The following is a 144,179-nucleotide window of genomic DNA, read 5'->3' as shown; positions in this document are numbered from 1 at the left end:
ATTGCTTGATTTCAGTCTTGGTTGTTGGCTGGTTGGGTTTAACAATGGTGAACACGTATATTATGCTTTGAGGAAAAGGTGGCAATGGGCTGATATTTGACTAACTAATGGGTCATAAAAAATGTTTTTATAAATAAGTTTCCTTTGATGCTGGATGTCCTTTTATTCCTGTTTCAGCTCACACAAAAAAATCCATTCTACTGGTAAAGGGTCTTGATTACATTTCCCATATTTAGGGTCAGAATTGGTCCATCTGCATATCAGAGTTAATTGTCCAATTACAACTTCAGGTTATTAAGTCCCATCCTTCTTGTTTTCTCTCTTCAGTCCACTGTTGTTTATGCTTTGGGGCCTGAAACTTGTAACAATCGTCCTTGGTATCAAGCTAAATAAGGAATTGTTTTGTCTACCTACTCTGTGAAGAGAGCTCACTAACACTTAATATGAAGCTCAAACCTATACACCTAGGAAACGCAGAAATGAAAAATATGAAAGCTAAAACCTAAGGCATCACTGGCACCTCAGCAAACAGTCCCATTGCATCTGCCCCTGTGGGGCCTGATGCAGGTCTCTGATGGTGTTCAGATGGCAGTATAATATATACTTAATCTACTGTTCTAATTGTTTGAACTGGGTTAAAAGGCAAAACCAGAAAAGGTGGTGAAAGAATGGTTCGTATGCTAGCCACACAGCAGGCATCACAGACACCACTGTTTAAAACATCATGAATTTATTGATCATGTAAGATGCCAGGCTGATTTGGACTGACACAGTATTTACTGACCATGAAATGTAAATGCCTAAAGTTGGAGGCTAGCTCCACACAGAAGTTTATTTCATGCAGGTTATGGGAATTTTATTGCTGATTATTACTAGCAAAAAAAAAAAAAAAAAAAAAAAAGTCTGGACATTTCTACTGGTTTATGTTCTGTTTGGGAAATTATAGCACACATCCATGAGATTTTCTTTGCTCCAAACAGTCCTGAGCAAATGGTTTTCTCACTTGGGGAATGAGGTTTTAGAAGGAAAACATTGCAACTGAAATAGCTCCCAAGCATCTGTGTGAAATGAGAATATTTTATAACTGATGCATTTAGCATTTCATCAGAAACTTGTAAAGTCAGATTTGGCAGGAAAAAGCATGGTGTGACAACTTCAAACTCATCCTGCTTTGGGTGTGCTGGTAGTAAGCAAATGTACCAAAGGTATGAGAACTATTAGTGTGTGGCACAGCATCCTGGGCAGTGTTCTCATCAATAAAATAGGTTTGCTTTCCCCTTCTGTAGTATGAATTGCAGAGCCATTTAAATTAATTTTCTAGAATGAAGTTAATGCTCATCTATACACCCTCATGCAAATCTTATGCAAATTTATTTTTATGAGAATAAGGCTTTAACTGGAAATAGGGAACAGAATCGGGTAGTGCTGATTTGTGCCCTCATATTCTGCCTTTGAAACAACAGAGACTTTTGGGGTAACTGCAAGACTATTACTGCTTATCCTTAGTTTCCTTGTATTTTTGCATTTTTAATGTTGGAAATACAGAAGTTCTAAACTGAGAAATTATGTGCGTGGTTGGCACCAGTTTAATTATCAGCATTTCCATGATACCTGAAAGTGTAGGAGTCCTGGGATAAACAAGAAATGTCTCCTCAAGGATGTAGCAGAATTTGCATCCAAGTGATCAGAGATAATTGGGAAGAAGAGAGAGAAAGGCACTGAAATTTGCAGATAAGTGAAGTCTGGAATCCTTGTCTCAAGTTACCTTGATGGTTTCATGTTCAATTCTGATAATTACAGATCACTAGCTCACAACTTGGAGTTACCAGGTATATCTCTTTTAACTTACTATGATGAACAAACCATTTTATTTTTTTTTTTCTTGAGTCTGAGAAGCCTGGGTACACCAATACCAAGCACGCATAAAGGCTAAAAAGGAAAGTTTGTTTCCTACTGTTTAGGATAGGAAAAATATTTTTGGAGAAGTCAGGAGAATGCAGGAGTACAGAAGTATGTGTACACATGGAAAACGCATATCTTTCTGGATTATGACAACTTACTTTTATGTCTCCTCCAGCAGAGCTAAATTTGGAAATTTTATCCCACAGGAAACTTGCGTACTTTAACATTTGCTTTTTTCCTTAAATCAGGACAAAAAATATTATAATGAAAATTCCAGGAAAAAATGAATCTGGAGACATTCTGACATTCCTTAAGTTTAAGCTTTGTCTCTCAGCTAATTTAATCTCATCAGCAAATATGCTTTAATTTTTTTATTTTCAAAATTAAGCTACATTTTCCCAGTGACATCTCACCTCAAAGGGACTGGAGTTCAAAGTCCTGAGCAGTGCTCCTGTGCTGGAGCATATCGAGTAAATCGAGTGATATATCCGTGCAGGAATCACAAGTCCCACTTTGCATTAGGCTATTGGAGACTTTAGTCCTGCATGAAGCTTGGCCTGTAGAAACAGAGACTAGGCTTTCTTCTTGCAAAGTGATGTGCAGATGATGGATTTGAAACAACATTCCTGAAGCACTTTAAATAAACAGGCATATCAGATAAAGACCTGAAAAAAAAATGTTTCACTTGTTTTTCAGTAGAAAATCTTGGTCCAATGGCTGGCTTTTTTGAAGCAAGCATTTTCCTGTACAGAAACAAAGACTGCAGATATGAAAACTCTGAGAAACCTTCTCTCTCAGTTGTACTGTTTTCAAGGCCTCCTGCTCCCTGTAAAACCCCATTCTGTGGGTACCATAACCTAAAACCTTCACAGCAGCAGCACCTCTGCACAGGGGTAGCTCCTCTAGAGGAAGAGCGCCTTGGCTCATGAGTATTTATCTAATTTTTAGCTCCTGCCTTGATGATACCATGGGCTTTGTGGCTATGGACAAGCACACTAATGGTGAAGCCTTGGGGCAAGATGTACTTGAGATTTCATGGACAGCTTACACTGTCATAGATGGATGAAGAGGACATAGCAAGCCTTTATATCTTATTTCCATGGGTTTGTAAACATGGCCAATATTGTATTACCTGAAGTGGAATCTTAGTCACCACGGTTGCTTTTATATATATATATATATATTTAATCCATAGTTGCTCACAGTTTTTTTATCTCCATGTGAGGTCAAGACCTTTGCTAGAATAAATTGATATTGCCATATTTAAATTAATTGAGCTATGTCAGTTTATACTGTCTAGGAACTAACTTTCATACAATTTTAGTTGTTTATTGCCAGAGCAATTGCACATGTCCCTATTTATGAAAAGTTCTGACAATAAGATCAATTCCTTTGTACTTGGAATTCATGTTGCATCTGATTAGATTTAAATTAATTAGATGGAAGCTGATTGTATAGACATGTTTGTGGTTAGTATTCTAATTAACAAAAACAACTCTCCTCTGACAAAGTATCTTCCCACTTCCCCCAATGAAAGGAATTATCCTTGTTATTTATCCCGTCCAAGGCATGAAAACCTTTGAGATAGGCAAATAAGCAAATCATTTGGCTATAAATGCACTTTTGTTGTTTGAGCAAAACTAAATGTGGCTGCGTACTTCTATTGTTGACCTGTATTATATTTAGCTATGGATGTTTGTAAGAAAACACTTGTCCTGAAAAAGTGGCAGTGTCTGGCACTGCTTTCCAGGATGGTCTATATTTTGACTTTAAGATTTGAAATGAAGATGCATATATTCTGGCTGCTGATGAAATGGACTGGCAGCTGTTGATGGTCACGGCTGGGGAGTGAATTAACTGTAGAACAATCTCTGTTCATACTTTTGAGAAATGGTCCAGGCAATTGTTCCTTAAAATAAAATCATCCTGAAAGGAGTAGCTTCTGGCTCCCAGGTAGGAGAGTTTATTTAAATATTGTCAAAGCTAAATCACGTATATAACCAAAGTATTTATGCAGTTAGTAGATGTTAAAAATATAATGTGCAGCATACACCTTTATTAAAATATCAGAAGAAATATGACTTTAAAGTGGAGGAGCTGAAACTTCAGAAAACTTATTTCTAGCAGTACAAGATTATTTCTAGCTTTTTTCCAGCTTTATAAGATGTATTTATGACATGAAATTATCATATCACATGCATCCCATTTTTAATATTCTGAAACATTGGAATAAACATGAACACTTGTCATTGCTTAAATGGTTCTAAAGCAAATGTTTTTAGGTTTGTTCATCTTATTTCATTAGAAAGCAGTTGGACATTCCCAGCTGAAAATGTTTTTATGGTTTACCATGTTCCTCTGGCAAAATTTCAAAGGGAGTGGATTGTCGCACCATCATTTTAAAAAGTTGAGACAGCTAAGTTTTTCAAGTGTCCTGGAAAAATTATCTTGGAGGCAAATCTTTTAATCAGTAACTTTAACATGTTTCTGCCAATGTAAATTATTCTGGTCTCCTGAAGAACCGCTAATAAATTTAATCAGTTTAATATTTAGTATCCACCCTCTGTAACTGAGAGAAGGCAATGCCATAAGCTAAAAAGAAACACTCAGGGTAGTTACAAGTACTTGAGAAATATCTTCAGATCTTTCAACAATTGGACAAGTTATCCACATTCTTTCAAAATGCTTAAAGTTTATTGGCATGTGAACTGCTTAGCTGAATGGATAGATGAAAAAAAAAAAAAAAGAAATATTTTGCAATCACTTTGGGCAATTTCTTTCTCCTTATTCCGGGAATGGTCTGGTTAATTAGCATGCTTTAAACACAACATTTGGCTGTCTGATCTGCACAGATGTACAATTTGTGCTCTGCTGGTGATCCAGCTACAAACATGCCACACTCCAGCTGCTTTCTGTGTATTGGCAGAAGCAGTATCTTTACTGCTACATTTTAATTTTTTAATTTTTTTTATTTTATTTTTACTTCTACCCTTTTTTCTTTTTTTTCTTAACTTTATTGGTCACAAGTCAGGAACTTGAATCATTACATTTTAACACAAAGCTGTTTTACCTCAGGTGACTTTTCCAGAGATGATGCCACCAGTATGATACAAGAGACCCTAATGAAAAAATAGCTTTGACAGGAAATCCTGGCAATAAGTAGAAGAAAGTCCATCTGTACAATTTAATGGAGTCTAAAAAAATTGTTTTAACAATAGTCTGATATCTGTTCTTCCTATTTTGAAGAGCTGAAAGGCTTTCAAAGTGTTTCATAAGACAGAACATTTTCACCCAGCACTGAGAGTGTAATAGATGCACAGTTTAAATCGCAGAGTCTCAAGGATTGGATGGAGAAACTTTCTCTAAGATGAGACACTAGATTTAACTACAGCAAAATTACATAACCTTTCACCTTCACATTTTTTAGTGTTCCTCAGAGGCAGCTGACCGCATACACTGGTGGGTATCCTCTCCATGGCAGTAGATGGCTGTTATCTGTGATGTTATTCACTCAACTGGTTGCTTGGGTTTTTTCTGTCATAAAGATACATATTTCAAGCTATGAAAAAAAGGGGCAGAAAAAGGGAAACACTACAGCAACAAAATTCAAGTTTAAGTGCAGCAGTCACAGAATCACAGAACTTCAGACAATTCTCTCTCTAGCCTGTCATGGTCCCTGGAGTATTTGTCACTCCTCCCAGCTTTGTGCCATCAGCTCATTACTCATCCTCATTACTGAGGAGTCATCTCTGCCCCTTCATCCAAGTCATGGATGGGTAAGTTAAATACTGCTGGGCCCAGTATTGAACCTTAGGGTATAACACTAGTGACAAGCCTCCAGCCGACCCTGTGTCTCTTATGATTTTCTAGGATATGCTGTTCAGCTAGTTCTCAATCCACCTCACTGTCCACTCAGGCAGTGCACACTTCCTCAGTTCACTCATGAGGACACTGTAAGGCTCCAAACAACTTGCTCAAGAAGGTTTTTAACAGGGCTTATGGTTTTTCATGTACTCTGAGTGGGATGCACAGGAGAAATAATGACAAGATATTCTGAAGAGGTCAAAACAGCAAAAAAGACTTTACTGGCAACTTTAGTAAATTGGGGAACTTTGTCAAAGGGTTTAGAACAAAACTCGGTCAACATAAAACATTTCTCAAAGTATTAACTTGGCCCATTCAACTTAGCAAACTTTAAGCCTATTTGATTTCAAATTACTCAAGAATTCCAAGTGGTAGTTATAAGAAGAAAGAGAAACAGAAAAGATTTAGAAAAGCACACATATGGCTAAGAAGTTCTGGGTTCCGATGAAGATAGAAACTCCAAGAAGAGGTAGGGTGCAGACAACATGATGACCTTGTGTTGGGCCTTAAACAGCCATTTGCCTTCTTGGGCCCTTCCCCCAGGTAGGATTTCCAGTCATTTGGCCACTCAGGAGCTGGGTCATGGGCTCCAGGGGCAGGTGTGGACCATTACCTCTGGTGTGTCATGATTGGTCCCACTGCAGGACTAGGATACAGGCTCCAGGGGTGTGGGGTAAGGCACTGCCTCACATGGACTAGGCCCAGCCTGTCCCTTTCCCCACACATATGCATCCCAAAATGTCTCAAGGTGTTAGTGTTTCCAATCTCTCACAAATGCTGTGAGTGTCGAAAGCCTCACTAAAGTCAAGATAGACAATATCCACTGCTGTCCCCTCATTCTTTCAGGTAGTTGTTTCATCACAGAAGACAATCAGGCTGTCCAAGCATGATTTACCTTTAGTGAATCCATGCTGGATATTCTTGATAATCTTGTCATCCATGTGGATTGAGATGACCTCTAGAATGATGTGCATCATCTTTCCAGGTGTTGAGATGAGGCTGATTCGTTGGTACTTCCCTGGGTCCTCTTTCTTGCCCTTTTTGAAGATGAGGGTGACATTTGCTTTCTACCAATCCTCAGGCACCTTTCCTGATCTCAACAACCCTTCAAAGATGATTGTGAGCAGCCTCACAGTTGTGTCCACCAGCTGTCTCAGCACTGTGGGTGCTTTCTGTCGGGGCCCACCGACCTGTGCATGTCAAATTTGTCTAATTCTCTATCCCAATTGTCCTTGACCAAGGGACAGTCTTCAGTCTTGAGGCTGATGATGACTTTCCTGTGTAGAAGTCATATCTTGACTAGTAATACATCGTCTCTGACACAGAATTGTTATAACACTTCTATGAACACACCAACACTGTTATTAATGAAACTGTTTATATACAGAAAGCCTTTATCCATGATACGTCTGTTTTCTTCTAAAAATTGTTGGTTTTCTTCTGACTGCAGTTTCTGGTATCCCAAAGGAGCACCTGTTCGTTCTTTCATTTTTCTTCTTCCAAAGAAAGGACAATTATTAAAAAATCTATCCCTGTAAGATTAAGGTCATATTTTATTCAAACAGTTTAAGGGAGTATAGTCACATTCTATACAGAAAAAATAACCTGCAGTACTATCAGAACTAGCAGAAGTAATGAAATTTTCTGTCATCTAAAGTAGGCTAAAATTTCATATGAAATATTTATGCAATTACAGAGTTGATAGTGGAGTCCCAAGAAATGATAACTGCAAGGTCTATTTTCTGAAAAATGATGTCTCTGAATCTTGTGCATGTAGGAGTAATGCTTTTAGTGTAATTTTTTTAATGTTATCATAAAATAGCATTGACAGGTTAGACCTGTCAATGTAATGGCAGCTTATATTTCTTTCTTTTTTAAAAAACTTTCTTCTATAGAAAATTTTCTCTTTTTTAAAACTTTATGTTATAGAAAGCTTTTACTAGACAATATATTTAGGGGTCAAGATGGCCCCCCATATCCCTCATTGCCTTTGTGTGCCTGGGTGCCACTTAGACATAAGGAGGAGTTCCAGAGGGGCAGGAGGAGTCCTCTGCTGTGATTAAACCCAGTAATGGTTTTAAACTAAAAGAGGGTATATTTAGATTAAGTGTAAGGAAGAAGTTCTTTTACAATGGAGGTTGTAAACCACTAGAATAAGTTGCCCAAAGAGGTGGTGGATGTCCCATTGCAGAAAATATTCAAGATGGGGATGTGAGCAACCTGATCTAGTTGGATGTCCCTGCTTCTTGCAGGGTGTTTGGACTAGTTGACCTTTAAGGGTCCTTTCTAGCCCAAACTATTGTATAATTCTATGATTCTGATTCCCAGGATAGCCATGGTGCCATGGCCCTGGGGCAGGGTGAGACTGCAGAGAGGTGGGGAAGCCAGCAGGAGAGCCAGAGTCAGTGTGGTCATGGCCTTAGGCATGGGATGAGCCCTGTCCTGATGCTACAGCGCCTGCCTGCCTGGAGCAGACACTGCTGATAAACAAAAGCAGGGCTGTGGATAAACCAAGTGTGTATTCTCTGCCTCAGTCCAAGAAAATAAGGGCTTACAATTTACAAACAATTTAGAGGGGTAGAACTGTGGAGAGTGGTCACACTGGCTTTACCTTTGCTCCCAAGTAGAAACATTATATTATAGTCATAAATGTCAGCACTCTGGGCCAAGCAATAACTTTTAATGTCATCGTCACCAAGGGGCATTTAGAAAATTTGTGAGGGAAGTTTGGGACTCAGCCATATATATGCACATCAGCTCATATAGAAATTCAGTAATTTCTTAGACTTCCTCAATAAGAATTTATTTGAACTTCAAACTGAAAGTATGAGATTTATGACTTTCAAGCACTTCTTAGCTACAGCATGTAGCAGCATGCCTGCTTTTCTATGCCGTTGGAACATGGCATTTCCATCCTCTGACCTTGCCTGTTCACATTTTAGCTTCTACTGAGACAGCACCATAATTGCCTCCTGCTTTAAGGATGGATACTGGCATGTACTCACTGGCATGTGAGTACTGGCTTGCTAAGCACTGAAATGAGAGCCACAGCTTCTTTCTCTGTGGCAACCAAACATCTGTCTGGTGTAATAATAAACCTTCATACATTATTTGGGAATAATTTTAATTAAAGATTGGGAATTAAAAGCCTTTATGTTCCTTTTTTGAATTCCTTGTTCCTGTCCATTCAGACCTAAGCACACTTCTGTGCTGTGTCAGAGCCTTGCAATGCAGTAATTAGTCATGCTGATGATTACCTTGAAAACTATAGTGGTGGGTAAGAGTTATTTGTGTTTTGAGTGACTTCTGCACGTGTTACTTGTGGAAGGTACAAGTCAGTTTGACTTTCAATGATCATGAGTCACTGATGGGGAGAATTTAGTGTCCTGGCAAAGCAGGAGTTTTATCCTGCCATTTACTAAACATTCAGCACTTTTACAGCAGAAGAATTTCTAAGCAGGAATTAGACCCCTTGAAAAATCTGGGTCCCTTTAAAATCAGCACTAGAGGTCTGCCAACATCTTACAGAGCAGACAAACAATGGCTTTGTTTTGGACCAGCTGGGACAAAACACCCTTCTGTTCTAGAGGAGAGAGAAAAGGCAAAGGTGAACAGCTGAGGAGACGCAAGAAAGAGCTTCTGACCACCTTGAACTGAGCTCTTCATTGTTGTATATGTAACCAGAGATGCTGATTCTTGTCTGAATGCCATAACCTGGCCTTTTGAATTGCCTCTGTGCCATGTTGTTCACAGCTGCACAGGGAGCTAACTCAGTCGCCTATTCAAAGTCCTTTTACAGCAGGATTATGGGGTGACTTTGTCAAAGTCTACCCATATCCCATTTCCAAAAAAGCCCAAACCAACAGAGAGAAAGGGGAAGGTAGCTATCTTCTTCCAAGTTGATTGTGTATGCTCTCATAAGGGAAGAAGCATATTCCATTTCAATACTTATTTTTCTTTATATTTTTACTTTAAAACCAGAAAGGTGGTGGTTTTAAAACCAATAACTTTCTTCTCCTAAATGTTCTCCAGAATCAGTTTGTTGTCATCTATAACTCATTTCTTTGTCTATTTAGTGTAATGGCAGAGGATAATGTGTTGGTTATAGATCTGTCCTGGGCTGATTTTATGATGCTTTTATTCCAAATTTTCTTCCCAAATTTGCCCTAAACCAGGACAAGATCACATCAGAAGTATGAGCCCTTCAGTCATGTCAGGTAAAGTATTGTTTGCTTGAACAATAAATGAGATCTTATAGCCAATGGCACTTTCATGTAGGTATGGTGATGCAAGGGGCAGAAATAAAACCCCTGGCAATCAACAGATACATCTAGGCTCATTCCTGAAGAAAACAGTTGTTTCGAATTCTCTACTGAGTCAACCTCAGATTCAGTACATTGACTATTAAAGTGCAATGGAGCATATGAAAAAAAATTATACAGTTCCTGCAAAATTACTTACTAAAGTTGCAGACCCTGGAAACTCTCCTGACTGGCTGCTGCAGACAGCTTCACAAACTCAGAGCTCCTGGATAGGGAGCTCTCAGGCCTTCCCTGAAGAGGTCAGGCTTTACGTGTCCATAGACATCTGCTTAAGTCCTCTGACTCCATTCTCTCTATACCTTGATACCTTGATGTAGAGAGATGCAATTTTAACTTCTAATTTTATTTTGGTGAGGTGTTTCACTCCCTTGAGTGACTGCTTGTGAAGCAGGAAGAGGAAAATTTTATAGGTTAATGAATTCTTGAAAGAAAACATGCTCTTCCTGAAGTTTGAAATAAATAAAGGCCCCCAAGAAATCTAATTTCTGTAATGCTGCCTTACTTTTTGTCTACTGGGACTACTTTGCTGAAAGGTTAGGAAATCTATTCCTTTGTTTTCGTTCTGGACAACAGCAAAATTAGAAAAGATGAATTGTCCCATCTTCCTTTCCCTCAGGAAATTGTCCCTCAGGAACAAATTATAAAATCATAGAATCATCTAGACCGTAAAAAGACCTCCAAGATTGTGGAGCCCAATCTTTGATCAGTCCCCACCTTGTCAACTTAACCACAGCACTAAGTTCCACGTCCTGTTGTTCCTTGACCAGCTCCCCAGGCAGGCCATTCCAATCCAACCTAACTCTTAATTATGCCAGTACAACCCCATAACCAAATATGGGATTTTTCAGGTATATGCACCTTTCTGCATTCAAATATTTTAAAGTTTCTCTTGGTGTTTAAGAAAACTCCGTTTGAAAATATAAGCCTACATATAACTTTTAATTTCTCTCATGCAATTCAAAGTGCTGAATAAAATGTGGGTGTTGTTTGAACCACTTAATTCTCACAGATAGTAAGTATAGAAATTTTAGGAGGTTCATTTAAATTGAAATAGATCTCTAGACTAGTCTAAGTACTAACCATTATAAACTGTATCTGATGATACTTCTTTCAGACACTTGATTAGTTATCTAGGTCTTTGAAACCTGAGGAAACCTGAGGTTGGAATGACAAATTGATTTGGAAATACACACCTGTTCAAAAATATATACAACGAGTAAAGCTCTCCAAAGTCCCAGTTTTAATTTCAAAACCATCTTTTATCCTTATTTCAGTATACTGTGTGTGAACTGCGCCAGAGTTTCTCTCTTTCTCTTGCTTTGTACATAAATGGTGGAAAATAAAAGTAAGATTTTTTCCTATAAACTACAGCTTTCAACTGTTTGATGTACCAGAAGAAAGATGATATTTGGAGGATCATTTCAAATTTCCTGTCAGGGCTTCAATTCTCTTGTTGCTTTTCCATGACAAAATCTAAATTTTCTGGCTTGTATTGGGAATATTAAGGCAAAAAGATGGCTTCACTGACTTTGCTGGGAACAGTCCTCCATCCCTGTGCTCACCTACAGTGAGTTGATTGGCCATTTAAAGAAAGAGGTTCAGAACTCAGGATAAATCTGTATCTTAGTCTAGGCTGAAATGGGATTCCTCCTTCCTTTTCTCTGCCCCCATTTCTACAATTTTTTTATGGAAAACCGAATCCTCTTCTCCTTGAATTTGATGGAAAATTGTTGCAGTAGTCCAATATGGAGATAGACATGTGACTTGGCCAAAGACACACGTTTCCTAGCACTGTAAACATTGATTACAAGTTTCAACGGAGTCTTCTGGCTGTGTGTTATCTTGGCAATTTAAACCATTTGCCTTTAAGCCCAAACTGATTTGCTTTCCAAGCAATATCACTTTTTCTATATTTGGCTAAAAATTGAAATTTCTTCTTTTTGTGCTGGTATTTATTTCTGTCAGGTGTTGGCATCCCTGACCAAAATTATATCTGCTGATGAGCTATGCAACTGCTTTTTAAAAGCACTTTGTATAAGGAGGTTGGCATAACTTTGCCAGTTTAGGCTTGTGGTTATTCATGGTGCTGTTTTAAATAAGAGATGTAGATTAGATAAGATGTAGATAAGAGATGTTCATTCTGGCTGTCCAAAGCCTGTCCAAAATTAAAAAATTAAATTTTTCTGGTGTTTTGCAATTTGTTACCTCTTTATAGCAGGTAAGCATAGCAGAAAAAGACCCCAAGTGGTATAGAGGCAGCTATTTGCACATGAGCTAGTTACTAGAGTGATTGTACTGATGTTTTGTCATTTGTGGCACTCTATTCTCAGAATTTTCCCTTATTCAGCAGTTTAGCATACGTTTTCCAGGTTTAGGAGTACATACCCTAAGTAGAAAACCCCACGACATGTTTGCATTCATGCAAAAAGCAGCCATCTTTTTGAAATTCTTTACTTGTATGCTGTATTTCAAATTGACTTTTCTGAGTCATAACTGATACAAAATTTTATTTAAAATTTTCTTGGAGGCCAAAATTGCTTCTTCTCCACCCATTTTGGGTTTTGTTGTTGTTGTTGGTTGGTTGGGTTTTTTTTGTTTTGTTTTGTTTTGTTTTTTAGTGGTTTTGGGGTTTTTTTGTTTTTTGTTTTTTGGGTTTTTTGTTTGTTTGTTTGTTTTTTACTGGTTGGTTGGTTGGTTTGCTTTGTTTTGGGGGGGTTTTCTGACAACGAAGTTACCTAAACAAGAAAAATCCCTGAAAGCAGTTTTGTATTTACATTGTCAATTTTGTTAAATCTCAAGAAATAGTAACACTTTAATCTTGTTCTTTAAATTGAAAGAAAATGCCCTATACCTTACTCTGCATTTGTGTGCAGTTACACAGCTGGAGTGAGATAGGCTTTAGGATATACAGTGTGATATATATTTGGATGTAGTTTGCTTTGGGAGCCTGGCAGAGGAAGAAATTTTAGATCTCCAGTGAATTTGAGATACTTTTTTTTTTATTTAGTTATTAAATAAACTCTTGGGCTACATTGTGACCTTGAGTTACTTAGCACATGTATTGGTGAGAGCTCATCTTTTTCTCTCATTGGACTTTGTAGTTACACAATACATAAAACATTGCCATGTCTGGCATGTTACAATGATGCAACCAGCTTTTCAGAAGTGTTGGGATGCAGGAGAACTATTATCATCTCTTACCAGGTCTTTTCTGAGCTGCTTTGTGTTCTGTGGTCTCAAACAAAGAAGTACAGTGGAGGCAAAATGTTGGTCTCCATGTGTCTATGCCTTATCTGTGACTTTCCTAGCTGTCACCTTTCCCTTTTTCTGAGCTTCAGAAAGCTTCAGACCACGTGCACCCTTCTCTTTCTGAGTTATATTTTCACTGTTTTTTGTCCAGATTGACAAATCTGAATCGTTTCCTTTCAAAAGATGCATCTAAATGTGCAAAAGACACATCTATATATATTTCCAGCTCTGCCACCTGTTGTAAATGCTGTACCAAGCAGATATCCTCTACAATTTTACTTTTCTTCCTGAATATTGTTATGAAATGCATTTCACCTTGTTTTCTCTCTCTCTCTTAATCTTAACAGCAGATTGCTAGCAATAATTAATTTTCTTTTGTACTAAACAAGACCTATTGTGTCAACATAACACAGATATACCTGCTATTATCATGCACAACAACTCATTTTACCAGTCTAACCATGGATAAACTACATAGGACAGTCAAGCTTTAAAACCAATTAGTATTGATTTACAAATCTTTAATTTGGTATAATTTAGAATTTATTTATAAAAATACGGCTTCCCTTAACATAAAGAGTACAAACTTTGTTAACTGTGAATAGAGACTTAGAAAGAAATTTTAATGTTTGTAACCTTTGTGAGTGAACACTGAGTTCATAAGGAGCATAAGACCGGGAAGGTAAATGTATAGACAAGGTTCCTCTCCTTCCTAGTCAGACAAAAGGAATGGCCATTATTCAGTTAATAAGAGAATTCTGAAACATATTAACATAATTAGGGGTACAGCGCTGGGCCAAGTTTTGTCAGCTATTCTGGTGCCACCACAGCAAATTCAGTATGATTTTTACCAGAAGAGAATCTTAGCAACGCAATGCCAAGTACAAATGGAAAATACATTTTCCCCCATATAAAAAAAAAATAAATCATTCCAAATATTTTGATGGTGTCATGACAAAAGCAGCTGCAGCCTAAAACTTTGCATGTAAATAGTCTTAATGAGGGGAAGTGTCTTTAACAGATGGGGTGTTGCAAAATTTTAAAGAAAAAATCTTCACAAGCATTTTTTAAATAATTGAATGATAAAATAGATAGATCCACACTTTTTATGAGATGAAGGGACAAGGGCTACTGCCCTTTCCCTCAGGCTTTCTTGTTTCTGGTTTCTACTAAGGAAAAAGGTAATTGTAAGCAGCAGACTCTTAGCAACAAGTTGAAAGCTGTACTGACTAGTTATAGCCCTCAGTAGTTGCTATGTACCTAGCTTTTCTTCCTGGGAAATGACTGGCCTCATTTACATCAGAAAATGCTGTTAAAATATCAAAAAATGCAAGTTCATTTAAAAATTTAAATTATTTGGTAAAAATATTAGACAAAATGGACGAACACAGGTTTGTAGATAAGTGATGCTGGAAGAAAATACCTGCCACATCTCCCATGAATGCATTCCTCATGGTTCAGCCTTTTGTGTTTCCAGAAGCTGTTAAATATCTACTGAGGTGGATGAACCCATCACCAGCAGTCAAGAAAAAAAATCTTCCAGTGGAGTCTGCAGATGGTAGTATTTGACTTTGGGGGGAGAAGTTTTTCCCCACAATGTACTGAATGCTGGTTCCTAGGCAGATGCTGTTTTGTGTGATTCCAGGAAACCTGAGCTGTGTGCCACCCACACCTTCCAAAAGTACCTGTATGGCATCAGCAATCACACCAGTATCCAGGCTCCAGCACTGATAAGGTAAGGAAGTGCAAGCAGATACATGGGTTTGCTCAGTCCTGACTCCAGGGTCACCTAATGTGGTATACTCAAGGCTAGGCTTTCATTGATCCTGATTCTATAATCTGTCACTATAATTATGTTCATTATTTGCCTGCTGTTGAATTAAGCTTTTACTTATTTCAAGTGCTTGAGCTTAGCTGAAAAGGAGTTTTAAATCTCCTGATGGGATCAAAGGTTGTGAAACTCTTTTCTGAAAACTCAGACCTCACTACATTAATTAAATCTTCCTTCCCATCAGCCATTCTTTAATAGACATTGAGTCATTAACCTTCCTCTTTCTTTTTCTTTCATTATATGGAGAAAACTCTTCAGCCTCAAAAGCAAAAGCACATTTCTTCTTAAGACAATGGTGAAAGGATCTTAATGTTTGTTTCAGTTGTGGCATAAAGAATGGTAATTTTATATCTCTCTGGCATGCCTAGATCTGCTATTTATTAAATACTTCCATATCACCAATGACTTTTCTTTTCCTTTTTTGACTTATTTTAACATAACTTTAATGTCTAGTGCTGTCTCCATCCGGCCCCCTGTAAAGACTGTGTTCTTATACTTAGTGCTTTATAAAGGCCCTTGGGAGACAAGCAGCCTATCTCTTTCTCTGCCCAACTCTATGTCCTGAAATGCCTTTAGTAACTCAGAGCACCTCTCACTTTACATTCATTGGCACTTTGCTGCTCCAAGACAGCCAAGCAACTGGCTTAGGGGAAGGAGGACAGCCTAAGACAGAAGTTTTCTACAGGAATACAGTGGTTTTACAAGGTACTGCCCTGAACTGACCTGTTATAGCTCTTCGCATTGTGTTCATATAATTGATGAACACTCACGTTATTTAGTTTTGCATACTAACTGATACCTTAAAAGAAACTCCCATTATTCATGAAGCAAGAATGCAAATGTGAGGGTTACATACGTGCTTTCTTCCATTTGGGCTACATGCTTTCTTCCATTTGGATTATTATTTTGCTTGAACTGAGAACTACAAGATGAGAGAGATTTTTTTCTCCCACAGACATAATCTGAGTTCTGGTTGTTTTCATATTGAATAGTTGTCTAAGCATGAAAGGGGATGATTCCCAGTGCAGAAAGCCAGTCTAAAGTCCTCTGTATCACTTTGATCCTGTGAGGATCCCATACCAGAACCAGGTGGCGCAGCAGCAGAAAAAAGGATGAAGTGGCTTAGTCTGGAGAAGGCCACTGGAGTCTGTCCATGGTTCTACCACTTGGATCAAGATTGCCAAACCCTGACCTACTGCCCCTGATGTTATAGTGTCTGTTCCACCCTGTGAAAATCAGCAAGTCTTCATCAAGCTTTTGCCTTATAGAAAAATATTATACAACTCATTATGAACTTTGCAAAAGTAGTTGTAAGAGTGAAACAACAGATGTTGTCTCCTGTGTTTGCTGAGGCAAAGATTGATGGACTCGCATTGTCATTTTCAGCTTCTGGGTTTCTGTTTGTGCATGTGACATAACATGACAGAACAGTACATCTGAACACTGAGAGGTTTCTGCCTTGTACCACACGGCTCAGAATTTCTGCTCACTCCTACTCTGCAGAACAATTAATAGTGATCAAGGTATAATTTAAAGCTATCAATAGCTGGAATATTGTAGTGACTCTTTGGCTTGTTTCTGTGCTTTGCTTATATTGCAGAACTTGTGCCAAGACTGTAATTTTTCTGTTGTGCTGTTGTTTTTCGAAATCTCTCATAAAAGAAGTATTTTGAAATTGTTGCCATTATTATGTTACAGGTGCATAATGTTAAGTGTTCGGGAGGAAAACTTGAGCTTGATAATATAGTCAAAGACTGTGATTTTATTTCAAGTTGAGATCATTCTTTTAAAGTCTTTCTAGTTTCTCCTTCATATCATAGTACAGTCTATCATCTACAGACATGGAAGAAAAATATGGTATTTTGTATCTATTCTCACTCCTGTATCATTAATATACATAGTGAATTACATATATTATTTATATTGTATATATTTATATCTATATCTATATCCCATCTATTCCATGAGATGGATATATATATATATATATATCTCACATATATTCAATGAATTATGACACTGAGGCATTCATTTCAATATATTGAAACTTATTTTTGTCCTCATAGGATTATTTTAAGCCAGAAATATTTTGAGAAAATATTTAATTTGCTGGCACAGTTGATGCATTCAGCAAGGCAATTCGATTGCATTAAGATGTCTCCAAGAGAACAACATGCTTGCCTAACATATAATATGTAGTGAAAGCTGCTGCTGGCAATTCTTGTCAAGCACTGAAAAATGCTATGTCAAAATAAAATGAAAAGTTAAATTAAAAAATCCTGTTCATATATGATTTTTCTTACATTTCTTTCTTTTATAGTGCATTGTAACCCTCAAGAATCTTCCTCTCTCCTTTGGTCCATGTAAGTTGGGCTTTTAAGTATGTATTAAACCTCAGTAAATTAGAGGTAACTTGTGTAGATTGCTTGTGTTAGGGGAGAAGGCAGAGCAAATTCCAAAGCTCTATATTATGCAGCTTGCAGCAAGCTGTGACTATAAGGTTGTCTGCTGGCAACTGGACACTCACCACTGATCACCTGATATAGTATTTGGGGGGGCTTGAGGAGGAGATCAGTTTGATATCCCTTAGGAATGGAACTCAGGGTCCACAATCCATTTTGCTGATTCACTCAGGTTTCAGGAAAATTCTTTGTGCGGCATTAAATCTTTCTGGAAGATTAGAGATGTGGAAGGGAAAGAAGGTAGGGAGGAGGAGGAGGAAGTCTTGGATATTGGGAATAGTGTGAATATTTAAGACTTCCCTCAAGGCCCCCTGACCTGCAGAATTTTTTCGGAAAAATTCCCCAAATCCTGCTTCTCCTGGAAGACCACTAGTTTAGCTCTGAATCTCAGTGATCTTCCTTGTGGCCAGGTTGGATCTCCAGTGACATCAACAGCTCCCATCCGTGCATTACTGAGCCATGAAGAGCTAATAGGATGTGTCTTAGCGCATTTATTTCTGCTCTACAATACAAAATTTTGCACAAGAAAAGTAAAATCCTTGTTCAGCTACAACTATTTGAGGTTCAAAACAAACCTTGATCTTTCATGCGGGTGAATGGATAGAATTGATCCACATTGTTTAAATTGGCCCAAAAGTGAAGGTACTTACTTGATTCCATGTTTGGGTCCAATTATTTTTTCCTCCACAAGGCTTATGGGGAATATAGAAGAATGAAAATAGAAGCAAATGTATATTAGACAGATCCTTGGTGTTTTATTTGCTTTAGTTCAGGATTTACAGAGGCCAACTTGTGTTGTTGGTAATCCCTTAATATGGTTGCCTCTGCTGGTCTTAAATTGATGACTCAGAAGTGATAGCAGTCTGAGGCTGTGAAAGATCAATACATATGGGTTTTTTCAGTGCCCTTCATTACTTTTTGTGATTTATTTCTCTCTTGACTAGCATATGACTAAGCCCCTTGGATTGAGTTCCTTGCATGTCCACCTTGACAGCTAAATAATTGAAATCTTTGCTAAAGGAAGAGAAATAAAACTTGAAAATACGTTATCTACAAGAGTTATGTTGGTTTGTAGCTCTTCTGAGCTGCAGCAAAATTCTTTGCAACAAATAGTTTTACATTATTTAAAATATTATGGAAAATAAAATTTTCAACCTGCCTGAAGAAAACTTTGCTCTGAGACATACCTAAGTCTCTTTCTGACATACTAGTAAGACATGACAAAAGCTGGTAGCTGACTGGTAATGGAGACCAATGAATCACAGCTATGTAGAGCAAGGTGTTCCAGGGTAGAATAAGGTGCTTGTGGTCTACTAACAATGTCAGAAATGAAATATACCTGTGGAGAGTTGGGAACCTGTCCCTTCTGGGAAAATAAATCGTACCACTACACTTGGTAGAACTGAATATTCCAGAATGGAACTGGTCAGGATGGTATAAACATTAGTGAAAACTATAACATCTATATTTGTTTTGACTGCATGCTGTACTGATAATAATATTCACAGTCAGAGACAGCTCTCATCTTATTGGGCTCATTGCAGAACAATGCCAGCCCACTCTTCAAAAAAGATTTTTTGTTTAGTTAAAGGACCTATTTACATCAGTGTTTGTTGCTTTAAATAGTTTAAAGTAACAGCACATTTCTTTTGACAAAGGTGATGACAACAGATATGTACCTGTAGAGAAAAGATACACCTTTTTCTTTTTTTTCTGAAATGTTGAGAGAGAAAGCTGGAATCCATACAACTCCCTCGAAAAAATGTATGGATCTTGTACAGACCTGGGCACAGAATGAGGGTAATGATGAGCTGTCTGTAGATGAGGAGGGGTTTAGGCGCTACCAGCTTCCCAAGGTGAAAAGCACTGGAGCCCCAGTTGCAGAGGCAAACTCATCTCCTCATCCAAACTGGCAGCTGCTGAGTTTCTTTTCCTTTGTCCCAGTAAATGATCATGCTGTGATGTCCGTTAAATTTCTCTCCAGTTTTAACAACTTGTTTAAATAAATAAATAAATAAAAAAAGTTATATAAAGCTGTTGACACTTTAAGGATATCTTTGGAAAACTTTGTGCTTTGAAATAATTTTGCAGATGCCATATTAGAAAGACCTTGGCCTTCTCCACATGATTGCATTTTATTTACAAGAGATGCTTGCATGGGAACATGATCGTGTTTCAGAATGACTTTTTTTTTTGCTCCTGCTATTTTCTTACTTGAAGCTCTCACTTTCCAGCTGATTCCACAGGCATTATGTGATTGACTGCTGTTTTACCAGCTGCAGCCTTCTCTGATCTGTTTATAACACCTTTACTAAATACATTTTTGAATAGGCATCCCTGCTAGATGGAGGACTATAATTTTTACTCATCATGGTAAGTCTATCTGTATAATACTAGTATAGTTACATTTGTATGAGTATGAAGGATGCCTCTGTCTATAGAGCAATGAAATATACTCTTATAATAACAGCTATAGCACCACCAAACTGCAGCCTTTGAACAATATTGGTTTGGCTGATGAGAAAGCACTGCAAAGAGGCTCAGACTGACAAGATGATGGAGATTGCACACAGTTTTTCTTCCCATGGTTGAAAGAAATCTGTTCAGATAATTTTGTTTTACTTTTCCATGCCTATAAGGAAACAGCAATTTTTCAGTAAGGAGACCATTTTCCATGCAGTACAAGCATGACCACAGGAGTCAGGCTCACAGGAGAGGAGGCAGTAGGGTAGTGCTCTCCCAAATCAGTGCTGTACCAGGGCGAATGATTCATCTTCTCCCCAGCATCCAGTCCTGCCCTACCCTGGGCCCTGTCCATGCCTGTTTAAGCCATTGTGGCTGAGCAGCAAAGAGGATCAGAGCACTCACTGTGCTGGACAACAACTGCCTTCTGCCCTCCAGTATTACTTTTCAGCCACCTTGGTTCTTTAATATGGTGCAGAATGAGCTGGGGAGGTGAGGACTGCTGCAGGAAACACCCATGGCTCTACCTGCACTTCTAGCCATGGCCCAGGGCATCAGCTGGCTGGGCATCAGTGAAGGAAGAAACTCATATTCTGTCAATGAAATTTCTGAAATTTCAGACAATGTAGCATATTTTCATCTGTAGTCCAGTCTGTTTTTACAAAGATGTCTGGTCATAGAGGTACATAACTCCCAATTTTCATTAGTACAGGAAGAAAAGGAAACATATGATCTGAAGTTTTTTCAGGGAAATTATAAAATCATAGGCAAACAAGAGGAAATATGAGAGCTTCCCATAAAATAAACTTGCATGACTTACTACTGGCTTGGGTGGTCAGCACACGTATGCGTTCTTTGTATTGGCTTCAACACAGCAGAATGAACCACGTGAGGCATCAGGTGCTTGGAACTGTCAGAACTTTAACAGTAGCGTATTTTACCAGTGCTTGGAACAATGATTTTTACAGACATCCCCACTACATACATCAGGAACAAATTAAATAATGAATGAAAATTTTATAAGTTTCTTTCTATTTTTTTTTTTTTTTCAGGAAGATTATTCCATACCTCAAATTCTGATCTGTACCCTGTTTTTTTTGCCAGCTGAGAGTGAGAAAACATAGTTGATTCTGTGAAGATGTTTGAGTTGATTGCTCAGTCTTGCAGCAATGTTTTTTCCAGGAGCATCAAACCTTAAAACTGTGTGAAAAGCAAAAGGGAGAGTTTTGGTGTAGGCTCCTTTATACTTCTAAAGAAATAATTGAATAAAAAAAACACCCCTAAGTTCACCCCATCTTATCTTTATGCTCCTTATGAGATTTTTGTGAATGGAAAATTGTTCGCTGAAAAGGACTGAAGGTTTTCCTAACCTTCTCTTTATGCTCCTTATGAGATTTTTGTGAATGGAAAATTGTTCACTGAAAAGGGCTGAAGGTTTTCCTAACCCGTTGGACTGTAACCAAATGCAAATAAAGGGGAGATAGTAGTTTGCAAATATTTCTCTTGAAATATAAATAAATAACTTGGACATTCCTCTCTGAGGTTGCTTATGTCACTGTTGGTTAGTCATATTTCTGTAATAAATGCCTTGAAAATTCTACACATGCTTATTAGTGCCAGTGAAAATATTCTCTGGTCTTCCATTTAACTTTGGCATATTATGTACAAAAGACCTATTCTCCTAATTTAAATAAATAAATAGCAGTTTTCTCTTTGCAAAAACATTCATTAAAAGAAAAAATTACTAATGTTCTGGTACTTACAGTTAGAAGACTTCATAGTAAATTAGATGTTTGTCTAGTGCAGTTTGGAAGAAACCTTATATTTACTTTTTTAATTTTTAATATGCATATTTATTTAAAAGTCAGTCATCCTGCTGTATCCTAATTCCTGAATTCAATAAAATTTTTTTCATAAACATATTAAGAAGAATTAATCCATGTAAGACTTTGAATGATATAAGCTTGTTAAAAAAAAGGATTTTTTTAAAAAAAGAAGACAGTTTGTGAGTTATCTTAAATTGCTTATTCATTCATCTAGAATGATTATAATATTGTTGAGAGAACAAAATGCACATTTTTTTTTCTTGCTTTGGGTGGATAAATATTTTAAAACCTTTTTCCTGCAGACAGTAAGGTTTCTAAACATATATATGATGACTAATAGAAAATAAGTCACAACAGAAAAATAAAATTCTGATGGAGTTGGCATATGTATCTTTGTATTGAATTCTTCTACCACTTCCTCTTTTACCTAATACTACATTCCCTCTTTTTCTTCTTGTATTAGTAAATCTGGGTTCACAGACTGTGAGAGTTTGTCCCAACCTCCAGTCATGGTGTGGTGGTAGTGTTGTTATAAGTGCTATTTAAAGGTACAGTGATTCCAGCCTTATTACCATAAATCTGTGGTGCAACCTCTTTTCCACATTTTAGCACCAAGTAAAGAAAGCTTTCTTTATGGCCAGGCTCATGAAAAGCACACAGTCCATTACTTATTTGACCATTCAAAGTGAATGAAATACCTTTTGCAGAACTTTGAATCTGGTGGTGGAATAGAGACCTCCCTATCTACCTCCATGGCCACCTTCACCTTCTGTATCTAAAGGCTGGCCTTTGGCACCTGACTCTCTTGTGCCTTGTCCCTGGTATAAAAACCCTTCTTAACCCAGGCTTTGCATGTTGGACAAGAAGCAACTTTTATGTCATCAGTTGCAAGGTAGTCACACACAGTCTTTTAAGTGACTACACCTCTCAAATACAGACCCTGCAGCCCCCTCAGCAAAGCTATTACAAAGCCGTGGGCCAAGATCTTCCTGGAAAGCAAGCTCAGCAGAAGCACAGGATCAGCCCTTGGTACTCCCTCATGTTACAGGTTTCTAAGTTATTAATCCTCCATCTCTCATGTGGGCACAGATTGGGACCTTGGACCTGCCACAGAGTGTGGAGCAGGACACTTTTGTAAGGGCAGTGATGACTGCCAGCCACCTCATTGTCTTACAGCACATCTGTTTTCATGAAAAAGAATAAGTTAAATTAATTTATCTTCACAGCCAGTCAATGTTTACATTGAGAAGTGGGGCTGAATGTGATGGATGAGCAGGGCTGCATCACAGAAAATCCTGCTGCCTGCCTCTCAGTGGAAATAATCCATGAGATCCCATACACTGTCAAGCTGCTGGAGAAAGGAGAGAAGAGCCTATAATGACATGAGTAAGTGTGCTAAACCGCTGTGCTGCCAGCAGTCGCTGTGTCTGGGCTCCCAAGTGAGCTCTCGAGTATACACCTTGGCCGTCTCCTAACTCCACGCTGGCATGAGACATGAGTACACACAAGTCCCAAGTGCCCTGGTTTCCTCAGAAATTAAACATCCTGCGACATACAGGAGCCTTTATAAACACCCAGCTTGGCCTCAGTCTGGACTATTGGAGACAACCTGCTCCTGCTATGATGCACAGCTGGAGATTAGTTTGCATCTTTTTTTTTCCTTAAAAAGAAAGAGGTTGAGAAAAGCTCAATTCTCATCTGACACAAATCATGTCTTCACTGTGCCTGATGGGGCTTAACTGATTTAGTTTAACTAAGGATCTGGAATACTGTTTAGTTGCTGTATAAGTAATCTGCAGGATTCCTGTATCAAGACAGATACTGCATTTCTGAATCTGGTGGCAATGTACCATATAAACAAGTGGTAGACCTTAACCACCAGGCATAAAAAATCATTGCATGCATGGTTATTGACACAGGCAATAAATACCATGGCCTTTGACTGGGATTTCAAAACCGGTTTATTTTACTGCCTTATTATACCTTAATGGAACTCTAAATGACACAGAAATATAATTTTTCTTTAAAAAGCAAATAGCATCAGCTTTAAATTCAAGAATTTGCATTTATATAACATAGTGGGGAAACCCACCAGATTTATGATACTATTTCAGCAGCAAAAAGTATCCTCACTTTCCCTTCAGTGGTTTAATCTTCTGTATCAAGATGAGCTTAGTCCATTCCAGTCGAACCCAAGCATTTTCATATAGGAAAAGTAATGGTGTTGTAGGTGGCATCTTTTGCTTTTTGCTAAACCTAGAGTTTAGGAATCTCTAGAAAAGCTAAAAGAAATGTTTAATGATTCTCCAGCAATTATTTTTAAATAGTATGTGATGCCATCTTAAGAGTACTACTGAATATCAATGACATTATCTGAGAAAATTGCTCCCGTTTCACTCTAAACTGGTGTATCAAAACTACATCAGTACTCTGCAAGTTGCTGCCATATGTTCATAACTGATTTTAGTAAAATTATTGCAAGGTATTTTTTTTTTTTTTGTCTACAGGGTACCGTGACCTCTCACAGATGTGAAAATTTTAGCAGCTTTCAGAGATTAAGACAATATTTTTACTTTGTTGGTTTCTTGGGGTTTTTTTTTCACTCTGAACTACAGAGCACTGAGGAGATTTTGTAAGAAATGGTTAAATATTGAATTCAGAATCCTTATTTTCCAAGCCACTTTCCATGTTCATATATTTAAATATGCCTGATTCTGCCCACTTTATGCCTAATTTTGAGACATAGTTTCACCTTAGATAAAATATGAAATTGCTAGTTAAAGGAGGAGAACCATAGCTAAAATCTACTAGCTAGAAAATAATGCAAAGGAGGAAGGCATACATTAACTGTAATTTTTGGAAGTTTTAACTAAGTTTCTTTAATGTGAAATAATGAGGGAAAGATACTGCTACTCACTTTCAAAGAAATCAACACTGATTGCAAATTAAACAGCAGTGAGCTATGGGTCCCTCTCATCTATGCATCCCTCAGCCCAGGCAAGAAAAATATTGTTAATCAAATCACCTGTGTAGAATGGAGCAGGATGTGGATATTTGTCTCTGTATAATCACTCTATCGAATTTGTAATGACCTGTGAAATGACAAAAGCTGTGGATGGTGCTCAAAAAATGTTGGCAATGATGTGTATAGCCTCTGTCGTGCAGTTTATATGTAGGCCTGTGCCTAGGGGAAGTGCAACAACCTACAGGAGCAAAAAAGAAAATTGCAAAGAGACTGATCTGTTTATTCCTTGCATTTATTCTAATCTTCAGCCTGTCCTTCTGAAACTGCTGCTATTTTAGTTTAGATCATGTTTCAAAAATTCTGCTTGCTTATTTAGTTTAGTTGGTTCTCCCACTACCTGGATGAAATTTGAACATAAAAGTTAAAATACCAAGAAAAAAACAGCTGTTTAAATTTCCCAGAATTTGCTTTGCAAAGCTGCTGTTGTGGAAATACAAGTTTCTTGCCTTTTTTTTTTTTTCATAGTGCACTAATTGGGTGTCATCTCACCATGGCAATAGGACAATGTTTCCTACTTTTGATCTAAATCTTCCATACCTGCTGGGAAAATGATCATGTACATGAAATCAGAAAAAAAAATAAAAAGGCTGAGGAGGAAATTAATGAAACCTCTGTACCTGATTTGCAATATAGTTAAGTTTTGTGGAAACAAACTGGAGGTGAGGTTTCAGCAGCCATATTCTCAGTGAATGCAGGAGGGGAGCTGGCTCCACTATGACTGAAAATTGCCTTTTGATACTTCTGATAATGGCAAACGGCAAGGACAGGAATTGGGTGAGGGTTTGGGGCAACACTTGGTAGGAATTAAAACGTTCAGATGGAAATATCCCAAATGGTGATATTTGTGGCAGGCAATAAGCAGTGAGGAAAGTGACTCCATTTTTCAATCTGTATAAATACACCTTTAGAGAATTTTACTTTTTCCACATACAGCTATGAACTCTTAAATCTTTTCCAGTGACACCAAATACAGAGCAGACTGTACTGACTGCTTATAAATACATCCTTTTCCTGCCTTTCCTGCTCAGGTGAATCATGTTCATTTAGGTCTTTCTTTTCTCAATGACTCAGTTATGTAACAATCAGTGATACACTTCCATAAAGAAGCTTATCCTCCGTGATTTCAAAATAATGAATTTTCCAAGATCTGGATTTAAGGACACTCTCATGTTTAATTCCCCTGATAATTTTCACTTCCCCCAAATTTTGTCTGTGCCCTACAGAGGAAAATAATTTTGTTCTGAAATCACCTGAGTTTGCTCTGGAGCCCATATCTAGCTGGAGGAGAGGACCTGTTTTGAGACACAGTGGTTGCCACCCTGCCCCAGTTCACATGAGCTCATCTGAGCAGCCCATTCTCGTGAGGTACAACAATTTTCTGGTCTTTGAGGCACAGGCTGAAGAAATTGCAAAATGATATTTAAGAAATCCTGAGACAAAATATATTGGGAATAAACAGTTTTTTGCTACTTCATTACAAAATCCTTTCTCATTATAGGGATTTTGCCTAAGGACCAAAAAATAGGGCAAAATGTGCAACATACTGAAGAACTTGAAAGTGCAATCCAAATCTAGATATCATACCATTTTTATATTAGTAATCAATAGTTGAATACAAGAATATAATGCAATTGCTCATATGCAGCACTTTCTGTAGTGTAAATACTAGTTAGCATCTTAACTTTTTTCACTAAAGGAAGAGGGATAATTGGTGCAATAAAAAACCCTCACGGTCAGGATGTTTAAATGCTTTGAAGGACATAAGGGACATGGATCTGGTATATGCATATCAGACCTGTGATAGCTACAGCTGATGCTGGAAGCACTGTGTTTTCTGCTTAGGAATGGGGAATAGAAACTAATATGAGAACAAAGAGATGATAGATGAGCCAAATCACTAAATGAAAAGAAACCTCACAAAGTGAATGAAGCAAAAACAGTTTCCCAAGCAAGTGATTGTGAATGCTGCTGTAGCAGGAGCCTCTTGCCTCCCCACTGAGGGACCAAGTGACAGCGCCTAGAAATTGGCTTGTGAGTCACTTGGTGAAGTGATAAATTGGCAACATTAGTGAGAGCCAGCAGGGAGGAGAACCCATTTTACTCTGGTGCTCTTTCTCAAATGGTAAAGAAATATAAAAGTGTTTTAAGCACCCCATGCAGCACTGAATCAGAAGTTTCATTGAGCATTAAAACAACTGACTTCTCTGGTAGCAAAGCAGCGCTCACCATTTGAGCGGAAAGGTGGGAGGAGCGGTAGACAAGCTGTTCTGCTTGCCAAAGGAGGGGCTCTAATTTTTATGGGAGTGGAATTGAACATTAAGCAACTTTGAGACATCCAGCTTTGGATGCCATAAATATTGAAGTAAGTAACAGTGAGATGGAGACACATAATGCTTTGGGTCAGAAACCAGTGGAAACTTAAAGACTAGACGTAACGTGGGCCAATGCTGAGCCTGAATAATACTTTATCTTAGGCCGAGTAAGGACACATTAAGATTGGTTCAGGAGGAAGATTTAAATGGAGCAAGGAGCAAAAGGAGCTGAACAGTGGCACATTAATATTTTAGTGTATGCACTCTAGGGTGTTGATGTAAGATTTAAGTTTTGTATTGGCCAGGCTTTTATAAGGCTATAAATTTCTTAATTGGCACTTTCATTAAGTTTCATTTCCTCATAAAGGAGTGCTTTTAGATTGGGACTTCCCAGTACAAATCACTTCCCTGCAGCCCTACGGAAGTGCTAGGGGCAGTCTTGGAGTACATCGGAGGCACATTTTAAAAGTATCACCTGAGACAAGGATTTTCAGACAAAACAGCGCCTTCTCCCTCCTCTCCCCTGTGTCTTTGGAAAATGCATTAGTCTGTTGTCTTGCAATGTGCAGCTGTGTCTGCTGACTTCTGAAAGTGATTGAATGTGACTGGATTTTCTGAGCCCTATGGGGCTGCAAAGCACTAAGGGTAATTTGACTCTGTATATTCACATTGCTTATTGGAGGCATGTTAATGTCCAAGGGCTACAGTTCCCATCTGTCTCACAGCAGGCAACATCAGCACCCTTCTCAGTCAGACCCAGAGCTGCTTTCTGTGTAGTAACAGTGACCTGACTTTGTTGCCTGGGCAGAGGGAGGACCTGGGTGCGGCCAGTGTCAGCCCAGTGTTCTAGGTCTCTTTTGGTGTGAAAGGATCCTGCACCATGGCTCTCCCTACAGCTCAATTTAGGTCTCTTCAATCCCATACATAAGCAGTGGGTGAGTGTGGATCTGAATTTGCCCTCTCACAGTCAGCTCACACAGAATCAGACTGCTCAACATCTCTGTCATGCTGGTGCTATATGGACCAGAGAAGAACTGCAATACTTTTGAAAAAAGCACAAGACCTGTAGTTTTTCCTTCTTGTGTGTTCCTTCAAAGGCTGGTGGAAGAAACACAGCTCTGCCTCCTGTGCAATGCTGCAATGGATTTCTGGTGTTGCAGAGAAGGAACCTCCCCAGTTTGGACCCCATTTTGCAGTTCTCTTTCAATCATTGCTACCAGCTAAGTCTCCAACTGGCCCAAATTTTGCATTTCAATGGAAAGATCTCTATAAGTTAAGTTTTGTTTAAAAATGTATGTTTTAACACAACACATATGCTTTCAATTTTTATAAAAATGTATTGGCATATTTATTCTGTTTTACTTGCTTCATGGCTCTTTTCAAGTCAAAGCTTTCTTTTTCCAGAAGAAGGAAAGCTGCTCATATCATCATCTGCTTTGTGCTAGAGCCATTTATTTTTTTTTTTTTAAATATCTTTTTTCACTGACTCTTTGTGGGTGTGTGCAAATTTCATTTTCTAATGCAGTAGTCCTAATGTGCCCTCATCTCCCTGCTTTGACATTCAGCTGCTCTGCTTCTCTGAGCTTTTTGCTGCTTCCATATTTATCACTTTTAAATATACTGTCCTTCCTTTCCCTTTCCTTTGACTATCTTTTCAGAGCACTTGATTAACCCAGTTTTGATTGCTGGTATTTATGAATTGTTATCTTCTGGAAGAAGGAAGAAAGAAATACCATCAAACCTCTGAGTTCCATGTGTTTGCCCCACACACTGCTGATCTATCAAAATCTGCACTAATCCTCACAAAAGAGCCTGAGGCCAGAGCCATCTGCATCTTTTGCCTCTATTCACAGCTTCCTCCAGATTATGCCCTGTGTCTCACCTTTATATGCCTTTTGCTCTGGTCTTGCCCTGTGAAAAATTTGGGGTAGGAAGGAGATTGATATTGCAAAACATGTATAAAAAGAAGGATTAATAAATGAGTGTAAGACAGTTGATTTCATTTTTTCCGACTGTGCCTGTACATTAAATTAATTGTACTACCAAGGGGAAATACAGGGATTGCACATCACTGTAACAGCATTTTTTTACAAAACAAAAAACAACAACAACAACAACAAAAAAAAATTAGGACATTGCAGAGGGTACATTTATTTCAGTTTTTGAAGGCTGTCTTATATGATAAGGTATGACATGACATTTTAAAACTTTTGTTTGAAAAAAAATTCAGCACAGTTCTGCATGTATTTTTAGGCTGGTTACAATATGCACTCCTATGAAAGACTGAATGTGCATCTGTTAAAGTCACTAGGTACTAAAATCTTGCTAAAAATTCAGCACCTTCACAGAAATACTAGGGCTGGGAAGCAAGCCCGGGAAATGATACAGAGTTGTTCTTTTCAGTGATCTTGGCACAGGTCAGCTGGTCAAATAGTTTCCTGATTAAGATAAGCAGATGAAGAGGCTTCCTACTTTTGCAGATATTTCATCTTTCGAGACTTGCAAGACACTAGGGTTAAAATACTTTTGGATATTTTTACCTCAGAGCTTTAATCGTTCCTCATTGTCATGGGCACAAAGACAGAAAATCTCAACAATTTTCTAAAGGTCACTGTGAACATAATTTTGCTGTCAACAGATAACCGTTCTGACTTGAAGAGGGAGAGAAACTAGCCTTTTAAATTATACCTTGGCACAATAAAACCATAAGTGAGTAAGATTTTACTGTGTTGCAGTTCCTCCCTGGCAGTTTTCTTAGTTCCTTCTGGACAATGACCTTGCTTCTCCTGCAAAAATCAAGCAAGGCCAGTGCTTCAGTGGTAAATAGTCCTACTGAAGTCAGCTGGGACAATTCATTATAATCACACAGGGTGTGTTAGCAGGTGTTAGTAAACTGAAGCCATGTCACTTGTTCCACATGCCAGGATGGTTAGAGACTTGTTACTGGAGTTGTACTGGCAATTAGCATAGTCTGGTCTTGTTTTTAAAAACAGGAGATGACTCCATGAGGACAATGTCCAAGAAGTAAGATCTGATCACCAACATAAGATTGTTGAAATGGTGGTGTCCTCTATACTACATGGTGAATCATGGAGCAGAAGTGGTTCAACACCACACCAACAACAGCTACTGCATCCCCATGTATGACATGCAGGACAAAAAACAAAAAAGCAGCAGCCTGGGTCTTGCAGCTTCAAGATTCAGCACTGCAGCAGTGCAAACCTCTTGTCACTTGTCCTGGTAGCTCAGCAGTGAGTGCCCTGTGAGGCTGTCCGGGTTTCTGCTCAACATGCCTGCACCACCAGCACTACTGGGGCAGTTATCACACTGGGACTGACACACACACAGAGCCTGGGCCCACAGCTCAGGGGATGCAATACAAAAAAGCCATCAAATATCTCAATCCTGCCATCTCTACACACCCATGGAATTGAGCTATGACTAAGAAACATTGAGATGACAGAAAGCTCATTCTTTGCAGAAGTACCTTGGTTTTTATGGAGTTGAATAGCTGGGTCCAAGAGAACACCTAATCCTGACACTACAGAGTGAAAGCAGGTTCTGTAGCATAACAGTGTGACCATAATATATATACATATATAAAGTTCACAGCGGGAGAGGAATCACCTTATATACAAACCTAGGTGTCCATTCCTTTCTCCTTCAGGAAAAAGCTCATGTTTCCATGTTCCAAAAAAGATCTTCAGTCACAGGAGCTGGGCTATAGACTAGCCTAGATAGAAATTACTGCCTGTTGCTCTGTTTGAAAAGGTGCAGAAAAGAGTATGAAATCTGTCTTACCCTGTCAAGTAAGAAAAGCAAGGACACATTTCTGAATAGCTGGCCCACCAGGCTCATAGCAGAGTTGACCTATGTCCCTGCTGTCATGTCTCTGTATATAACAGACTATTGCTGTCTTATTAGAACTGTTTTTGTCCAGCCTTGAGTGCAGGGGTTCAGTAACACCCTGTCACTGCAGTAAGCTCTGTGACCCCACAGCTTCTTGTGAGCTCACGAGGGACTGGCCAAAATGTTGTACCCACAAGACTCTTCAAAGCAGCGCTGGATGAAAGAAACAGTAGCCCTGTCTTCTACCTCTAGTGCATGGGAATGCATTTTTGCAGCTCTGACAGAGATGTTTTGGAAGGGAATGAAGTGACACTGCGAACCCATAAATCCAAAATACAAGAAGTTTCATATATGCCATATCCCTATGGCATCTGGTCCTTTCCAAGCCCCCTTGAGCAGCCTGATTTTGTCTGAATAATATGCAGAGAGATTAGGGGCTTTTCCAGAGCTATTGATTTTCCTCTGCTGATGTATTCAGGTGTTCAGGCCCTGTGCTATCTCTGAATCTTGCCATTCAAAAAATGAAGGAAATAAAGTCTAACTAAGTAAAAATGCAGTACATTTAGAAATAAGCCAAACCTTAAAATAATTAAAATCTTTGCATATTTAAAACTGATGCAGACTGTGATTTTTCATTTTGAAATGTCTGTTAGTAAAACCCTATTCATTTCTCACTCTTCTGAAGAGTTTATCAAATTAGAACACTATCCTGTGGAGAGTTGTGTATTGATCTTCCCCCTGTTTTCCTCACCTGTGCTGTCTAACTTGCATCATTGAAAACACTGTCCCCTGAGTTCAGGAAATGCAGAAGAGCTTCTAAAATGGGAATATTCTAGATTCTGGGCTGGAGTCAAGGAACAGAGACTGTCTGCACTTATTGAACACTTTTTTCCAACAGTAGAAAAGCAATTCATGAATCATACAAATGCTGGCAAAAATAAATACACTTGATCCAATAATGATGAGCTCACTCCCTGCCATGCCGACATAGGATCTTTTCAGCAGCTGCCTTCCTGTGAGCCTGAATCTGGCCATCTGCAGACATGCAGACAATGCTGTTTGTAAGGCACCATGACCTCCCTGTGCAGTCAGGCACTGATGGGGAATGCAGGGTCCCCTCAGCACCCTGGGAGGAGCTATTGTGCTGGGGCAGCTGGAGATGGGGGTATGCCATGGGATGTTGCCCCAGCCATGTCAACCATCGCCAAAGACTGCAGATCCCAACCCCAGCCAAATAGAAGTGTGGGTGATGCTGCCCCTGTTCTGTATGAAAAGCAGTCCTGGGGATTTGATGGACACTGACACCATTTCATGTGGGACCTCAATGCCTGCTTCCAATCAAAACTCAAAGCATGGATGGAAAATGTTCAGGCTGGTAAAATGTTGATGTTTCTTTCAAGGCATTAAACAGTTGTTTTATTTGCTGTATATGTTTAAGAACATGATATCTATTTGGACTTAGTTGCCCTATCATACAAGAGTGACTACTGTAATCCAGCAGTATTACAATAATCACTCAAAAGTGAAGGTCACAAACAAAAAGAAAACTCTTCCTAAGTCTTCATTGTTCCAGGAATTAATATAATCTTATCCCCTTTTGGATTAAAAAAAATTCTTATTAAATAATGTAAGTTTTAAACTGCAGATTAGGAATGTCAGTCTGTACACCAAATGGGAATGATACATATACTGAGAGATTAATTTCAGCGTACAAAAAATATGTTAACTTTTATTTTCAAAGTAGCATTTCCAATTTTATCTGAGTACTTCTTTACAAAAGAAAAGGAAGTGTAAAGAAAAAAAATTCAATCAAAATATTTTATTTTAACTGAAACATTTAATTTTGTCTCATGTGGTGAATTAAGAGTCAATTCATCCAGCTGTTCTGATGATGCTACTATTTGTTAGAGTTCAAAAAATAATTGTTTGGGATATTTGAAACCTGAGGCTATTGATTCCCTGACTGCTAGAAATGTAAGCCAAATTATTCCATAAGGATTGCATTAAAACCTTTTATTATCCAAATTTTCACTGTGACAAAATACATTATCCTCAGCTGACATATGGAAAAATGAAGACAGAAAAATAATCTTAAGAGAGGGTTGCTCAGGACAAATGAGTTAGTATTTCAGCACAGATCAGGAAACAACGTCATACCTGTTTTTGCTCTCATGGTTTTTTCTTCAAGACTGTGACGTATCTCACACTGTTATACTGTCCCCCTCTTGAGGCCAAAAATAATGGATTAAATCAATAAGGTGGAGAGAAACCACAAAAACAGGTAGAATAATGTTCCATTAATTTAGTCTGTGCAGGGAGAGTGGAGTAAAAGCATTGGCAGAGAACTTGATCTCTATGCATGAAAAATCTGACAGTAAAATTCTGGGATGCATAAAGAAATGCTCTATTAAAGGAAAAGGTTCAAAGTCACACTTATTTCAAGCAGAATGAGAATAAGGTTCAGGTTTTGGTTTTCTTTTAGTAAAGACTGTTGAAAGCAAGAACAAAATTGGTTTTAAGAGGGCAAATTGATTAACCTTACTACTGGTATGAAGCTTAAACTATCAAATAGAGACCAGAACTAAGAGTCAGATGAATCTGGGAAATCACTAAAGAGTTCTAATTCAGTACCATTTCAGTAAACATATTGGTTGAAATTTTCACTAAGAACCAGAGAGAAAAAAGGAGCAGGTTTCAATTTTGATCTTGCTGCACGAGTAGCTGTGTGCTTTCTGAATACTAATAAAGCACACATTGCAGTTAGTTTGATTTGCATACTTTTAAAATTATATTGGTCTTGTACTTTTAAAAAACCCTTGCAATATATCTAGTATGTAAACTAGAATTAAAAATTGCACATAGTTCACATAGTTGAAATAAATTGCATCAAAAAATAAAAAAAAAAATGACTGGGCTTTTTGGGTGAACAAAAGTTTCTTCTTTTTCTGACAAATCAATATTTTGAAACCTATAAAAGGGAGTTAAAAAATGCAGGCAATTATTTTTCAACAGAGTATCTGTAAAGTGGAGAATGTATTGGTGAAAGCCCAACTACTTTTTCTACTTGAAATTTTCTCAATATAGGATCATTCATTACAGATACCTCAAAGTGATTAATTTTGTCTCAGATGGCCACCTAGCTGCTTCCTGGAGCCAGCACCAAGAAATAGTCATCTCTACAGAATGGCTCATCCAAGTCAAAGAAATCTGTATCTGGACTGTAGGGAAGGAATTGCTCTCTGAAGGGTTCCTCCATCTTCATCATGTTAGGTAGATTTTGGAAGTTTGGATTTTAAGTTTTGGATGTCAGGAGTACTTCTCTTGAAGTACTTAATGTTAGGATTTGTATTTCCTCATATAATCTCCAATTAAGGAAGTGAATCATGGATTTGTGAGTAAAAGCTTTTATTTAGTTAATTTTTCCATCTCTTTTTGGGAGACCAAATTTGAAATTTTTTATTCTACAATTCTAGCAGCTTAGGAAAGGTTTTAGGTTTTCAAAGCACAAAATTATGTATTAAATAACAATATGCTCCCATGACAAAATCACAGAAACACAGAATGGGTAAGATTGGAAGGGACTGCAGTCATCATGTCCAACCTCCTAGCTCAAGCAGGGTCATCCTAGAGCACATGACACCAATCAAACCCAAAGGCAAGTTAGTGGAAGTTACAAGAAACCTCTGTCTTTTTTGATCCTTAAGGTAGCATTCTTTTGCAAGAAAAGAGCTGGCCAAAATCAAATGAAAATATAATTTCACTACATATCTAGCCTAAATTTTCACATTATCAAGATTTGTCATAAGGTAATATGAGTAAGAACATGTATTTACAATAATGAATTTTTTATCTCTTTCTTTAAATATCATTACTGTATTTTAGCACTGGTCTCAGTAGCACCCAGATCTAATTTGTTCAAAAGTCCAGTGTATTCTTAAAAGTTCTCAGTATTTATATTGCAATATGGATGTATAGTGTAATTTTATATTGCACTATTTTAAGAAGTCTGAAGTATTTTATATAGGAATAACTCTTGTTACAAAAGTTTCAAAATGCTTAGTGATTGTTTTTATACATAAAACAAAGGAAAAATAAGTCAAGCTAAATTTTCTGTTCTGTTTATGATAATGTCTGTTGTTTAATCACTGTTCTTTATATTATTTTCACCTGCCTCACAGAAAGAACATTCCTAATCACAGGCCAGTTCTTATAACACACATCTCCTCTACTGGACAATTTCAGTCCTAACAATTCATGTCTTTATATTGCTAAAGAAAGAAAAAAATCTTAGTTTTAGTGTAACTGTGTATGGAAAAAATGTTTTGCACTTCCAACATATACTGAATTGTGTAATTGAGATCTTTATTTCCCTATTATTTCAGAATTGGCCTAGAAAATATTATTTATTGAAGGGGGGGTGAAAGGTTAGGGTAATAAGAGTTTTTCTAATTGAAAAAATATTCTTTTGAAATTTCCTTAAAAAAAGTGTTGATTTTAAATGAAGATAGGACTAAAAGCTAATATGTGTAAAAAATAATAAAACCTGCCACCAGAGACCACTTTATTAGGACATGAGCTTTTACTGACGTTAAATGAACATGAATCTAATAGAATCTAATCTGTACATAAATCTAATCAAAATTCCATTCCAGTTATAGTAAAGTGGATGTGCTATCACCTCCTATTATCAACGGAAGGTCTTCACAATATCTGGCCTCTTTGCAAAACTTACATGTAGGATATTTAAATTACAAGTCCTTATTTCCTTAGATAGAGAAAGGGTTGATAAGAACAGGTTATATAAAAGTAAGTAGGTACTTCTGTAGATGGTGTATAGGTATCTAATAATGGTGGATAAAGAGTATTCTAAAGCTGTGGACCTACTTAACTTGAGCTACTCCTGACAGTAACAGGAATTATAAAGGAAGGAAAAGTCTTTAAGTGACTTCCACATTTGTCCTTGCCTTTTATCAGGGCTTCCCTAGGGACAGCCACAACAACACACCTCCTACATGGTGAAAATGACTGAAAAGTATCAGTACTGCTCACATTTTAAATAAAGGAGAGAGATGTTTTCAGTTTATTTTATGGGCCACTGCAAATGTGTTCTTAGAAAGAAAAGTAGAGATTTTCTGTGACCTTAATGATTTATTCAAGAGTTTTACAAATATAATGAATACCAGGGATGAGAAGACTGAAGTGTGTAGAACAATGCAGTTCATGCCACGGAGTGTTCATCTCCCATCAAGAAGTTATGAAGATAGGAGGTAGAAGTGTCAAAAGTTGCAGAAGCTTCCAGGACAATCTCTGTCCTGTTTCATAGGCTGTGGATGGGATAGGGTCACCTACAAAAGCAGCAGGAGCCTCACAATTGAAAACTACTTACCCTAGAAAGCAGTTGCTGACAGTTTGTTGACAGTTTGTTAACTAGGTTGCTCAGATCCTGCATGGAATCTCAGCGCTTGGCTTGTTCAGTACAGGCGTAACAACTGAGTGGCTTGGCAAGGTCAGTCATGGTATCTTCCCAAGGGAAGGGCTGTTTCCCAAGGTATTTTGGCTTTTTTTCCATTTAATTTACTTTATATGTATAGGAATCTGAAATTTCACAATAGCAAGTTGTGTCAAATGTCTTGTGATCCTATCTGGCTTGGATAGTTGTAATGGGAAGTCACTCATCTCACCTGGGCAACAGGTCAATTAGCAGAAACAACAGCTTCAGAAAAATTTATATTTGTGTTTTGCTTCAAAGATTCTAGTTTAGACAGGAGAATAAAATTTTGTGTCACGTGCAAATATGTTTAGAGTGATGAAGATAAAAAAAAAAACGTGTATAACAAAGATGCTATTTAAATCCTAATTATTTTGTTTGACAAAGCAGATAATCATCTGTATTTGGGGGAAATTCAGACCTGGAATGAGAAAACCTAGGGTCTTTTATAGAGGTAAACAAGATGGAGAGAAAATCTTCAGTTTTTGCTGCCCTGACTCTCTCACAGTTTCTCATGTTTTCTGCATGCCATGAAACTATGCATGTATATGATATATATGCATATGTATATATGTATAAATCTCTAACTCAGACATAGTAAGCAAGGTCATGATTTTCCCAACCTTTTTTTCTCTGAACCATTTACCCAGAAGTGTCAGTTGTGGTGGCAGGTATCTCAGTGTGGCTCACCAGACTGGGACCTCTAAGCAGGTGCAAATTGTTACGATTTTCTGGCTTTTTAGTGTTTGGTTACACATGACCCAGAATATTTTAAGCTATTAACCTATAGAGAATTGACACCTGTCTCTTGGACTATGGTGGACACATCTTCAGTCAAGTGAGAAATTGCAGTGTCCTCATGTGCAGTGACCAGCATAGATAAGCAGTGATGTGGCATCACCACTGAATGCTGTGAAACAGGATTTGATAGCCCAAGCAAGTACCCTAATAGTACCCAAAATAACAGTTCTCAGCTTCCTGTGATATTCTCACTATTGGAGCTCCAGGCTTTCTGTTCATTTGGGAATTAGAAGGGCAAATTTTCCTTTTCCATTAATTGGCATCTAATAACATGGCAGTGCCTGAAGCAGCCTCTAGTCAGGCATAACTATACAAGCTCCAGGATCGACTTGTTTTCTTCAGCTGCTTCTTTCTACTAGCAAGAGCTTAATATTTGTCAAACATATATGGGTGTACTCTCATACACAGGCACACACTGTGCTTTGTGATTGCTTTTTGCTTTGGTAAAGGGATCAAGAACAGGGGTAGAAATCCTAACTAGCTTTAAAAAATGCAACCCAACCAAATCAATAAAATGAGAAACAGAAAGGGAACAGCAAGGAAGAAATCTGGTTCAGTGCTACAGTAAGAGGAACAACTCTGCCACTGTACTCAACAAAAGCAATGGGCCCTGTATGTTTGTTATTAAATACAAAAATTTTCATGGATACACTTCAGATTTAAAACTAGCATTAGACAAAATGGGGTTTGATTGTAAAATAAATATAGGCATGAAGATGCAAAACAAATATAGCCTTAGCTTGGTAGGTCAGTGTCTAGGAGTATACTTTCTGTTCAGGTGTGAGTCTGCCCTTGCCTTCTGGCACAAACCCAGTCTCATCCCAAGTATCCCAGCATCCCAAATCAGGGCCAACCTTATAGGCATTTTCTGTTTAGCCTGCTTTTTCAAAGGAAAGGAATTTAATAGTTTTAACAAGGACTGTTCTATGCCTGTTGATTAGAGAATTGGCCTGGACCTGTTTGATTTACTAGTATATATATATATGTATATGTGCATTAAAATTTTCCATGTACAGGTGGGGATTTGTGTAGGACCTGTATTTTAGTAAAGACTGATTTAACTTTGTAGCAAATAAAAGATCATAGTTGTGCTGGTGCTGAAGGGGTGATCTGAATGTAGTATGTCAATCTCTAGTTTTCTTCTGACAGTTTAGAGACTCAGAGGAATTCATGTGTGAGTTTAGAGATGTCCATAGTGGGTAATAGTATAGGGAAAAAAAAGCTGCTGTTAGTCTTGCTTTATTTCACTCAGCACTCTACGAGAAAAACACATCCCAGGGGACATCTGAAGGATTCATAGTGAGTTGCAGTCTACTGACTACAAAAGCCTTTCCTAATCACTTTCCATGCATCCCACAGAAATATTTCCTAGGCACTGAAAATAATGTTTTGGCATATTTCCAATTGCTTCCACAGTTTTTCAACCAGTTTTAAGTTTTTGGAGAAATTAATGATTTTTGCCTAAATGGACCTCGTTTTTAAACAAGTTTTATATTACTGAACAGAAAAAGAACAGTGAATATTTGTGTAAATGAAGGGTCATTTATGAGTATGAATCTCACTCTGGGCAGCTTGGAAAGGCCATGGTCTGCATGATGAATGGCATCCTTCTCAGTGCATTTCTCAATTTTTAGTGAACTCAGAGCATGCAAAAGGACAACAGGACGTTATAAGACCCCATCTTTTATTTTGGAAAAGCATCCATGTTGTGACACAGATCATTTTTGCTGAACAAAAAAATTGGTTATGAATATGATTGATGTCCCTAATTTGGCTAATGCTTGGTTTATTTCAGGATAATGTTTACACAAATAATAATAACTTTCTGAACATCTTGCATCTGTTGCTTACTTCCTTTGAGGATCTTCTACTTCCCTCAGTTACAAGAGTAATTGGGAACAAATCAGCAGGAAGGAAATATACTCCCTGGTTCAGCTAAGACTATAATGTTTGTTTAAGTTAGTGATGCGTGAGTGGTTTGCTAAAGATTAATTTTAAAGGTCACTTCCTACTTGGAAAGAAGCCTGTAATAAGCTTTTCTTCAAGTGAAGAGAGCTTTTTCTTCAAAATTCCTATTCTGGGTGGTCTGCTTTATTCCCAGCTCCCACAGAAGTCAAAGGGAAGGGATGCTCCATTGTCACCTGGGGACACTTCTGGTTCTTTGTGAAAACAAAGAGTGTATTTAAAGGAGAGAAGGTAGGAATGGAAATATTGTACAGTTTGTACTTATATAACAAGGGGCACCTTTACCAGTCTTGTTAGGACAAAAATAAAGAATCTAGATCCTTCAATCATGTACAGCCAGAAAGAATGCTTTGAGCAAATGGATGAACTGGATTAGCTACCTCCCAAGTATTTTACATATTTAGGTGGAGCATAGCAGGAGGGTTCTGGTGGTGTTTGTATCTCACACTCATTGTGGAAAATGTTACTTCCTCCAACTAGCATTTGTATTTGTTTGGTAACAAATGGGCCTCACAGGAATGTATAGCATACATTCATTGCAAGAAGGAGTGAATGAGTTTCTAACATAATCAGATTTGCAAAAAGAAAAAAATCTTCTCAATGGCATGACCAGAAATTTTTTGAGTTAATTTTTGAAAGAGTCAGAGCTGTTGAATGACATTTAATCAAATATAAATTCTGAGATTCAGGTCTACTCTTGAGAAAAAGGGTTGATATAGTTGGGGCAGGTAGATCACAGTGACCCTGAAACTGTTGCATCATATATCTGTAGCATCATGTATCTGTAGAAAGAGAACACAAAAGAGCCAAACCTTTGGCTTGGGGCAAAAAAAAAAGGGCATTTCAGCAGGTATTAAGCACATGACAGTTGGGGAGGCATTTATAGGAGACAAAAAATTCCAAATGGAGAGCAATCAGTGGTCAAGACTTGCCCATATATCATCATAATATTTTCTGCAATATTACAGGACTTAAATCATCCAGTCTGCACACTGTATCCAAAATGCTGGATATGGTGAGTACTCCCTTCTCTTCAATGGTAGTTTCCATATTTCCCCTTCCAATGAATTGGACAGTGTGTGGTTCTTTCATAGATTTTGAGTGTTTAACTCTCTCTGAACGCTGTGCAGGGAATTTTCATCCCTACATAAGAACAGGTAATTGCTGGTAATTAAATGACATTTTGCAGTTGTGAACCTGAACTTTTCAACACCTAAACCTATTTCAGACCTGGCTCTGAGTAATTTTTGAAGTTAGGATTCAAATTATTTATCTGTTTCTCAAAGTACTATATTTTTTCCAGTGTTTTTTTACTATCTAAAAGGCTTGAATTTAACCTGACTTTTGAACTAAGGCATTTGTGCTTGCAGAACTTTGATCTTGCAATAGTAGTTATGGACATAGAGAGCTGTTGCAATAGAGGTGCCTTAAGTTTGCAATATGTTCATTTACCAAAATCAGTTAAGGTTTGGGCTGTGAATTATCTAGTAAAAGTGTTTACATGTCTTCTATTGGCATGGGGTAGCTTTTTCAAGTCCCCACATCTCTCCTTGACCAATGGAATTGTAGACTTTGTATTCTCAATTGAAATTCACAAACTTTTTTGTCACAAGAATGTGACTGACAATTTTAATGGTGGTCATAGCACTATAAAATGGAATGAAACACATAAAATCTCTGTTCAAGTAATGTTGGTAATATAAAGTATATAAAGTGTATTGCTAACAAAAATATATAATATAGTGCTATAAATAAGTATATAAAGTATAGTGCTAAAAAAATATCACAACGATGTTTAATTAACCCCAAACCCATTGCTTTAAGAATAAGTGGGTTTATATGCTGCAGACACCAGAGCAATTCACTTGCAAAGACCCCATTAGATGAGTAGCATATACAAAGCGTCCAGTGCTGTGGCAACCTCTTAGAATCTCCTGTTTTGTTAAACAGCGGGAGTTTTATAAAAAAATTTTCTGTTTCCCATAATGAATTTGAATTCTGTCATGGAGATATTTCACGTAAGGATGTAGCTGAGGCCCTGAAGGAGGTAACCTGCAAAGCAAAATACAGTCATGAACAGAAGGGCTTGCTGAAAAAATAGGGAACTGCATCGTAATCTTGCACCTGCACAGCACTTGGCACCAGCCAAAACCTCTGCATATGACAGTAATTCACTATTTCCTCTTGTCCTTCCTGCCCCAGAACCCTTAATCCTGACCATTCACATTCATCAGGCAGGAGATTATTCCTAGCCTGTGCAGGAAAGAAAACATAAATAAATCTCACAAACAACTAAAGCTGACTCTGAAAGTAGTTGTCTGAGGCTTTTCACCATTTATTACACAATAAGAGGATTCTACATCAGTGGTTCACTGCATTTTGTAAACTGTTATTATTCATCCCCTACAAATCTTGTACCTAAGAACCTCTCTTCCCCAGACAGATACAATGTATGCTCAAACATGACAAGACACAATTATTAGAAAGGGAAATTTACTGTCTCAGACTTAACAGTTGAAAGTTATGGAAAAATATGGAAATCGAATGCTCTGTTAGCCAAGGTTCTTGTTTCAGTGTTTTAAAGTGTAATACACAAAAATTATTTGACTACATTTGAAAACATTGTATATGGTATGTGTACAATTATTCTCTTAGACTGTATATTTAAAATTTTTCATGAAGAGGTTTTTACTAATTCACTCAGCAAATAATCTAAAGCAGTAAATTTAAGATTTTTTTTTTTACAAGAACTTCTCATTCTGCTAGGAAAAAAACTCAACCACCTACTCTACTAGTTCAATCCATCTAATTTTTAGAAATCAATATAAGAGAGGTGAATGTTAACCCTGCCAGGAGAACATGATAGTGATATGCAAGGACCTGTCATTCACTGTCAACTAAATCTCCCCCATTAAATGCTAGATTTTGAGTTGAAGGAAATGCTGAGCCATAATAAACAGCAAACATCCAAAATAAGAGAAATACTATTTCACATCTTGTTCTGACATCTTAAAATTTAGACAAGTGAAACATATAATTAATTTTAAAGAACCACCATTTTTTTTAACCCTGCAGCCTCATGTCTTGCTAGCTCTGTGACAGGTTCCCTACTGGAGTTATAAACTTCTGTGACAAAATCTGAGCTTGAATAATGAATAATGAATAATGATGGGCTATCAATTCTTCTTGCTCAGGCTGACTACTTTTCAGGGTAATAGTCTTTTATATCATGACCTGCATATATATTTGTGTCTTTGCATAGAGGGCAAATTCCAGCAAAAAGAAAAAACTCTTTGACTCGCTTAAGTAGTCTGACAGGACCAAGAACATATTTGACAAAGCCTTGAGCCAAAGACCCTGGTGAGAGATAATTGTGCTAAACATTTTTGACTACTAGATTTTTAAAAAAATTTTGAATTAATTTATTTATTCTTCTAATCAACAATCTGCAACCCCCTTAGTCTGTCATTGTCAGGGAGCATAAATATCTGCCTATGATGCTTTCAATGGCATTGCCATTGGTGCATCTGTGTAGGGATCCTCTGTTTTCATCTGATATGAGTCAGATGCCATTAGCTCAATGAGAAAGGATCTTGACAGCTTGCTGCTTCCCGCAGGAGCTTTGCACAGTGACAGGAGAAGCCCACAGCCAGACTGTGTAGGGGAAAGAAATGATGTTATTCATCTCATGCATTTCTGGGCATGAAAGGGATTGTCTTGGACTGCCCTTAAGATTAGAATTTTCCACCAGAATGTAGGGTATTGTGTCAGTTTAATTTTCTTATATGAATTTTGAAGGATTATATAAATCTATTTTTCTGCCTTGAATTTTTAATAAAACCAAGATAGGGCTCTGGAGTTTGTGAAGATTATTAGCAGCATAAGGATAAAAAAAAGAACTGACACTCGCTCACCTCCACCACAGCCTAAGTGAAGAAAATTGTTAATATCAGAGTTCAAAATACAGAACACATAAGCTCTGCAGGGTTTGCTCAGCTGACAGCAAGAACAGCCTGAGCATGTTTGTTAGAGGGAGAGGCAGTCTGCCACGGGAGATTAGCTTGTCAGCAATGAGCAGGCTACAGCCAAACACCATTTCCCTCCCCAATGATGGCTGCCCCAGAGCCAGGGCAGCTGTGGCCACAATCCTGCAGAGGTTGGTGCTCTGGGTCAGACTTACCACGGCTGCAGGACACCAACTGCAGCAGGGCTGCCATAAATGGGGGATTGCAGCTTGCTGCTCTGGCATGTCTGTCTGCTGAAAGTAATTTTTTTCAAAGACATGCTATAAACATCCATTGTTGAGTGTCTGCTTGTCAGTATTATAGTCCCACTTCAGAAAAAAAAGACAGGATACATGCTGTACATATTCCAGTTCCACACCACATTTCTTCAACTCTTTAATCAAAACCCTGTTACTGAAGACAGTGAAGTCAGCCATTTTTTTTGTACCATTTCCTTAAATTCAGTTCTGCTCATTTTTCATTTAAGCAAAAGTTGAAGTAGATTTCATTTTGCATTTTTCCATTGGCATTGCAGAAAACATGTTTTGACCCTTGAGACCCAGGACTTCAGTGACTTTTCTCTCCTATCACACAAAACCTGACCCTACAGTAATGCTTGAAGGAGTATCTGAGGGGCATCAAAATGTGGGGCAGCTGGACTCTCATAGGAGCAGTATGCACCCTATGGCCTTTTCCTAAAGCTAACATACAAAAAGTGCAGGGTTAACCATAGGCATTTCTCTGTTTAGAAAAATAATATTTTTCATTTTGAAGGTTCATAGTGTTAGAAGCAATAAATGTAGAGTGGAAATAAATGTGGTCTCCACCTTGGGAATTTAAGCTAAGAGATCTGAGCTGGAGCTGGGTCTATAGAGTGACAGAGATTTTACAGCTAAAACCTAGAAGAGTCAAACCATATTTTGTCCAGCCCTACAGTTTTATTTTCATAGTACAGTAGCTACTGTGATTTATACAATTCATCCCCTAAAGCATGGATTTTATGATGACTCATAATCAGTGGAAGCAGGATTAAAGTCTTCTTGATAAGTGAATTAATTCTGTAGGTTGCTAGGAACTGCTGGTATAAGCTGCTTGAATCTGTCCTTTTGTTGACTATTAATTGGTATTTAAAAATCAATGTGTGCATGCAGAAAGGACATCTCAAGTGAGGTCTTCATGATTATAATGGTGCCCGTGGCTATGTTACAGTTAAAGTGTCTGCTTCCATCACGAAATGTGTTTTTCTTGTGTATGTAATTTGCCACATAAATACAATCTTAAATGCTTCAAAACACTCCAGAGTATTTCCAATTAATAATAATAGAAAATTATAATGTTTCTAACTTTAAAATTAGAAAAGGATTTTTTAGGAATTAATTTTTTAATGAAAATTTTGTCTGGTTCTGTACAGTATATACATAGAAGGTATAAAATCCTAGGTTTATTGTTTAAGATGCTTTTTCACTCTTGAATGACTCAAAATGTATCCAATTTGAAATATTTGCTAGTTCTACATATACTAATCCATGAAGTGTTTTTGAAGCAAAATATAAACACAGTGAAATAATTAGATTTAAATATATGCTTCCCTCATCTTTCCCCCCATTCTGTTAATGCTCATAATCTGGGCAAAACTTTATGGACAAGTCTGGTCCATATTTTAGCATTTACTGGTACATTCCCATTGACATTTGTGCATCCTTACAGTGAGAACTTGTCCCCAGAGATATGTTTACACTGCAGCTAAATGTTTAACTGCAGAATTTATAGTTTAAACTCTTTAGACTGGGGAATAATCCTGTTCTGTTGTGTCAGTGCAGATCTCAGCTCATGTTAAATCTTAAAAACATGTAGGTAGAGATAGCTTCATCCTAACCTATGAAAAACTCTGCAATAGCCAGACATCCTGTTCCTCACACTTGCTGTGGTGAATATAGACGAGATGAGTCTACAAGTGCTGCACCCAACACTTGGATGGAAAAGACCATCTAATTCTGTCAACAAACACCTCAAAAATATTGAAGGAATATTTTTATGAAGGGCATTGCCCAGCTATTTATGGACATGACTATATTGTGCAATTATGTTGTGAGGCATGACTGATAAGTTGTATAAATTTGAGGGTATGGAGGAGTTGCTACTGAGTCTTAAATATGTTTCTCTAAATATACATTTATCTTTGGTATGAACAATTAGAATATTAAGGCATTATTTTTTAAAAAATTATAATTTTAATATTATACTTTTGAAACTGACTTTGAAAACTTGGAAAAAGTAATATGAGACAGTGGTTTAAAATTATGGTAAATACAGTTATAGCTGTAATTATAGTGCATGGAAATGGTAATGAAAAATCTTCCTATACTGCTAGTACATATCTAAATATGCTGAAAATGCCATCTTCTACTTCACAGAGTTTATAATTCATATAATGTCAACCTTATTCTCCATTGTCATGTGTTCTGTATGTCATGTTATGACAATTTTTAAACATTGTCAAGCAATGTTCTAAAACCATATTGTTGTTCTGTGAAAGCACCTCATGCTCTCTTTCTGTATCCATAAAGTATGTAAATGGGTGTGGACAGTGGAAATCAGGGTTTTGTATAAATATATGCAGTCCTTTCAAAAAGTGGATCAATTGAAAGATGTTTTCACCACTATCTTTACCCATTTTTATTTGATAGAATTAGGACTGCTTTCTAGGCTTGAGAAGGGTAATCAGACACCCTTTTGTCTGAAACAGTGATAACCTAAAGTTGTCTCAATTTCTGTGAACCTCCCCTAGTCATACCTAGATAAAGGCAATCACTCTGTTTAAGAGTTTTGTAAGTGGCTGTGAGGCAGCTCGCTGGGCATTAAGCATGGGCATGGGATTGGCTTCCACTGACGCAGGTAAATGTTAAATGTGTTTCATGAAACCAGCACACTGATGAATTTAACACAATAATTAATATTTCAGAACTCATATTTCTAATTCCAATAGCATTTATTTAACTTTTCCTGGTTGTTTCTTGACAGTTGTAAGAGTTTTCCCTGTCACCTTTTACTGGTTTTATTTCTACATGGATTTAAGAGATGGCAGTGAGAGAAGACAAGCTCTTCAAAGTTGAAATCTTAGATTCAGAAACTCCCCTCTTGAAATTCACAGGCATTCACATTATAGATCGTTTTACACTACAGGTGATGAAGAGCTACTTGACTCAGGGAAAGTCTTGGCAAGGCAAACATATTAGGTTTGTAAGAACAGAGTTTTTTGGGTTTTTTTCCAGACAATGTTATTTTCTAAACTCATGGAAGCTCATTTCCAAATAGCTACCCAAATTTGAGTATGATCCAAATTGAATTCTGCCTTTGGTGGGTCTAAATGAGGATGTAGACATTGCAAATTTTACCCATTCCTAGAAATATTACATATTCATTTAATATGTCTGTATGTCTTGGAGAGAGTATCTTACTTCTGAAAATCAGGCCACTGATACTTGGCACACATGTGTGAGTGAAAACCTGGGCCAAATTATACCATTAGCAGTTATTATCTAATGCACTCAGTGAGGGAAATAAGTAACAGATTAGGAAAACTTAAGCTTTTTAATTCTTACTCTTTTTATAGTCTGTTTTCTCACCCCATATCCTCAACTATTATTGAGAACCAGCACAGCCAACATACATTTGTCTGTGAGAATAACCAACAATTATGGAACAGCTGGATTTGTTTAGAAAACTTATCCATGCCCTAAGGAATATAATACAAGTAAAAACTCCTAAGACAAGAGAAATTCTAGGATGGGGAAGAAAGGGAAGGAGGAGAAGGAAAGCATATAAGTATTTCTTGGCTGATGTGCCGATGTTGACACTTTTTTTCCATAAAAAGTGCCTAGCTATTTCTCTGTCCCCTGTGCATTCAAACTGGCTCAGTATAATACAGTGGCTTGCTAGAAATGTTAATATACCTGCCTTTTCCAATGTAAACTATGATATGGGTGACTTTTTTCCCTCAACATCTTAATGTTAATTCAACAGTAAGGCGTTACTCACAAGGAAATTCCTCCTGGTCAATAATTGAAAAGTGGTGTTAACTGAGTGGTCTAGCCTATTAATGACTATTTGTCTTGGTTACACTGAACTAGGGGGAAAGAAAAAATTCATATTTAAGAAACTTGTAAAGTGACCCAAAGTTATTAAGTTAAATAACACAAGCGCACTGAAGAAATTGCTTCCTACATGAGAAAGTGTTACAGTATTTAAAAACATATTCTCATATTAAACCAACTAGCAACTCCAAAACACTTAATAGTCTGGACTTCTGTTATTTTATGCCTCAATGTGTTTTTTGTGTGTGAGTGTGCAACTTCCTTCATCTAAGAATGCATGATAATTGATACAAGCTAATAGGAAAGGAAGATGAAGAAAGAAAAGCAACCTCTAACTTTTCTTCTGATGCTCTTCCAATTAGGATTTTGCTAATTTCTTTTCCAGCATGCTGCACTCAAATGAACAAGTAAAGCCTTGCAGACAATACCACCACCTGTAATTCAAAATAAAATCTGCTAATTTTTGCTGTAAATGTGTTTTGTAAGACATCCGAGTTACACTGAGAATGATGCTCATTTGCCATAGAGCTAAGATTACAACAACTACTTATGCAGAATGCAAAATTTGTTCTTCATAGTAGCATCAGGGATACAGTATAAAAATCTGAGTTCTAATATAGTCAGTGAAAGCATGGAAAAATAGCTTGTGTTTGTAACAGGAAAAAATTTGATGACCATATGCATAAATAATTGGAAAGGGAATTTAACTAGGGCTCTGCATTACCCTTTCTCTTTAAACACTGAAAATCCATTTGGCGTGCCTGAGCTCACTGATAGCATATGCTCAGATTCACATTTGGCTGTATAATTTCTGAACTGAACATCAAATCAACTTGCTCTGAAAAAAAAAAATAAGATTTGATAATTAAGGTTAGTAGTAGTGTATCACAGACTGACAGTTGACATCTATCATAAACTCAACATGATCATGTTTTCTGTTTCCCAGACTGAATAAAGATTAAAATTCTGAAAACTTTCAAAGTCAAAATAGTCTACAGTTTATCATATAATGAAAAGGATCTACAAGAGGGTCGGGCACAAAAGCTTATAGTGAATAGGGTGACATCAGACTGATGACCTGTCACTACTGGGATTGTTCCACAGGGCTCCTCAGCCCTGTGCTCTTCAACATCTTCATAAATGATTTGGAGGCAGGACTGGAAGAGATACTGAGCAAGTGATGACACAAAACTGGGAGGAACTGCTAACTCCCTCCAGGGCAAGGAGGCCCTGAGGAGAGACCCTGACAAATGAAATGCTGGACAAGTTCAACAAGGGACAGAGCTGGATTCTGCACCTGGAACAGGCCAACCCTGAATGTATGGACAGACTGGGGAATGAGATGCTGGAAAGCAGCACCTGGGGGTCCTGGTCGATGGCACATTGAATATGAACCAGCAGTGCCCTGGAGCCAGGAGGGCCAACCCTGTCCTGGGGGGCATCAGGCCCAGCAAGGCCAGCCGGGCAAGGGAGGGGATTGTCCTGCTCTGCTCCGCTCTGGGGCAGCCTCACCTCCAGTGCTGGGGGCACTTTTGGGTGCCACAGTGTAAGAAATACATTAAACTATTAGATAGTGTCCAAAGATGGGGATAAAGGTGGTGAAAGGCCTTGAGGGGAAGCTGCATGAGGAGCAGCTGAGGGCACTTGGTCTGTTCAGCCTGGAGGAGGCTGAGGGGAGACCTCACTGCAGTTACAGCTTCATCATGAGGGGAAGAGGAGGGGCAGGCACTGAGCTCTTCTCTCTGGTGACAGTGACAGGACCAAGGGAATGGCATGAAGTAGTGTCAGGAGAGGTTTACAGCAAAAAGATTTTCCACCCAGAGAGTGGCTGGAGACTGGAACAGGTTTCCCAGGGAGGGGGTCACAGCACCAACCACGACAGAGTTCAAGAAGCATTTGGATAATGCCCTCAGGCACCTGGTGTGACTCTTGGGGATGATGCTGTGCAGGGCCAGGAGCTGGACTTACGGATCCTTGTGGGTCCCTTCCAACGCAGCATATTCTATGATTCTGTGAAAAAAGCTACTTTTTCCAGACAGAGCTGAGAAGGCTGCGAGTTGTTGACAGATATTCCAGTGTAATTTACCAAAGCAGTCTATCAAGACCTGCTGACTGATCCACCAGTGTGTTTGGTTGAAGATTGGACCTGCGCATTAGCCGGTGTGACCACCTCGGCAGAGCAAGAATCTGTACACATCGAAATAGAAGTGCTAGGAAAAAAAAAAAAGGGTTTATAATATTGTCCTGTTCTCATTTTGATTTGTTTAAAGCTTGGTTGGGACTGTGTGGGTTTAGTTTTTTGGGTTTTTTGGGGAGGGGGAGGAGGGTTGGGTTTTTTCTGTTGGTTTGTTTGGTTTTTATTTTGTTTTTGTTTTCTGGGGGAAGTTTAATCCCCTGTCACTTCTAAAAGTGACATTATAGCAAAATCTGCCTGAGGAAATTATCTGACAGCAACACTGTGTTGGAACTGTTGTGGGTAAGCAGCCCACTTTCTGTACTTTTATTGTCAAGTTTGTGACCTTATTGGCTCTCTTTGTGGTAAGTGTTGCTTCTATTAATTTAAATTATTTTTTGCAGCATTTCCTTCAGGGGATACAGCCTGTATTGAGAGTATGGAAACTATTTCCCCAGATGGAGCCAATGAATGTTCTGAGGCCTAATAATATATGTATCCTCTTGCAATTCACAGCAGATTCCAGTAAACACTGGCCTTCGTCTGAATGCTTGAATGCACCACTTTCCAGAGCTCTTGGCAAGAATGACGTGGGTGCGAGGAGAGCACATCCATATCTTGTCATTTATCTGTTGAAGAGGAATCTGTGCTGGTTTTCTAAACCTTACTTGACCACTGACCACACCAGACAGTTTTGTATTTAGCTCTGCCAGAGAGCTACAAAGATGAAACATTCATTTTTCATCTGCCGTTTTTCCTTTTTTCACAAGCAGGATCCAAACCCTTCTGCCGCTGGCTCATGATCTCACTCTTTGCACTTTATGTTTGGGCAGTCTGACAGCAGTAGCAGATACAGAGGAGTGACATGGTTTAGATAACATCACACTTCAATTCTAGCTCTGTCTTGCTGACCTTCAGATGACCCAGCATGTCCTTTGTTTCTGGTATGCTGGGAGCAAACAATTTACAATGACTACAATTCATAAACATTTTTATAATTAATTTAAAAAATGAAAATAGAAAGCCAGGAATATTGCAGTATCAAGCTCTTAAAATCTCATAGAATACTCTTGTAAACATACTAAATGGCATTTTAAGTACTGGTAAAGTATGTGTCCAAAAATATTTATACTTAGATTCAAACTTTGGGTTGTTCAGGTGGTCAGTTTACCTTTTGCTAATCATCCTCTGGTTGGTTAATTACAGAGCTATAAGTTGACTTTTTTAAAACCTAAGCTAATACATGGGTGCAACTGCTAAAACAAATTTACTATAACTTGGTAAGCAATGTATGCTATCCTGTGCAAATCCCTATCTATTGAGAACATGGGATTGTTTTTTCTGCAGGAAAAGTAAATAATTTCTGCTTTCAGACAAGTGCCCTTGTCTTATGCTTAAATTCTTCATTATGACAGCCCCTGTATCTTCAATGAATCCTTTTTTCCTATGTAGTTTGCCTTTGGCAGAGAGCTAGACTTACAAATCTTCCTACCTGTAGCTTTCCACACAGCTTTGTGACAACTCTTGGACCTTCTGTTTTACTCTCATAGACAGTAACATGGAGTGTAAGTGATGTTAAAATTTGTGTTGTGTGTTAGTCAGCTTGCAAGGATTATGAATACTATATATTAGTAAATCAACTGAAAGATAATTAATTGGCTGTATATGAGTGTATGGTCCATTCCTGTATTGGAGAGAGGAAAGTAAAAAGAGCAGATTAAGGTTTAAGTTTAATAAGAAGACTTATTTCATTATGTTGTATTAATTTTTGTAAGGCGGTGCCATTTCTGTCATGATTCCTTTCATTACCCTAAAATGAAATACTTGAATGCAAAATGAAGTAATACAGTGTTACAATATAGGTGCACCAAAATAAATGTCTCTTCACATTCAATTTCGATCTAACTCTGTTGCCTTCAACTATATTATCATGAGAGTAGTGCTAACTTTATTTGTCTTCCTGCTCTGGGATTCAGTGGAATGAGTTCCTGTACTTAATGGCTTTACAAGTTTGTGATATTTATTCAGCGTGTTTGCTAAGCAATGAGCACTTAGTATTTGTCATCTGGCATCTTTCATTTTCTTTCCCCAGAACACTTTCAAAAGGCCGCATTTTGTTTGGGAAAGGGGAAAAAAAAAAGATACCTTGGCATATTCTGTGTACTTTCAGAGATACTATGTATTTAGTCAAACAAGTTCCTGTAGATTTAGCCTCTCGCAACAAGATAGCTCTTCTCCACTGTCTTCAGATGCCATAGCAAGTAGATTATCTTACATATTTACTGTGATAAAATCAGAGTAAAAGATGAATCAATATCACCAGTCCTGCTTTCCAAAAGCCTTCAGAGCAATGTATAAAGTTTGGTTTAAAGTAATACATGGTACCTGCACACTACAAAATGAAGACTGTTCTAGAGGGACATCTGTTTCTGTTTATAAAATAGCCATGCCGATTAGCCATGGTTAATGGTCCAAAGTCTGAGCTCCCATGAGACATTTCATTTAGGCTGCAACACCTGGCTCTTAGCAACACTGCTCATTAATTTTATTGTGCGGAAGCTGATTTACACTTTAGAGGACTATGGGCACAGAATAATTTACTGCTTAGGAAGATACTGAAGGAAGAAGGAATAGTTAAATATTTATTATTGTCTTATGTGGGAAACAGGTAAACATACAAATGTACATTTGGAGGTCCATAAAATATGCTTTTGCTACAGCCACTGTTTTGTAGCTGAGCCCCTTGGTACAAATATATGAAAAATTTTATTTTTGTTTATATCTATTAAAATTCAGAGTCTACATTTATGCATTTCAGAATGCTATATTCCTTGATCACATTTGGAACAGGATGATGAGATCACTGAGAGTATTTTTGTAATTCTGAGTTCTATTGGCTTCATAGTGGGAGGTACAATTCCCTTTACAAGTCTCTGTTTTCTGGGCTCCAGATGTTCTGTTCTTTAACCATGAGTGAAGCACAGGGTCAAAGTCTACATCCTGATCACTGTTAATACTACCATACTATGGATTTTGGCTCCTAAATAAGATTCCTGAATGAAGAAAGCGTACTTCTGATTTTGCTTCATTACTTCTTGTGTCCTGAGACAATAAAAAAATTTTTTTGATATATTTTCATGAATTAAGACAGTAGACTGCAAAAGAATGCTGCACAGAAGATTTTCAATTTTTTTAATTTATAAAATAATGTACAACTTGGGAATTCAAAGAATTATGTTTTGGACTGATGATCATGGGCTAAATGTAGTGTCTTTTTATTTTCCTTCAACTTTCTTCCTTCATTACTTACCAAAACTGTTCATAACTGGTACAGCTTCCCAGCTTTTCCAGACACTATTTTTTTTCCCTTTTCTCAGCTCCTTATTACATTTCTTATTCTATGAACCTTGCTTTGCATTGTGGTTCAAATGCTTGAAATTATTGAAATGAAAGGAGTCTGACCTAAATGCTATATGGCAGCATACAGCATCTCTAGACAGCACCGACACAATAATATAATAAATATAATATAATAAATATAATATAATATAATATAATAAATATAATATAATATAATATAATATAATATAATATAATATAATATAATATAATATAATATAATATAATATAATATAATATAATATAATATAATATAATATAATATAATATAATATAATATAATATAATATAATATAATATAATATAATATAATATAATATAATATAATATAATATAATATAATATAATATAATATAATATAATATAATATAATATAATATATAATGTGTTACATATATATTATTTATATTGCATTATATTACATTATATTATTTATGTTATATGTTATATATATTATATATGTTATATTATTGATGTAACATGATACAATAAAATAATGCTAGAAATATCATTACCCTAATTCATTAGAGATTAAAAATAAATTTAGTTATATCTATTGAACTTTACAATGACCAATTCTAATCAATTATACTGGTACTCCTACTTTCAACTTACACACTTCTTTGGATAAACTGTGATGTAAAGTTTTGGAATTTGTGATGAATTCATATGGATTATTTTTTTCAAGAGTGTCTCCTCACAAATGGTTTTCTTACTTCTAGCTGAGGGTAAATATAGACCAGGGTTTCCATCTAAAAACCCTTCTTTGGTCTTTGTTTCATTCTTCTGAAGGTGCCCAAGATAATGTTAGAGCTTTGGCTTATCAGTAAACCTTTCTGTAATTCTCAGTAATTACAATTGTGAGTACCACTTGTAGATACTGAGCCTAGGAATAGCATGCCTGTGTGCATGTCCTTTTTTAAAGTATCATTTAGAATGTTCAGGATGCTTGAATAAACTTTATAATGTACTATGCAGGTGTATTTCAAAGGGAAAAAAGTGATTGCTTCTGAAAGCATTCTGTTGTATGCTTTATAGTCAAATTATTCCTGTCAGCTTTGAAATATAGAACATTTTAAGTGAGACAGCATTCTGTTAAGTATCAAGTATTTAACATTTACCATTTATACTTTGCTTTTTCCATCTGTCTCTGCTTCTATTGCAATATATGTCTCCTGCAAAGGAACAATATTTGATTAATAAGTTGTGCGCAAGTTAGAAGTATTTTAATGAGAAGAAATCAAAGGAATTTATTCAAGTCCTTGGTTTTAAAAAGGAAATATTACTTGAAAAAATGTTTGATGAGACTAGTGGTTTTACAGAATGAACATTTCAAGTGAGTTTTGTCCTGAACTTCTTTTCACCTCTCCCTGAAAGCTGTTCTGTGGTCAAACGGCATTTTATCTGCATATTTCATAACTGGTCTGTCTGTACTTTTCACCACTTTCTTACACTTTGATCTGATAACTCCAGGAGCAGTCTGGTTTTCTGGGGTTACGGTCTTCCAGCTGCCCTTTGGCAGTGGAGAGTCAGCACTGTTTCTTGAGTTATCAGCTATTTATTTTCGTTAAACCCAAGTGAAATGAGTACCAGTGAGGAGGTGTTCAGTTGATGATGCAAGTTTAGAATGACAGTAAATGGAGTTGTTCTCAATCAGGTGGCTGCAGGTCAGCCCCAGCAGTGCTGTCGGATACCTGAGGAGCAGGGAGGGCTGAATGTACAAGTGGTGGGAACGGCCACTACCTTGTCTGGGCCAGCCTCCCAGGGCCTGAGGGGTCATTTCACTGAATCTACCTGGGAAGCTCCCATGACTGGCCTCCAAAACCCTACAGGAATTTGGGACAAGCAGGGTAAGACTTTAAAGCAATTATGGTAGAATCCTGACTGTCCCTAAGTCAGCTAGTAATTTCAGTCTTTTACCCCAGAGAGACAGGGGTTTTCCTGCACTTTTCAAATTTAAAAATATAAAGGTAGCTGAATTCTGGATCTTCACCTACACATTTCTTCTTAAATGTGCTTGGAGAAACTTTTACAAACAAATTGTAATATAGGAAAATATCCTGTGCATATGGCTGCATAGGTTGTAATCAAAATATTTTCATGATAAAAGAAATTTCTTAGTTATCTTAGTTTTTAGTCTAAAAGTTAAATATCTTTTTTAGGGCACTCAACTAATTCTGGAAATTTAATTCAGATATATTTAGTGCATTTTGTAAAGGTGTTGTTTTACGAGAGGCTCATTACATTTTGAGAGAATAATAGTTGATGCAAACATAAACAATGGCAAACACAAAGATACTGTAGTTTTACAGGTTGAGATAATCTGTATCCCTTAACATCCCATTAATTGCAACAAAACCATCTTCATTGCCTTGAGTTTATACAAAGACTGGCTAGTTTTCATGGATAAACACAAAGCTGTCTCTCACTCTAATATCCTATTTTATACTAATGAATTTTGATTTGATTTACATGGTTAAAAATCCCATATAAAATACAGGCTCCTAATGATCTCTCAAATAAAAGTCTCACTTTCTTCAGTTTGTTTGAAGTAATTCACAGAGGTCAGACCACTGAAGAATTGCAGTTTTCTGTGTTGCTAATTATGTTCTACTTTGACTGAGAAAAATGCAGTCCTTCCAGTTCTCAATTTCTTTTGTTCAGTACTTCCATGAGACCATTTCCTTTGAAATGCACAAAGGTAGAATAAATTTTGCCCATAACAACCTGCTGAAACATTCAGAATAGTCAGTATTTTTTTATGGTTTACAGCATGGAAAATGGATAGAACAACCTGGTTTATGTATTCCTTTATCCTTGACCATCACAGTACATAGTATCTATGTAGTAATTTAATCATGAGAAGTTCTGAAACACAATTAGCAGTGAAACCCTGCTTTTGCTAACACAAAACACATGCTCTATAGATTTAATATGATTTTAGTGGTATTTTGGCCACCTTGGTTGCACCCCATCTTAGCTCGCTTGTGCAAATTGAACTTGCAATCACCCATTGAGTGCTCCTAAAAACTGAGGACTTCTGCCTCACAAACTGTAAACATTACAAAATAAAGACTCAACATCTGGGAATATCAATTAGAACAAAATGAATGTCCAAGAAAAATGAGGACAGGGTCACTGAAACAAAAATTATGTTTCTTTAAAAAGTTGGTAATTCTGTTGACATATATATTTCCCCCAAATCCTGGTATTTAATTATAGAAATATTAGGAATTTAAGAAGAAAATGCAAGAACTAAAGTAAAATCTACATTTTTGGCTTCTATGTGAATATTCATTTTCACTGTGTGAACTCATACGATATTTCTTGGATGTTTAAGAACTGTGAAAAAAGTCAATAGCAGTTTTGTTGCCTGCTGTCTTGGGGAATTTCTCCTTTTTGTTTGTTTCTCCATTAGCTAAAATCACATTCTTGGATATCTGTCTCATTTTGACAAAAGATCAGTGTATAGCACTCTTTAAACTCAATAAACCAAATGATCTAATGAGCACCATCTCCTCTATATTGATAAGGCACACACTCAGATTCCATAAGTGAAGTAAAGTCATTTTTTGGACTTTTTTTTATTAAAGAAAAAAACCAACTATTTCTGTAGAAACTGATATGTTTACCATCATCATATGGCACAATATTCAAGAGTTTAATTTTCTACCTATCATTTTTCAAAGAAGATGTCAAGAAAGAGTAGTGGATAGGTTTAACGATAAAGATTCTCTACATGTTTTTGTATGTGTACCATATAAAATGTTTTTCATGTCAAAACTCTTCAGCATAGAGTTTTGAAATATTAATACGTCACTGGCCACTGCAGCTGCTAATGTCTTTACCAATAAAATGATAAGGAATGATTGCATACCTCCCTGATCAAATAACATTTATCTGTTCTGTTCTTCAAAGACAAGCAACAAAACTTCATATATCTTCTAATACATTCCTGAAGCTTAATTGCTGAAATTAGGGAATCACTTTAAACCCTTTGACTTCAAGTTCAGCAATTATTGCTTGGCTTTAAAATTCTTCCAGGGATGATTTAAGGATATCATTTAAAGCACTACTTTATGATATCTCAAACTCATTGCTAATAGTGAGAGTCTGTAAAAATTTATATGGTTATCATTTGACTTATTAACATTAATTACTTATTTTTCACAGGCTTCCATAAAAGCTTTTGCAATTTCCTCTGTCTTCTGGTTTTGCTTTTGAGACTCGGAGCTTATGTTTACCTGCATAGGTACATTATATAAATTAAATTACATGAACATAAATGGAAAGAGGGAATTTTTGTTAGAATATGATAGCAAAATAATTTGGGGGAAAAGGAACAAAAATGCAGCTTTTCTGAAGCTCTAATAGCAGTGAAAGATCCATTTTTTCCACTCTTTTCTTTGTTCAACTCAAAGATGTGTTCTTTATCCTACTGTATACCTGGAGTTTAATATCCTTTTTTAAATGAGCTACATGTTAATTTCTCATAATCACCCACAGGCAAGAGAACAGCAACCCTCAGGACATAGGGGACATATGGAATTTACTTCATTCTCCTTTTGTTAGAGGTACTTTTATGGGAGGCATTGCATTTCAGTGTCTGTAGATGATGTATCTGTTGGGTTGTGCACTAGCAATAAAAATACCCACGTTTCTGCAAAATGGTATGGAACCCCTTGACAAACAAACAATAAATTATTCCTATGGAAAGCATGAACAATAGAATGAGACAAATGTTCTGGTGGATTGGTTTGCCCTGGAAAATCCAGATTCAGTGAAATGAAATCATCTTGCGGGAACACATTAATTTTGCTGAAATCCCTGACAGAATCCAGTGTACCAGACAGGCAAACTGGGCCTCCCTGCTGGTTTACGGGGCTCCCCACTCCCAGGAGCAGCTAAATCAATGGTCTGGTGTGATTTCTATCTAAGGAATTCAGCCAGCTGGCTCTATGGCTTGGAATTTTTTTAAATATTCCATTTCATTCTCCCAAAAGAAAATATTTTGAAAATTTACGTTCCATGGAAAAGCTCAAATTTATGAATTTTGTTCCAAATTTGGGTAAACACCTTTTTATTGGAAAGGAATATTATGACTGAAAGGGTATATCTGTTTTCTCAGAGCCCCAAAAAGCAAATGGTCTTGGCTGCAAGTGACATCAGCAGGCTGATTTTACAAATCCCTTATACAGCTTTATGAGAAAAGTGCATACTTGTCACCATTGTATAATCTTACGTTGAATTTTCAGTAAAGATTGAAATGCCATCTACTCAGAAGAAATGTGGATTTAAACCTGGGAATTAGTTTTTACCTTTTCAAGGAAAAGAATAAGGAATGTTCTTCTATTTAAATGTTCATGTCATGAACTGTACGGAGACCATTAATGCTGTATTTTATTTTCAATATTGACTTTAATTCTCCAGCTCTATTTTATTAATTCCATGTGAATGGTGACATTCAGGAAGTAGCAAATCTTCTGCAGAAAATCCCTCGTTGAAAGTCATTAAAAGTAGTAGTAGCAGATTAGTACTTTAATTGCTAAATTTGACAATGGAATCCTTAAATCCACAATGTCATTGCAGTCTATTCTATCTCAGTTGCAATGTAGAAAGCCCTAAGGTTTTTCTGTTGCAGTCTTTCACACACTGAAAGATATGGCAAGCTTCCTAATACCTGCAATTCACATTTTATCTTTTCTGAGAAAAAAAAAATAAAAAAATAGGCAGAGACAGACCTACAATAAACCAAATAAGACTCTGGAATTATATTTCCCTCGTCCATGTTTTATATCTGCCCCTTAAGAAGACATAGACAGGAACTGAAAACTCCAGACTCAAGAGTAAAATCTAGATTAAAAAAATAAAAAAATAAAATCACTACATCTCCCTCAAATCATGGAGGAAAGACAGTTAATGAAGAAACTGAAAAATAAACTTAGAAAGACATTTCCTATATTTTTCAATCCTTAAAGAATTAAACTTTAAAGTTCTTCTGGTGTTTTTTCACATTAGAACAAATATATTTATCAGATGTAGATAGACATAGAGATTCTATTTTTTTGGGAGAAAGAAAAAAAATCACTCACAAGAATATTCTTCCCCCTACCTAGTTTATCATAAAACTGTCAAGATGCCAAGCCTTCCTGCTTTTGTTTTCCATAGCCGCAGGAGACTTCAATCCCTGACCAAGATGTTGTTATTCTCTGGCTGGAAGAGTTCTGAAGCTGCTTGATTCTGGTTACTGTTTAAAACTGATACTGCCCAATTCCTACACAGGTTCCAGACAAATGCAACCCATCCTATCCTTGCTGCTGGGATCTGAACTGCAATAGCTCTGGAAAATAAAGCTAGCTGCCCATCCCCATTTTTAGGCATCTGTTGCAAAGACAGAAGATCTTGCACCGCTTCAGTTCTTGCGCAGACACTCTAGAAAGGAAAAGTTTGGACTATATTTAGGCTAAATAATGCTGGACTTACAGATTATGAACACAAACATTATAAGAGAAAACAGCAGCTATGTCTTTTCCATGAAGTACCGAGGGAATTGATAAGCTATGTAATTAATGAAATCAACCCTGTGGTAGTAATAGAGCAGGCATTTAAAATAGGATTTAATGTATGAAGGCTATTGACTCTCTGTCTCCATCTCTGTAAGAACATCTCTGTTAAGAACAGCAGTTATTTTAATAAAAAGAGAAAAGAGAAAAAACTACTTAGAAGTGGAGAAACATCTGGTCTGATTCCTCTGTCATTGGTACATGCAATCCTGCAATGCAATGCTGCTGACTGAATGATTTTCCTTCTGTGCTAGAATAAAAATCTGAGGAGAATATGCCCCAATTAACCCATCATTTCTGTTTGTTGGCTCTCCCTTCTGGACCATTTATAATAAATTCTTACATACTTGATATAGTCTTTATAACGTTCATATTGGAATGGAAATATAGGAAGCAGAAAGGGATTGAAGAAGCATCAAGTCTAGGCAAAGAAGGAAAAGGCAAAGTTGGTTTATTTTTTTAGTAGCCTTGAATGAGGTTTTTTTTTTTCTCTGGTTATTGAAACAATTTCTACATCATTAGTGCGACAGGTTTCAAGCTGTTTCTTTTCACACTGGTGTTAAGCTTAATATGCTGGAAAAATGACATCATGTCAATTTGAGCAGGACTGGTGAGTTTAAGATTTTGGGAATATGTCTGTTGTTTGGGGCACTTTAGAGCTTACCTTGTTAGTGCTTTTTAAAATGGGAGCTGACGTAAATTCTGGAAATAATTGCAAACCTGACAAAACAAATTAAATCTCTGAAATGATTCCAAAATGAGATATCAAAGGAAAGATCCTATTTATGAAGACAGTAGAAAGAAGCCTCTTATCATAAACAGTAACTGTGTGTAGATAGCCTTTCCAATTGCGTTTAGTTTTGTCAGTAAATTTGTTGCTCTTTGTAACTTTTCTCTTTACTTACGCATTGGTATCTGAATATCCGTAGGAGGCGTGGGGAGGGCATTGAGGTTGTTCAGTTTCCTCCAAACCCATCAAACATACTCAACTGAGGAACTTAGCAGAGGGATTAAACCTTTCATATCTCATTACCTGATTTGTGATTTTTGTGCCACTTATACAGCATAAATTTTCCTGTTTCAGACAATTGGATTGCTTAATTCTTTTGGTGAGTAATTTGTTGTGACAAAGGTGCAGCTTTTATTGATGCTGGTTCATATCCAGGACTACCAGGATGTCCCAGATGTTGTTGCAAATGCAAACAAATATTGCATATGGTTTTACCTAGTCTAAGATTCTTGTTATCTTTGAAAAATTCTTCCTTCACAGACAACTGTCTCTAAAGCAGATATTTGGGTAGAATACTTTATTTACATGTGCTGATGATATAAAATGCTAGTTAACTCTATGTCTCATGTTGATAAACACCGTAGCTGCCTGACAAGATCAGAGACAAGTAGAACGGCATTGTCACAGAATCACAGAACAGCTGAGGTTGGCAGAAATATCCAGATGCCCTGTCCAACCCCCTCCTCAATCAGGGCCATCAGGTTCACATCTGGATGACTTTTGAATATCCTGAAGCATGGAAACACCATATCCTCCCCAGGCCACGTATGCCACTACTTGGTCAACCCCACAAGGAAAGAATGTTCTTTGATGTTCAAACTGAACCTTCTACATTTCAGTTTGTATCCACTGTGTTCCTCAAAATAGTTCAGTGTGGAGCTTTGCCACTTCTCTGGATTATTTCTAAGGTTTCTTTTATGCAGATTGTTTTTTATTCCTTAGCCCAGGGTAGGGTCAGTGAGAGGTGTCAGGAAGGGGAATTCTGGGGAAAAAAAATCAAGGGTACCTTTAACACTTCTTCTTTAACTCTTCCATATCTCTTTCCAACCTGACAGTGATGAATCCCACAGATACGTGTATTTGTGGAGGGTTGTACCACATGTGCAGTGTCTCACATGAAAAGCTATTTCCAGGTAGGTTGCCTGATACCTAAACAATCAAACAAGTGTGCTATAGAGTTGATCTGCATGACATATTTGTGTTTAGAACGTACTGGATGCTCTGCTCACTTGTTCTCTAGCTTTGTATCTCACACACTCAGAATTTCCCAGAAAATGATCCAGAAGTCATAGGGAGGAGCCATAGGTGGCAGGCATGCATCCAGAAATAGGACAGCAGCTATGAGTCACAAACTGCTGTGAGGCCACTCTCTGAATCAGTAAGTGAGGCTGCTGAAGGTATACTAAAATGTACCTCATTCTTAAGACACCTGAAAGTCTATAAATGAGAGGGAAATATAGAAATAAAAAGGCTAAAATAGATTTGGCAGCTACTATCTGGCTTGTTTTACAAAATGGAGCAGAAAACTTCATTGTTACGACTGGTGTTTCATGGGCTACCTCTGAGATTCAGTGCTGCCTGCTTTAGATAATCATCCTTGATTTCTAGTGATAACCAAATTATTCCTTATAGTAGAGAACAGAGCTGTGAAAGTTAATAAAATCAGAATGGCAGTATCACAAGAAGTGTAGTAAATTTGTACAAATTAATTACTATGTTGTTGTTGTTGTTGGTTTTTTTAATTGTTCCTCTCACATTACAAATGAAACTAATGAAACAGATCATGGCAAACAGTACAAGTCCAAATTGTCAGTTAGCTCTATCAATAAGTAAAAAGATTACCATTTTACATGAAATGTAGAACCTGACATAGTCAAACCAGAAGTAATTCCTCTTGTGTCCAAACATTCATATAATACTGATAGAATTTGGCTTACATTCCGTTCTCACATGCATCACAATAATTTTCTGCATTCAGAAAAAATGTTACCCTGGAAAACTAGCTAATGATAACTATGTTTATGCAGATATATATATATTTTGAGATTCTACCACGTGTGTAATTTTCAGATAGGACTGTGACCTTTCAGGAAGTCTGGGTACCTTGTTCCATTTTCAAATCACTTCCATTAACATTCTTCCACACAGCAGATGCTCAAAGGCAATTTTTCAAGATGAGCAAGTAAAGCGTGCTGTAACTCATGCTACAGTGCTCTGACCCTGGAATGGACTGCAGCACAATGTGATATGTCTGCATCCTGAAGGTAAAAAAAAAAAAAAGCTCCAAAAGAAAATGGCAAGCCAAGTGTAATTATGTATTATGATTATAGGAATCCCTCTGATTCCCCTGACTTGTGTCTTCAAACCCACATAAAGCCTCAGGAAAAGGAATTCAAAGTCCATTTTCTCTCCATAGTTCTGTGGACTTATTTTTGTGAACAAAATTTACATTGAGAGGAATAGAAGAAGGATCTAGCAGTCAACTAAAGGAACTGAGAAGGAACAGCTTAGAAAAAATCTTTTATAATTTTGGGCAAGAAGTTTCTTAAAGCTACTGGTTTGTAGTAGGCTTTACAAAACATAGGCACTGAACGTCAGGACAGGCTGCTGTCAATTGGAATATGCCTTCTATCAAAGGGAAAGGGTAAATTAAACAATTGCTTCACCAGCAGATTCAGTAAGCATCATAGCTTTGGCAATCCTTGTCTACCCTTGTAGTCAACCCCCAAGGATTTTGAACATAGATGATGGATGAAAGATATAGCTGGAATTAGCTTGCTCCATGGGTGTAAAATATTTTGGGGGCTCTTCAGCACAAAACTGGGCTAATTTCTGCTGATGTTGAAAGAATTTGCCTTCCTACCTTGTTCTATGCTGCCTCAGAGTGAGACATTGGACATGGGCAGTCAGCTTCTATCAAAATAAATCTCAAACCAGTCCTTTGTGCACCTCTGAAATATTAATATGACCATTAAACCACCAGTTTACATCCTTTGTTTCCCCTGCTTGTGGAATCACAGTCTGATTTGCCTGTTATGAAGACTTTTATGTTTTTTACTAGCAAAGTTAATCATTATTAGAAAATGCTTCCCTTAAAGGAATTTGCAAATTTGAGGCACCATGATAGGTGAAAAACACATATTACATTTGTCTTCCTTGTTGTAAAATTTAAGGAAAAATATGGCCTTTTCAAGGCATCACAAACTTTGTAATTGTTCCAGTATTGCATGCTATTCCATGACTAGGGTAATTTTCATCTTCCTTCTAGATTCTATTCTCTTTTCAACAAAATTTATTTTTCTGTCAGCAGACTGGCTTTGCTCTGAAATCACCCTGATTTGGACCAAGTTGACTTTGTTTCATTTACTTTTCTGTGTCTTCATGAATAGATGAAGATGCATTGGGGCTTTGATTGTGTCTAGCAACTATGTTTAAACCTCCTGTTAAGAAGAAACATCTGGAAGAGCTGAAACTTTTGGTAAAAATCAATGTTTGGCTGATGTTGGCAGACAATCTTGTTTACAGATAAAAGTCATGGGTGTAACTTTCCATAGAAAATTCTTCGCTTAACTTAAGAAACTGGAGACCGACTATCCCACTACAGGGGTGGAATGGTCTAGGGATATGATCCAATATCACAGTTCACTTAGGACACGTATGTGGCACTTGTTCTGCTGAGCCTGAAGCTAATTCACTGCCAGAGCTTCAAGAGTACTGATATATTTGACCATGGAACCTGCTGAGTTGCTCCCATAGGTTGCACAGCTGCTTGCCCATCATAATTATACACCATATTAAGAAAGTGCACACTGGAAGGAGAAGTAGAAGAGTTGAAATTACAAAAAAAAAAATCAAGAAATCACTTCTAATCAATCCTTTCATGAGCAAAAGTGCAATAGGTGGGTTGGTTCCTTTCCTTGCCCATTTTAAGTAATGAGTACTAATTTTGTTCTTAACCCTAGTGTGATATAGGATTTGAGAGAATCCTATTTTCTGTGCTAAATCTACTCAGAAGGAGAGTAACTTTTAAGGAAAAACACCAAATATCTTAACGAGAAGTTTGAATTTTTCCTACAAAATTATTATTTCTTTCTCATAAAATATAATTAAAATTGCCTGTGATTAAAAAAAAAAACAACTTGTAAAACAGAAACTTTTGCTAGGGGAAAATATAAATGCAGCATTTTCAGACTGACCAGCTAGTTACTTTGTCATTTCTCTCTCTGAAGTAAGAAATTGTTTGAGCCTAAATTTGTCAATATTTTTTTGGTAGCTTTTAACTAAATTCTGCATCCTGGCAAAACAGCTGCACTGTACTGATTACCTGATGGCCATCTGTTTCATTAACACAAATATAGTTAAAAAAAAGCAAATTTAGCTGAGTTTGAGAAAAAAGTTTTTAACAATCTGCATATGTTTCTTCAGAGAGTACATCAAGTTGTAGAGAAAAACTGAAACTGAATGGTGTGAATTAATTTCTCAACTGTTACAAGGCTAACATTCAGCTTTGGGAATACATCATAGTTACTTCTCACTCTAGGGGAACTTAATGTAGTTATTCTCCCAGCTGATACTGCTAAATCAGTGTGGGGGTTAAAACAATAGCTCTGCTGTTAAACTATTTTTTCCCTGCTAGTATGCAATTTAGTTCAAGTGAAGGTTCATTTTACAAAGCCAAGAAATTGATAAATTTGATTTATTAAAACTCCAAAGCTAATCCAAGGAGTGGTTCAGACATTTTTCACAGCTTAGATTTTAATGCTGATTTAATTGATTTTTATTTAGACTGTGGTCCTCACAGGACTCTACCTTCACTCTGTGGTAGTTCATATTACATTTTGTTTTTTAAGTCTCCCTATTAGGTGCAAACAACCCTTTCCTTAATCAATCAGGCATCACTATGCAGAAATATGAAAAACTGCAACTTATTCAGTTTGGTTAGACAATGTCACATATCCCAATATCTTGCACAGTCTTTATGACAGAAGTGTCAGTATCTCTGCAAATATCAGCTGAATATGTAATTCAAGTGGATTTTTGAAGAACCAGTGCATGTTCAGGGAAAACAAGGAATGACTATGAACATTCAGATGTTTTGTTTTTCTATTTGCAGTGGTTGGCTCTGTGTATATCAGAGCTAGAAAATGTAAAGTATGGGAGTTCAGAATGAAAATAAATTTTATATTTTACAAGTAGGCTGTGAACTTGGAGTCTCAGTATTACTGTTTTATTCAATTAAAAGCATTAATAACTTAGGAATCTATGTACATTTATGCATTGAATTTGCAGGAAAGAGTCAGATTATGAAAAACTGATAACTTCTGCAGAATAGTTTGAATCAATATTGCTTTATTTTCCAATGAGTTACATATTTTGTAAAGGGAAAAATTTATGGTCTTATGAGTCTATCCTGGGGAGGAAGTTAGTAGAAATTATTTTTCACTGAATGTAGACAAGATTCAAAGAAAGAGAAAAAAACACTAAATTTTGTGTCATATGGGAATTTCTTTACTTAACCATATAATGCTTCCCTGAGTAACATTTGTAGTCTCAATAGGCCTTGCCTGTGAAAAAATATATTCCAAAATTAGTATTATTTTTGAAACACTAAAAATGTCTAAATACTTCACACATCTCTATTAGGGAAAAAATAAGGTGAAAATTTGGCAATATTCCCATAGGCAATGTTTTATGCTTTCTTTATTGTTTGGGTTTGGTTTGGGTTATTTTTCCTCTTTTGAAAAATAATTTGTTCAGAAATCTCACCTTCCAGTGGCAAATGAGCAATGCCATATTTCCACAGTACCTCCCCAGAGGTGTCACCACCTCACCTGGGGGTCTCAGCTATGCCCTGTGAGGGACCAGCTGGGGACAGCTGGAGCTGGCAATGTCCCCTCCTCACAGAGACCACCCTGCAGCTGCCACTGCCAGCAGCTTACCATGGACACCCAGCAAAAAAACTGCCAATATCTACTAAGATTTGAGCAGCTCAAAAAAAGAGAGAGAAGACAAAAAATATAAAAAAAAATAAAATAAAAAAAAATCAACAGGCAGAATTGAGAAAATGCTCTCCAAATGGGAAGCTGAAGTGATAAATAGAGACTTTGAAGTTAATGAATGCATATATAAATACAGCTTGGGAGTGGGGGGAGAAGCTGCAAATTGTAATATTTAAAGGACACAAATGTTCACAAAGAGCTGCAAGGTGTTACACACAATATCAACTCTGGGTGGAGAAATAGGAACAGAACAACCAAAGGGGTTCAAGAGGAAAAACAAATTAAGAAAATGGGAAATGGCTTTGTAAAGAGAGAGAAAGAATTGTGTAAAAGATAGGAAAACTACTGAATGCTACAAAAATGGGTGAAGTTCTATGTGTGTTGTAGGACACGAGAGGTCTTGCTTAACAAAGCTGAGCAAATCATAGCTGAGAAATCAGGACAAGTGGGAAACAGCAAACACAAAAAGGAAAGGGAAAAAAAATAAGAAAGAAAAGAAATAGGAAGAAGATGGCAGAATGAACCACCTTCCTCTCACCCCAAAATAACCTGTAGCAAAGACCTCTCATTTCAGAGAGAAAAAAAATTGACTCTGATTGATGTAATGGTAAGACACAGGATGAACCCAAAAACATAGGTATTTCTTCAGTGACTGTTGGCCTGCATATGTCATATGGTATGTTCAGAAGGGCCTTTTTGGCCCTAAAACCTATGAGTCTTCCCAATATGTACAACTTGATGGCAAAAATAAATGCCTATTTTCAACTGTCAACATCCATTTTAAACATTAGGTTGTTTCATGACTTTCTGTAACACAATTGCCCTATTTTTAATAGGAGGGATATTTGTAGTTCCATGTAGAACAAAACAATACCTATAACCTAAACAAACAGAAATGGTCATTAAGCTCTCTTTGCAATGTTACATATGGAAATCTTTGAGGCAAAGCAAAAAACCAAATACCACAGAAAACTCCTCAGATAGAATAAATGTGATCTGCATATTGTCCAGTTGCAGTCCCAGGATTTTTCTCTTTCTTTACACAACTGAGACACAATTTTATTGCATATTTGAGAAGCTGACTAAGATGATCTCTTCTCATTTGCTCTAGGATTGCCTCTTTCTTTGGATTTTTATTTGATTGTAAAGATAGTGAGTTTTATAGGATTCTTTATTTCCAGCAAAGAAGTTCCAATAGGTCTTGAGTAAAAGGTCACCTGATGTGCTGGGAAATTTGATATAAAGTGGACTACACATAGCTAGGAGCAGAGAGAAATGTCTATATATAGGGAATATTGGCATGGTGCTAATAGAAACCCAAAATAACTGTCTGAAAAAAAGACTGCATGGCTATTGTTTTTATTTTCTTTAATTTGCTGCTTTTCTTCCTGTCTGATACTATCTTCTGATTTTTAAGGGAAATGTTGTGGCAGTGAATTTTTAGGAACATTTGACTTTTTCTTTTTTTAATTGCCCTCTACCCTTTCACTTTGTTTTGGCTATGCTAAGAGAGAGAGAGCTCCTGAACTCCAAACAGTGTCCTAAAACACTTGTGTTCACATATAGAAAGTTTTAGCTAGATTGAACTGTAGCTCTACAGAAATACCCAGTAAACACTCAAAATCAGAACTGAGCTTCTGTACTGAGGGGACTCGAGTGATACTCGTAGCTCAGATATGAACAAGGTCATCTCCTGAAGTGGCTTTGTTCATGTGTCAGTGAATCAGGCAGAGATTTAGTCATTCCATTCCATTTTTCAAACACATTAAATTATGCATCTTGAAGTTCATCTGCCCCTTAGAACTGCAGCATGATGCCAGACATGTAAATACCTCTGTTCTCCCACATGGTTCCTTGTGAAACTCACAGAGGCAGTGAATAAAACTGCTTTCATGTTACACCCCAGTAAAATCTGTCTTTTACAGCTGAGGGCTTGTGGATTTCTCTGGGTTTTGATTCAGTTTGGGTTTTGTTTGTTTGCTTTGTTAGGGCCATTTATTTTGGCTTATTTATTAATCAATATTTGACCATATTACTTCCAAGAGAGCAGTAGGAACACTTGTAAACTATTCACTGTGGGAAGAGGAGCGTACACACTGAGAAAATGTTTGCTGTTAATATTAAATTATTGTCAGCCAAGGTTAGCTAAGATGTAAGATTTCATCTACAGTTTGTTGTGCTTGTTCAAAGAGATAAAGACTGATTGTTGCTATATTTAAACAGATTATTATTTTCCCCATTTTTTGTGTTGTCAAAGCCAGGAATACTTCTAGTCTGAGTTCAGCTAAAAATTTTTAACCTTTCAAATGGTCTTTGGCAGTGCTTTCCCTAATTCAATTGCATTGTATTTGCTGCAAGGATTCTCACAGCTGGGAGAAATATTCTCAGCTCACACTGTCCTCAGTTTCTGCATGTGTCTCTGGGGGCCAGATGAGGTACAATCCAGAAATTGGTAAGCTTTCAAGAGGCGGGACACTCTTGTATTTGGAAGCATAAAGCTTGCTAAAATTAGGGAGGGAGGTAAAGAGCCAATATTACACGTAGTTCACTCTTCCTGTCTTCTTATGAAATGGAAATATTATGGAGCTTCCAGTTTAGTAATCCAGTTTGCACCCAAGTCAGGCCCAAAAAATATCCGAGTTTGATGGACGCTTACATATTGTCCTCCCTGGATCCTGGTAACAAATTCTAAGCTAATTGTGACTTGACAATGAAGAATCTTTCTCCCCTTTTCTCTAAGTGCTCCACATCCCCTCAAAAATTACTTTTTGGAGGTGGTCAAAATTTTTAATTTGTCTTCTAGGGAAATGGAGTTGATGAGAATGTACTGTTAGTGTCTCCATTATTGTCTCTTTGCTGGTCCATCAACTAATTTCATTCAACTCTGATAAAAGAGAAAAATCTCTGATTCACATGTTTGTATTTTAAACAAAAACATCAGCATGAATAGTGGAAGCATACATTGCTCTTGCTTAGCTGAACAGCTGAAAGTCAGGAAAGTGGAAATTGGGATATTCTGGTCAAAGATACAAGAGGGAAATGACAAAATGTGCAGGGGATATTTTAAGGAATTTGGTAGAGAAACCAGAAATGGATGAGACAGCACAGATGTCAACAACTTATATACATGAGAGTTTTATCTATTCTTCTGTTCTTGAATAATTTTTTTTAATATCATCAATGAAAACACATTTTCATTGAATTCCTTTTTTTCATGCTAACAAGATGACTTTTATGTATGTGTATGTATCTATGTGCAACACATTTCATAAATGAGTTTTTCAGTATAGATATGCTGAATATATCTACAAATTCAGATAGTCTTTTCCAGAGGGGCTTGATTTTAATAGAAATATCTTTTTTCTGTCTTAAATTAGTAAAATTATGGAATGATGTCATTGAATCTAAAGAGAGGTCTTTGTTTGTTTTAAACTGCAGCCTATTAGGGCAAAATCTTTCAGGTCAGTGTAAGTCCATAGCAATAGACAATTATTTATCATAATAATTAGGAAAATAAAGCCTCATATTGAAATATCTGGTAATGCGTCTGTAAATGCACCTAACATTAATTAGTCAATTAATAATGTCTTAAAAAAAAGCACAAAATAAATTGTTTAGGCATTTAACAATGGATCTCCTAAAGATAAAAATTTAATGTTAGAGTTGCTAGTTCTAAGCTAGTTGTAAGTTGTTGTTCTAAATTCAAGAATCAAATCCTTTACCCTGACAGCAATGTGAAGGTAAATTTATTATCTTTGTGCTCCACATCAAGAGTGTCAGGAAATGATTCTTTCACTGCATTTTCTTACATCTTTAGAGGCTAGGGCTCATCTGCTCTTGTGAGACACCAAAGATCTCAAGCCATTGTGAATACCACGCACTTCAAATTCTTCAGTGCGATTGCACAAGTCAATCGTATAGTGAAAGTATATGGTCACCAGATGGCCTGAGCTGTTTGCCATGTAAACTGGCACTACAACACAAAGAATTTCCTCTTGTGTTTTGGTGTGCAAGCACTGCATGGACGCCATATGAGCACAAGGTCCTATGGCCAGTCTATCGTGCAAAGCAACTGCTTTGTTTCCTCAGTCTAATTCCTTGCATTTTCTTTCCCAGTACATCCCATCCAGAGTTAGTCCCTTTTGACACAGATGTCTATGTTTTATTACTTGTTCACAGACATCTCACTTAAATAGATAAAAGTTATTTCTTTTTCTTTTTGAATGAGTTAGATGGTTTGTAAAAATGAGCAGTTCAAGAAACACATTGACTTTCTTTATAAACTTTCAAAGTCTGTAACTTCTACTGGAATTTCAGTTTCAGGCAGGCCTTCTGAAGCTTCTTCCTCCCAAGCTCCCCTAAACTTATATTAAAATATATGTATATAATTTAGTCTTTTCCTACCATTATCTTATACTCTGTGAATGTTTCTTTTTGCTCTAGTTTCTTTTGCACTCCTCCTATTCCTGATATGCTTGAAAAAGATATGTTACAAATTCTTATCGTTTTTGTAATTCTTTTTATCAGATATTTCTATGACATGCTATATTCTGGTTTTATATTCAGACTGCTTGAGTTTATGGTTCTTTCTATGTATTTCTCTCATTTTGATACAACTCTGATTTCTATAGCCATAGCTCTCTATTTCTGTGCCTACCTCCTCTTACTTAGCCTTTTTTTATCTTCCTTCTCCAGCCCCCCACCTCCATTTCAGTTTCTACACTTTCTATGATGGTTTAGATGAACTAGTAAGTGAAGATGCTCATAACAGAAAACATTGGAATGAACAAGAGCTGTCAGATTCTAAAAAGAAAATATGTGTAAGAGATGGGTAGACTGCACAGGGATTGATTTCACATAATGTGACTATCAAAAAGTAAAGAGGCTGTCTTGCCTGATCATCTAGTCTTCCTTTATTGTCATGGAAGAGAGAGGATTGTCTGCAGGAGGTGATTTTTCTCACCCAAAGAGACAGATTTTGGACGTGCATACTTATCTTTGTAAAAAAAGGACAGAGACTAGAAGAGTGGGTTGAAACTGAGGCTTAGTAAATGGCTTACTTAGGTTAGGTGAGATGTGGGGTCATGACCCAGGAGTGTCAGTCACTTGCTTTTTTGTTTTGTTGGATTAAATCAATGGGAGGACTCAACTGAATGTGATTTTCTTTGGCATTGGTAAAGTTATAGAGTTAGAAAATACAATCTCTTCTCAGTCTCTTAATTTTCAGCAGACACATCTCTTTATTTTAATACTTCACTTCTACAAGATCATTTACTTATTCAGTCTGCAAGTCTAGTTTCACTGCACATCTCCCGGTGAAAAATTCCTTGGCTATTGCCATAATTGGGAACAAAGCAATTCAGACACCCTGCATAGAAAAATGGGTACCATTTTTTGTCAGCTGTCAAGACCTTATATCATGAATAAATCCTGAGGAGGAAAGGTTCCTTTCTGCAGCTCAGTGCTCAGTGTCTCAGATTCAGCCTGAGGAGAGCTTCTGTTCTCTGGCTGCGTTATGTAGTCACGTCAGCTTCGTACCTACCAGTGAACAGAGATCCTGGGTACAATGAATCATTCAGCCCGCTGTACAGGGAAGGAAATACTTGGATGGCTAAAGGCAGGGTAGAGTTTCACTCAGAGCTGCATGAATTTCCCCGAAACTTTCTTAAAAAAACAGCATAGTGCTGGTTTTAGTGTGTTCTATTTGTCATTCAGAAACACAACGCATTAGCAACTTTGAAGTCCCAGGTACTAAAAATATGTGTTACATAAGCAGATTGAGAGAAAGACTCAATGATGCTTTCAATCTGAAAATATTCTTAAGTGTCTTTCCATAGCTCCAGCTAAATAGTGCAGTTCTTGCAAACAGCAGAGCTATAGACAGAGAGCGCCATTCTGTACTAGAGAGTATAATGAGACAACTGAACCCAGATAAAGATTCAGACAATTCAGACAGATCTGCAAATTCAAGGATTTTCTTTTTTTTTCTGAAATAAAATATTCCATTGAACCTAAAAGTTTTCCTTTTCTTTTTCTTTGAATTTGCAGGTATTTACCTAGGCTGTTTTATTCATTCTTCATTTTCCCCATTAATATTTTTTCTTTCAATTACAACATTTTTAGCTGAATTCTACAATATAACATCAGGGAAGTGCTCACATAACATATTAAGGATTTTATTTTACAAAATGCCAATAATAACAAAATCATTGAAAGAGACTTGTTTCTTAAACACAATCCTGTGCACAGTGTTAGTGAAATACATATTCCAAAAGTGAAACTATAATTGAAATAAATCTTTGAGCAGCATTTTTTGGCCAACCAAATAAAGTGAATGCCTGTTAACTTGCTCTAAATTTAAACCAACCATCGTTCACAATTGCTGTAAGAAAAACCCCAAACCTCTGCTAGAAGGGAAAAAAAATATAGCCAAATTAACCTGAATAGCTATGATACCAATAACTGTACAACAGAGGGATCTTAGAGAAAAGAAATATGTCAAATTTAAATATAAAATCTCCAAATGAAAAAAAAAAAAATAAAGAAAATAAAGAAGTAAAAAGATGGTCCTAATTAGCAGCAGACATAGACATTAAATAAAATACAGAGGGGCACAGGATATAGGAAACTATTTCAAATATGTTAGTGCTTTAAATGTCAGACAGTTTGAGACAGTTATGAAGAATTTATTCCTTGGTTTTGGAAGGCCTAACAGACATGCAATAAAATTCACAGGAGCACTGCTAGAACAGAGCAGAATAGCAGGAAGAGTCAAGTGTAACAGTAATAGAATCCTGTATTTAGCAATTTTATATTTCCATAAAGAGGATGAATAATGGTGTACTTATTTTTTTTGTTTTTGCATGGTTTTTATATATATGCAGGCATGCAGAATCCATATAGAGATCAGAAGTGCCATGTTATGATGGTTTTAGGAAATCTAGTTTATTTCAAATTAAATAACCAGATTTTCTCTAATCCTCTGAGGGGAAAATGAGAGTGAAAATGTCAAAGGAATAGTAATTTTTAATTTTCAGGAGAAGCAGCAATAAATCTCAAAAGAAAACAAAAGCATTCAAAGCTAAAATTAAAAAAACTAATGAACACTTCACTCTGAAAATTGTGAAGAGTTGTCAGAGCACTGAGTTGCAATTTATATCAAAAAACAACACATTGATATTTACATGAAGTCATTATCTCTAATGTAATATTTGAAGATGTGTGCAATTAGATTTTATTGTAAGTGTTCATAGAGTTGTAAGAGCCAAATGCATTTACCTATGGTCCCTCAGTACATTATATGCTGCTATAGCTCCTCCATCATTCTGTATTTGCATTGGTCTCATGGCTGTTAGAGATATCATTTAAGGAGGAGTGAAGGTTTTTTTATTTCTTTGAGAAGATGGAACTTTCTGATTAGGAGGTGACACATTTAGTGACATGCTATCTGTAAGAAAATAATACTTTTTGCTGCTAGTATTTTCTTGGGCTTTTTTTTTCTCCTCCTAATATAAATTGAAAATACTTCCATCTTCCTACTTTGAATTCTGTATTTGGAAGAAGCAAATCATTCCATTTAATGGCCCAAGATATTTCAGAAATATGCATAAAACATTATTCCCTGCATTTCTTTTTTTTTTTTAATAAGCAAAACCTGTATATCTGTGAGCCAACAGAGTGAAGAAGAGACAGAATTTTACTTGGAAAACATAGTTAGCTATATACTACTGTAAAAACAGCTTGCTTTGTTAAGAAAGAGGGTCCCTGGAATTATTCCATTAATTTGTTTGAACTTAGAAATGTGGTGAAGTATTTCATCCAGACTGTGGATCCACTTAGAAGCTTTCCTGTTCCCTGAATGTTGTGGGAGCAGCCAGGTCATCACCACCATCTGTTCCTCTATTAGGACATGCATTGATTTGCCCTATACTTTATTTCTGCAGGTTGGCTGGGGAGAAGATGGCAGATCCTTCTACCCATAACTCAAGCTGGGGAGCTCACGAAGGTTGGGATTTGCTAAAATATCTCAGTGATTTAGGACCATGGGTTTCTGTTGAATTTGATGGTTCATGTGAAATAGATCATGTGTGTACCTACAAAATTCCCATCCAGAATTTTCCTGCCAATAGCCAGATATAACATATTCTTTATTGGCAAGATCATTTAGGGTAACTAGAGTTCACCACATTGTCACAGATGAAGTGGACTATCTATCTATATAATCTAATCTATCTGTGCCAAGTTGTATAAACCTCTTGACTTATGTTAGTTGTGATAAATTATATTGGTGTACATCCAGGAATTTGCAAAATTGATCTGAGAACTTTGGAGACTGTGTGGAACGTCTGCAGGGCATGAAAAATAAGTATCACACATTAATAAAATAAAAGCAAAACAAAACCAAACCACCCCAGAAACTGCATTGCTGAAATTGCTGTCTTAGCAATTCTCTACTTTTGTAGCTAAATCGGTTTCCAGAAGAAAGATTCATAAAAATATTTTCACTATGACAGCTGACGAGGCAGGGAGAGTCAAGAAGTGTTCATGCTTCATTCTCTGAGCAGAGACACTGGAGACTGGGTGAAAACCGCATCCTTAACGAAAACATTCTCAGACTTCATCATACCTAGGTTTTCACCCCAAATTCCCACTAAGAAAAAACTTACTAGTCTCTATTCTTTTTGTATTTATTGCATCCGAAAAATGCTGTTTCCATTGCTCTACATCTGAGATTTTTGTTTAGGTTACATGGTTTTGAATATCACAGGGACATGGAAATAAAATAATTTCTGAGGTAGAGCCATAAGAATGTTAGGGATTTGTCTGCTATGGTAGAAGTTTTGCACAAGCCTTGTACACTTGAAGCATGTTTTTAGGAAATAATACACACTGCTCCCTGCTTGTAATATAAGGCTGTGATTAATAAAATTAATAAAATTAGCATTGAATGATATTAGTTTAAGGTTTAGATCCACAATACCTATATTTTTTAAAGTGTATCAAAAAGACACTTTTTAGTGTTTTGATGGCACTAAATGGTATCAGGCTTTTCTTCTTTTTCATAAGAATTTCTGTATGCTTTTGCTAAAGCATTTTAATATGAAAAACTCTCTAACACCCAATCAACTAACAAGAATCTGAGCCTGTCTGAATCTTTATTCTGAATTATTTGAAGCACAGGACTCTATTTATTCTTTCTGAAAGAATAAATATTAGGTATGTTAGGCATTGTACACAAACCTCTGTCCCTTTTGTAGTTGTACTTGGCCTATGGCATATGAGTGTAATGTGGTTCACATGCAGTGCACGTACATCTCCCAAGGCATGAAGTCCTTCTGTCCTTTTGCTTCCTCCAGCACCTTGTTTCTTTAGAGGATTGTGCCTTTAGACAAGGTTCTCTCCTGAAGGAAGTGAACTAATTCCCTCCCAAGTAAGGGAACATTTTGCTCTGAGGGCAACCCTTTTGACAATAGCAAAATTAGTGACAATTTTTAGCAATTCTAGAACCATTTTGATAGATGACGTGACCTTACTACTGCATTCATGATGGCATGTGAAATAACACTCCTATGGGAAAAGAAAGACAAAGGGGAAAAAAATAAAATGCAGTTCAGGGAAAGAAGAGAAAGAAAGTGCACCTTAATTTTGATTAACTGCAGATTTCTCCTCTCCTCCACCCAGAAGAGCCTTCTAATCCCAGAGTCAGAACCTGCTGACAGATTGGGAGAAGCTCAGAACGCACATTCAGATTTCATAGGTGATATGCATTGGGTTCTCAGAAGCATGGCACTCTGGTGGTGCTAACACAGTGTGCCAAAAGAAAAGCTGGCCCAGCACCTACAGATGCATGAAGAAACCTGGCCAGGACACTGGGGCTCATTTTGAAAAGATCCATTGTCCCTGTCCTCACCAAATTCCTTCTCAGCAGCTTCAGCAATTGTTAACATGAGCATTAAGGAGCCCTTGGATTACGGAGGTGCAAAGAACGTTTCAGTTTTCTTTCCTAGACATGCATGTAGAGCCAGATTCACATAAGCCTAGGATTTTGTAGGTCTGATCTGAGCTCAAGACTGCAAACACTATCCAGGCAGATCTCCATGGAAGCTAAGTAACAGGCTATTGGCTGAACCAGTTTCCACTTGGAGCCTGATGTAACCACTGAGCAGGTGTGAATGCAGACATTGTACTCACCAGAATGAGGATTATGCAAAGCTTTTTTAAAAAAAAAAATTAATATAAGGCACATAATGTCTTAAGACATTTTCTTTACATATACTGTAATAAATTTAACCAGATTTAAAAAAATAATTTAAAAAAATAAATAATGAGAAAAAAAAAAACCTACTGTAAATTTCAGCAACTTGTAGGATTAAAGAGGTGGTCTCTCCTTTCATCACACTGCCCACTTCAACCTGCTTGCTCAGTATCTGCCAGGAAACTGTTTAAAGTTCCTGTGGCTTGAAAAATGGCCAATCTTTACAAAGAAAGAGATTTTTATCTGACCAGCCAAGATCTTAGAATATCAATACTTGGCTCTGAGTAATACAAAAATAAACAAATATGCACACACATGCACACATAATCTAAGATGGGGGTCTATGGATGGATGGGTAATTAGAAAGATAGGACTGTTCAATTTAATTATGGTAAAATTCAATAAGAAATGTAAAGGTAAGGAAGAAAATTTACTAAAAGCATCATAGGGATCCTGCAGCCTTTCATCCTTATGCTGCACAGCATATGATGATCAAAACTTTGATTTCCCAAATTACTTGTGTGCTAGCCGTGACTCTCATCCTAGTAGGCATCTGTGATAGAACACTTCTCACCCACCTTGAGGCATCTCTGGTCTAGCCAACCAGGCTTCTACAGGCAGTAAAGAGAATTAGAACGTGGCTGTTCAGATCCATTTCATTATCATCCTTAAGATAAGGTAGTTGTACTCCAGGAGATATTATCCCCTCTCCAGGAAGCACAAACAATGAGGCTTCACTCTGCATGAATAACCAATCTTCCCATGCACTCAAAGATCAACAGGGGCAGGGAATAGAAGTTTTACTCTGACAGTCCTCCCCTGTGCTGTGAGAAATATTAAATTCTGGGCTCACCATCCAAAGATATTTAATGTTCAGTGATCCACTCCTTTCACTGATACACCTTCCAGTGAGAGTTCTCAGTCCAGTTTAGCTCACACATCTAAAGTACCACATGTGACAGGACAAGTGGATGCTGAAAAGCTAAGTTTTCTCTCTCAGTTTCATGTGGAAGCAGGTACCCGAAGAGTTTGAGAAACTCAGAATTCAAACTTGAGGGAAACAGGAGATTTTTAGGTGAATTTTGCAGCTTTATGAAGTGAAAGAGCTTTAAAGAGAAGCTTCTTGACAAATATAGTCCAAAACTCAAGAATCAATTGTCAGTAAAACAAGATTAGCATAGAAACTCACTTGTCACTTTGAGCACAAACATAATACTTATATTACATAGGGAAAGCAAATCCATACATTACCTTTTCTTCAGAATATCCAGCAAGGTGTAAATCAGTCCCAGAAGAGGCAAGGATGTTCTTTGCATGTTAGAGAGACATCATGGGAAGAAAAACACAGAGGGCCAACATATGCTTTTTCTCTAGGTAAAATAAGACCTTCAAGTAATATTTTTTCTCATTTTATTAATGAAAGATAAAACTATACATTTTAGAACCTAATGTAAGTATTTTCCTTCTGACCCCCTCTCCTTGAAAGTATTTAATATATAAAATGGGAATATTTCAAAATATAAAAATAAAAGAAAACCAATCTGTGAAAGCAATTATGTTTTCATACTACTCAGTGCTGATGGCAGAAGGGAGAAATTTTTCACTTGCTCCTGCCTCATGGTTAAGTCTTTTGAGGCAGAAAGTCCTCCTTAAATTACGAGATGAAGCACACTGTAAAGGACTGGTAGTTGGCATGCCTTCTTTGTCTTTGCAGCACACTTAATCTGTACCAGGAGAGAAAATTTGGAGTTCAGCAAATGCTTTTGTGTCCCACTCTCTTCCACAGCATACATCTACAGCCATGATATTTGAAAAACAGAGCTCTCTTAAGAGACCAATTACAAAATTTTGCAGGTTCCTGTAGGAGCCAATAACATTGGCTGTTCTTTTGTATTTGCTTCTCCAAGATGAGAATGCACATGACTGCATCTACCCTTCAAAAGCTTCAATCTTGATTTGATGTGTTTTCTTGATCTGACTGAAATTTGCACCTTTGTGTTCAGTCCTTTTATTTTGAATTCTTTTGGGTTCCTTTTTTTATCCCTGCATTATTTTAATAGGCAGCTGTTCTGCATTAATCTGAATGAAAGGAGTTTTTCCCTCTCTGCTTTAATTATGTTCAACTGATGTTTTTGATTTATCTTCTTCAAAACTGTATCAGTGTTTTTTTAAATGCCCACATTTACCCCAAACACTGATTCTTTTTAATATGCATTTATCCAATTCACCTGGAAGCTGTTTTTCATGCACGCTAGCATAGAAACACCACTTGCATTTCTGAGGCATTTATTATGGGATCTGAAAACTCAGCAGCTAATAAAACAGTCAGTTTTGGATAATGATCAGTCCACAGAGGCCATATGGGGACACTAAGGACACTGGGGAATTTTTACTTCTTATGGAATTGAAAGAAATGGAAAATTGGATAACCACTTATTTGAAATGGCTTCTCATAAATTAGACGGCATTCTGGGAGGAGTAGACAACATTGTGTCATTTCCATTGTGACAGTCAATTTTGAAGTGAAGCACAAATAAAGGAAGAAATCCAGGAGATCAGTGTCATATGTTCTTGATATGTTCCTGACACAGGAATAAATCAGCCTACTTAGAGGGGGGTGAATTTGCATCAGAGTAAGCCCATCTGTTTTTATAACCTCCAAAAATACTGAAACAGTTGCTATTGCCAAGTTTTCAGATCCTTTTATTTTCTTCTCTCACCTTCACGTGTTTTTTCCATGCCACTCCCAATGGAATTATTTCCTTAGCCCAGAACTTGAAGATCCATCTTTCTTCATTTAGGGTCTTACGCAAACCTATTTAAGTCAATGGAAAGAGTTCCACTGACTTTAGTGGGCTTTGGACCAATCTTCACATTCCTCCAGAATATGCTTTTCCTTCCATGGTGCTTACAGAAAATAGTGTCAGCTTTACATAGTCCAGAAAAAAAAGGAAAAAAGACAGGGGGCCCAACCTACATGAAGATGTCTTGGCATAGATATAGAACTGTTACTACTCCTCAGTAGCTGTGTGTAGATCTATTCTATTTTGGGAAAAAAAAATTAAAAATCACTGCATTGGTTTTTTTCCTTCTCAAGTGTTAGTCAGCTATGTTTACGCTGATCAACTGATCTAGCCAGGAGAGTCTCAAGATGTCTCTTAACACACTCTTGCCAGTTTCCTAACATATGTTTACCAGTCCTTTGTGATTTTTTATCTTACACTCCATGGGCTCTCTGCCTTTTGAGCACTGTGAACTCAGAAAGCCTGCATTCCAGAAGACATTTAGTTAGCTGCCATCAGACTGCAATCTTCTAATGTCCATTTGTGCTTGAGAGAATTTTGGTCACTTACTTATCACACAGCTGCTCCACCAAAATTCCTCTATGTGGAACAGTCCATTCTTTCTCCATAACAGGAGGGTTTCTCACAGATCCAGTCACAGTACGTGTGCTCCCACCGCAATCACAAAGAATCTGGGAGCTTCAACAAGAGTGGAGTGCTATGTCCAAGCAAATGCAACTGCAGATCTAGTCAAAGTGGAAATGAAGACTTCAAAGGGACAGTGGAGAGGCTCTTACTCTGGACGAGTAAGGGCAGGCAGGTGTCAGTCACTTCCCATCAAGAGTCATTGTGCACAAGCGGGTAGGAAGAATCTGAGTATCAACCTAGGAATAAAAAGAAACAAACCTCTGTTGGATGCTGGCCTTTATTTCTGGAGAAGCAATTTTGTAGGCTTTGGGGTCAGCCTTTAAGTTTTTGCAATACTGATGATCTGGCTAAATTTTTTGTGGAAGTGGAAACTCAGGTACCGTCCAACACACTTTCAACAGTGCTACTTTTTTAGTAGAAGGAGGGAGATTAACTGCATTTTCTCACTTTTGAAGTAACTTCCTTATAATAAAATTACTTTGAGACTAAGTAAGACAAAAAATATATTAATTTATTGGAAACAATCAGTTCACAATTAACTGAATTTATGTCCTGCTAGAATTCTTGATCAAGATTTTAGTAATTCAGACTTAATCACTTGAAATTTTACATTGATTCATAACTATGAAAAAAATGTTTCTTATCCATTTTTACTTATTCTTGGAAGAGAAATATCTAGATTCTTGTGTGTAGCTCAGATTTCCCATTTTCCCCCTTATTTCTGCTTAAAAAAAAGGGGGGGGTGATTTTTTTAGAGAATTTAGAAGAATCTATTAACTTTTCAGCACAAAGCTGCAAGGAGTGATGGCTCTACAACAGTATCACAGGAGGTACAATTATCTATATCTGGTCATGAAGGAATTACAGCAATCTTCTTAGAGATCTATAAAATGTAGATATAGATAGATGTCATATAAATCATCTTTGGTGACGGCCAGGTATTATACGACAATGAACACCCTTTAAAAACAAATACTGAGTCATCAGCTTTGATGGTGAAGAAGTGCAGGTTTTGATAAACTTATGTAAGAAGCAATTTAATTTTATCTCATGTCAGTGACTCATCTTTCTCCTACACAAAATAGTGGTTCTGACTCTCCTACTGTTTTGTCCTTCTACAGTGCGTAGCAAAGAATTTTACTACCTAAATGCTTGTGCTTTATGTTTATAGAAAACAATGCAAAGAGGAAATTGTTTCTAAACACATTTCAAAGGGCAAGGGGCCAAGAGACAATGAACCAATTTAAAATACATTTTGAGGACACTGGTATTTTAATTTGAAATAATTTGTTTCATGTTAAAAAACATTCTGAGTATATCCACTTCAGTGTCACACTTCATAAAGCCTCTCTCTCTCACTTTCTACCCTAATTGCCTACACAGTTTTGCTAGAAAACTCTTAGAATATGCTGAAGAGTTGGAATAAAAAATTCAACGATTAAATAGGAAGGTACATTTCTAGAACAACAGGAAACATTTTGTAAATGTTCATCTGACTTGTCTGTCACCTGCTGACATCAGAAATGTCAGATGCTGGAGGGAGGACTATACTGTTTCCTCCAAATGCAGCATACTTCTCCCAGTCAAGACCTCAATACTCAGCTCAAGGGGATCTGCCTTCAGTGACACTCTCATTCTATTGTATTTCATTAAATAGTATCTATAGTAAAATACTAATTTTTTAATATTTTTTTTCCTTAACATTTTGGCATCATTTATTTTCATATGTTTTTTGTGTTCCCGCCTCTATGGTATAAAATTCACTACTGTCTTCTCAGTCTCCTCATCAATAAAAAAGCTCCTCATGATTACTCAACAAAATATTTGAAGTAGCAGTGCAGAAATTCCCCATTTCATCACCCACTTACACATTAGTCAAATATGGTTCTTATTTTACTTTGCAATTATTTGCTCTTATTCAGGTAGCATTGAACTTTGCTCTGCTGAAAAGTGAGTTTCATCGTTTGTCCCTATCTTACACTGAAAATATTTTGAATTTCTTTGTCATTCTATAGTTTCTACATTATCTAACCAATCTAGAAATCTTTAGCTTCTCCCTCCATAGTTTAAGATTCTTTTTGTTCACTTTTTCATAATAGAAGATTTTGCTTAGAACACAATATTGGAGATTCGTAAAACTCTTGCTTTGTCTATTCTTTTTCCCCAATTACTCATCTTGCCAGCAGCATATTTTCCATCTTTTACTACTAACAATCTATTTTGCACCCTGATAATCATGTTTCATGCACTGGTGATGATAGTTCTTGCCTTGACTCCCATATCCACTCCCCAGCACTGTGCCTACAGCTCTTGAATAAATTGTGAAAGCTTGTTGCACGTGGTGGTCAGCCTGAGCCGCAGTCCACTGTTTGGCTGTTGTGTTGGGTGTCTGGGTTCTCCATGCTATGGCCCTGTGCTGCAGCTGGAAACAAACATGGTCAGTGCAGCAAAGGTTCCTGCTAGATGTGCTTCCTGCAAATTTTGGTGAGGTCCCTCAGCCATGCCATGTCATGAAGCAGAATTAGATTTGTCTCAGGAAATTTGAACCTCAAGCATGAAGATGCGTCCATCTCAGCTAGCTACTAAAGATTTCCTTTATGATCACTGGTAATAGACAATTATTTTTACATTTTTTAGATACCTGCAGTAGGATGAGGTGACTCATATCCTAAAAATGCTTATTTCTCTCTAGCGATTGTACAGAAAATTTAAGACAACTAACTTTCAGATGTAGACATCTATATTATAAATACCCACACTTCATCACGTGATTTTTATGTGTGGAGTCTCAGGCTGAGGCTGATGAAAATGAGTCTTAACTTTGATTTAGATAAGTGGCTCCACCAAAACCTGAGTGATTAGCCTCTCTGAAGGACAAGACCACTATGCCCTTAAGTAGAGGCAGCTAGCAGTTTTGAGTTGTTTTGGAGGTTTTTTTTGGTCTATGTCTGACCATTAAATTTCAGCAGAATAACTTATACAAAAAAATGACTATATGTCTTCCTGGCATTCAGACTGCAAAGAACAGTGAAGAACATCAGAAAATCAGGTTTTAAAAATTTCTTTTTCCCCCCCTGCTTTCCACACGTGGACAAAGATGTGATAGGGAATGTGCTGAGAATCACAGCTCTGGAGTCTAGCCCTGTCTATGTGGCAGAACAAAGACTGTGCATAAACTTTTGTATATATAATGGAGGGGATTTTGTATATATAATTTGTATATATAATGGAGGGGAATAGTAAGAGATAATGACTTGAAGAGCAGGAACTCTTCCAGTTTTGCATATTGTTTGTTTGACTGTTTTCAAAAGGCATAAAATGCTTACACAGAAAGCAAAGTATTTCCTCGTGGTGTCTTGGAGGAATTCATCATACTCCACCTGGAATTTGCTTTGAACTGTCATTGTCCAGATGTGGATGGTTTGTTTAAAGGAAAAGATAACTTATCTATATGCTTATTCTATGCACTTCATGGTATGACTTGCAATAAACACAGTTACAAACATATTATTGTTATATGAAACATGGGATAGTTTAGAAGCCCAAGAACAGTAAAAAAGAGTCTAATACTGATTTATACAATAATAATTTAAATTCTGTCCTTATCATCCTCAGTGACAAAATTTCATTGACTTAAGCAGTGGCAGAAATTCAGTCCATGTTACTTTGTCTTTTGCTGTTAGCAACAGGTTTGCACCATATTCAAAAATTAATGCCCACCCAGGGGCTGCACCCAAAATGGACAGTGGGTCGTGAGTTTTCACACTTTTATGAGTTTGGTCCATTTGCATATTGGGGGTTAATCTTCCAATTACAGCTTCAGTTAATGAAATAATTTACCCCAAGTTTGCTTCTCCCCCGTTCATTTTTGTTTACACCTCTGAGGCCCTGAGACAGTGAGGTGTCCTTGATTCCCAGGCCTAGAATGGAATTGTTTTGCCTGACTAAAATGCAAAGACAATAGCTAACACCGTGTATGGAGTTTGGAGTTATATGCTAAAGAACTGCAAGATTGCAAATGCATGAAAAATATAAAAACTAAAATCCTAAGAAATCAATTTACATAGCTCAGACTCAGGAAGATCTTGTTAAATCTCAAACCTCATAATTGGAAAAAAATATTAATAGGTAACATGAAACAGATCTTTGTGACAACATAACCATGTGAAACATGTAGTTTATTACACGTCAAAAAGTTTGTCATTACCTACCTATGTCATAGCCCTACTCAGTGAACACATATGAAGCACATTATTCTTGTAAAATATAGATCTGGTGGTGGCCTAGCTTACAAAAATTTCATTCCCATGTGATTCATTAAAACGTCTACATTGGTGCTGTCAACATTATGTTGCAGAGGAGATGTTAGAGAACAGCTGAGAGGCAGTATTTTTCAAATGTTCCTTAGCTGTATGATTTCTTCTTCTTGAACAAAGACAACCTTCTTAGCTTAAACTGAGCTTGAAGTTAATTTTATCTCACCTGTCTGACTTTGTTCTGAAAGGGATTAGGAGCATGCACACTATCATTTGAGAGGTAGTTTATCACCTCCTTTTTATTTTTTCTCAAATAAGAGTTATAGCTGAGATAGATAGAGAACTCTTCCAATGTCCATTTCTGCTGCAGAGACCTGGTTTGTGCTCTTGCCATTGGTTAAGACACATTCTTAGAAAATGAGAGGCCAGTCTTTATCTACTTTGTAATGACTCTGTGGATTCTGAGTAGGTTGTTTAAGGATTAAATTCTGTACCATGAAAAAATGTCAGTGTAGGTATTCAATTTTTTAAAAAATGAGCTAAAAATGTGTTTCTTAGCTAGTAGGGGGACTAATCAAATGGAATGTGCACATTGTCTATTTGTAGAGATATTTAGACAAGTTACTAGAGGTGATTGAAAGAGAATATGAGAATTTTTATTCTATTTAAAACTAATTTTGTTTTCTTCAGATTTCAAAGGCACGGATATTGAAAATAATAACAAAAAGAAGCAGTCTTAAATATTTCATTATTATAAGGCAGCTTATTTGCAAAGATTTCTATTAAGAAGTGTTCAGAACACCATTATATATTCAGAAATTTATGAGTCAGTATTCTGACAGGTTATAATAAAAGAATAATTTGAGAGGGAAATTTGACATTTTTAATCAGTCATTCTTCCATCTGTGACAATGAATGAGTTTGCAGTGTTGGCTGTAAAATTAGTGTGAAATACTAATTTTTAGTTGGAATATTTTTGTAACAAAATTTTTATTTTCCTTTCCCTAGAACTTTGGCATTTATTTCCTCATATGTTTTTAGTCTATTCATCAGACTTTGAACTGTTCTTTCATGTTACAAATGAAACAAACTCCAAGATTAAAGTCAACTCTTCAAAGCAGGTACATGTCCAGTGTGATCTGTAAGGCCAAGATTGAGAAGCATTCCTATATATGTTCAGTTTTGACCACAGAAACAAGTGTTTTACTGAAGTCATGAAGAGATGGAGATTAAAAGTCTTTGTGGTGAATGGATATTTGTAGCCTGGGAGCCTGGGTGAAAATCATGATGCTTGTGTGAAGTGCATGTGTGACACAAGTTTCAAAGAACTTTGCCAAAATCTTAAGGGTTTTACGGTGCTGAACATATCCCAAAATATTTGTCATACTTGATCTTAAAAAATAACTTGTCTCACTATGCAGCTTCCCTAAAATAGCTGTTTCACATTGGTCTTTAGTGGGTCTTTTCCAAACAGAGCATATGAAGTCAGAGAAGAGGAATTAGGTTGTTTTGCAGGGCCACACAGTTGAGCCGAGTGTGCTGCATGTAGGGAATGGCTGAATGTGCACTTGCTGCCCTGCTGATGTAAGAAGCAGACGTCCCTCATGACGGCTGTCAAGGCCACAGACAGACAGACAGACAGCCTCGCTGAGGTGAGCATGGCTGCTCAGCTCCCTGGCCCCAGACCAGATTGCTAATTATTCATGCACAGCAGGATATTTGCTCAGGGAAAGGGGATACAGTTGGCAGTGGATTAGATCAGCTGAAAGTTCAGCAACTTTTTTTGCAGAAGAGTGCAATGCAGAAAATGTTGCTTGATCAGAGCTGACTTTCCATAGCATTATCTCTTAATTATAAAACTAGCATGTAGGCTGCACTATACATCTATATCTGATTTTGTTACTGTTTTGGGCATTGCTACTGTGCCAAAGCTATCCCCTTTTACTCTGACTTGTAAAGTGGTAGTAATGACTTTGATGTGAAAATCCAATTTTACATGTTCAGCTGCCTTTGAGACAAAAGGTCTGCAGTGTACCTTACCCCGGCAAGAGGGCAGACATTCTAGACAAACAGCTCTGAGAGATTTACGTATGTCTCATAATGCCTTGGGGCCAATGGGTTAAATAAGTGACCTCTTGATGCTGTCCAACCTGTTCTCATTTTGTACATGAATTTATTGCCACATGTCCTTTGGCCAGGTTCTCAGGTGGTTCTAGGCCAGTTTTATGCAGCAGGGTTAGTGGCCTCCTGCTGACTTCTGTTCAGAGCATACAGCTTGAATCTAGCAAAGCAAGCCATAGGGTAGTGATACTACTCATACCTCTTATGAGGTATCACTTCCTCATAAGAGAGGTTCAAGACTGAATCAGAATGATACTTTTTAAACTCACTAACTGAGGACTATTAATTCCAATGTTTAGGTCAAATCAACAGGTAGATACAAGATTCATATGTGCTCTCATGCTCTCTGCAAAAACAAATATTTGTCTCATGCTTTGAAAACTGGCACCCAGCATTAACCCAGGGCTGAAGGAACTTCTTATGCAAAATTAAATGGTCTCATCTCCTTTAGTTGCAACACTCTTTGCTCCTTCTGGGGAAAAGTAGAACAAAGCAGTCTGGCTGTGATTTGAATGCAAGATCCAGACAGACTGAGTTTACATGTTCAATATGTTTATTTTCATGCCAGACCCTTGGCTAGAGAATAGAGGTAAGGGTTATATTGAAGTGTTCCCTGGAAGTAACTTGTGCTTTTGAAAGGAAGAGGCTATTAAACAGACATGTTCTGCTCTATCTTCTGAGAAAAGTCTATTTGTGCCCATCTATATGTTGCTAGATGCCCAAGTAGGTGCTGCATCGACAGGGCTATTGTGTACCAGACTGATAAGATTAAGTGCAAGCTCTGCCTGACTGGTGCAGGAGATATATCCCAACCCAAAATGTTTCTAGAGGCACTGATTCCCTCCTGCTTTAAGGAGTTTACTGCTGCCTTCCCTTCCTTCAGGTCTCAGCTAACACTTCTTCCAGGCTGCTGGCTTCCAAACCATTCAGACTGAAGTTGTTCATTCAGAGAACTTGTGGGTGCCTGAAGCTGTGGATGCCTGTTGTGTTCAAGACCAGTTTGTGTGGAGCTCTGAGCAGCCTGGTCTAGTGAGGATGTCCCTTCCCATGGCAGGGTGGTTGGAACTAGAGGATCTTTAAGGTCCTTTCCAACCCAGGCCATTCTATGATTCTAAGTTAGTCAACTGGTGCCTGTTACACCAAAAAGAAAGGTGTAAGGCACACACCTCAGTGTAGTTTATTAATTTAAAATGGTTTGAGTTGGTTTTTTGCAATGACTTCTATGAATCCCAGGTCTTTCTTGAACCTTGATCCCTTTGGTAAATGGAGTTTTTAGTCACAGTGAAAGAAGACTATACACACTTCTCCTTGTTCCCTGCTAATTCCTCTGCTGTCTCTTTCCTAAAGCAAAAGGGAGAACTGAAGAAATCCAACTTATGAAGCACCCCCATTCTTAGCTCTCCTGTGCAAATGCTGACACTTCCTTAATTCCACAGCTTCTACCTCAGGGAATTTATTTTGGACTCTCCCTCCATTTTTGCCAAAGAGCTCACTGTTTCCAAACAAAACAATCTCCCTTCATGACCTCTTCAGTCAGGACATTAGTTTTCTCCTGAGGAATAAAGTTACTTGTTTGATAACTGATCTCCTGCTCTGGTTTGTGCTGAGTCTGTCTGGTGTGCCCAGCATGCTGCCAGCACCCTTTGAAGAGAAATTAAAAAGTCAGAAAGAGTTAGAAGAATTTCTGTGCAATGAAGACCTTAATGGACGAGGACTACTCCTTTAGCCATTCTACCCATGCCATTTAAGCCAGGGAAAACTTTAAAATGTATGTGTTTCACTAATGCAGTTCCATGTCAGTCACAGGCAAATGCTTGAGTATTTGCATGTCTTACTAATAGCCTTAAAATAACCTAACACCCAATCCATGACTTGTTAACAACTTCCTTGGAATAATAAGAGATGAATATATCACTGTGTTTGGGTAATCATGCCATTAACCTTGAAAAGGAAAAAGAAAACAGATGGGAGAGAAAAAGAGATAGGAAGTCCCAAAAGACTTTGCTGCTTGAGAACATAATTTAGATGTAAATTTATATTGTGAAAATAAAAAAATGAATAAAAAATAATCTTTTTTCACATCTTATTTCAGAAGAACAGCAACATTTATTTCAGTTTACTTTAAAGCATTTATTCACAGATTAAACTAAATCAAAGTTAAGCCTGTCATTCTCAGATATGAGAATGAACCCAGACAGTTTTACAAATATAAAGGCTGATTTGAGTTATAATGGTCCAATTTTTTCTCACCTGTGAGTATTAAGTGATGGCAAATGAGCAAAGGTATGTGTGTCCACAATGACGAAGCTGCTTATTATTTATCTCTTCCTTGTTTTTCCTTGGTCTACCCATAATAGAGCTAGCAAGGGAGAAAAATATCAAAATCTGAATAGTAGCATTTAGCTAAGTTACAGCTAATGGGGACTATGCAGAGGCAGAAGAGTAGGAAGAAAGTGTTTCTCTGCCTGGAACTGAGAGCGGGCTGGTTCAGTTTGGCCTGCAGTTGGTGACAATGTGTTGGCAGAAAGTCTGTCAACTCATTTGGCTTTTTGTCTGTGTGTTCCTTCTGCCATCCCCAGTACTGGACCAAAATTAGTTCTGCTAGCAAGTGTAATCATCTCATGTTTTTTCTTTCAATTCTTCAAGGAGTATATAGGAACCTGTGGAGTTTGAGGATTTTTTTGTCTCTCTGGGTCACAGTGCATGATATAAATGAAGAAACATATTTGTTATTACACAAACCTCAGCAAGACATGTAAGGTCAGGTATGTACAATCCTTATCTGTACTTTTTAATCTTAGGTATGCTGGGTTAAGGTGACAAACCTTTTCCTGGCCTAGGAGAGAGACTGATTAGAAGCAAAGAATGGCTCTTCTTGACCTCATCATCAGGGCCTACCAACATCACAAAGAACAGCAACAAATGTGTTGCCATTATTTTTTATTACTTCTCCCTGCCATTAAGTGGTTCTTGGCCTAATGGTTATCAAGTGTTGTCAGTGGAAAGTCCAAATTCTCCAGGTAGGTAATGTGTTTTCTTCCATTCCAATTGTCTGGAAGGTAGTATTGTGGATTTGGGTATCAGAACACTTTATTCACACATATAGGGATCACAGACCTTCCCTGTCTTGTGGGGAAGAGAGTGCAGTAAGGAAGAGAAATTGGGCAGTTTAGCATAACAGTTTCTTCCATGAGATCCTTGTTCTGTGTGCGAATTGACACATTCCCAGAGGGAGTTTGGGCAGGTCAGCATGGTGTCTCTTGCCATCCTGAACTTCTTCCTGGCACAGGCACATGAGGCTTCCTGGTCTTTCTGTCTCCTCTCTGACCCCTCAAATGTTCTTGGATCTGGATGCAGGGCTGTGGGTTCTCCACACAAAGTCATCAAGGACTCCTGGGAAGATCCCAGCATTCATTCTCAGGTTTCCTCAGCTATAGGATTAGGTAGGAAAATACTCCATTAGCATTTGCCTGATCAGCTTGAGCTGTTGATGCCTGGTTGATGGAATCCATAGTCAGTTTGTTCCAGATATATCCTGGGCACTTCTATATTTCCTGAAGATTAATTTTTTTCATAGTTTCTATTTCCTGAGCACACCAAAGTGCATTGCTATTTGGGGTTGATCATATTTCATCTACTACAGCAGAAATTTGGTTAGGATTAATAAAATAAATATCATTTGGAAAAACCCATACCATACCAGAACATCCTATAATTTTGTCTGGTAAGAACTAGCTCAATGGTTAACAAAACTTAGCAGTATGCCCTGTAATTTTGTAGAAAATATCTAAAGATTTTGGTCAGTTCACCTTGTACAGTAAATGCAGTTACTATCTATGAACTCATTACCAGTTCATGATTTCTTAGCAGCTGATGTCCTGTCAATTTTTCAGATGTGGAGAGTGCAGACAAAGAGTTGGAATACTGCTCTAAAGCCAGTTTGTATTTAGATAAGGAAATGAAATTCATATATGCTCCAGTGATGTACTATGGCTAAGTACTTAGAAATTAAAATGATGAGGCAAAAAATGTATTTTCATTGGCTCAGTTATATTGCTATTAGGTGCCTAAACATTTGAATTCAAATCTTTGTTTCCCATCTCTGCTATTGCTAATTTTTCTGGTAATAAGTGATTTCCCATCTTTGTACAATACCATTATTTTTTTTTTACACTCTTCCAGTCCTATACTCAACAGAAATAGAATAGATCATACTAATATTCATATAAAATGGAGCTGATTTTTTTGAATGGGTTTTTTGGTTAGTTTGTTCTTAATTAGAATTGAGAAACAATCTTTGCCTATCATTTGTGGAAATCTTGGTGTGTTTTATTCAATAAGAAACCCCAACAGCTATGAAAGAAACTAAACCTATGTTCTGTAAGCTAAGACAACATGATTTATCATAAGGAGCTTGTTATTAAACCAAGTTGTATTTAACCATTCTTCAAGTCTGGCATTGTTGAATGAATTACTGCAAGTAGACCTTTTCTGTGTGTCAGTGCTCACACACCAGGAATGATCAGGATTATGAAGTCTGAGGAACCAGAAGGCCCTTTCTTAGTGCGTGTGTATGTACAGGTCTAGCAGTCTCTATCATTACTCTTTCAAGGGTGCTACTGCAAACTAATATGCATGTTCCAGCACAATCAATTTGGAAACAACTTCTCTTTTGGATGCCTTTTTGTGAGACTGAATCTAGTAACACATGTGTTTTATCCACCCATCAGTAAGGACCCCAGTAATGGGAAGATGCCCAGTGACCAGTGGGAGTCATTTCAAAGTAAATGAATAGGTTTAAAATATTCGTTAGAACAGGGGTCTAAGAAGCTGCTAGCCACTGATATTTGAATATATAAGATGAAGGAGTGCAGCCTGGGGCTTGAAGGAGAAAATGCTTACAGGTTTTAGTGTTTGAGCAGCTTAGTACAGATACAAAGAAATGAATGTTTGGGAGTCTCTCCAGTAGCTGGCCATGGAATGAACATTTGTTAGTTATTAGTTAGTTATTTCTGACCTGTGACCTTTTCCTTTCCTATTAGGTATTTTCTATGCAAAAGTGATTAAAATGGGGAGACTGTGCATACACCTGAAAGGCTAGGGGCTGTTCAGATGAAATCCAAATCCCCTAAACTTTGTTACCACATTCCACTAATGCTATGAATTCTGTTTAGCTGATGCCAGCATGGTTTTATTCATATTAAATTTCTCAAAGTTTTATTTGCCTGGTTTAAATAAAAATAATAATTGGTCTAACCCTTCCAAAAAATAACCTTAAAAGTCTCAGATTTGAAGTATAAAAAGATGAGATAATTTAAAATGACAAAAAAAAAAAAAAAAAAAAAAAGACAGAGGAAAGTTAAAGAAAACATAGTAGTAAAAGGAAAAAATGGAATAGCTGTTCCAGGTTATACCATTTCAAGAAAAGAAAGGTCTGTAAATAGGTTACCCTCTAAATTTCCAGTGCAGTTTTTGAAGCCTCAAATTTTAGGGCCTGATATGTGTTTTACCTAAACATTTCACTCAGTCAATATTTTGAGAAGAGACAAGCATAAGCTCTCATGAAAACATCATATCCAGCTTTTTGTTTTCCAACAAAATTTGCAGATTTGACTCAACTGAAACATTTAGTATGTCTAACTCAATTTCCAATAATTATTTCAAATTAAACATAGGGAAAAGTTTAAATGTAGCAGTCAGATGCTTTAAAAATAAATAGTTTTCTATTTAATGCAGAAATAAGTCTTCATTCTGAAATTTGCTATTTTGTGATGTCTAAACATCATAATTATTTTCCAGTAAGATAATTTTTGGTTTTTTCAATCTAGTATTATTCTATAACTGCTTAGATCACCTAAATATTCTTGTTGCATATATTCCTCGGAATAGTCAAATATTACTAACTTATGTTTTCCAGCACCATAACCTGTGAAACTCTGTCCCAGTCTAGAACCATGGTACTGGACAATGGAGCAAATACTGATTAGCTATGGGTGACTGAAATTCCGGCTCCATCCCAAAGTGAGTCTGACTTGATTTACAGGTTTTGACACATTACATGATCTTTTTTCCTTTGCACTACTGTCCATTTCAGTGTGTAAGAGGCAGCTGGGACAATGGGCTGCCTGGGCCTTGGGGCGGACGAGAACTGACATCACCACGCAGCCCCTGGGAAGAGAGTGAGAAGCATCCTGCCTTTACCCAGAAGACCTGTACAAAGTAACCATTGCAAATATTCAGCTTCAGCATCCATCTGGAGGTGAGAATTACCACGTTTTGGCTTTGCAGGGCCTTTGGCAGGAGTGTAAGTACATGAATACCAGCTACACTGCCCTCCTGGGCATTTCATGTACAGCACCCATACTCAAGCCCTGCTACCATTAGCTTTAATTACCATAGTGAAACATTTTATAAAGAGCAACATGTTTCCTGAGTGTTAGTTCATTCAACTGCAAGGAATGCAACTGTCAAAGGCAAGAGCATTTACAGTCTCCCAATGCACTATAAAAAAGAAACAAAACCAAACCAGGTAAGTAAACAGGACTTAATTTCTACCTTAATTTTTTCCATTCTCTTAAATAAGACACCAAAAGAGGAAGCTCCATTGATTTTTTTCTTAGCTTTCTCTCTGTAAGATGCTTCAGAGTAACCCTACTAAACAGCAGGGAAAACCCTTGTGGACCCTGTGATAGAGCTGAAGACCAGCATTTTGCTCCTGGAGTCAGAAAAGCAGTCTGAATGTTTCCCAAAGCAGATCCCATTCTCATCTTATCCCATCAGGAGACTGACTCTTGTGGAAAAAAACTGAGTTTTCCAATACCACTGTAGATCGTGGAGCACAAACTGAGGATTTTTGAACTGAAATTCTGAAATTTTGTCTGAAATGAAAAGACTGTGTCCCCTGGCTATTTGGCATGAGAGCACATGTGGCACTGGCTGACCAGGGGAGTGGGAAGGGGAGGAAGGGATCCTTTTGCTAGTCTTCCTGCCCCAAGGAATAAGGCTACGGTCCTGTCCCTAAAAAGTGATGTCCAGAGCATGCAGAAGCACAGGCATGTGAACACAGTTGCACCAGCCTGCACTGCTTAGGTTAGTGCTGGAAAGGACAAAAATAGTGCCAAAAACAACAGGTGAAAGAAAGCTACTGAAGTCCTCAACGAGGAAGAGGAACCACTGAGCAATTACAGAAACCAGGAGAAGCCTAGAGCCCCTTTTAGGCCTTATAATGTCTTGATCATTCATTGGCTTAGTTTCCTCATATTTAAAGCAAAATATCCATATTACTTTTCACTTGTGCCTTTTTATTCACTTCCAGCTTCCTTGCAACTGACACCAGACTGAGCTATACGGTAGAGTGCAATGCTGATTTTTTTTTCCATTCCAAAACACTTTTTTATGGAGTGACAAAATAACAATTTTCTAACTTAGTTTTCTTGAGCCTCCCCAGATGTTTGAAAAGACTTTTGGAATCATAAGCTCTCAGAAATAATATATAGACAACTTTAGGTTTTTTTATTTTTCTCCTTGCACAGGTCTTTATCATTTATTTTTCCAAATTCATTGTGTGGGGATGATTGTCAGAATGTGCTGACTAACAGGAATACCTAATGGATGCACTGTGCATGCCAGTAGTTTTAAATTTGAAATTATTTCCAGCTGTCTTTTCTGGAATATGAACAGTACCTGCTTTTCCTCTCTATATACTGTATTTCAGATCCTTGCCTGAACAGCCAAAATATATTTCTCCCTAAGAAGCTGCATAGACACTAAACCTTCAATTTCACTTCTTCATTGCTCAGCTGAGTCAAAAATGTACATAATTGCTCAGAACTTATTTTCTTTTAGAATGAATATGAATCTTGAAGGAAATAACTCAATCCAAAATCCACTTGTTTGCTAGTTCAAAGGTCTTATTGTGTCCCTTTTCGTGTTGTGTGGCCAAGAACGCTGTCATATTCTGACTGTTGACTAAACATTAAAAAAAAAAAAAAAAAGCCTTAAAATATTCCATTAATGTAGTCAAATCAACAGAGCATTGCTCTGAATCTGTACAGGTTTTTTTCCAGAAAGAAATTCCAGACCAACAGAAACCATATTTTCTCAGCATGGCATGCCAAGTGAATAATGCATCAAAAGATTGTGTTTTCTTTATTTACTTTCTAAAATGCAAATGAACAAAAAAGACAACAAAATTCTAGAAAGCAACCACTTCTTCCTACCATTTCTCTGCTTTAATGAAGTAACCAGAATGATCATCTGGAAAAGGAATGCCTTTGGGTGATTTGTAGCCAAATTAGCTTTGGAGATTCCTGAGCATCCTACAAAGCCTTGCTTTTCATAAGGGCTAGAGACAAAGCTGGGGTCTTACAGTGGGGATTACAGTAACTAGTCAGGAATTCAGTGAGACATCTCAGGAGACACCTGCACTACAGGTACCACTTGAGGTATCTGGAGTGCACATTGAAGACCATGAACTCCAAAGCAACTTTCCTTAAGGGCTAGTAGGGGTATTGGTGTAACTAAAAGAAGGGGAAGACCATGTCAGGGAACTTACAGTAGGAGGTCTTGAGCCTCTGGTCCTCCTCAAGCCATTGGAACACAGAGAAATTGCCAGGGATTGAGCATCACTCACAGCAAATCATTCTGGGTTTGTTTCTTGTTTTTTTTCCCCTCTGTGTTTTCACTATAATCTTGACAAGTAAGGCTCTGCTATTTGGCTAAAGGAGGTCCCTCCCTACTGAGTTTCATACTGTTGCTTCATAAATTTCTTCATATGCTGTATTAGATGAGGCCACAGAATTTAGCACTCTGCCTTTCAGAGCTGCTGAGAGCAGAAGATTGAAATGGAGAAACTCCAGCTTAAATAGCTGAAAAAAAATCTAATTCTTACTCCCTTTGAAAAGAGAAGTAAGTAATTCTACTTCTTGGAATTGGGACTTTAATTCCTATAGTGGCAATTATTAAGGGTATTAAAGGTATTAAAGTCCTGGAATCAGGACTTTGGTTCTGTCATGGAAAAGTGTATTTTTATCATCTGTTTTATCATCCACTCTTTCTTGTTGTACATGTAAACATTGGATTTATAACCAGTACAATTTTTTTTCAACCAAGACATCTCCAATACCTAGTTCAATCACGTTACACTCAACACACACAGGTTCCATAGGAATAAGTGAAATGTCTACTCATCCTGTATGTCATCATTTCATTTTGAGAGTTCAATTTCAGTGCCTCCTTCCTCATCTGAGAATAGATATGTGTTTATGTTCAAGACAAGGCATGAACAGATACCAGTAATGCAAGCAAAGGGACAGATTTCCTTGAAAACATTTTATACTAATACTGTGTAAGTGCAAACTGAATAAAAGAAACACAAGGCAATTTAAACCCCAGCATTTTCATATTTACACTGGTTATATAAGTTACACCACTTTTTATTTTACTGTCTGCTCTCCCAAAATACATATAATGAAAAGCAGTAACTCAAACAGTTGGCAGCAATATAAATGGATCTCTTTGTTCATTACTATTGTAAGAGATCCATCCCTTATTTCATCAAAGTAGAACTGCACTTGACTAGAAAGCAAATATTGTGTTGAATTCAGCACCTCTGCAACCAAAAACATTTTTCTACCACAGCTCATCCATCTGTCACACACATCATTTGGTATTTCAAACTGTATTCTGAAAGTGGGAAGACAGATCTACTTCAGACTACAGTCTCTTTTTCCTTCATTCTGTCTCTTTCAGATGCCTCCTTTTGTTTTCAATTTTTCTGTTTCCATGCTAATTCTATATGGAATTAATTGCTGCTAAATCTCACTGAAACCATGGCTGCCTTGGTTAAGCTTCACCCTGGCTCCAATGATTGCTTCACCTTAGCTAAGTGCTCTTAGACCACTCCACACAGAGTGATGTTCCTGCTCCATTTTCATCCTGTGCTTTCCAGGGCTGGAAATGCATGATTTCCTCCCTGAGGGGATAACACTTGTGAAACACTTGGACAATATGATCTTATGATCCCAGAGTTTAACTGAACAGTTGAAGTGTTGAAACTCACTCTACAGGGTGTTTATATAAAGCAAAAATGCATTAACAGCTCAAAATGTAAGGATTTTGCTGTATCAATTGCATATATTCCAACTCTACACGTAGTAGAGGGTGCTGGGAGAATGGAAATATGCAGTTCCTTAAAAATACTTACATCTTGTGATTCATACATGGCCAAAAGTGTAACTAAGAGAAGGGAGTTTATAGCCCCTAGACCTGAGACACACCACATCACTGCCTTTCCCTCCAGCTAGGTCAAGACCCCTTCACTAGGAGCTACAGACAATTTTCACATCTACATGGGAGAACAGCTCTCTCAGCTAAAAAAATGCTTAAGTAAAAATTTCTTCATGGACAAAAGTGGCATGAAGTGAGGGAAAAATGAATGAATGTTGGCCTATAGAAAGTATTTACTTCCTGCCTTGGAGCATCTGTGATAAATGCTGTTCCTATCCAGGAAAAAAAAAAAAAGGAATAAAACACAAAAAAATCAAAAAATCAACTGGAATGAATTTAAAATATAAACTACTTTGTACTGTGGTTAAACATATTTAGCACTTTCTAGTGTTTTAGGACTTGGAATTCACAAGGGGAAGAGAGAGGCTTCCTCTGCTTTCTCTCTGCCAAGAGCTGCTCCCCTCTGCTACCGTATTTGTGATGGTTTCAGAAAAGAAAGAAATAGAAGCAGTAAGCATTTTTCAGGAATCAGCAATACCCCTCAAAAAGGGAATGTTTAAAATCATAAGAGTGTACACCTTTGCAGACAGTCCTCCAGTGAGTGAAGCTCCGTAAGACCACTGCTAGAAAGGCTCACAGCAACAGAAGGAGCCTGCTCTGCGGGGGTGCAGGGTAAACAAGGTATTGGATGAGGCTCCATGAATAGTAGCCATTTATTTTCTGTATCACATTATTAATAAGAAGCTCTCTAGAAAAGCTGAAATATAGAAAAATTCATATTGATATGTGCCATACGAATTTTATATTTTAGCCCCTCCCTAAAGCAGCTCAGGCTAATTCTTGCCAAGAAAAGAGTAGCTCTGGAGAATGTCAGCTTGTGTTACCTGTGTGAGCCAGGCTTCTGTGGAGATGTCTGTGGCAGATTGCCAGCAACACTCTTGGGAACCCTACAACCCAGGGCTGTATGCTCTTAACAACTGTGTTTTTCAGACTTTATTGCATGTCCCTAAATATTTTCAAGCCCCACTGTAAACTCCTGCAGTGTAAGTTTAAGTATGCTGGCTGTAAACTCACTTTCTTAGTTGTTGTTTGTGGATCTGTAAATAAAATCATGTTGATTCTCAGGTAACTGTCATGGAATGAAATCCATTAGTCTGGAATTTTATAGGTCTGCTCTGGAATTAGTTACCTTCCAAGGAATATTAGAGTACCTTTTATTTTTAAACAGGGGTAAGGAGGAAAAAATGCATTTTCTTATCAATGTGGTTTCACAGTAATAGAGCAGTACCCCCATTCTGATGCATCATTAGGGTTATAAGTAGCATCACCGGTTTTTCTCAGCTGCTTTATTGCCCTTGTGGTCTCATTAGGTTTATTATTGTTAGAACTCACTCACCATCAAAGTTTCTTAGGGCTTTATCTGTCCTGCTGTGACTGCTGAAATCAGAGCAGGACCACTCAGCACATCTATCCTGGATTCCTTTTCCATCCCATAGTGTGGCACTGTTTTCTTCTTCTGTGTCCTGTGAATGAGTTCTGCAGGATCACATTCAGTAATGATTTTTTTCCCCCATATTCCCTCTCAGGTTCTCTTTGTAGAGATTTAGCTGTTTGCCTTCATTAAAACATATTTTCAGGGTTTCTCCAGATTACAGATGAATGAAACCACTGATTTAGCTATAAAAAGTAAAGGCCAAGAAAAATATTAATGGTAGGAGCTGTTTTAGGATATACACAGGTTTTTCTACGTCTGAATCTGCACAGACTTTTCTAACTTCACTCCACAATAGGAAGAGAAATAAAGACAAGGCAGTTGCCACGGCATGGTGTCCTTCTCTCCCAAAAATGCTTATCTACCACTTATGAGGTTCAAGATACCCTCAATACAGCCTCAATAAAAAGTCTCTCTCTTTTCTTTAATGCCAACACTAGTAACTGTCCCCTTTCAGGACTTGTTTTAGGAGGTACACAGCTCAGACTGATGTCAGTGCCTTAACATTACATTTGATCTGTTTGCCAACAGTTATTTTACCCAGCACTTTCTAGGAAGCTGCATTGGGAAAGCATTTCCTAAGACTTAGGGGTGATGTGGGGGTTTCCTGAGTGACTCAACTTGTTTCAGAGGCAGTCAGCTGCCTATTCAATGGTGGTACCTATGTAGATTTTCACTTGGAGCAAACACCTCACTTTCAGAACTATTTGTGAGAATATGAGTCCTTTAATTTTCAACAGCTACTAAAAGCCATTTTCAGCAATGTATTGATTCCCTTAAAAGTATAAATGAGCTATCAGATGTGATGGTGACACAGAGGAAAATCATGACTCCTAGAAGATAATCCTAGTAGACACCTGCTTATAACCCTGTGCACCTCAAGGTGCTTAAAACAATTTTGGTTCTGGGAACCGTGATGTTTTTGAAAATAGCATATTTACATTCATGCACAATTTCTGAGTATGGTGGTTCAATATGCAAATTTAGGGGTCTGATTTCACTAAATCTTAATGAAACCTACAGCGACTGCCACTAGATTGAAAGGACGACCACAACTTCTCGCTGATAGTCTCCCACACTTGGCATTCACATTCATAAGGCAATGTGGAGAGCTAACCAGGGAGTTGATTCTTCAGATCATTATCCTGGAAAAAATGGCTCATTGCAGATGAGTATGAGCCTTGTCTGAGACATAGTGTGGCTGCAGGGACTCTAGGAGATGCAGAATGAACTTCTGTGGTAAGTGGATGGGACATCTTTATCTGGTGTCAGTTTCTAGTGGAGTGAGGCATTGGTGCAGAATCAGGGTCCCAACACCAAGCACATACATGCATACACCACGTGTCTGCAGCAGTCTGAGGAAGATCTCAACAGGGGGATTTGCTGGCATAAACTTCAGCCCCCTCTTAGTTCATGAATTTAGGCTTCCTATTACAACAAAGATGTGGGGAATAATAAGGTGCCTTCCCAGGTCTCACTCTGAGATGAAGTCTAGATATATCCAATGGTGAATGTTGAGATCTAGAAGTTTCTGGTTGTTTTGTGGAGGTTTTTTGCAGGGTTTGGCTACTTTAAATATTCTAGAGATTAGCTGTACAAGCCTGATCTACTTACTACAGGAACCAAAAAGGGTCTTGGTTTTTAATCAATTCTCTTAAACTAACATACCAACTATACTATTCAAAAGACAGAAAAAGACACAATCAGGCACACTTGTTTGTCATACTCAGACTCAAAGCATTTGACTTTTGTGAAATGGACTTCCCATCCCAGGCACCTGCCGGCAAAAGCAAACATCTCCTGGCTCGTACAAAAAGCTTTCATTACCATACTTATACTCTATAGTTAAAGAAATCACTAATGTTGCTGTGGCTCCAAGAAAACTTGTTTAGTTAATGTGCTGTAGGGAAGGCTGATGATGAATTTGCACCTTTCTCTGTATCAAGACCCTCTGTGGTGGATTTTCTGGCAGAGGAGTGAAGAGGTATGACCTGGTTTAGTACACTGGGTTCTGGGCCCCATGGTCCATTTGCGGCTTCCTGGCTGCACAACCCTTTCATTCAGACTGGACTTGTATCTGCTTTTGAAGAAAGCCAGAGTTCATAACTTACAGCCTGCCTTAATAAGCACTTGGCTGTCAGAACAGCCCATCAGTACATGTACATCCTCAGGGTGCTGTCAGCCAGCTGCACAGCTCCAAGTTTTGCAGGAGACAGTGTTTTCTATGAGACATCTGTGGAGGGAGAGCAATTGCATCCCCTCTGGCAGCTTTCTTCTGCCTCTGCTGTGTGAAAGGGGCAGCAATGTAGTGCAAGAGCTCCTCACTTGGAGAAATCCATTGTGCTTCTTCCCTCACGCTGGCCAACAGGGTGAAGTGGAAAGTGTGGATCTAATTCAAATGTCTATTTTGACAGAACATTTCAGGCAACCATGATGACTGGCTTCAGAATGGAATGAGTGTCTGTGCCATCATTTCTAAAAAATGGTCCAGACCATGTTCAAGCTGCAGTGCAGAGTAAATACAAACTCATGAAAAGCCTTCACAGTAGCTTCCCTGTGGATGTACTGGGAACGAGCAGAAGTATAAACGACTGATGTCTCCGGGTCAGGCTGGCTTAGCATGCTGCCCCACGACTGAATTGTGTCTTTCATAGAAATGTTCTCATTAAATCCAAATGATCACAGAACCCAAACAAACATATTACTGCAATGATTGGAAGCTCAGAATCACTGCAGCTCCTTTTGACCCTTTGATTTTCACAGCTTTTAAGGTAAAGAGTAAATAACTAATTAACCCTTAGGGTGTGAACTTGGATTTTTATCATTTCTATCCTGTCTGACTTGTCACACAAGGGTGCCTGGACCATTTGTCTGCCTGGTACCACTCCTCCTCTCTTCTCCAAAACACCTATACTAGCATCATCATAGATCACTGTCTGGAGTCTGGGGATGTGGCATTAATTTCTCCCACATCTCTCTTAAATATCAAATGGAGCTGGTTTTGTTTTCCCTTCTGTTGCTTACTTTAATTTCCAATGATGGACTGCTGTTTTAGGAGGTGAAAGCACTAAACTGTTAAAAAGCACTGCAAAGTCCTTACCTAACCTTCCTGAAGTACTAAAGGATTTGGAAACTCTGCCTAGTGCTGTTTGTTGTGAAACCAAAACTGTGTGCTGTGTGATTACAGGACAGAGAACAGTCCCTACTTTTAAGCCTACTCATTGTGTTATCAGTAACTGGTTTTGTAGTGTCTGTACAAGATGTCTTCATTCCCATTGAGCTTTTATTTTAAAGAGCTTTAATGGGGATGAGAAAATAAAATAAGAAAAATATTTCTAGCACAATCCACAGACACAAACTTAACACTTAAACCTTGACCATCCAGTGGAGGAAGGATATTTCTCCTTGCCCCTTAGGTATAACTATATTTAGGCAAAAGGTAGTAGATTTATTTAGTTACCATTGGAGTTCAGATTCACAGCCCCTCTTTCCTTCCCTCAAAACCAAATTCTAATAAATAGCTTCAGAAAGCACTCTGTCTCTTTGCCAGGCAGTTATTTACTCAGCAGGAGTTAATGGAGCTCTAGGTGATGGAGCCCCACATTTCAGGATGCTCATTTACTCTGGGAACAGCAGTGCAGCCTCTCACTTTGTCAGTGCTTTTCTTCTCCCCCAGCATGTTCCATCCTTGTAAAGCCTCATGCAGACATGCTTGGGCTCATTTGGAGTTGACAATGCTGATTGAGTTCTGCAAGTAAAAAAATCAATATGAAACAGGGAGAGATCAATCTGAAAGTGTCCCTGCAAGAAGACACCCTAATTTAATTGACTTTAAGAGCTGCACTTTTAGTCAAGGTCCTTGTGTAAATCAAAAATCTAGTGAGCAAGATCACAAAGAATTAGGTAACAGGTTCTCAATACCTTACTCATAAATTCCCAACAAAGGCAAGGGAAACCTGGTGGATATTAAAGCCTGCACCATTATTAGGAGCTTCTATAAATGCACAGTGGACACATTCCAAAGCCTTGTGGAGCAGGGGGAAGATGTGCCTGTGTGACAGGCAATGTGCCTGCACAGCTGCAGCTGTTTGGCTGGCACAGGTGCACAGGTTTGGGCAGTGTCCCTGTAGGATGTGCCATCAGTGCAAATACCTGGGACCTTCCAGCAGCAAACCTGGGGTTGTTGCAGCGGAAGGGAGAGAAAGCAGAGGGATATAAGGGTGTTTACTGACCCCAGGGAGGAAGGGAGGCTGTGGAGAGACCATAAAGAGAGTCTGGGTGAGGGAGCGCTGGATAGAGGCTGGTGAAATTCAGTGAGGCTGAGCACAGGTGAGGAGTGTTGTGTGTGACTTTGGGGAGCTCGTAGGGATCTCTGCCATTTTCTCTTGTTTCCACTACAAACTAAGACACTAAGAAATAAATAGATATGGGTTTGAACCTTTTCACTCCCTTCTGAATAACATAGATCATGGTTCTAAGATACAGATTCCTTGAACCTGTGAGGGACTAAAATAATCATTCTGAGAACAAAATATATAGGCAACAAATAAGAATTAGGTTTTTCATAAGGCATTTACAGTATGATGTTTTCCTATGTTGATATCACATATAAAATAATATCTCTCTGGCACTAGATAAATGCTGGAAAGTTTAGATATTTTGAAGCCAAACATACTTGCCAATTTCAAGTTTTTATTTTTTATTTTACTCATGTTCTAAGACCAGGACAAGAATGATTCACTTTTATGGTATCTTATTTCCTGACCTGGCATCTGATAATACTTTGTTCTAAGAAAAGTCTTTCTAAGATCAAACACTGAATATGTATTTGAAAAGAAATGTTTGTTTTTGTATATTCAGTGAGATGAACAAGATGGAGAAACAGAAAGAGAATGGACATGGTAATCTTCCAAATGCTATTTCATGGATAGAGAACTTGAGTTTCTCCTAGTCTTGTTTTCTCTTGGGGTAAAAGTAGAGATAAGGCTCAAAATACTCAAAATAGCCCTCTCAGTTCAGAAATAATTTATTTTATTTTGTAGCAAATTTCTAATAATGAGAAGTATTTTCCTTATAAAATATTAATTAATTTTGACTTACAAGCCTTTCTTGTTTTTTTCCAAAGGCATTGTCAATGCATTAAGCACTTTGTTTAGTAACCTTAGGCACACATCCACAAAACAAATATTTATACTGCTCAAGATCTGTGTAAAATAGGGTCATGAGTAAATCTGGAATTCATTAGATATGAACATATGTTCTATCTGTCGTAATGTTCTGTATTTCCCCATATTCAGGTTTCTGCTTATGAGTTTTTCTTCAGAATTTACTGTTTAGAATCAAACATGATAAGGCATAAACCTTGAGATGGTTAGAGCTGCCTAGAAACTAGAATTCCTATTCGCTACCAATTTTCAAGATGAAAAATAAAAAAGAGCTCTATTTAAAAAGATGGTATGTTTTTGTGCACTCCCCAAGCCCCATTAAAAAAACAACCAAGCAAACGAAACAAAGGTATAAAGAGGTCTTCACCTTCAAAAAGTCAAACAGTATTTTACTTCTGCCTTTTCAAGGAGTTTGTAAAACCAACATACATACTGGCATTGCAGCGATCACGAAACCAGGCAGGTCCAAGGTCTGGAATGTCCCACAATGGAGAGCCTGGCCAGCAGGCTCCAAGGCAGGCAGTTCCCTCTCAGCCTTCTGGGGGGACTGCTGCAGAGCCAGATATCCTGCTATCACTGACAACGTGCCTACCACCCCATCCTTCAGCTGCCCACATCCCTGTGGTGGTTTTTTGACCTGTTGAGTTTCTGAAGCAGGGGAATGTGGGGGGAAATATGTTGTGCTCTCACAAGTCCCAGTACCACGAGCATTCCCTTCCATAATTTCCTAGAGAGTGAAGCCAAATATAGGCATGGCCACCTACTCAGAAAGAAATAACAGTCTGAATATTGAAACCATTCTACTAATGCATTTCAAAGAAACTACTTTGTAAAGGACAACAAAGTGTAAACCATGAGAGTGACTGAAGCCAAACAAACAAAACCACTGACATATGAGAGTCCAACAATGGCAGGGAAAAGCACAGAGGAAAACAGCAGCTTTTCCACCAGTGAATGAAACCATTCACTGCGGTGCTACTGTGTCTCTGCAATACAATTCCACTACCTTCTGCAGGTTCATGTTCAAACTGAGGCAGAGGAGGATGAGAATCATTGCTGTGGAACAGACTGTCTAACCCTGGCTCAGTTTTCACTCTGTTGTGAGAAGCTGGCAGTTCTGTGGCCATATCTCTGCCCCTAAGAGTCACTTATTTTTTGTCAGTCCCAATCTTCTTACTTCACTTTTTACTTTGTGAATGTGATTTGACCCAGAAAAAACATAATAAATGTGAAATTGCTTCTTTTATCAGTCTTGTTAGCTCTCTCACACTGCTCCATCCCTTGAATCACAGTGAAATAGCATTTTCTTATAAGGTGCTGAATAGTATGATGTGAGACACAATAAAAATACTTTGTTGGGAACAAATTTGCTTTATTTTCAATTTTTCTCACTGGGACATTGAAAATGAGTGAAAGTTGTTATTTTGCCATAGAAGGAAGAGCCTAGCACCTTTCAGTTTCCTAGCAGGCAGGGAAGATATCTAGGTGTTTCGAAAAACTCAGTGGTGATTGATTGGAGAAACTACTAACTTGTGCAACATCTGTCCATTTCTTGACATGGAATTCATACAAAGAACAAAGTCAGACACTTACTATCCATTTTCTGTTGATAAATAACTCTTTCCAGCACAAAGGGCAGTTAAGTTTATAAAATATGAAACTTGCATACTATGTAATTGTGTTTTGCTTCTCCTTTAGAAGTCATTTATGACTTAACTCAGTTTGCAGTTACTAGTTCTTTCCTGTTTAGACATGTAATCCACAACACAAAAAGAGAAATTGAAACTGTCTGAATTACCTGAATTCCCTCTTCAAAACATTCTGCCATTTCTGAGGTGCATCACTTATCAGTGAAGAGTTTTGTATCTCAGTGCTGTGTGGGAATAAGAAAGTATAAGAAAGCAAAGTACAACAAACAGAGGTCTAATTAAAAAATGGTTTCTGACAATAAAGGTTGTCAGAAACCTGTGCATTTTTTTCCCATAACTGTTTACAAAGAGAAGGAACCCCCTTTGCAAAAACATTCCCACAAAATGAAAATATTATTTCAAAGGGTATTGTTTAAATGTTGCTCGACATTAGCACACTGTGAGCATCAGACCCGTTTTGATATGAACTTGCTGCCCAGTGCCAGGTTTCCCATGCACTGACTCTGCTGTGGGGCATCCTGCTCCCTGAGCCCCACGGTAGGAAATGCTGTCAGCACGTTACTGTAGCTCTGCCCAGAGACTGTTGACTGTGGCAATTGTTTGCTAATCTCTTGGCTGAGTTGCCATTTGTTGAGCACAGCATTTTTTGGAGTGGTCCAAGATGACCACACTTTTTTGTTATCTTTAGCTAGTCCCTCAGGCTGATCTCAGGTTTTGGAGGGCTTTGTCATCTGGTGTCACACAGTCAGAGCCACACATATTTGAGCCTGTCTGATCAGTTAATTTGAATGTTACCATTTTTTGCTGAAAGCTCCATGTTGTTTCCTGCACACAGGTGTGTTATAATCTGGGGGGAAAAGCCATAACTGAAGTTATGAAGCCATCAATTGGACCAAAGTGTTTTCAAGGGTAAAAGAACATGGCAAAGAACATTCTAGTCCCCCAGGATAGCATACCTCTGGTTAATAAGAAAATGCTGGTAAAGGTAATATATTGGGAACTGCTGCAAAGGGGAAGATGTAAACCTGGGATGGAGCCAGTGCAAGAATGAGTTAATACTGTGACTGATGTGTGAGTGATGTATAGCCAGCTGTATGCCTCAAGACTTGCCAAAAGTCTGCCAGTGGAAGGAATGCCTGTACTGCTGAAAATACAGCAGTAGCAAAAGGAAAAAAGGATGTTGTGTGGGTGACTTACCATGCAGGACAAAAATGCCTGCTGCTGCCTGAATGGACAGGAGTCTGCAGTTAGTGCTAACAGGATAACATTAAAGGTCACACATGAACTTTTTAGAGAGGGAGAGCATGCTGTGCTCTCATTTTTCTTATTAAGTGAGTGAGTGAGAAGACTAACCAGCACTCTTTTTGTCTCTCCAAGCCAAAAAAAGAGCATGACATGAGCTCGCGCTATAGATTTTAATTTTTTTCTTTGTGCTTGGAGTGGTCCAACTGTGATTTTCTGACTAGTGGGAAAGATAATGGTTCATGGACTCCAGGCAAAAAACAAAGCATCAGAAATGGAGTGGTCTAGTAGGCATATGGAACACTTCCAAGATTTTTCCACTTTACATATTTTTCCTAGTTTGTTCATCTGGGTGCTTCCTTCAAGACCATTATAGATTGTCTAAGATTGATAACCATAAAGTTTTTAAGAAGAATTATCCAAACAGTCTCTTTTGCTCGTTAGCTGTCATGTCAAGAATATCTCTGGGGGAAAAAAAAAAAGTAAAAAGAAATTATTCCAGCATAAAATTAATATGAGTGAGAGAGGAATTGAGTTGTGTGTTTTGACAATTTTCTCTTGCTGTGATAGTCAAGCTTATTTTGACTGGCACAAGTTTTAACATATTAGTAGCAAATGTGAATTGCTTTGTGAAATGGAAATGCAATCAAGTTCACTCATTATTGTAGTCTAACATTCTAATTCAATACATTCCTTGGATTTTGTTTATATAGTACTTTTGGCTAAAATAAGGAGTGTATTATTTTATTTTTATAAGTATCATGGGGAGGCAGGCAAGTTAAATTATCAAGTTAAAAATACACTACTAAGACTCTTAAAAGTGGCTATAAAATCTATCTTATGTAGCTTTTTGCTTTTTTTTTTTTCACTTTCACACACCACACAGCTATTGTATTTTTAAACCCTGGCAACTAAAAGGCTGAAAGTCAAGCTGCCATATTTTCAGTACTTTTTTTATTTTCATCACTCTGTGTAGTTCTTCTCCACCTCTGATTTCTGGCTCCAACATTAGCCACAGAAAACAATGCTTCTTCCCCTCATCCTTTGGACATCTCTTCACAACCACACAGTTTTTGGTAGAGAACATTTGAACAGTAGGCAAATTATCTGGGATATTTTTATGGAGTTTGTGAAGATGCAAACTGTGAATTGGTTTCTTCTGCTGCTGCTCTGCTTCTGACTCACTGGCTGTGATTCATCTGGTCAAATTAGGCTCCCTCCTGAACTGGTGTGAGCATCTACTTACCCATTTTTGACTTTGTTGACCTTTGTAAATTTCTACTGTTTATTGAGCTATCTAAAATTAGATACTAAAGATTTCTAGCTACACAAATCACCTCTCTTGCACATTCATAGTGCAGATATCTGTGTTTTTATGATCATTGAATGCCCTGCTCTTTAGACACATAAATTGTACATGTAGTGTTTTAAAGCCCCAGCATTCAATTCTTTTGAATCAGTCTTCATCATCAGGGAGAAGCAAATTAGTGATAACATCTGTGGTTTTCCTGGAACAAATGGAGGACCTAGGAAGAGCACAATTTGTCACAACACACATTATTTAGTATAAAAAGAGGCAGGTAGGGATTTTTGAGGGGCAGCAAAAAGGCTTAGCTGGTATTGATATCCAAAATAAAGAGTATATAGAAGCTAGAGAATCTGAGTGATTTGAAGAAGTTTGAATGCTTTAAGCTTGAGTTTGGACAGAATCTGGACTAGGAAGGAGAGATGAATGGTTGAGTTCTGGAAAGTTCTGAGACAGGACCCGAAAGAAAATTGAATACTTATACTGATGCATGTGATGACTTAGGAGGTGATGATATTCTGAGGCCCTCCTTCACTTCAGCTTCTTAAGTTTCACGAGTAAGGCTGTTGAGACTGAACATTGACACTATAACTCTGGTCCTCAGCAGACCATGGACTTATTGAACACTCAGACTGTGGCGATGAATGAGAGGGAAACAACAGGACACAGAGAGGAAATGTATTGAAGATGATAAGTGGGGTATGCTACTGAGAAAGTGAAAAAAATGAAAAAATTTTTCATGCTGAACTCAGTTTTTAACATGTTTCTGAGGATACCAACATACCTAACTGCTGACAAAGATTTCCTGGGCCTTTTTCTCTGGATTATTCCAGGAATTTAGAGACCATTTGGAAAGCAGTGTTGTCACAGGGTCTCAGTGTTTTGTCCTGCTCCCTCCTATTCTACTTCATCAAGAAAGGTCTACCTCCATGTCTTAGGTATGCCATTCTTCCCAAGGACAGATGAAGCACACAGACTACATTATGTCTGATCCTACTGTCCACAGCGGATTTCTGTCACACGAAACACAGGTGGACTGATGGGCACCAGTGCCTGACTGTTTCAGGTACAGCCCAACCTCTGACAGATGAGTCCTAGTTTTTGAGTCCTGTTTGAAGATACAATCCAAATGCTTGTTTTTAGCTTACCACTTAGATTAATTTAGGTGGTTTTACTGTCTAATGATGTTCAGTCTGAAAACAAGGCTAATTGATGCATGACTAACAGTTTTTTCCAGTTGTGGTCTCTACACTACATTAGCTATGTTTGGCTGAATAGACTGCATTGTTCAAAACCCAAAACTCTTTCCTACTGTTTCTTAAACAATTTATGGTCTCAAAATGTTTCCATTTAAAAAAAGAAATCACCAAGCAAAGGGACCTGCTAATAGAGTTGCTGACGCTTCTCAATTTTTGCTAACAGCAAGGATCCACTTTTTGGAACTTCACTCAAAGAAGGAAGACAAATATTTTATTTACACAGCTCATTATTTATATCTGGTGTCATGGGTGTCCTTTCATTTCTCTATTGGCTTCTAAATCTCTCCAAAGAGAACTGCAGCTGTAAGCAAATACTATTCCTTGATCCTGGCAGAGAACTATTCTTCAAGTGTAGAGTCCTACAGGGCAGTTTGATAAAGCACACTGCTAGCATCAATTCTGCATTGAAAGATCCATCCTGCTGTCTTATTCTCTTATTTTTACTCTTTTATAAAATCTCGTCTCAGAGTCACAGGAGTGTCTTTGACATCAAGCCGAGTTTCAGCTGACTTTCTGAAGCAGTCAATTCTGCTCATTTACCGTGAAATAAAGAGGCCTCTTAGAATTGTGGTTCCGTCTTTCCAAGGTCTCAACTGCCCTCTAAAATATACTCCACTAACTAGAGGAGGATGGTGCAACCCTAGACATCTCAGCTGCCTAAGAGGAGGTCTACATTAGTGTCCTTCTAATCATAAGTGCATTTTAACCCAAGTGTCTCTAACGTGCCTATTTTCTATGCTTTGGTTCGTGAGCTGTGTCAGAGCACATGAATTTCATGCTTTTTATACCAAGCTGGAAGATGTTCCCCAGGAGTGCACGTAGCGTGCATCAGTTGCTGATATTTTTTTGGTCCATGGCGACTCAAACCTCCCGAGTGTGGCCCAGCTAGCTCAGTGATGAGGTTTCTCTTCACTCGGGTTTTGAGCCAGCATATATTTGTGGGGTTCACTGATTTTCTTCAAAAATTCAAGTCTATCAAGCGAGTAAAGAAATCAGGGGTGGACTCTCTACTTGGGGTTACATTCCACAGTTTATTTCTGTGAAGGGGAATCCAAAGGATGAGAGACCAAGGATTTGGGGTCTGGGGGTGTCTTTTAACAGGGTTTCTCGGAGGGAGGGAACATCAGAGAGAGAAACAATTATTTTTCTCAGTAAGTACATCTTACAAACTTCCTACAAATCAAGATTACACACATCAAGATAAGAAATAACAGACACCAACTTCTTCAAATGCCCACAGAGGTGTAGGAGTATTCTCCACAGAGGGGCAGAGGGGGAGAGAGGGGGGAGGTTTCCTGGCAACACAGGGGGGAAAGAAAGGGAAGGCAAGGTAAGCATGCCCTCCCAGCTTCCTGTGGGAATGGCTCAGAGGCATTCTGGGACAGGAAAAACAGAGTTACAAACTTCTGTGTTGGAAAGAAGGTCTCCTGGGCTAAGGAAAATCCAAGCAGCTGGAAATGCCAGCAGAGTCCTCTCTTTACTCTATCTGGCCTCTCACCGCGGAGTTGAGGAGAAAAACTTCTGTAACCATGGTCACCTGATGCCAGGTAAACAATTAGGAGAAAAAGAAGTGTGGGGGGGGGGGGGAATCACAACTAAAAGAGGGGAAAATATATATTTCAAGCTATCAACTACTAACATAAACTAACTTAACAACATTCTAACAACTCTACCACAACACATGGGACTGGAGTAGACCCAAACAGAAACACCCTTCTGTGTGCAGTATGCACAGCAGGCACTCTTACCCTGAATTTTTTTATTTTACAGACCTGCTTGTGTTTTATTGAGCTATCTGTAGCCTAAAGGAGTGAAAAAGATACTTAGGAGAGTGCCAGGACCACCATCTGAGGGTATATTCAACAGACACCTAAGACTGAATTTACACTGAAGTATAAATATGCTTTGCAGCACGCTTAGCCACAAGGCAGAGATGCATGTTCCCATTTCACTCTGGAGACACCAGGCTGTGCAATGCTCAGACCCTTTTACTTTGCACACTCAAGTAAAAGGGATGTGAGTGTTATCAATGGGTCCCCAGAACTGAGTGCTTCAGGTGGACATTGGAAGCTTTTTTTGGGGTTTTATAACTCTAGAGAGAAATGACAGGAAATAGTTTGTACTTTTAAATAAAAAGCAGCAATAAACCGTATAATGAATTCAACGTAGGTGGATTTAAAGATTTTAAAGTTGTGGATGGAATTCCTTATACGAATGTGAGGAAAAATAAAAATTAAGTATACAGATATGCTAATTGATCTGTATGCAAATCCCAAACATCTTACAGACAGACAGAATCCTTTGAACAAGGTTGAAACTGAAATTTGGAATATTTTTACCAACTGTATATTGAGAAAACTAGCTCAGCATTTTGCTCTTTGAGTATGGGTTTCCTTGAGCAAGAATGTGAACACTGGGAATCCCCTCACATTGCTGGCTCCCTTGCAGAAGGGTAACATACATATTAACAGACACAAGTAGTAGAGAAAAAAAACGCAGGAAGGTGAAGACTCAAACATTTGTTTTGAAATACCTTAAAGTTTAGTCTATTTCATTCAAATCTCAGAAGCTACATCTCCAAAAACAAAATAAACAAAAATAAATTGACTTTAACTAAAGACCACCATGGATCTAACTGTTTTACTAAACAGTTTTCACCCAAAATGTGTGAGATCAACCTTTGGCTTGTGAACAAGGTTTGATTTTCTTAAAGACCAGCTTGTTCAACTGTTTCATTCTTGCCAGGCTGATTAGTTTAAGATTTTAAGAGCAGACACCAGGAGAAATGGTGAGCCTGCTGGTTCAGTAACAGGTAAGCTCATACTTTAATAATGGCCAGTTTTGTTGCTTCCATTTTTCCATCTACCATGTGGTGCTGACCTCTGATGTGTTTGAAACTTCTGCTGAATGTGTGGAAAACATACCTTCTCTGTCTATCACAGTTTCATCTTCCAGCAAAATGATTACTTCCTCTTCTTTTCACAAGTAAAAGTGGAGGTTCCAAAAATGTTCTGTAAATGATTACTGGAAATCAGACAGCATTTCAAAGATGCCTGAAACATTTCAGTCAGCATTCTGGTGACTTGCTGAGGACAGATAGCAGAAGTTAGTTAGGGAAGGGGGGACAACATGTGGATATGGTCTATCACCAGTATTCCCTTTTGGAGATGGAGTGTACTGCCTGCTCCTTTGCACAGTGATCATAACGAAGACCTGGATCTCTAATTTCAGATTAAAAATGGAGATCATGCATTACCTTAGTTAAGATCCAGACTAGCTTAAATTTCAATCCTCCTCTTGAATAACGTGGACTCTGAAGAGGACTCTCCAGACCAGGAGTAGAAAGCACCAGTGATTAGTAAAAGCCAATGCAGGGCTGTAAAGACATCTCAGGTTAAAACTCCTTCCAGAACATTTTGAGTAGAGAAATTTGCTTCTCCTCTGCTAGTGATAGCTCTACGATCTAAAAGGATATTCCATATAAAAAAGCATTTAGTGTAATTTTCAAATGCTGCTGCTTTTCAATGAATGAGCTCTGGCCCCTAAGAATAGTAGAAAATTGTGAGAAATGTGTCATCAGGTAGCAGATAGCCTGAGATCTTTAGTGTTAGTATACTAGTACTGATGTTCTGATCATCACTATTTCAGGACTTTCACCCAACAATGCAGTTTTGCAATTTGGATTTAAATCTGGAAAGACTGAGCCAAATGTTATAAACTGAGTAATAAATAAAGTGTTTGGGGGATTTGACCAGATATTCCCACTCTATTCCACACCTGAAAGACAATCGTTTACACCTCAAAAGCAGTGAAAAGGAGGAAAACTACACCTGGCTGACTTATGGGAATTTAGCCTGAAAAGCTGTTTCACTATATGAGGTCATGTCAGATACAAATATACAGCAGCTACAGATGGCAGTGGGATTCACACTTGTCGTTCTAATTAGGAACAGCGAAAAGAACGACACGGACTCTCAAGGGAGTCAGAACAGGAGAATCCTCTAGTTTATTACTTCTGCTATGTTATATAGACTAGTTCGTGGAAAATACAGAAAGGAAACTCTTATTGGTTAGTAGACTGCTACATCGCCATCATTGGTCAGTGGTGAATGACACCCTCTGACTTTCTCTTGCAAAGACAACAAGAGACAGGAAAACAGCACCTGGCAGTTGTTTTCTGTCTCTAAGAATTGTTTTGATTCCTCCTTAAAACTTCCCAGGCTACTTTCTCAGGCTGGACTTGAGAAAGCTATGGGGCCTGCAGTTTCTGCAGCTCCCTGCAGCCTGTTCCAAAGCTAGCATCCACACACACTGATGAAATAAATGCTATTGCACATAATAAAAACATTCAATCTCTCCATTCAAACTGGGGCATGAAGGGTACATCAAAGAAAAAATTATTTGTTCAGACCTCTTGAAAAGTCAACATCATCCACTTAGAAAACAGAATATGAAGAGCAGAACTCCATCAGACTATTGGTGTCAGAAGGACTATATGACCTCTGTCAGATTCACTTGCATGGAGAAGGTAAGTGCAAAGCACAGCCATAATACAGTTAGACCTATTGGGTCCAGGAAGACACCACCCAAGAAGGGCCATTAAGAGCAAAGCTGCTCTGATTTTCAAATGAGCATGCTATGAAAAGATGAGATAGAGAAAAGGGAGAACCATGATACACCTTGATTTTATTTTTCACTGTGAATCATATATTGACACAATCAGAGACTGAGCTGAACTAGGTCACCCTTTCTGTCTGACCAAATACTGACAAATGTTTCTGAGTCCTCAAGAAAACATCCATAAAAACATGACCACTTTGTTCACCTGATCAGTTTCCTCTACATGAGATATAGTTGTCTGCACTAAGGAGAGGCATTATGTTTGGCGTTAAAATCTGGATCTTATTGTCAGTGGAAGAATATAAGTTTAATAGCATTTCACCTCAGGTTAAAAGTTGTTTACCTGTTTGGACATTTGTATTCATCTGGTGTTGGTTTTAGCATTCTGAGAATGTTCTGAAACAACTTCTTTTTCTTGGCAAGGTGACTTGGTTGATCTGAACAAATTACTGCATCAGTGAGGGGTTAGCCATGCTAACTGAGCATCTTGCCCAAAAGCGTGTGTGGAGATATTTACAGATTTAACCTTGTTCTTGATAGTATGATACTCCTGTTACAGTGCACTTGGGAAAGGAAAAGAGGTACATAAAAATCTTCATGACAGATCATGTTTTGCCAGTAGTTTTTTTATTACACTTTGCTTTCTGGAATTCTCCATTATTCAAATAACCTTTCCTGCTGAAGCTAGTTTTGTACCATTCAATGCTATGGAAATTATGTATTCTTTTCCAAAAAATCGAAAACCTCCTCCCAGTTTCCAAACTTGTTGCAGGCACTTAGGTCAGCTCTGCCAGAACAGAGTACATATGTCTGCATATTGCTAGAAGTGTTTCTCAGTGGTGCGTGAATGTACCCTTACACACTGTGTAGTTTTGGATACTAGCTCCTTTCCCATGCAGCTGGCCATGGAACAGTATACTGTGGCTGTGCTCCCACAGGGAGACATAAAAGGATGGAGTGTCTGCAGCTTCTCAGCGGCCATATTAATTTAATATATATTTACTGGAATTTATTTTTTATTATAATTATACATTTAGTACAATTTTGTTCAAATTGCCCTCTTTTCCCTCCTTTTCAACCACTCCTTAGAACCTAGGTGACATGTCAATGTTGTACAAAGCCATCGTTGTGCTTCTTGTGCCAGTTTTATCTGGGGAGACACACCAGAGATCACTGCATCACACATTAGCGGCAGGAGTCTTTAAATGATGGATTCTCTTTAAGGAAAAGTAATTACACTCAAGGCTCGCTAAACAGTTACCCAAAATTTTTCTTTGTAAGAAATAATTCCAACATTAGACCAAATAAATGAGATGGGTGAAAACCCAAACCACTGTTGTTGGTTCTGTGCTGAAAAACAAAAACAAACCTCTCCACAAAGAAATCCCCTCACAACTATGCCTTTGATTCCTTTGACTAAATTGAAAGCACTTCAAGATATTTACAAAGCAGGAGATTCCTCTGGCTGTTTATCTGTGGTATGCCTCCCTGGTGCGTTCTGTCTAGGCATGAATGTGTCTGTTCATTTCATTTCTAGCTTACATCCACAGCAGTTCCAGCAGAGTGGCTGGAAGAACTACTATGGGCAGCCAAATCTGGAACCGTTCAGAAATATTGTCTTTTCTGGGCGTATGGATGTTGGTGCCCAGTAGATGGATTATGGCTGATTAATTTGCTCCAGGCTGTGCCTGGAAGTTGTGTCTAGGAGGATTCAGCTGGAGACACTGCTTGTGTGCCTGTCCCCTCCAGTAATCTCTGACTCCTCATTGCCTCAGCCTCTGGGTCCTGCTCAGCTCAGCTAAGCTCAGGACCTGGTGTGAGCAGCTGAGATGAGCTGAGAGGGAGGAGAAAGTGGCATGGATGTGTCTGTCCTCTCAGGGCTGGAGATTTCAGTGTGCCCTGCAGTGCAGGGCAGAGATCTGGGGCTAGCCCAAGGGCACAGTGCATCACCCAACTCCTTCTCTGTGCCATTTTCCACACTGATGCTGGCATATGAATAAAACTTAATGAAAATCCATTCTGTAGGACACTTGAACATTAGGAATGCACAAATGAAAATCTGACTAAAGGTACTGACTCCAGTGTAACATTTGTACACAAATGCAAGTAAAATATTGTACACCTGTGCTGGATAAATTGCATACACTCTGTGAGCCCCAGCTCTCTTTACAAAATGTTAATCATATGTCAGGGACTGCTAATATTAAAGCTTGAATGGTTTTAATTATTTGGTTTTGACTTTCAAATCTCCTGTGCCTCATATATTTTTCATTAATATTGTAGAAAATAAAAATTTACATGACAGAACACATATAAACTGAAGGAACTAGGTATGGAAAACACAGATATTAAATAAAAATTATTTTTAAATTGTGCCAAACAGACTGCAATTCATGCTTCATTACTGAACAATGCATTCAACAGAACTGGCAACAGAAACTAAACCTTGTGAGTTTGTATAATTGTTACCTAGTTGTTCAGAATTATCTAAGTGACGTGCAAAGGTATTGAAATGACCAAACAAAAGGATAAAGTGAACATTTGTATACATTTGTATAAGTTATTAGCTCAGTTTCTCTCGTCAAGATTTAAAATTAACTTTGAAAAAAATTAAGCCCTACCAAAGACTGAAAACTAAATGATACAAAGGCATCCAAACACAACTTTTGTTACTGATGCACAGATTCTTTCAAGTATATGTCCTTTTGAGATTTTAAAAAGAGTCAGAATTTGCCTTTTTGGACTGAGTTTGATTTCCTAGGATGAGTTTAAACTGGTGACAACACTTTTGCTAATACATAGGTTATTGGCTTACAGAGGGTTGAATCATATGCAACATAATAACCACAAGGATTTGACCTGTTTCTTTTCTTTAAAAAGCTGAAATAATTACTTCAAACAGGGAAAAGAAACACTTTAGACCTCACTTCTGCATTGTGAAAGAGGGGTTATTTTTCAGTACTGTTCCTGTGGAAGGAAAAGATACTATCCCAGTCTCCATCCAGCTAAACATCATCTTCCTTGATCAGCACAGGGCCACTTTTGAAATCTTTCATTGGCAGTGCAATATTTCAGTCAACCAGAGGAAGAGGGAGACTATTCATCCTGGACAAAGCTGCACAACTGAGGGTCCTGGTTTCGTCAAGGGTGCACAGTTTGTGCTGCAGTCCTGTCATGGTGGGTTCACTGCTCACAGGCTAGAGTTTACCCTGTAAAATGATCTTGGGTCTATCCAGGTTTCTGGGCATTTGAAATCTCAGACAGATATCCAGGCTAGGCTCAGGGGTAAGAAGAACTATTCCAAGGGAAAAAAAGTACCTACTGAAGAAAGCTTGGCCCTGATGAGGGACTACTTCACCTCAAAGAATATGTAAGACTGTGCAGCAAAGGAATGTGTTCACTGGAATATCCAATGGATTTTAGATTGTAGAAGGTACTGTGCAAGTGCATTGCCTTTTGTGATGAGTTGTGGTGCTGGGCTTTGCACTGATGCAGACACTGTCCCTGCCTGTTTCAGGAGGGAAGCAAGTCTGAGTTTACTGAGGGTTATAAAACTCCAGTGGAGACAGACACATCCTATCCCCAAGGTAAGAATCACCTGCAAATGTGAGACCTTTATCCCAAGCACATATCTCTTTTAGGAATTATAACTCAGCACTTGTGCAATGATGCAGGGTTTTTCATTGTTCCTCACGTGAATGACATAGGCTTGTTTAGTGTTCCTGACATTCACTTGATACAAATAATTATGCTCAAAAAGCAGTCTGAACTGGCCAACTCTTCATGATTAATTCTGTTCCATGATCTCATCAGAACCGTAGGGTTTGAATAGCTCTATATGTTATTGCATCTTGGCATAACAAGGAAGGCATGGCAGTGGGTTTTTTGAAAAAATATGAAACTATGATTACATTTAATGTAAACATGTAGGAATATATTCACAGATGTCTCTTCTAGTCATCAGAGAAGGTGCTCCTGCAGATAGATCTCACCTATCTTCTTTATCATCTGTAGGGGAAAGGATATTATCTAGTCTGATGCAATATTTTGTGACTATTCCCTCTGCAGCCCCTACAAAGTTGCTAACACCAAGGTTAATTTGGGATGGTTTTTGGCTATTAATTACTGGTATCAAATTTTTTCCTATTTTTTGCTATCTTTTGTTCCAAGTTTCAACAGCAAAAATTCAAAACATTTGGATCAACCAATTTCAGTTGATCTAAAGTTTTGGTGACTTCTAGAAATGGAAGTAGAAACTGCATGTTGTCCAGTTTGGGATTTGGGCTAATTAAAAAACACATGTGAGTTTGTAGTGGTGAATAGTCGAATCCAAATTCTGCCCTTGAAATTTCGTATTTATATCTGGAAAGCATAACTTTTAACTCCTAGGAATGTCCTTTCATAGTCTGCTCTTAAAGTGTTGTGCACTGTCTTCTGTGCACTGCACAGAGATATCAATGTAATAAAACCCCATGGGGTGACTTCAAACATACATATGATGCCACTGGAGGCTATAATCCATCTTATTCTTAAGTGCAATTTTAAAGATAACTGAAAAGATGTTTACAAAGCTGCACAGGGAAATCATCCTGTTCAGGGGTCCGTGTACACAGTGTGTGGAGGTAGAGCGTTCACCTCACAGCAGCAGGACATCACGGTAGCAGCAGCAGCAGCAATAAGCTGGCACTCGGCAGCTAACAGGAAAGTAAACTAAGTCAGGAATTAGGTCCAGAATGCAAACACAGGAAGAATTTCACATACTGTGCCATCAGCATGCAAGTTTCCAGAAGCTCTTCCAACCCCATGCTATCTTTCCTCTCTGTTCTTTCTCAGCTCCCATCTTCCCCTCTGTGTTGATGTTCAGAGACAACTTTGCTGTTTCATTTGACCATATAATTTATTAAAAATGCAGAAAAATTAATAGAAAACATACATTAGAAATCAGCAGGGATAAATCCCATATGTCTCATTGCATAGTACTGTACAAAATGTACTCCTGTATATATATACATATATACACATACAGTAATAGGCTGCATCAAGCCAGAAGGAAAACACTTCTCTAACTTTGGCATAACAAAACTATCTGTATATTAAAAACAAGCCCTTATTTATTAAGACCCCGAAATCCCAACATCCATTTAAAAACTGGGCCTCTTTCAAAGTCTCTGAGTCATCATGAAGAGCATGATTCATTCAGTAACCCCCGCTCACCACGACTCTCTTAAGAGTAAGAACAGATTCAGTTTTAAGCTTCCTCTGGCAATTTGAAAACCAGTATCTGGCTACCAATCTCTGTTTCTAATCTTAAAGAGAATTGCATCCTATTGCTGGTTCTGCATTCCTATCCTAAAAATGAACCTCTGTCTTTCTTCTGAATAATTTGGAGTGTAATCACTTTAAATGCCTTTTAAGGAGCCATGAAATTCTATTTTCCAAGTCAGACAGCTATTTTGAGGACTTGCCTTTCCAGGAGAGGGAATTTCACAAATGTTAGTCCTTCCACAGAGCTAGGAACTGGTGCTGTCCAGCTGTGATCTCCTGGCCCCAGACTGAAAACGCACTGTTATATAAAAAGTTCTGTTAACCAGAGACTCAAAAGATGCCTGCGTCATGGAACACATTTGTTCCAGGAATCCTCACCAAATGCAAGCGTCTAATGAATTTCTTTTTGTGAGCATTAGGAAAGCTTTCTTGATTAACCTCTTGTGTCTGTTCAGAAGGAGCAAACAAAGCTGAAGTGCTGGGACCCACATTTTGCTCTGTGCTTAAATATGGAAGTATTTTCAAGCCAATAGTTCAGTGAATATTTGTGCCTTTCCAGTTTAACCAATGCTTTCTGATGGCTGCTCGCTCCAAAAACTTGGCCACCCTTCATCTGTATACATTTCCTTATTCCTATACTTCATGGGAGCACTCCATACCTTTTGCATTTATACAAAATACTGGGATTTTTTATGTTTTCTTATTGATTTCCATTTCATGATGCACTGTATGGTGCTCTTAAAAAAATGCATGAACTCCCCTTGATACGCACACAATGGAAGTGTGTGACTTGTTCTCCAAAATGTCATGTGAGCTACTGTGCTTACAGTATCAGAAAAATTACTACAAATTTCTGCTTCTTTTCATCTGGAAACTTTCCAGATAATTTGCCATTTTAAAAATAACAAATAACTAATAGCAAATCATTCACTTCTCTGAGATCACTCACTTCATACAGATTGCTAATTAATGACTTGCAGCTCTACAGATAAAAGCTGAATTTGGTGAGTTTTATAGTCAAAGCTGACAGTTTGACACAGAAAAATTTGTTTGCTTTTCCCTACACGTAATTTAATGGGGGTTTGGTTCTTTGGTTTGTTAAGGGTTTTTTTTTCTGTACAAGAGAATGCAGACATTCTTCCTTTTGCTCAGTTTACTTGATTACTGCGGCTCACCCAAATGATGCTGAATTATTTAAGAACTGATCTTGCTTTATTTTACCAAAATAAATTCTAGAAATATTATACCACACATCTGATCTGTAATGTGTTTTAGATAGCCACCTCAGCGGTAATTTACAGTCTGTGGTCTGAAACCCTGGGAATGCCTGCACCGTTTTTAGATGGTCTGAAAAAGCATAACTAAACCTGTGTTTGGGAGACCTAAATTTTCTGACAAGGAGTCTTCCCCTTGATTAAAAATTGCTAAGACACAAAATTAGGAAAAAAATTATGTTAATTAATTTCCATACTTTCATTGTGGAATGAAGCAACTAGGGAATTAGGTAGGTTTTTTAAGTGTTGATGGGGTTATTTATAGGAGTAATGGTAATGTCTGTAGTCACATCTTAGGAGAAAACTGAAACACTTATAGAAAAATGAAAAGCAGTAAAAAAGAATGAAAGTCAAGGAGTCGGGTTAATTTTCAAAGCATCAGTAAGCATTCTTCCTATTGTGGGAGAACCTGAACAGAGAATTGATTTCAGAAGCATCACAGAAATCTGAATAATTAGTTTGGAATTAAATCCTTTTTCTTACAAGTATGAACTGAAAAGGGAAAACAAAAGACTTTAAATAGGAATAAGACTTCCTTGTATATGTCTCAGAGACGTCTGCTTTCTGAATTACAACTATTTTAACTGTTTCCCTATTCTTTCAATGAATACTAAATTCTTCACTGAGTTGGTGAATTGATTTAGAGTACTTTTGAAATGAAAGAACCACAAAATTTAAAGTAAGAGAAATGGATTTTTAATCTATTTTAAATACTTTAAGTTGCTGACTTAAACCCACTTCAAGTAAATGAGCAAAGTTAGAACAAGGATATTTTTACTGAAGGTAAATCAACTTTGACTTCCTTTGGAGATGTGAAAAACATTATCCAGGAGAGATAAATTATGATTATGTCACATGCAGATACACACTCAATTATTCAAATAAAAATATTAAAATAGGGTATTTTTTAAACAAGAAATTATTCTTTAAGTCCATTTCAAAGCAAAAGATATTGTGACCCTGTGGAAGGAACTCTGTCATTCATTTCTCTGGAATGAGGATGTTGTCCTGCATTTTTTGGAAGGTTGTTTAAGTCTACATATATTACCGTTGATGTATCTTTTCACAGGGCTGTCTGCTGCTTGGTATGATTTATAACACCACTTAGCTTGACTGTAAAGCTAAAATGCATAACTTACAGATGCAACTACAAGAAAATTTCTGTGGTAATGAAACATTTCATTATCAAATGACTACTACAAAATACAGCAGGATTAACCATCTTGGTAGATAGATATCTATAGGAAGTAAATATTTCTACTTTGTCACCATCTAAAGGACAAGATATTTGATCCTGAGAAATGAATTTAATGTGCTCCTTGTTCATATTTGAAAAATATACTTTCACTGTGCTGTAAGACCATGTTATGCACCATTAGTAATGTCTCTGGCTCCATCTAGGAAGCATATATCTATTCAGTCACAGCACTTAATGAAATCAGTAGGATTGCTTGTATCAACTCCTTAATGAACTGGTAATCTGGATGCATCAAAATAACAGGTCTGACAGACTTTACTATCTAAAACAATAACTTTTTTTTTTTTTTTTTTTGAAGCAGCTCAGTAAATTCCAATCCCACTGTTAAGGCCAAATGCTGAAGAACTCTCTCAAGGGACGAGCAAAGTGAGGAGGACACCTGATTTGAAGCTAAGGTTTGACTGGAACTATGGTTTGACGGAAATGAGAATCTATTACTCATGGATTTCATCGTCTGTGTTCTGTGAAATAGCCTCATGCTAGGCTGAAAGCCAAAACAGCTGCTTGCTTAAATTCCTTGTCAGCTGGAGCACCCCAGGACTGCCTCTCTGGCTGTCCTTAGGCTTGAATCCAAGAGTAAGGGAAATGAGTCCTTAAGCACACAGTTTGAGATGTACCTTGAAGGGCTTGACTCTTCTTCCTCCAGCTACATCACTCACCTTTGCCAGGGATGACAGCAGCCAGCATCCATGACCCTGCCTCCCTCCTAGGGGCATGGAAAGGCTGGTGAAGTCGGTGGCCTGAGTGCCTACAGGCAGTGAGATTCTTGTACATGGCAGCTTTCAAAAAGTTCAGAGAATGTCTGGGTATGCTCTTGTTGAGTTGATCAGGATGCAGAAAGGATCTCCTGAGCTGTGTCCATTTTGCCGGGGATAGCAACCTAATAATGAGCAACAGTAAAATCCTCACTGATCTTCCTGAAACTAGGCTTTCACCTAGAAATCCCAAGCAAAGATTTTGCTGGAGTTCTATTTCCAGCCAGTTCAGAGACCTAAATACTTCAACAAACAGAAATTGTTCATGTTAGCATGCCATTCACTAAGCCATAATTTGAGGCCCCTCTTTATTTCTGTGCGAGCAACTGGTATGGGTTTTGTCATGTTGTTTCCGATGAGAGAGAGACCTGCAAGTTTCAGTATGTGCTTGTTCACTCACACAGAAATCAGTGGTCATTTCTGGAGGCAGTTTTCTCCAGCTTTGTTTATAGTGGCACAAATATTATGTCAGATTAATAGAGTCCATATAAAGCAGTCCATGGCATGTATTTGAGATTTTGGCTATAAGAAACATTAGAAATAAACGCAGCTGGCTTTCTTAATGCTGAGTTTGTAGGATCCTTCCGTACTAGATATCAAACAATACCAACAGACTAAGCACTCATTACAGACTTGAATAAATAGTTGAAAACCACATGTCCAAGTTGCGCTACTTCTAAGAAACATTTGGATGCTCTGTTCTCTTTATTTTTGCATATTTTTAAAGATGACATAATTTCTTCTTTATTGTCATTATGTAGCTGTAAAAATGAAACAAAACAAGCTTACAACATGCTGTCTGTTTTACTGTCTGACAGCTCCTTTAGGACACAAATAGGCATTCATTCTTCCCTGCCAGCGATGCCAATTTCTTTTACTGCTGTTTTAGCAGCAGCTCTGAATAAGCACCTCCTGATGCTGTTTGTATGATGCTAGCTGTCCTCACTGTGAGCTGGTTCAGTGGCCCTGCATGCTGCTCTCTCTCTCTTTCATACAGCGCTGAGAAAAGCATTCACTTAAAGCACCGAAGAAAAGGTGCAGATGGATGCTCTTTGCTACCTCTTTTCAAAAGCTGCTAATGAATGTATCTGGATATCTGTCTTCACAGTGTCTCCATGTTCATCTGCCACCCGCCTCCTTGGTCAGGGAGTGCAAGACGGGAACTACAGGTACTGTCTTGCAGATCCACTGGTGTAATAAGACCTTGTGCTTGAGGCTGCTGAGCAGCATCTGTAACAGAAACATTAAATCAGCCCATGCACCCAGCTCTCCCCAAATGAGAATGGCTTGTTCTTTCAAGCTTATGTGCATTGACTTCCATGACATCAAAGTGCTCATTACCCTGAAAACTGTGCCTGTTAGTTATAACACAGGAATATTTCTTGCTTTTTAAAAGCAGACCAGGTTACAGATCATCCACGTAGCATCAATAAAAGTGTATGAAGTGAGACAACACTGTAACAATAAAAAAACCTCTTAGTTTGTGAAGGAGCACTAATTAGAGGGGATTTTCAGACGTCAGGCTGGGAAGTGTTTGTTATGTGAAATAAGGAGCCTAAGGATATGAACTGAGTCATAACTGCTCTGTGGCCCTGAAATTTGTTTTTCTTAATGGAAACAGTGTAATACAGTTCAGAGAAGGAATCTTGTTGAACTCCCTACACTTGAGGCTGGCAAACAGCAAGTATGAGAAGTTATGCAAGCCACAGTTAAAGCTCAAAATGATGCCATGGCTGTGGAATTTGAGAGCCTTATAATTTCCAGTTCAAAATCTTCTCTTTGGAAGAAAAGACTTTGCAGTAATGAATGAAGACACATTTAATCACAAATATACAAGGCAACCTTTGCAAGGATCCAGAAGAAGCTGTAAGGGAAATCAGCTTAAGGAGGCTATAGAGTACCCTGTGGGCTCGGCGCCGTCCCTGTGAGAGGACCACATCCTGGTGCTGTCATGACAAGCAGCTCCCTGTGCCACTCGTACCTCCCTGATGAGGTGAATGGAACTATTCAGTGAGCAAAAAGCTAATTGGCACAAGCAAGCTGTTGGAAGGACTAATATTTCATAGCAACAGGACAGAGAGTTCTATTTTTGGGGAAGTACGTGGTATGTGTGACCCTTGTGTTGTCCATTAGGAGTACATTTCACTCCTTCATGGTTGAAGAGCAATCCAGACATACTCATGACTCATTGAAGGCAAAAGTAAAAGAAAAAAAAATGCAGATGAAGCTGATAATTATGAATCATCCAGTTACCTTAACACTCAGATATTTTAAAATATTCAGCCAGATTATTCATTTTTGTTTAGACTCAAAACTTCATGGGTAGTGTAGCTGACACACTTAAGCAATTAAAAGCAGTCTTACAAAATAAGATTTGCAAAGGGAAACATATTTTTCATAGCTGAGGACAAGATTGTTTTCCATTATCAAAAATAATTAGATTAGTGGAGAGATCTTGAGACTGTCACAGTTGATAGAGCAGGTCATGCCATGCACTAAGCACTTGTAAATGAACTTGCTGTGGAGGGGTATTGCACCAGCTAGAATTTTATGCTGAAGCATTGGCTTCCTTCTCAAAATAAGCAGGTCTGTTTTCACAGGGTTGGACTCTTCAAAGGGTCATGTGCTACTCCTTAGGTTTCAGGCAATAACTTCCACCCAGGTTGGTAGGAAACATACTTATCCAAAAAATTTTAGGTTTCTTCCTTAATCCTTGATACACTGAAGTTTCCCAAACAGTCCCAAGTAAAAATATACCTAAGCAAAAACAGAAAATGAAGGGGAGATACTTTCTGCAGTATGGTCTATGGTCTGGTACTTATGAATTATTAGAATAATTAGAAAAAAGTAGAAACTAGTGCAAAGGAGCAGTGAGACCACAGGAAAGTGCATGGACAGGACTTGTGAAGGCTCAGTGTGATGTCAGACCTTCCAATGTTTAGTCAGTTCTGTGAACTGTGTCTGGAGTGACTGGGACTCCAGACTTTCCTTCTTCAGCCACTCTATTTAACATAATCAACCATTTAACAGGAAAATAAATTTAATCAAGTTTAGTCTTTCATCAAAAAAGTAACATACCTTTCCATACCAAAGGAAAAGTCATTATTCAGATTAATTCTTTAAACAATTTTCAAGGAAAAATGAAAACTTGAACACAAAATTAAATATAAGAAAAAGTACTCAGCAATATATGAGCCATCTCAGAAAAGGCCCACATATATTTATAGTCTAAGGTTGCACCAGATATTTTCCTCCAAAAATTTACAAACATCCTGTCTCTGTTTTTATGTCACTTACAGACGTTTTTAAACTCAGAAACATTGACAAACAAATAAGTTATTTCTGCATTAGATTTAAAAGTACTATTTCAGTGAAACTAAGTACAAACATCAGTGGACTTACAGAAAGAACAATTTAAAAAACAAAAAAAGCAAACCAACAACAAAGGTTTACCAACTTCAAGAAGCTAATTAGTTGTCAACAAACAATAGAGAAATTTCTGTGTGAAATTTTAATGAAAAAAACTCCGATATTGCTATTCAAAAGCACTTACCCAAAATAGGTGAAAATGTTTCCATCAGGACAAAAGAAATGTCTCCAACCCAAAATGAAGTTGATTCTTATCTTGCTACCTGACACCCAGAAGAGTGACATGGCTCTGAGGGCACCCACTGTCCTAGTGAGCATGTGCTCAAGGGGAAGAAGGGAATGATTGGCTTTGGTACCTGACCTGACACCTGAAGGTAGAAATGTGAGTGGCTGAAACTAATTGCAAAAAACATCAGATATTTTTATATGTCAGTGATCTTATGACAGAGAATTTTGCGTTCACTTTTGGTTTTATTTTGGAATGCCGGTTTTTCCTTCCTCGGCTTCTGTTACCCTTCCTCTCTTTATGCACCCACTAAAGCAGCTCAGGAATCTCAGTTTCCATTTCTTCACTGGAGCTACCCCCAAGTCCAGAAAATCAGTAATGCAGGTACTTTCTACTCCAGTTTCCAGCTACAGCTCCACTGACTTGCAGCACAAGGTGCCTCTCAGCCACCTTGGCTCTGACGTAACCCCTGTGGTATATCATGGGAAGTGCGTTACCAAGCTCCCTCTCTGCAGGCAAAGCCCAGCCAGGACCCCGTACCCAAGGAGGGGAACGTACCTCCCTGCAGCCCTGTTCCACAGAGCAATAGGATGCATCAGAGCTGCCCTTGACTGGAGGCAGAGCGCAAAGAAGCATTAAAATGGATTGAATCACACTCAATGCAAATCATATTCACACGACAGTGTGCCCGAAGAAGAAACTAAGAAGAAACTCGATGTGGTTTATCACCGTGAAACAATGAAGTGAAATATTTTGGATCAGAGCTCTTGTTCTGTGAAAAGTTTAAATATTTAAACTTTTGGCCTCAATTTCAAAAATGAAATATTAATGTCATGCCTACAACTACTATTTAACCAGCTGAACAGACTAAAATGGAAACACTCAACTTTTTTTTTCCATTTTTTATTTCCCTTTTTTCCCTTGTTAATACTCAAAAAAGTTAGAATAGCAAAGGAAAAAATGAAGGAAATGAAAAATTATTGTTTTGGAGTGGGCAATAAAGGAAACTAATACCTGATATTATTCATTCTATTTTATTTTATAGCAAAGAAAAGGTCATAAAATGATAAAATGATAGGGAAAAAGCATAAAAACTGGAAAAATCCAAAGGAAGTTTGCAAACTAAGTCCTCATAGCTCAAGGGGCTTACTTTTTGGTTAGCTTTTAAAACAAAAATTCAACCAGCTCAAATGCCATTCTAGAACACATGACTGAAATATTACCCTAAATTTAGGTACCTCAATAACTTAACTCCTGTTCTCTGGGATATGAGTTGCAGGAAGTTACACTTGGAGGCTTTAGTGTACTTCTGAAGATTAGAAAATATTACAAACCTGGAGCATAGTGGTAAGGAACATTTAAAAATAATGATGGACACTGGCTAGCTGCACTTTGAAGCAAGCTGAAGTCAAAGTTTTTAAAAATCAAAGTTCTTATACAAAGTTGAGAATCACTCTCCTATAAAATGTAGGAAATCTTCAATTTGAGGATGGGTATAGCATTGCACCATATAGCATTTTTTTGTTCATAAACAAGTTGTTTCTTTAACACATGTCCACATTCACCATATACTTATGTGCACAAAACACATACATGACTCGTTTAGAGCAGCCCAACAAGCAGGATCCATGAAGCACTCTGGTCCACAGCTGAGGTTTCTTACCTCCATATCATCTCCTTTCTATTCTAATAGCCTGCCTGCACATCTTCCAAAACCAAGGTGCTGAGTTTGTGTCAGTGACTTTTGGAAGGAATGCCTTTCAATTTTGCAGGCATTGAAGCTTAACACTCAAACCATGACCATACACAGCAACGTATGAATATATACGTCAAATCATGAAAAAGGACTGCCTAGACTCCAATATCTGGTCTGGGGAAATCTGTCAATTCACCATCCTTCCCTCACAAAGATCAATAGCTGAAACCTGTGAAAAATACCAGGAAAACATATTTCTTTTATTTACAGTCTCCAAGATTTCTAAACCAAGAGTACGAAGTTTTACTTTTATCAGCCCTAGTGGATTTTCCTTCTGTCAGTTTGCCCAAAGTTGACTGAAATGTTTCCCTGTTAACATTTATCAGTAACAATGTCCTGTGAATAAAGGGAGCTTCTTCTTTTTACCATCTTACTTCTGTTGTCTGTTGTATCCCTTAATGAAAAATACTCATATTGCTGGTATGCACTGCATCAGAAGCTTCTATTGTGGAACGGCAGCCCTCGAAATAACATTCTGCAGAGACAATAAAGAAGATATAAGCAGAGATATGAAGTAACTGGTAAGGTTACAGCATTCCCAGAAAATACATGCAATTCATAGGCACTTTTGATCAGGACTATAGTATTTTTAATCCTTTGCTTCTTGTCTCATCCTTCACTTTTGTTTCAAATCCCACAGTTTACTTGTTAGTTAGCTTCCTTATTTTGGTTCAATTAAACAACAGAGCTGCAGAATAGGCTGATTTTTCATCCAGACATTTTTGGTTTTCTAATGTTTGATTTATGTGATTGTATTTGCCAGTGAAAAGGTACATTTTTTTTCTATTTCTCTCTTTTTTTTTTTTAAATGATGAAATTAATCTTGATCATTTTCAAAGCCAGGATGCACCTGCCACCAGAAGAGTCCAGCTTCAGGAGACTGGTTTAGACAGGCCAATTTCTGCCTCTGAGTAGGTCTTGTTGACTCCTGAGAGTCCAGTTGACCCCACTCCTCTCTCCCTCCTGCCCTCATTCACAGGCAGGGGAAGCTCTTTGAACTTCATCTTGAGGTGAGTGTGTCCCTGTCCATGCTGCCTGCTCCAAGCTCCCAGACATTCTGGTTCATGGAGCTGGCTATTTGTGGCTGACTGTGGCAGGCAGGAGAAACTATTTGGATTTTGCATCCCGTTTGCTGTTCAAACACCATTTTCCAAGAAGGATGCTGACCTAAGTAGCAGCATTCTGTCAGATGCCTTTGGTAAAAGGTTTTTAGAACCAAGGACAGCTTCAAAGCTTCATCTTTCAAATATCAGCATCTCTTTAAGGACAGTGAAACATCTTCTTCTTCCCTCTTAACCTTATGATAAACCAAAGTGAGGCACATGATTTATGTGAAAGTCTAGCTTTATTAGTTTGCATTTCAAAATAGATCAACAATAGTAGCGTTTCAAATAGATTGTGAAAGACATTGAGGAGATCAATGCAAGGCACTCACTGATGTACAAGGGTTAGGTGTGTGTTGAATAAATCCCTCTTGGCAAGGAAATCTTCCTCCCTGTAAACCTGTGGTGTTCCACAAAATGCAAATGACACTGCGTAAGAGCTTGTGTCAAACGGAGCTGTTCTGCCTCTGAGATGATATAAAATACTTCAGCTCAACTATTACTTGACTAACATTTCCTGGATAGTAAATCATTCAGCAACCAGAAAACACTGCTGTCAAAACATCTTTCCTCTTCATATCTCTGTAGAGTTGGTAGCTCTTCTATCAGGTGTAGTTATTCAACCCCGTAACAAAGCTTTCTGTTTGTGACAGAATATTTCACAGCTATAACACTTTTTTTAATCTATTTTTGACTGATCTCTCTCACAGTTTTCCATCCATCTTCTTGCTCTGTGAACTCCATGACCCGAATATTGTCAAAAGCATGGATTTCCATCATGTTTCATGTATTCATTCCTATTGGTTGTTGTAGTGTTGAGTCTCTCCAGCACATTCTGCAGGGCTGAACACATTTTGCATGTCGCATCCTGCATGCTTTTTATTCCAAGAGAAAGGTGAATAGTGTAGCTAAAAATTTTATCGTCATAGTTGCCAGCCGTGAAATGGAGCATGTTAAAAGCTCACTTGGAGAGACTAATCTGAAAAATGAGCAGTCCTGTAAGCATTGAGACTTGTAAGACTTGAACAGCACAGGAAAATGGAAACTTTTAATGCTAATTAAATTGCATAATGACATTCAGGCTTGGGTATTATACTTTTCCCCTTTCTTATTTGGCTTTTTTAATATGGTTTAAATGATAGCTTGATCACATGATGAGAATATTTCCCTTAGTAGTACAATGCAGCTTTAAAAGCTGTTTCTTGACTCAAGTAATACTAATTCAGTAAAAAATTCAAGGCTTACACCTGGGAATAATATGTATTTTTAAAGGAAAGCATGGTATAATAGCTACTCATGACAGAACTGTAAACAAAGGAGGAATTTTTAATTTATAATGATTTTCATATATATATGAATATGTATATCTTCCCTTAAAAAAGTGTTCTGGATTTCAAGATACAGCACACAGTTCACTTCCTTCCAGCTTAATAAATTGCTTTGCACACTTATTATTTGCAGCCAAATTTTTAAAGATTGCTTTGTCAATATGCTAGATTGCTGAGCAGAATGATCAATTACACAATTAAGTTTCTACTTCACATGTTGTTTCTTAATCTCAGTTTCTGATTATTCTGAGCCTGCAAGAAGTGCTCACATAATCTTCTATTGCTCTGACTACTAAAAGAATAAAATAAGTCACATAAAAAAAAATATGTTACTGCTGGTAAAAATCAAAGAAACAAAAAAATGTACAAGAATTGTCCAAAGTCCATATGGATTTGAGAAAAAAAAAAAAAAAAAAAAAAAAAAAAAAAAAAGAGGATTGTTTTAGAATAGGGGACTTCCCACAGTACCAAGAGGATTTTTTGTCATGGCTGAGTTGAATACCACGAAAATAAGCATGTATTTATGGGCCATATGAAAACCATGAATCTCCTTATCTTGTCTTATCTGGGTTACACCACAGGCTATGTAAGGAATGTTTCTTTACACCAGTACTGGCAACAGTAATAAAAATGTGCAAATGGAATATATTTTAAAGTTTTCCTATTACTTGTAACCAATTCTGGCTGTTTTGTGATTATGACCATGATTAAAGTCGTGACTGTTGCTGACTAGTCCACTTTGAGAAATCAGACACAGAGAAATGACTAATCTGGTTTTATCTTAGCAAGCTGTTCTGAAAGAGAGGTAGAATGGGGGATCAGCATTGCCCCCAGTCTCGTGTTTTACCCACAGACGTAGAGTGCATGAAGAGATCAGTTACTGCAGATGTAAAAAAAGGGCCATGGCTCTTTATATTGTGAAGAACATAACTCCTCATAAACTCCTGGGCTTACTCATGGTTGACAGATACAACCTGCTTCAGAAATCCCCAGGAAAGCAAACTGGTATTTTCTACTCCAAATGGCATATTAATGCTACTGGCAGTAACAACTGTGCCTGTCCTGAGGACCTAAGTTCAACACAAGTGTTGATGTATTGGAGGAGACTCTGCAAGGACACATGAGCAAAATACATGATTAATTCTGTAGTTTAATCAGTTAATTATTTGAAAGTGAGTAGGTCAAGGAAGAGAAATCTGATTAAAGAAGGAAATATAAAACATAAAGTGGCTGGAAGCTGCAGTGAGAGTAGATATAATATACCCATTTCTTATGTTGAAGATACTCACTGGGTGGTTCCTTCAAGATACAGCGCTGTTCAAATAAAAGGAAGAATTCAAAATTATTCCTTCTTCAGATAAATTTTACAGCAATTGTTATGAAGGAGAAGAGTGGCAGCACAGTTATGGTAAACTGGATTTCACTGGAAAGTATGATTTTGTCAGGAACATTACAGCATTTAAACTCTGAAAGTTCCAGGTCTGAACCAAGCAATTTTGGGATGTCAGGCAGCATTTTGGTTGAAACAAATGGTAGGGAAACTCAATAAACTGGTTGTCCCACCAAGTAGCTGCTGCATCTGCTAGACACAATTTACTATAGAAATTATATTTGACTCATTTTAAAAATACAATTTTTCAAAAGTTCCATGTTTTTTCTCTCTACTAATTTGGCTAAGTCTAGTTAAAAGTGAGGAGACTATTCCTTTCCACATCAGTCTGCTTGTGACATCTGTTATACTCACTTTGCTCTACTCCAAATTCTGTATTTCTTTCTTAGTCTGTGTCTAATGTGTAGAAGTTCTTGATGTTTAAGACTTTGCCTATCACAGAATGGGATGAAGGCACAAATGTCCATGAAGGCAAACCATGTTTTCAGGAATATGAACAATGAAATAGAAAATATCTACAGTGAATTGGGATGTTAAAGGAAACACAGGGGGGGAAAAGTGGAAGGGGAAGAACTTCCCCAAAAGAATCCACCCTATAGTCTGTAACAAAATTTCTTACCTGTCATCAGACTATGCCTTAAACACTAGGAAAATTGTTCATTTGCTTTTCATGATGTCATATGAATGGAAGCCATATTTCAATCCCAGCTTTCAAAAGATTAGCATAATTTTCAAATAATACAGTTAAAATAACATAAGAGAGTTTTCCCTGACTTTCCACTGTAAGGAATTAAATGTACAATACCTTATGGTTTTGGTTTGGCAAGTTTCCCAGTGCCTTGCTAGCATTCATGTGGAATGCATTTTATTTGAGCCATGGATTAGGAGGGGTGTATCTGACAATTCTGTGCACATTTTATTGCAATGTATCTGTTGGAAGCTAATCTGAAAATGTTTCAGTTGTCATCAAGCAAATAAAAATTTTGTACCCAGATGAATTGGTCTTCAAATCTTCTCTAAAACTGGAAATTATGTAGATAAAATTTCATTTTTTAAAACAGATTTAGGCATCTGGCAGATTGGTTTCCTCATGTATTTTCACTTCATTAAAATTATGTTATTGCATCATACATTACCAGTATTCAGTTCACTTCATTAAAAGTAATGTAAATATTAAAATCATCTCTTGCTTTTATAAGAAATAGTGTATCCAGCAGGGCTGGAGCAGTTATCACCCCTGTATTCAGCACTGGTGAGGCCACACCTCAAATCCCGTGTTTAATGCTGGGCCCCTCACTACAAGGACATTGAGGTGATGGAGCACGTCCAAAGAAGGGCAGCAGAGCTGGGGAAGGGGCTGGAGTCTCATAAAAAGAAGCTGAGAGAGATGAGGATGTTTAGCCTGCAAAAAAAGAGGCTTATCTCTCTAGAACTACCTGAAAGGAGGCTGTAACAAAATGGGGGTCATTTTTTTTCTCCCAAGTAACAAGCAATAAGAAAAGAGGAAATTTACTCCAGTTGTGCCAATGGAGATTTAGATTGGATATTAGGAAAAGTTTATTCCTGGAAAGGGTGGCCAGGCATTCCAACAGGCTGCCCAGGGAAGTAGTGGAGTCACTATTCCTGGATGTGGCACTTAAGGACATAATTTGGTGTGGGAAAGGTCAGTGTTGGGTTAATGGTTGGACTTGGTGCTCCAGAGGATCTGAGAACTAAATGATTCTAAGTTTCTAAAGTGATTGACACAATTAGAAGCAAGGAAAAGCAAGAAGGGAGAAGTATAAAAAGAAGTAAAAGAGAAGGATAGAAATTTTAATTTCATCTTCCCATTGCTTCTTTACTCTTTCCCCTTCACATTTTATCCTTTGGCTAGGGAGAAGCAGAACAAAAGCCAGGATCATTATCCTGGATGTCAGGATAGAAGTCTTTGCCAGATTCAAGGATCTGCTTGGAGGAATCTCATGGGATATGGTCCTTAAAAGGAGAATGGTCCAAGAGAACTAGCTGATTTTTAAAGATTATCTCCTTTCCTCCTGCTCAGGACTCACATCCCAACAATCAGAAAAATCAAAAACAGGTGGGAGCAGCAATTCTGGGCTTCCCAATGCAAGAGAGATAGGGAGTTATTGGAGCAAGTCCAGTAAAGCACTGTGAAGATGAAGGAATTGAGGCATCTCTCATACAAGGGGACACTGAGAGAGCTGGAACTTTTCAAACCAGGGAAGAGGAGATGTCTAAACACCTGATGGAAAAACAAGAGAGAGCCAGACTCTTCTCAGTAGTGTCCAGTGGCAGGACTAGAGACAATCATCACAAACAGAAACACAAGAAATTGTATTCAAATACAGGAAAATATGGTTTTACAGTGAAGGTAGTTGAGGAGAGAAACAGTGCCCAGACATTGCACAGAGAGGTTATAGAGTCTCCAGCCATGGGAATACTCAAAATCTGACTGGTCATGGTTATGAGCAACGGGCTCTAGCCTGCATAAACAGGGACTGGACTACATGTTCTTTTTGGTGCCATCTGTGATTCTGTAATTCTGTGATTCTTATCTTCTTCCTTGTTTTTTTGTTTTTTTTTTTATACTGCCTCTTACATATCATGCACAAATGTATTTATCTTTCTAGATTGTTATATATTCCTTATTCTCCTTTTCCAAAACTTTTGTTGGTTTGGTTTGGGTTTTTTTAGGAATTCTGCCCTTTTTCATATTCTTGGAAAATAAATTATAACCTTTTACCCTTACCTGTTTCCACCCTCTCTATTCCAATCCATATGTATATCCACAGCCTTTTCTTCTCTGTTAATTGCCTCTTCAAATCTGTCAACTTACAGAGTAATACATGACATTTTGCAGTCTAAATTCAAACTTAACTGCATTTTTCTGCAGTTCTTGAATTCAGCAATACAAACCCATTCCACAGATCTTCTAGATCTGTAGCCTACTTAAAAAAAGTTTCCAGTAAAGGCATTGATTTTAAACAGGTGGCTTGATAAAATATTTTTAAATTCAAAATCTGAAGGAAGTAAAGATTAAATTAAATTAATGTTTTAGAGTTAAAGTAATAAAAACAGATTATAGGATGGTTAAGCTTTTTAGTGATTGTTTTTTCACTGACTAAAGCTTGAGCTGTCTCAGCCTCTGGGCTGTTTTAAAGTCTTCACAATAAAGCTCATTCAGCTCTCACTAGACCTGATAGCTTCATCAAATTCATTTTGCAGTTTGACAGCTAAATTTACATTTTACGAGCATATCCATTGTCTGTAACTAACATCCTATGGTGTGCTGGCCAGAACATTTTCTTAGTGCATCAATACATCCAGTTTTTGGTTATTATATACCTTCAGACTATAATCTCCAATTTCTTCTAATGCAACATGAGTGGGGGAAGAATCTGTTAGAGTATAGTTACTTACATGCATGACAAAAATAGGATTATATAGTCATAGATTGTATGAGAATTGGAATGAAAGTTTATCAAATCTGGTCTCTAATAAAATATTCATTATTTTGATATGACTGGAAAGTTAGACTTAAAAAGCTGTTTATATTAGGAGAATTAAAACATATTTGGTCTGTCAAAGGAACGAAAGATCTTTTAACTAGTATGTTTTCCCCTGTAGTTTTTATTGCTGACAGACCTGGACTTTAGTCTGACATTACTCTGTTCTACCAGTAGAATTTTTATTTTGTCACATTCTGATCAGGTAACACTGTGTCTTTGTTTGAAGTCTTCGGGTCTGCATGTTTCACTTGGTTGTTTGCAAGCCAGGATGGCCTTCAAATAATGATGCAGAATTATACCAGAGTAGAAATCATGACAAATGTCTTGGTGTCTTTAGCATGGTTTAAGTGGGAGAAAAAAAAAAAAAAATCATTCTGAGAAACTTCTGGATGTTATACAGCATGGGCTTTATGAGTTATAATAGTTTACAATGGGTCAAGGTTATCCTAGACCCAAATTATCAAAAGAAACTGATGACTGATATGGCTAATGTAAGCCTGATCTACACTTACTTTTTACTGAATTTTTTAAGTTGATTAGAAGTATTAAAAGATTAGATTAATAAAAAATATGACTATGTTAGCAAAATGCACGGAGGACATATTTATCAGACAAAATTTTGCCTAGAAAATATCTTTTCAGTGAAGGAAATGAAGCTGATATATTAAACCAGCAAAACAGCAATTTTTCTAGTTTAATTTGGATTTAAAATTGAAGTCCAGTTTTAGATAATATCCTTATTTTTTGCTCGTGTTAATACAGATCCTATTTTCACTCACTGAACCCTGTTACACATCCTTGTTGATGGACTGGAGACCTCAAAATTATCAAATTCAGCTCTTATTGTATCCTGTTTATAGGTGTATCAAAGTCTAACTTAAACAAACTAGTCCTCTCTCACTCATCACCACCTGGACTGTCAGTGAGAGTTTGCCAGCAGTCAGGCAGCCTCTGTATGCCCAGTGCAGGGAAGGTACCTCTGTCCTGCTCCACTTCCAAGGCAGGATCTACCAGGACTTTTCACTGCAGTCAGCAGTGGCCCATTCCTTTTGGACCTGGTGCTTCACAGGTCGCTGAGGATGACCTGACTGTCCTGTGGATCTGATGTTGTTTTCAGAGTAGCTGTTCCCTGTGTTGAAAAGCTTACCTGCCTTGTGGTTTTCTGCATGTAGCTTTTTATCTGTGGTTTTTTTAAAAAACAAGCAGACTTTATGTTCCACTTAGCAAGCAATCCCCCTTGTTCTGTACTGAAGGCCTCTTCTTTTAATTGATTACCATTCTGCTAATTGTTATATCCTTACAAAAACCATCACAAAAGACCTCATCATTTCAAAATCTGTCTTCTGGGGGTTCTCACTGGAAACAAACACTCTCAATTATCGTTGCTGCTGTTGAACACATTTTGATATGGTTCAAGAAGCTAATCACTATTTTATTTTATGTCTTCAATACATAAATGTTGTGATTAGAAAATACACAACAATCTAATGATATAACTACGCTAAGCTAACCATATGAGTGAATTAAAGGAATAACATCTTTAACTATAATTCTCCCTGTAGTTTTATATTACTTAACATGAGCTCTTTTCCCTTAATTTAAAATTTTTATAAATAAAACCTTCATCTTGCATGTTTTTATTTGACTGATGACTGGGTATACCATCTCCCAGCTGTTCTGGAATTTACCCTGCTAGGTTATTGAAAATCAGCATTCCTGGTACTTAGTCAGCAGCCATTTCTTTTAGAAAATTAGGGTGAAAAGGTCCAACACCTGCTAAAAGCATGGATTTAGAAACTTGTCTTTAACCTTTGCCTCTTTTTCCCTATCCCCCCCTTTGCTATGGCATGAAGAATTCTACCATTTTTTCTCTAGCAATGGATAGATACCACTCTGTGGGCTATTCCCCTAATGCAATATTATAAAGGGCAGTAGGTGATAAGAGATATCATGCACAGGATGTTCTGCTATCTCAAACCTTGTGCATTATTTATTTAGGGTGTTTTGCTCTATCCCACAGTGGGTGATGCCTTACACCATATCCTCCAAGTTCTGCACAGAAAAATGCAGCATACTTGTCTCAATATTACCTATAAATAGAAGACTCATTTAAATACATGCATCAGGTGCTGCACCAAAATTGATGTCCTCCAACCATAAGACCCTAGGGCAAAATATTCTCCTCTGACTCATGACCCTCAGTTGCAGGCCCTGAGATGAAAACATGTTGTCTTGAAAGTACCTAAAATTTATGATCCACATTAACAACCTCTTTTTTTTTTTTTTTTAGGAATTAACCGAATCGCATTAAACCAAGCAGATGAGAAATCTTCTCTTGGGCTCTGCTATCAGTTGTCACCAAGACCAGAATAATTTTGAAGTGTGAGTCTGTTAATGATAACTTTCTTCAACAAGCCATAAGTCTTGCCTTTGTTAGTATATCATCTGGTTTAGCTACACCTTATTGTTCAGCATGAATTCAGATATAAAAGGTAGGCTTTATTTGTTTGCTATGTTTTCAGAAGCATTGTCATGAGAGGCCATAGCTGCTTCTCCTTTTGTAAAGCAGTATCAATCCTCCAAGGCTCTGGCTTTGCTGCATAACATAAGCAGACAGTAACTTTTGTCCTATTTAGCTGGCCTGTTGAGTATTTTTTTGATAATTAAGTTCATCAGCTGGCTTTTAAAGTCTGGTCAGAACATAATTGATATAGCCCTAGAGTATCTGATGAAATTAGTAGCTGTTTATCCTTGCTCATTCTAATTATTTACAACTCTGGCTACATAATTTCTTTCTGTGTTATTTTCTTCAAACTTCTCAATGACTTTAATTTGGTAAGGCTCAATAAATTTAGGAGTAAATATTTAAATGCCTGTATTCCAGATTTGCTCAGAAAAAAAGTTATGCCTTAGGCCTTATCTCTGCATCATTAATACTCCAGTTGCCTCAGTATCTGCAGTAATGTATCTTAGCATAATGATAAAAAAGAAGCAGAAATAGAATCCATTATAATCTACATATACCATCTACCTCCATATGTTGAGATGTTGGTGATGATTGGGATAGGACAAAAAGTGCTACCTTCATTTAAAGAGTAATTAAAAGTAATCCCAAGTTAAGGTAGACTGCAGAAGCTGATCTCCAGAAACTCCTTGTTTCTTATGTCTTACAAGCCAAACCAACCCAAACCGAAGATGAAAATAAAGAGTAAAGAAAAGGGTACAGCAGATGAGCAGTCAGCACCTTATCTGAGGTGCTTTTCTTGGCAGCACAGGAGCTAACAGAGTGAGAAGGGAGGAAAAGTGACCGTGATGAGGCAGAGGGAGGGAAAAAAGGGCATGGACAGGTCAAGCACATGGTGTCAGTGGAGTTATGGTCTGGTTTCCTTATTGGAGAATGCTGTAGAAGGCTGAGAAAACTGAGGCCACGTCTGTGCATTGGCCATGAAAGCACTGTAGTAGCACTGACCCACAGCCACCGATGGAGGGAGGTGGGATGAGGAAGCCTGGAGCAGCAGCTATAACCTTCACAAACAAAATCCACCAGGTGGGCTAAACAGAACCTACTCCTGCTTGACTAACACTGAGTACTGCTCCCCCCTGCTCCCTGCACACTGGGCAGGGCTGTACACCCTGCAAACAAGGAAGCAGATCCAGAACTTTCTGTTTGGAAATGTCATGCTTGCATAATGGCTTAACCAGCATTGAACACCCAGGTTACAAGATAGTATTGCATTTCATCACATGGTGTTTTGGTCTCCGTGGCTTAACAAAATAGTACAGGTTGAAATAGTGAGTCTGAGTGATAGGAGGATATCCACGTGCAGGGAACAGTGTGTTGTTTTTTGCTTTTAAATATGCTTTGCTTTTAATTCATTTGCAATTGCTTTTTCAGCATCATATAAATGAATCAGAATAACTGTGACTCAACAGGAACAGCATAAACCTGGCTGCTGTAATATCTAATGTTTCTCATAGAACCAGTACTCTTATCAGTTTTACAACATGGGGAGATGAGACTCTGCCTGAATCAATAGTCTTCTTTGTATGCATCATATCCATCTTACAGGTGGCACCAATCCATCTATTACTGCATGGTAGGTATGCTGTGAACTTTGAGGAGTAAAATCTGTTCAAGGTAAGAGATACTAGGGATCCATGCTGCTTTTTCCTACTTTTTCAAGCAATAGCAAGACATCCAATGAAACAATTTCTGAGATTCTTGTTCCTAATTCCTACATAGCTTTACTCTGGGTTTTTTTCACTATTTTTCTCTAGCAAATGCCTTTAGCATTCAAGGTTTACTTGGAGCATATAAATTGTGTCACAAGGAAACATAGACTGGGTACAAGGCTGAGTCAAACCTTCAAATTAACACAGTGAAAGAAATTGATCTTCTGAAAGCCCCTAGCCTCCATTCACAGAAATGTGCATTTATATGTCTCAATTTTGAGGAATTCAATGAAAAATTTTAGATTGCCTTTTGTGTGTCTGGAATTTTTTGGGTTAAAAAAGAAACTTTAATATGTTTTCTAACGAAAATGTTGAGAACTGGAAGGCAATGTCTCATTCTTATTTCCAACAAAATAAAAGAACAAAATCCATTTGTAAGCATTGCTGAGCCAATGGCAATTGTAGATCTGTTGGAAACAAGGAAACAAGAAACTCTGTGGATGTAATTGCAGCTCTCTGCCCACTTTGAAACCTAGTATGGTATGACTTGTTTACCAAAGATCATGGGTTTGAAGGGCCCAGCTCATGCAGGCTGGAACAACCACATTCTCGTCGCTTAAAAACAAATTCTAGAAATGGAAAAATATTTTCTTGAAGTTATACAACACCTAGTTTGTTTATAGTATTTTTTAAGTCTGATTGCAGCTTGTCTTGAGCAGCAAAGCTATTAGAATAGTTAAAGTAATGGAATGAACAAGCTAACACTTGCTAATTAATAAAAAATAATAGCTCATTAATATGGTATGTTATGATCTGCCTTGGAACATGGTGAAAGATATGAAAGGAACTTGATGTCTTATCCACTGAGCACTCTAGACACAAATTCTTTTGTTCAGAAGTGAGATGAGGGCAAACATATTCTCCCAAGTATCTATGAGATTTTAGTTGCATTTTATTTTGTTCAAAGATTACAATGATTCCAGTCAATAATCTCTTCTTTATATTCTTTGATGTGAAAAGAAGGGGGGGTAAGGTCAGCCTGAATTTCTTCCCAATATCATTCAGGTCCAGCCACTTTTGAGAAGGAGGAGTGCTTATTTATACCAGTGCCATCAGTGTGAGCACTGATAAAACTGGAGCTCCTGGCTGTAAAAGTGATCAGTACCTGTCAAGTGAAAATTTGACCAAGAATGACAGCTTTCCGTGACACATTATTTTTCCCAGCATTTCACATTTGAGAGATATCTTAAGTCTTTTGTTGGTTGTGAGTCATGCAGTGACAGACCCATTCATCTCATATATTCTGGACCAGACTGCTTTATGAGAAAACATGGCTGCTTTCTGTGGTTATTAATACTTGATGCTAGAAATATTCTCTATCCATATCTGTAACTTACACAAGTATGATGGTCTCGTATATAACAGGATAAGCACCAGTCAAGGAAGTTGCTTTTAAATATTGTTTAGCATACAGATTACCTCATCTCTGTATTTTTATTTCTAGGACAAGGAATATGTGTGTTGTATATTAATTTATGCAAGCAATCCCAAAGGTTTTTAATATTTTTTCCTTTCCACATAACATCATGACAGCATTCTAAGAAACATGTTACTTTGTCTCAAAAAGCTACAGAGTCCTTCTTCAATTACTTCTGTTGATATCCTCACAATAAGATGTAAAGAGAAAGTATTTTTCAATGGTATATAGTTTCCTTAAGTATGAAAAACCTTTCTAAAAAGATTCAAGTCACTGTGTCACAATGAACTTATTTCAGGTATGTATGATTTCACTGTTCTTTGTAATACAATTTTGATACAGCAAAACTTTCATTTTTTCGTGACATTTCCATAAAATGTAACATTTTTTGTAAAAAAATGAACAGGCATGCAAGGAAAGTTTACATTTTGTTTCAGATGTGAATTTAGAAGTTTCTTTTACTATCATTTTCTGATTTAGTATTTTTCCATACCTGTCATTAATGGCAGGATGTAGCCTCAGACAGGAGTATGTCATTGTCATAATCAGGAAAAATGCATAACAAAACACTGTATTAAGGCATACTGCTCCCTGGTATTTTTGGGGGTTTGCTTCTTTGGTTTGTGTTTTGGGTTTGGGGTTTTTTTATTAACAGGTTGAATCAAAACATTTTTAATCAGCCAAAACCTCTGAAGCAAAAATATTCTACCTGGCTAATATCTTTGACTGTTTTGTATTAGATGAAGTTTTTTCTGACATGTCCCTGGGCATCTAAACTGCCTCATGGTTTATGCTAAAAAAAGGACCTTTTCTTTAGCTGTATTTAGTCCACACAAGGAGGAAATGTTAGGTTGCAGATTTTCCACTGGGACATCCCCTTTTACTGTATGAAAGAACAAGATGGTGTAGTGGAGAGAGATAAGACCTTGGGGGCTGGAATGCTTGGATTGTTTTCCCAGCCATTTCTGCAAGATTTCACTCCTCCATGCCTCAACTTCACCATCTGGAAAAAGGGACTAATGGTACAAACCTCTTGTAAAACAAACAAGCAAACAAAGAACCTCTTTGAGTTCTCCTGGTGAGAACACAGCTACACAGAGGGAGTTTTATTATTATCAGCATTATCGGCTGGGCTCCACAGTTGTACAAATCCTGCAGTAATCACTTCCTTCCTTGTTTTTTTTTCAGAATAGAGAGGCTGAGGCTGTTTAAAATGCCAATGTTATGCAGAGGATATGCCTGCATTCTTGTTTGTCTAGAACGCCATGTTTCTCACATTAAAATTTATGAAACAAAATTCCAATTAATCTTGTCGACAGAGTGGATTTTGTGGGGCACCAACATGGAATGCATAGTGCTCAGTTATCTGGCCCTTGGATTTGCATTCCTCTGTTATACCCAGCTTCAAAGAAGACAATTCCTTTAATTTTTCCCTCTGCAGAAATTATAATTGATATATCCACAGAAAACTTGGGCACCCAAGGGACTTTATAAGTTAAAAAAACTTATTTAAAAATATATCATTATTTTTTTGGGTGGTATTATTGGCTACTCTGTTTTTCTTCTTAGAAAAACCCTCTCCGTTCTCTGGATCAGATATATGAAATTGATAGAGAACAGCTGCTCCTCAGTCTGCTGGAGTTTTATAACATGTTATCAAACCTTTTGAACACAGCTGGTAAACAGACGCTCCTCAGAGCATGCATGCCAGCAGCTCTTTGTGCTGAAAAGGTAAGACAATAATTTGGGAGGAATTCTGCTAAAGCCATACAGATACTGCATCAGAAGCCTTATATGCAGGGACTGTGTGTTCTGCACATATGGGGTTCAACCAGAGGCTGACATTCACATGTTAGACGGGAGATCTGAACTAGAAGTGAAGTCAGCTTCCACAAAGGGATTTACCTGGAATTACAGAACTTTAGCAATGAATCTTTGAACAGATTTTCTCTCTAAACTCTCTTGATAAGAAGCACTGGGAAAAGTCCAGTGGGCTGCTGGGATATTACTATGTAAATGCGGAGTTATTGTGTGATTGCCCTGAAGTCCTGAGTGCTCAGTGGAGGTAGTCTGTTGACAGGGGTATAAATCTTGGTTTATAAGGTTGTCTATCCCCTGTGGCCTTCCACTGCATGCAAGTATTCCTACAAAGCAGATAGCACTGAGGTCCTAAGTGGATATGGCAGCAGTTTTCTAGGCAGAGTAGAAATGCGCTGAATACACTGATGAAATGGGGTGGCAGCTTTGCTCTGCCTAAGGGATCCTCTGATCACAGACTGCAAAAACTGCAGTTTCTGGCAGCCACTACAGCTGTTTCCAACAGCAACAGTGTGGCTGTTCTTTGTGGCCAAAAAGTAGAAATAGCAGGGCTCTCTGGCAAGCTCCTGGAGCCAACTGGGCTTTCTTGTGGGCACCACCCAAAAGCATGAGACTCACAGGGTTGTGAGTGTTGTCAGCTCTCTCATCCTGAAACTGAGAAGGCTCTTTAGCTGGGAAGCAAATATACCCAAGAGATCTATTGCATTGTCAGATGCATTTAACACCTGTGAAAAACCCGTGCTGCTGCTGCTGTGCTGCAAACATTATGTGACTAGGCTGCTGAATGACTTGAACAATGACGTGACAGCTCTACCACATTTTCCAAGGTGGTAAACCAGAGAGGAAAGTGTGCATCATTTAAAAGGTGGTGTTGGAACATCTGGTTTTCATATAGATAAAAATAGATGCTATCAAATGACTGCTCAGTGGGCTACATGATATTATTTTGTTCCCAGTTGATTATCTGCCATATCAAAACATCCATGGTCATGCAGGCATTAGACTCTTGTCCTCAAAGGCCAGAGCAGGAGTGGAAATCTTGACATATATTAAAAAAAACATGCAAAGGGCCAGTAGGATGCACCTTTTGTGCATCAGCCTGTTCAGAGTACTGTTTTACTTGGGTGTGTAATTCAGATTGATCAACCAACTCCACATTGCAAGAGGGCAGATTTGGTCCACTGCTCTCAGCCCTTTGGAGACAGTAAATCACAACTGCTGTGATGCAGTATTTGAAGCAGAGTATAACTCTCCTTCAGAACAAATACATAACCAAATTATTTCGGATACTGCATATGTGTGTTGATCTGGACCAAAATAAAAGATCTTAGTTATTGTCCTGGTAGGAAATTCAGCTTCTCAACATAGTTAGGAGATTTCCTGATTTCATTTTTTTTTTCATTTTTCAGAAACTGAAATAACTTTTCCAGTTAGTGCTGGAAAAGGTTACTTCTAATACGTTTGCAGCAGGCAGGGAAAATATGGAGAAAGATACAATATTGTGCAAAAATGTCAGTCTTTTGGGTCATATTTGAGTCATATTGGCTTGAGCCAGACTAACTCATGATGTAAATCTAAAATTTAGTGAATGATTCAGTTGCTGGAATGTACTTTGCTTTCAAAGGAAAGGTTAAAGATCTTAATAGTCATAACGCCCCTGCATGTTAGGATCCTAGAGAACCATTAATGACACTAAACAGAAGGTTTTCAGCTTGTCCCAGCACAGCAACCTAATTTCCAGATGCAGAAGCAGAGAAACTTGTTTTGCATGTGTTCAGAGAAAAAATTGCATGCTGCTTTGAACTATGGAAAAAGAAAACAAAAATCATCAGAGAAAATGGTAAACAGTAGTCAGCTGTAAACCCAATAGTGGGAACAGAAGGAGGAAAACTATGAATTGGCAAATTAAAGAAAGAAACCAAATGCGGTTTATATAATATATCACACTGATTTTAAAACAATATTAACATCTTCCTTTGTCCAGCTGACAACAAAAGGCAAACAAAGCCTTTTTTCCATCTATTAATTGTCCGTTGTTCTTGTAAATGAACAATAGCTATAAGCAGATTGAGGC

The sequence above is a fragment of the Poecile atricapillus genome, chromosome 3, assembly GCF_030490865.1.
Source record: "Poecile atricapillus isolate bPoeAtr1 chromosome 3, bPoeAtr1.hap1, whole genome shotgun sequence".
NCBI classification, from domain to species: Eukaryota; Metazoa; Chordata; class Aves; order Passeriformes; family Paridae; genus Poecile; species Poecile atricapillus.
This window is presented reverse-complemented; position numbering follows the sequence as displayed.